Consider the following 102,368-nt stretch of genomic DNA (forward strand, 5'->3'; position numbering starts at 1 on the left):
GCATTGATTTTGGGAAGCAAGAGGCAGGGAAGAGTAAAAGATAAAGGCCAGGTTTGATATCTGGTGATTGGGCTGATGGTGACTTTATGGAAGAGATCCTGATCTAGGGAGCAGAGATATATTCCATTTTGATCTGTTGGAGTTGAAGGGCTAAAGGGAATCTAGGTGACGATGTCCAGCAGGCTATTGAAAGAATATGGAACTCATCAGAGGGGCTAGCACAGAAATATTTACCTGAGAACCACGTATAGATTCAAAGTTTAAGTCATAATTTAAGCCATAATAATTTATGCCATAAAATAATTTAAACCAGAAAAACTTGAGGCAATTTCCAGGGGAAGTAGCATAGAAAGGAAAAGCAAGGGAGAGGTGAAGAGAGGGGACTGAAGAGACTGAGAAAAAATATAGAATAAATGACCTGAGAGACCATTATTTCTGTGAGATGGGCACTGTGTGCTAAAAGATAATTGACAGCAGAACTGAATTTTGTTGGTTCCAAGAACAGAATTGATGAAGAAAGGATGAATCAGCTCTTTTCACTGTAGCCATGATTCCAGTTGATGGGGAATCCGTAATGGACAACATACGACCCAACTACCAAAGACCTGGGAACGTTAATAGGATACCTAAAACACTTTCGAGGGAAACTAGGATGTCCACACTTAAAGAAGTGTTTGATAATATCTCTGTGTTAGAAAAGAATTATTTTAAAAAAGAAACATTTACTTTCATTACTACAACCACAATTGTACTTTCTTTAGGCTGAAGCTGAAATTGCAAGATTTTTGGTCTTCCAGGAACAAGAGATGAGAATTACACTCCTGTACTTATTAGAACCAATTTTGATTTATCTGCAGAGAAGTTGTTTATCAATAACTTCCTAATAGCTTTCCACAGAAAAATCTTATTCCTGGGCCACTATGACAAAAGAGCAAAAGGTCATCACAGGTAGAACACAAAGAAAGTTGTGATTGTTCTCAAGTCTCCAAATTATATGCTCAGTGTCATACAAAAAAGAGGTGAGACACTTAAGACATTTCATCAAGCATTTAGTATTTTGAGAAGTGTGAGCTGAGCATATGAAATGAAAGGAGGCAATCCAAGTAGGAAGGAATGGGTGCAGCTAACCAACATGGCTCTAGTTGTTATTCATCAAGTTCTCAGAAAGTTGTATAACCTCTCCTTTCTTGGCAACCTCTCCTTTCTTGGAGACACATTTAATTTGTTGTGATTACAAATAAATAAATATTTCTTTCTTTATTAAAGTTAAAAAATATGAGGCCTTGTATTCACATATTTATATAAGACCAAATACTCAGATGAAAGGAGGAAAAATGTAGTCAATTCAGTTAATTTTTGCTTTGTTCTCAGCATATGTACCAAGTGGGTAGCTGCCGATATGGAATAAAAAGCTTTTTGCTTTTTCAGATGAATGAATTACAGATGAACATCTTTGAAGGAAGTCCTTTGACTACATGTATGCAATTTCAAGTTATGCAGAAAGGCAAGCAATTGATATATCCACAAGTCACATATCACTTATATTAGTGGACAATTACAAATATTTTGTAACATAGGTCATGTCTCTGGCTGACTCATGTGCAATATTTTGATAGTTAGCTAAGTAGCTTTGCAATTCGTTTGGTTACCAAGTCTTGCATGTATTTACTTTTATTATAGTGCAAGATAAAGATAAATTTTGAATTGCTTGTACAAAAAGTGGTCAATATCTGAAAGAGAACTCCTTACAAAAAATGTGAGCGGCAGCTAAAAATAATGGTGAAATCTTGCTTTTGAAAACAAGTGATGTTTTCCACCATAGAAAAATAAAGTCCTGAAAGCATCCCGAAAGAATAATAATCCCATCCCTTCATAATACTCTTCCTGCCTGCAGATACGGGGGCCTGCGAATGCTTCCATGCCTACTATTCAATGTGAGAAAGGTTGTTCTATAGAATGTGTGGTGGGGCTGACCCTTGTCTTGGGAACAATTTTAGAGAAAGGGAGAAGTGTGGTATCTGGAAAGCTGCCGGGGACTGTGGGTCTCTACACAGTGTGCTTAAACTACAGTGATTTAGAAAGCGGGGGGGAGGCGTCACACCTCAGTCAGTAAATATGACTTCTCAAAAGTGACCAGAGAAAGGGGGCTTGGATCTATTAACAGATGAGCATGGCTTTAACTCTGTTTGCTGTTTTAATTTCCTCCCCATTCTAGACTTTTACATCTGAAATGTTTATAATTGGAAAAAGTAAGCGTTCAACAGTCTTCACAACCAGCACCAACAAGCCGTCACAAACACTGCTGGGTGTTTATGAAATGCCTACAGCACATGCTTCTAGTGTGGGTTATTGTGTGGTATCCTTCTGGTCCTGAAAGGGATTGATGCAATGATTGTGTAATAGATCCCCTGAACAGTTCCATCACTTGTGCTTGTTACCCAGTAAGGGAGAGGTGTTGACTAAAAAGTCAAGAAGCTTGTTCCAAAATACTTTTTTCTACTGGGGAAGATAAGCTATGCTGTATATCAAGGGCAGATGTTGTGTTTGAGAGCAGAGGTAGTCAGTTTTCTCAGAGTAACTCTAGATCAGGTCTATGAATTGAAAAAAATTACAAACTCATATATCAGCAGAAGATATATAGGAAATTGTAAACTTCTCACTAAAACTTAATCAGCACCTTGGTTGATGTCACAACTCTGTTAGAGTCTAGAAGTTTCTGCATGATTATTATTATTATTATTTGAGACAGAGTCTCGCTCTGTTGCCCAGGCTGCAATGCAGTGGCTCGATCTCAGCTCACTGCAGCCTCTGCCTCCCAGGTTCAAACGGTTCTCCTGCCTCAGCCTCCTGAGTAGCTGGGATTATGGTGTCCACCATCATGCATGGCTAAGTTTTGTATTCTTTTGGGGTTTCACCATGTTGGCCAGGCTGGTCTCGAACCCTTGACCTCAAGTGATCCACCCACCTTATTCTCCCAAAATGCTGGGATTACAGGTATGAGCCATCGTGCCTGGCTCTGCATGATTATTAAATCAGAGTGACATATGGATGGCTACCTCAAGATGTGCATTAGGTAAGAAACTTAGTCTCGATATAGGATACACAGATAGGATGGAGATTATTTGTATGAATATTTGAATATATAACATATCTTTGAACATGTAACTTGCCTTTAAAAATCTGTGCTTATGTATATTCACATACATTTAAATTATCTTAGGGTATAACCCTCAGACATGCAAGAAGCATGGCCCTGTTGAAAGAAATGGACTTTTCTTCAGTTGCTGCTAGCTATTGCAGGAGAGTAGGGGGCACCAGTCATCCTGAAGGTTTTCAAGAAAGGGGAGGGTACTAAACAGGAGCCTGACTGCAGAGTGGCTGAATGGTGAAGAGGTTTAAGTTCTCCACATACACTTTGGTTAGGTTTCAGTGGTTTCAGATGTGCATGCCTAATGACACTTCAATTTGGATAATACAAAATTCAATTTGGATGATCCATTTTATAAACAGAAGGAGTTGTGATTTTGTTCAAATGAGCATTGATGCAATTTCAAAGCCAGCATGGATTGAAGATCTTCAAAAGTTAGGAGGACTGAAGTTGTTTCTGCTCTTAACGCAATGTTTTTCTCCTTGATCTCTATCATAATACATGCTTGTATTGTCTTTGTTTTACTTGTACTGTTTAAAATTATCTTGTTGATCTATTTGTTCACTTAAATATTGTTAGTCTTCTCCAGGAGAAATGGAAGTTCCTGGAGAGCAAAGACTTTGCTAACTTTATCCATTGATATATTCCTTTACGTCCATGACAGACGGCGTGTGTGTGTGCATGCACACATGTAATATTAAACAAGTGAATTGCTTTTGCTTGTGCATGTCTGTCATTATATTTCAGTGCCTTGTACTCTGTCTGCTCTTGTCTGCTGTGTTCTCCATTAGCTTGTGGATTCTTCAGTGGTTTAAAACATATCTTGATGATCGTTGATGGCACCCAGTAGAGAATGTGCTTTGAAATAGCAAGTATTTAGTCATCTCAACAATCTTCTCTTTGCTCAGAAAGATGCTATGGACGACCCCTCACATCTCACTGTCCTGACCTCACTTCGGTGAAGGAGCAGGGGTGAGACTGGTGGTCACAGAAAATAGACAGTGACTGTTGTCTTCCCTGTTGGCATCCCAACTAGAGTTCAGGACAGTGTGTGATATATTTCCAGTTTCCCTCCTTGTTTTATTGACATGAGTTAAATGACTAGGCTCTTTAATAGAAGACATCCTAAATAGCCAAGAGAATTCTACCATTTTTGATGAATTAATGTTTGCACCATCTGTTTTACATGAGGAATGAAGAACATTAGCTGAGAATAAAGATGTTCCATGGGCAATATGGACTTCTATTTTTTTTACTTGAAATATAGGTGCACAGAATGGATTTAATCATTATCCCTATCATTGATATACCCTATATTTTGATATACCCTATCATGATTCCATTGGCCTTTCATATGCATATATGTGTTTATATACTTACGTATTTATTTAAAATCATACATATCCATGAGTCTACCACTCAACATAATAATTAGAACATTGACAGTAACTAATATTGCCTATGTTAAACTCCTCTATCATGTTCTTGGCCTCCTCTCCCCTAATGTAATTAGTACCTTGATTCTGGTAACAATAAACATACTTTTTAAACATAATTTTTATTATTCTAAATAAATGTGTTATTAAGTTTTAGTTGTCTTGACTTTATAAAAAGGGTATTGACATTCCATATATAGTCTTTGGGGACTTACGTTTTCCTTCTCAATATTATATTTCTATAATCCATCCGTGGTATTCCAACTAGCTGTACTTCATTCATTTTAACTGCTGTGAAATAGTCTATTGTGTAAATATACCACAGTTTATTTATTCATTTCCTACTCTTGGAGCATTTGAGTTCTTCCCTGTATTTTCCATATGAATAGTGTCTCTGTGAATGTTCTTGTGCATATTTCTTAGTGTACAAGTGTAAGAATTTCTCTCTCATTTATATCAAGGAGTGTAATAGATTCTCAGGAGATACATCGATGTTTAACTCTTTTCTACAGTGATCTTACCACTCTAGTTCTTAATTTTAATAATTTGCTAAACACTAGGATTTCTAGGCATTTATTGAATTAATAGATTAGTGTCACAAATCATGGAATAATAAATTGATAAAGCAAGAAAAAATTCTGAGATTACCTAATTGGACCCACTCAATTTATAGAGAAGAACAATGATGCATAGGATAGATGAAATGATCTGCTTAAAGTCCTAAAAATGATGGACTTTCACATGCAGTCCCAAATAGTTTATGCAACCATCATTGCATTCTTACCAGCATCTTCTATTTCTCAAATAAATAATGTTTGATGAGTAATAATAAACTTTCATTTTTAAGAGAATAAGTCAAGCCCTAAGAAAATAAAAAAATAAGCAGAAAAGAAATTATTCTAATATAGGGTTAAGCTTGAATTTAATCAATGCATGGTTCCCCATCAGCTCACATTACCTTATATTAAACTTGCTATCTCCAAAGAAAGCCATTCTCAACTCCTCGGACAAAGTACTTTACTTTCTCCCACTGAAGGTCTTTTTGCCTAAACTTGTTTGCATCTCTTAATTACCATGTGATTTAGATATAGTTCATGAATTTCAAGCCCATGTCCACTGTTGAGGGTTATGAAATGCGTTTAGTTTCTTTCTTAAAAGCGGGTAGATGTGACTGGGCTGGAGCAATCCTTCCACTTGCTTCCCACCTGACGTATAGATTTTATGTCTGGAGCTGTGGCAACCAACCTATGGGTTTAAGAAAGGTCAAGAAAATTATAGAAATGTAGGGCTAGCATCCTTGGACCCCTGAACTAACATCAGCAGCCACATGTAGTCAGTTTTTCTGTTACTTACAGCTTAATGCATTCCTAGCTGATGCACCATGTTACAAAAATGATCTCAAACTAGATTTAAAATATTTCTAGTTTTCTAATGACATAAATTTAAAATCTTATCATTGGATATGAATTTTTTTTCTTCAGAGAAAAAAGGTTTTATACTTTTTTTATACCTGCCATCTACTTTTCAGATGATAGTCTTTCAATCAGAAACTTCATTTTAGAAAATGTGTTCCTAATCACATCAAAGCAGCATCCTCATTCAGCGAAAGTGTAATTAACATTTTGGGCACTGGATGAAGAAAACAACCTCGATTAATTGACTGACGTTTTTACTTCACTGTCCAGACATGTGAAAGAAAATTCACCAAAGTTCATTAATGACACTCACATCTCCAGCCTCAGATTCAAAAAGGGGCAATTCTCATATGTAAATTCAACCAACATTGAATAGGACATTATCATACATGTTTTGGGCTCTAAGACTGAGAATGGTTAAACATGGCTCCCACTCTGAAGGAGTTCATAGTCTAGTTTAAGTAGCAGTGGGAAGGTGAGGAGAGACAGATAGGCATGTATAGCAATTAGAATACACTAAGCAAATAATGCAAGTATGAACAAAATTGTATAGTAACATAGTGCACAGCAGAACCAACTCCCTTAGACATACATGAATCAAGGAAATCTCCTCATCCCGGAAGCCCTGCTCAAACTGTAAGAGGTTTTATGCATTCAACATATAGGTCTACATCCTCATTTTTCACAGACATTTTCAGCTTGGCAAAAGTCCATGACTGCCATTGGACTCCAGGCTTTGTGAATCCTGCTTCCTATATGTTAAAGTAGAAATTTTATGGTTTTTTTTTTTTTTTTCTACTCCATCATAATTGAAACCTTAGGAAAAGGAAACTTACAATTCTAAAATCGTAGACCTTTGTCATTGTTGCCTTTGTATATAAACCAAATTGAAAATGAATTAATTATATTGTAGTCTTTTTTGGAAATCAGTAGGACAAAAAACAGGACAATTCTGAAAGTCGATGTCTGTAATAGTCACTCTTGAACTGCTGGGATAATTGCAAAAGGAAAAACCCAACTCTTGCAAAGCCAAAGGAATCCCTATGGGTTTTGAAACCTGCTTGAAAGAATGGTCAAAGAATGCAAGTATCTTGATAAGCACCCTGGGGGAAAAAAAAACACTACTACATCTATTATTACAACTACAGTGTCTTCAGTTGGACAAGCAGAAAAAACATGAATGAACTATTCCTGTATCCCCAAGTAACTTTCCTTTTTCACACATTTTGTAGTCAATGTCCGATATCATCTGACTACTTCACTGCAACTTGTCCGTATAAATTTGATGACACTTTAAGAATGACTCATCCACCTACCCCAGTGAGCATTCCAGGAAATTGTCCTTGTTTATTGCCATTTCCAAATGATGGAAAAGCACAAAAGAATGGAGAAAAATAATTATTTTTGCTATCTGATCCTAAATGTTAAAGAAGCACCCAATTCTTAAAGGTTGTCCCCATCATTTGCAAATTAATGCACCGCTGAAGATGCAAACTATCTATATAACTGCTCTCGAATTTCATTAAAACTAATCAGAAGTCCTTTTTAATGTCTTTGAGAATTGCTTCAAGTGGCAAAAATCAGAAAATCTACCCATGGGGCACCTTCAGCTAATTGCAATTTACTTTTCAACTAGTCATCCTAAGCCCTAGGCTGCAACGGCACAAAGCTGAAGCAACTCTTTGGGTGACAAATGCCAGTCAAACCAGTTATTTAGCATCATGTAATTTTAAAATGACCATTGGTTTTCTGAATATTTTTTAACAAGTCAGGATGATGTTGTGATGAACTGAGTTCAGATGAATATTGTTAAAATTATTTTCTCTGCAGTTGAGAAAATTGTTAAAATTTAACAATTTAAATTAAAATTGAGAAATTGAGAAACTTTCTCTGCAGTTGAGAAAATTGTTAAAATTATTTTCTCTGCTCCTTCCTAGTTGATATTGGGGGGCAAGTAGAGGAATAAGGATAGACTATATGCTAAAGTTAATAGAGAGTGACAGACAATGCACATTACTTAGGACAGATAAATGACAGTGAATCAAGCTAAGTTTTAGAAAAGGAACCATCACTCTTAATCAACTAAGTGACCCAATGAAAATCCCTTAATGGGAAACAGGAAGGAAAAAAAAATGGTGTTTTCTTTGACGTCACCTGAGACCATGTATATGAAAATAATGTTTTGTAAAATGTAGGTGCCATCCAAATGTTAGCCTTTGCTAGACAGTCTAATCTGCGAAAATGAAACCACAAAGATAAGACATCAAACTAAGCATCCTTATGTGTTCAACAGAATATAGAGTGTTTCAATTAAATGACTTGGTGGTGGCTTTCTTTTTATCTAAATGCAGGAATTGGAATGCCATGTTCCTCTCGCAATTATCAAGTTGAGAGTGGGGATCCGGATTAAAAAATGGCTGGAAGTGGTGTCTCAGGCCTGTAATCTCAGCACTTTGGGAGGCCAAGGCAGGTGGATCACGAGGTCAGGAGTTAAAGACCAGCCTGGCGAAGACAGTGAAACCCCATCTCTACTAAAAATACAAAATATATATATATATATATATATATATATATATATATATATATATATATATATTAGCCGGGCATGGTGGCAGGTGCCTGTAATCCCAGCTACTCAGGAGGCCAAGGCAGAGAATTGCTTGAACCTGGGAGGCGGAGGTTGCAGTGAGCCGAGATTGTGCCATTGAACTCCAGCCCGGGCAACAAGAGCAAAACTCTGTCTCAAAAAAAAAAAAAAAAAAAAAAAGCCAAAACAAACAAACAAAAAAACCCACATATATTCCCCTTCCCAAGAATCTTGCCAAGTTGCCCCAATAACCAATAAATATAAATAGATGTTACAACAGAGTATGTAGTGGTTAAGTTCTTATTCTAAATTTAAAAATTCAATAAGACGATTAGTTAATTTACAAGTGCAAGTTGGTAACTTATATTTATGAGAAATGTTTAATCAGGACATTATATTCCAGGGTGGCAGTACAAAAGTATACTGAAGGTCAAAACTTCCTGTCCCAAGTAATTACTGTCATGCAGTACTTAACGTTGGGGATACTTTCTGAGAAAAGTATTGTAAGGCGATTTCGTTGTTGTGTGAACGTCATGGAGTGTACTTATACAAATCTAGATGGCATAGTCTACAACACACTTAGGCTATAGAGTATAGTCTATTGCTCTTAGGTTACAGACTTGTACAGCATGTTACTGCACTGAATACTGTAGGCAGTTGTAACACAGTGGTATTTGTGCATCTAAACACAGAAAAGGTACAGTAAAAAATATAGATTATAATTTCATGGGAACACCGTCTTATATGCAGTTCGTTGTTGACTGAAACATCATCCTTATGCAACATATCACTATTATATTGAAAAGAAAAAAAAGCATATGAGCAGATACCAGCTAGACATAAAAAATTATCTTTTAAAATAATTTTTATTCCCATTGTCAAGAGCTGCTCTAGGCCATCTGATTAGGATGGTGATGTCACACACCTTCAGCTTCTATGAAACAGGAAGACCATTTCAATTCATTATTTTCAGACTTAAAGGTGGTGCTCAATTACAGTGGGCTTTATCACTTCATCTTAGCCACTTATTTCAGTGGTTGTGCTTAGGATTCAGAACACAAAGTTGGGAAAATCTCCACCTCTGAAATCTGAATCATGAATCGCCCTCTCCTGCCTTTCAGTATCCCCGCTCCTTACTCCACTTACACCTGTTTTCTCTGCCTTCAGTGAGACTTCCAGTTCCCCCACTGTCCTCCCAGTCCTTCATGTCTCTGCCTGCAGCCGCTCCTTTTTCTAACCTGCTTACGCCCTTGATTCCTTTGATCAGTGGCATAATGACCACTCTTGTCTCCTACATTCAGTCAGGTAAGCATTGTAGAAGAAAAAAAATAACTAATATTTGTCTAGTCTTGCTACATTTAGCACCATTCTAAGTGTTTTCTGTATATGATCTCATTTTATCCTTACTAACCATGAGGGACATTTCTGCCCATTTTACAGGCAAGAAATCTGTTTCACAAAGATTAACTAATGTGCCCAAAGCATTATATCAAATCAAAAGCACTTGAGTATATCAAATTGTAGACATCTCACTGTTTAAAAAAAAAAACTAAAAGAAAATGCTGCAATTCTAATTACAAGGTGCCATCAGTTGACAGATACAGCCTGATTTCAGTGGTGTTAAATGTGCAAAAAATTGCATCTAAGAATCAATGACATATAACAAGTGAGGGATCCATGGCATGATAGTCTATCACTATTATGTTATTTTACCTCATAAAAGCCATACAAGCATGCAAAATGATTTATGACAAATTGATGCAAACTTTACCTGGGATTTGAGTACTGTTCTTTAGTCTATCTCCTCTTTCATCTCTCTTCTCTTCTTTCCTTCAAGAATTATTCACAGCTTTTCTGCTCTTTTTAAGCTTCTTACTTAACACCTACTCTCATTCACTTTTTTTGTGGATCACTATGCATCTTCATTGAGAAAATGAGACCATTGATCACGTGTCTCTTAACTTCCGCCCCCTACCCACTACACTACCTGCAGACATATCCACATCAACAGAGAGCCTCCCTTTCTCCCTCTATTTTCGAGGGCAAGTGTTCTGCCCTTGTGTTATAGGCTGGCTCCTTCTTATCTTCTTACCTCTGTTGCTTATTGTTTCCTCTGAGGTTACTAGTCATCCTTCTCTCCTAATCTGCAACCCCTCTCTCTCTATGAGTTTCTCTCCCTCAGCCTGTAAACATGGCCAAGGCCCAACTCCTAACCTTCCACTACAATCTTTCTCCCTCTTATTTGAACTTCATGGAGAGTGCTCCACAGGCACTGTCTTCATTTTCTCACCTTCCATATCTGCTTCAGCCCACCACAACTTCTTCTCCCTTAACATTTAGTTGAAATTGCCCTTAACAAGTTTCTCAGTGACCTGCTATTTTTTAGATCCAATGGAATTTTTCGTCTTCATTTTATTGACCCCGTTTGCTGAGTTTGTGTGGTATGGTTGATTTATTCTTTATGCTCTACCTTACTGGCTTCCAAAGCAGCACACTCTCCTGATTCCTCCTATCACTTTCTTAATCACTCCAATACTGACATTTTCCAGGTTCTATCCCAAGGCTACTATTGTAGCCACTTTCTACACTTTTCTCTGATGGTTCAAAATATTGCCTACATGTTGACGAAATCCCAAATCTGGACCTCTTTCATGAGCACTGTATCCCAAATATTTATTTTAAGTTCCCCCTTCTTCCCTACCTACTAGGAATTTCCATTTGGATGTCAGTCATCTCACACTCAACATGTGTAAAACCAGAATCTTATTTCCCTTTCCTAAACCTATTCCTCAAACCATTTCTCCTTCCAGCTGATGGAAATTCAAATTTCCAATTACTTAGTCCCCAAAACTTGGTGTCATCTTCAACTTCTCTCTCTCTCTGTTGGACCTTATATCCAGTTCATCGACAAGTCTTGTCCCTTCTACCATCAAAATATATTCAGAATCTGACCACTTTCACCCTCTCCACTGCTGCCACCCTTATCTATTCCACCATCTTACCCACCTTGATTGCAAGCTCCTAACTGAGCTCCCTGCCTCATCCCTTGCTCCCCTCTGGTCTGTTCTCTACTGAGCAACCAACATGGATTTTTGGTCACTTCTCTGACTTCAAGTCCTGCAACTATGCCTCAAAAACATCCTTCTCACACCGCACTTGTTCCAAAGCCATCAGACTAGTTTTCCCCAACCCCAGCCTGAAGCATTCTTTTACTATGCATGACTCACCCTCTCACTTTTTTTTAGGTCTTTGCTCAAATATCTTCTTATCAGGAAGGGCTTCTCTTAGTATTCTATATAAAATAGCTCTTCTCCATCATCCTTTTCCCTGCTTTACTTTTTGTTGATGACCCTTTTTTTTTTTTCCACAGAGACTCGCTTTGTAATCCAGGCTGGAGTGCAGTGGCATGATCTGGGCTCACTGTAATCTCCACCTACTGGGTTCAAGCGATTCTCGTGCCTTAGCCTCCTGAGTTGCTGGGACTACAAGTGCGTGCCACCACACTAAGCTAATTTTTGTATATGTATTTGAATTTTTTTTTTTTTTTTTTTTTTTTTTAGTAGAGACGGGGTTTTACCGTGTTGGCCAGGTTGGTCTTGAACTCCCAACCTCAGGTGATCCACCTGTCTCGGCCTCCCAAACTGCTGGGATTACAGGCATGAACCACTGCGCCTGGCTGACCCTTTGTTTTTCTTATCACATCTGACATTACTCGTATATTTTTTCTTTGGCTTCAGAATGACAGATAAACTTTATTGACTCATGCATGGCACTACTTGTTTATTTAATTAGCTAGTTGTGTGTTTGTTTTTGATAGATAGCTGTAAACTCACCATTCAACATAGAAACTAGAAGCCATAAATCATTTTTTATATATGTGTGTGCACGTGTATACATGTATATGTATATATGTGTATAGATATAATTTTAACGGCGCGGTGGCTCATGCCTGTAATCCCGGCACTTTGGGAGGCCGAGGCGGGCAGATCACGAGGTCAGGAGATCGAGACCATCCTGGCTAACACGGTGAAACTCCGTCTCTGAAAAAAGTACAAAAAATTAGCCGGGCGTGGTGGCGGGCGCCTGTAGTCCTAGCTACTGATGAGGCTGAGGCAGGAGAATGGCGTGAACCCAGGAGGCGGAGCTTGCAGTGAGCCGATATCGCGCCGCTGCACTCCAGCCTGGGCAACAGTGCAAGACTCTGTCTAAAAAAAATAAAAAAATTTAAAAAATTAAAAATTAAAATTAAAATATCAATAAATTTTTTTTCACTGCCACTCCAGACTCAACTAGCATGTAAGCTACATGCGTCCAAGGACTTTGTTTTGTTCCTTCTGTATACACAGCATGTAAAATAGTGCCTAACACATAGGCACTTGAAAATAAAGTAAGCACTGCATATTTATATATTAATGTTTTCAACAATAACGTAACTATTGACATGTCCCAAAGCAGGGGACACATCTTTACCTCTGTTCTGTCCAACCTTCCCTCTCTACAGTTCTTTCTTTGACTTCGCTCCCTAGAAGCATGAACTGCGGTGAGCACTTTCTCCCTGCCTTTGCTCGTACTGTCTTCTACCCCTGAAATTGCACCCCCAACCCTTTGGCCTTAGGATACCGGTACAATTCCTTTTTCCAGACGTTCATGAGTCACTTCCAAATGCTTTCTCTGTCAATCTGATGATTATGTGTCTTGGGGTTGATCTTGTCATGGAGTGTCTTACTGGGGTTGTCTGGATTTCCTGAATTTAAATGTTGCCCTGTCTCGTTAGGTTGGTGAACTTCTCCTGGATGATGTCCTGAAGTATGTTTTCTCCAAAGGCATAAGCTCCTTGAAATTCAGGAAGCAAGTCAAAGACTTCACCCTGGTCTTATTCCACAGCCCTATAGGGTGAATAGAAGCAGGCATGAGATACCCGGCTCACACGTGGAGAAACTGAAGTACACTCCATCATTTCTGAGCAGGAGCAATAGCTCAGAGCCCCCCAGAACTCCTCTTCAGACCTCCTATTTAATAGTACCTTGGGGAGGGGGCTGCTTCTCTGTGGCTTCAGCAAATCTTACTATAAAGCCTTGTGCCCCTCCGAAGGTAACCATGGATACTATTGAGCTGGCACAAAAGCCTTCAGTTAATGGAGACTACAAGTGGTTTTCAGGGGCTGAAGGAATTTTCAGGGGAGGGCCAAAACCTGGAAACACTTGCAAAGGGAAGACTTTTGCCTCAGGCCCCTTGACTGGGTGTGTTTCAGTTAAGGTGGGCACTTATGTTCAGAGGAGCCCTGGAGCAGTGACAGGGCTCTAATCTGGGACTAGGATAGTAACTAGCTGTGAGGTGAGAATCAAAGGGAATCCCAGGCGCTTTTTTTCTTGGGAACCAGGGACCCTGCTGTGAAATCTGGAGCGGGGTTGTTGGGGGGTTGAGGGACCGACCAAAGCGATGCCAGCAGCAACCCAGTCTCCTGAGTGACCCAGGCCAGGGTCTGCAAACAACCGGGTGTCCTGGCCCCAGTCAGGGGGAGCTTCCAGCAGCGCCAAGTCCCTATCCTCATCTCTGCCTTCAGGGGTGTTTTTCTCCTTTCAGCCCAGGGCTACAGGCAGGCAGGAGAAATTCACGCCCGGAATATATCGAGAAGGCGCCTTATTTCCTCTGAGCCCTTGCTGAGTGTCGAGAGGGTGCTCACGTCGCTCCTCCGACCCCAAGAGTCCACAGTGTTCCCTCACACCCCTCTATTTTGAGACGAGGCCCATGCGGTGAGCGGGAACCCCTCTGTTCCCCGGACCCGCGCGGAGCTGGGCCCTAACTTTGCAGTTCCCGCCGCAGCGGCACGCCCCCACGAGGTGGGAGCGGGAAGCCCAGCCGCACCGAGGCTCAACTCCGCCAGGTGCAGAGTGGGTGCGGGTCAGGGCCGATGAGAGAGTGTGTGGCCAAGCCTGCTGCTTTCCTGAACCGAAATTCTCCGGGGAGGGAGAGAAGAGGAGGGTGCGGGAGATGGACTTGGAGGCGAGAGGTGGCGGCAGTTTCCAGGAGCTTTGACGTAGACTTGGAGAGGCGCCGAGCACTCCCACTGCTTAAGTAGAGGCACGGTAGCCTCCAGGACGCGGAAGCTGGGGACAGCCACTCGCTCGGGAGCAGCCTGAGCGTTTTCTCTCCGCGCACTCGAGGGAACTCTCTCCACGCGTTCGAGGAAACCTGGAAGGGGCCAGGCGGGTGAGTGCGGAGGGAAGCCCTTGTGCCATCTGGGAGTAGAGCCGCCGAGTCAGGAGGTGAGTGGGGCCCAAAGGACAGAGCGGGTCCCAGGCAGCTCCGCCCTGCGGAGGGTGAGGCTGTGGAATCAAGTGCGGGGCCGAGACTCAGCGCGGGGCTCGTAGCGGGGTGCACGGAGGACTCCAGGTTCAAGGAACTCAGAGAAACATCTTTTCAGGGTCTGGGAAGCCTCTCCTAAAATTTAGAAGGGGACCTAAAGGAGCCAATTTGAGCGCCGTGGCGCCAGCAGACAGGGAGCCCTGGATAACGCCAACTTCAGTACGTTGGACAGAGTCCTGCCCTCTGAAAACTTAGACTTGTCCTTTAGGAAAACCACCCTTCAAGGTACCTCGATATTTTAGTTTGGAAAGGGACACAACAAATATGATTTCAAGTAGAGATAATGCATATATGATGTGAAAGATAGAGGAAATAGTTTTTGAATACTCTTGTATCTCTAACATGCTTCTTCAATATAGGAACATGCATGTTCAAAGACACTTTCTGAAATATTTATTGAACAGTACCTAAACATGTCCTACTGCTGTTCAGAAGAGACAGACTATCCATCTTATGGTGTTATCATTAAATGTTCCAATATAAGAGTATTCCCATAAGCTGTATTTTGCTTGCTTTCATGATACTAATGTCTAAAGGTTTGGAAATATAGTACAAACCTGAAAGTAAGCAGCATGTGCCCTTCTTATTTTTTCTTTATATTAGAGCTGTTTAAACGTGATATACATTTTGTATAGTCTGTGAGGGAATGGATACACTTTTTCTGGCAAAACGTGAACTTTTAGATTACTATTATTTTAAGAGCATCATTTATCATTGCACTTGTCTGAAGTGGTAGCAAAAGAAAAATTTCAAAGTGGTCTGTGGATGCCCCGATTTTATGGCAAGACATTGGAAGCCAGAAAAGTTGAATGAGAGTCACATTTTTAAAAAAATCCTTGGGATTCATAGCAATAATAGAGAAATTATAAAACATAAAACATTATCTTTATGAAGGTTATATCAGAATTGCAGAACATTTTAGGTATTTGTAAAATGCTTATTGATTCTACTCTAATTGGTTGAATATGTGTCTCTTTGTTTCCACATATATTCATCCATACTTTTAGCACATTGTCTTGTGTTAATTTCACTATAACATTTGACAATTCTAATGTATTTTTTAAAAAATTAAAAGTCACTGTGAACAGGAATGCATCTAAAGATTAAATATATATAAATTCTTAATTATATGTAAGTCCTAGATTAGGAGAGCCAGGCTTCACTAAGATATTATGGAATAGTTAAAGCCATGCAGCAAAATTTTAAATGTTCACTTAGTATTCTTTTAGATTACATTCTTCTGTACTAGGGAAAAACAGATTAGCAGATTAATTTATTCATCTTGTAAAGGAACACATCTTAGGAGTGAATATTTCTTGGCCTATCTTGGATTTATGCTCACTCCCTGGCCTGGCACTGAGTCATTTTAGATAGAATGGAGCTTGTGATATGGGAGCCTGGCTAAGATTTCCCTACTTTGCGACAATGATGTGTTTCCTTTGCTGGAATTAAGGTTCTTAAGGGCATACTTATTTTCTTTACTGAGTGGAGCATAAGCGGGGACTGATATGAAATATTTCCATCCTGTGCGGTTTTAGGGCCATGGCTGATCCTGGGAACAGAGGAGGGATCCACCACCCCTTGAGCTTCACCTGCTCCCTGCTCATTGTGGGAATGTGCTGTGTATCTCCTTTCTTCTGCCATAGCCAGACAGACCTGCTGGCTCTTAACCAAGCTGATCCTCAGTGCTGGGAATCCTCCTCAGTGCTTCTCCTGGAAATGCGGAAGCCTCGCATTTCCAACACTGTTTCGGGCTTCTGGGATTTTATGATCTACCTGAAGTCATCTGAGAACTTGAAGCATGGAGCACTGTTTTGGGATCTGGCTCAACTCTTCTGGGACATCTATGTGGACTGTGTGCTCTCTAGGAACCACGGCTTAGGAAGGAGGCAATTGGCTGGAGAGGAAGAGAAAATCTCAGCAGCACAGCCACAGCACACAAGGAGTAAACAAGGTGGTCAACCCCAGCTCCCATGTCTTTTGAAAGGGTCAATCAAGTATGAATGTGCTGAATTGTGAGGAAGAGGGAAATGGCATTAGGGGAATCCAATGTCATATATATTCCTCTCAAGAGGTGAACCCCAAGAGCACACAACTGATAGGAAGATAGATAGTACTTCTTTCTGCACTGCATAGTAGCTGTTTATATCAACATATTGTCCTTTTCCTCATACTTCCTGTGAACAGCAGCAAGGAAGAGTCAGAAAGAAAAGACAAAAAGCACGATTCCCAAAATACAACAAAAAAGTATAAACAGATCCCCCAAGATCAACATTATTTTTTACTATTAGCCTGAACACTAGCAGTCATAACCTGGTGTTTACTTGCCGTGGAATTGAGAAGACTTGAATATAAGCTTAGGAAACATTTGCAGCACATAAACTCTTGCCCTTCTTAAACTGAAAATAAACATTGCTTTCATGTAAATAGAGAGGCTCTTTGAGAGGCATTCGGTTGAAGAAATAAAGAGTAAAAAAGTCAGCTGGCATGTAGATTCACTTCATGTTGCTTTTTGAATGACTCTCAAATAAGTAATTAACTTGCAGCAATCTGAGTAATTAATTTTTAGTAAGTTGGAACTTGCTACAAATTTAGAGTTTTTCATTGAAGTAAATACTATATTCAAATAGTCTCGTCTGAGGGCACAGAAAAAAAAGTCCCTTATAGAATTAGAATGAGGTTGAGTAAGCGTCTTTGAGTAAGCAGAGAGATGCCTGAACCCTATACATATTATTTTTATCCTTTTTTGATGTCATTTCAACCAACGAGCATTGAAACCTTGTATCAAGGGCTGTTTGAGTGGCCATAACTCTTTAGAATTATATAAACAACTAGAAAATAGGGGCAAAACTAATTTTTACATTTGTACATTTTAGTGTTAGAATTGTTACATATTCCTGTAATCTCCATATTAAAATAGCAATTAACAATGGTAGTTCTAGTGCTACCATTTCCCAAGGTGTTTTAGAGCTTTTATATATCTAGTTTGTTTTAACCTTAGTAATTAAAAATCCTCATGATTTGCTGATCCAAAAAACCCAGATAACTCACGGCTATTATTGACAGATAAGTTTATTATTTTGGTGTTATTGTAACTCAAACCAATTTCATTTTTAGAGGAAATATTATTTCAGCAGCCTTGCTACTAAAGTAGAAATACCAAATGAATATTTTTAAATGTTGATCACCCATATTTTAAAAATATTTTGAACAGAGGCTGCCCAGGCATCAGCACCAGTAAGAATTTAAAAATATATTTTTAAATTCTGTACTGCTGAGGATGATCTGTAGGGCCTTTTCTTCCATATTTTAAAAATCATATTAACTGTCTTACTCAAATCACCAGCAATATTTTTTCTATCTTGCACTCACTTTGAATAACTCAAAGAAATGTCTACTACATAAATGAAAATATTATTGGTATTTGGCTGAACATGAAAATGTAACATATATATGTGTGTGTGTATGTATATATATATACACATATATATACACACAAAAAAATAAGTGTGTATATATATACACTTATTTTATAAAGCTGTTCTCCAAAATGTTATATATATGTGTGTGTGTGTGTGTATACACACACACACAATAAGTATATATATATATATATATATATATATATATATATACATATATACACACACACATTTATTTTATAAAGATTTTCTCCAAGACAGCTTCAGATTTGGAAGCCACTTCCTTCGTCTTGCTACAGAGTTGTTAGTGATTCAGCTGGTCTGCAAACTTTAGGGAGCTGGTATGCAAGTAGCCAAATAGTAGGAGTGAGCGTTTCACTTTATTGAGGTTATTTTAACGTTTGACACAAACAATTGTTTGCAGACCAAGAAACAAGACTTTCCATTTGGTTTGTATAATCACAGTCAAAGAGGGTCTTGGGTCAAGGAAATACCACGTCCAAAAGTTAAATAGTTACAGGAACATTGAGATTTCATCTCAAGAGGTTTGCTTAAATCTCTAGTGGTTCAACTGGGCTCTGAATGTACCTGCATGGATCCTCCAGTATGTTTTTCTTTTGTCCCTGGGGGATAATATGTTGTTAGGTTGGGACAGGAGAGAAGGTGAAGCAGTGCTTGTCTCTGTAGTTCTCAAGGAAATCACATCATCAGGGCAGAAGACAAGAAGAACTAAAATAAGTGTCTACGTAATATGCAAAAAGGTTCTTGTTATTTTGATATCTTCAAATCAAATAGTTTAAATGCACTTGATAAATCTTACTATGAATCACACTTTGTTAAAAACATAAAACTCCTATATAATTTTGCATGTTAATATATCATATTTGTTAATACTGAGTCAACAAATATGAAAACAAAAAATATCAAATAACTGTGTAACCATGAGCAAGTTAACTAACTAATTTAGCCCTCAGTTCTTTCAACTGAAAAAGAAGTGTATGGAAAGTAAATGACACACAAAGTCCCATCTTTTCTGTTCCAATGTACTGTGATTATATAAAAAAGAAACATACGAAAGGCACTTATTTAACTGTGAGAAGAACCTGGAAGAGCTTCACCCCAAGGACAGTTGATGGAGCTGGATGATGACCTGAACACTATGGCTGTTTGTAACAGTGATGAGCAGGAACAGACGAGGTTCAGAAATAAAAGGGCTAGAGATGTCATTATGAGAAAAACCTCTAAAGATCATTGTTATTTAGTCTAGAAAGACATGGGCTAATAGCTGAAGGTTGAGGTATCCAAGAGAAGGTATGAAGAGGATGTACCCAGAGTTAAGTTAACCACTAAATTTTGATGGGTTATGTCATGGGAGAAAGAGAGAAAGGGTGAGTGAGAGAGAGAGAGAGAGAGAGAGAGAGAGAGAGAGAGAGAGTTAGGGAAAGAGCATATTGACAACTCCTAAATAGAACATAACAGAATTGAGGGTAACTCGTGGGTTAGTAAAGGCTTCAATGCAAATGAAGAAATTTTGTGTCAAAAATGGTGGCTCCTCCTTCAACAAACTTTGCTATGCCACTGGGAGGCACAAAAAGCCCCTTTCCTGAGCCTGGCAGTTTGTATGTTCTAGAAAAATAGTGAGTTTGTTTTCCTCTGTGATCAGAAAATTAAAATTTAGATTTGTAATCTGTTGGTGTTTGCAGCTGGTGTCTCACTAGCTGGCAAATGCTCATAGTGCTTATATTTTAAACACTAACTACAAGAGAAAACAATTGTTCAGAAACATAAATAGACTCTCAAATGCTTGATTTTCTACTTCACCCACTCCAAGAAATTTTCTAAGCCACATACTCAGCAATTACCCACCTAGAAATCTACTGTGAAGAAACATTTAGAGCTGCAGCCAATGATGCAATCCAAGGCTATTCATTGCAATATTATTTATAGTAACAGGAAACCTGGAAATAATCTAAATGTCCCAAGATAGAGTAGTGGTTAAATAAGTTATAGTATAAAGTGTGCACACACAAAACTATGGTTATCTCTAGGAGGTTATACTATGGGTGGTTTATATTTTTTTTCTTCATATTTATATTTAAAAATATATAATGACTTCACTTTTTTAAAATCAGGCAAATATTTTAATGCCTATTAATTGACAAAAATGTATTTATTATAATGTATTTGTTTTAGATTATATACCTAAACTACATAGGACACAAGACTTTGCACAAACACACATTGACATATATTCCTCTGAAATCAGTTTATAGAGAAGTTTTATATTGGAGTGGCAGAAACATCAAACCTGCCTTTTAAAAATAATTTATTGATATTTAATTAACCTGAAACTAATTTGGTGATCTTATGAAGTTCCACTTTTCTACTTTCAGGTACATATTCTCAGCAACTAAGGACCTCCTTACTAAAGAAGAAAGAGTTGATTGAAGATTTGATAAGCATGCATGTGCGTAGAAGTGGGTCTAGTGTTATTGGAAAAGTGAACCTGGAAATAAAGAGGAAATAAATTGAACTCAGAGCTAATTCATGCTTTGGAATTAAATATACAAATATATAACATTTTCCTTAACTATTGATTATTTATTTATTTTAAATGGTGGGAATGCCCAGAGATAAATATGAACCCAAATTCTCTCAGTATGCTTATTTAAAGCTGCTTTCTATTATTTATTTCTTTATTTATTTTAGGCTGCAAGCATGTTTCTTCAAATGGTGACATTACTGCCAGTCTATCCCACAGTCTAAAGGAGTTAAATGACTTCCAGAGATGACTTGGGGATTCTTTGTATCCATTTAATAGCTCAGTTTGGGATGCTTGACATGTTAATAAACTAGTGTGCCATACATTTAACTTGAATACACTGCATGGCTCCCAATACTTTAACCACTGGATTGCTTATGCATAGGCACATAAGGGTTGATATTTATTAATTACTAGCTACTGACAATCTATGATACCTGAATCTTGTTTGAAAGCATATTTTCAAATACTGAATGAAGCAAAAAGTAAAGCAAAACAAAAAACTGGCAAATAAAGCATTCCTCTAATGAAAACAAAATTAATAAAAGTTCTGGACCCCAGGTAATGTTATTGGAGTCTCTTTATTTCAATATTTAATGTTACCACAAATGACATCCAAACTCTAATAATGTTTAAGTGTAAATAGGTACAAACTATTTCCCAATAAGCACATTTGTTACTTGATTAAATATTATACCTCTATAAGTGTTTACACTTTGCATTGAAAAGCAAAATAAAAAGAACAGCATAAGAGAAGAACCCATAGATAATTATTTCCCTGATAAAATGACCAGGCCTGAACAAGGTTTAAAGCAGAGAAGCCCAATTAGCAAATGTATGTGAGTTCGAGACACAATGCTATTTTTATCTCTAATTATTCCCAACTCTCCAATCATTCTATTATAACCAATATATAGGATTGACAGCCAGTTTGAATTTCAGATATGTTAGCAGTTCCCTTGCTTTTTTCAGGTCCAAAGGAAGCCTCAGTAAATGTCTTCATTGAATGATTAGGGCCTCCTTAAACTAGAAATTGCATCTAAAGCAATATTATCAGAAAACACAGTTTCATTTGAGGATTAGCTGAGTCTTGACAACAGGAAAAAGGAGCTTGGGGAAAGAGGTGGGGGAGAAGGCCCAGCCTCAGCTTTTGGCTCACTGGGAAAATTAGTATTTTATTAAAAAGCTGCCACCATTTGACTACCTTTTCTACATATGGGCTCATGATTTTGCATTGATGATGCTTTTCCTAATGTTTTTCATCATATCCTTCGGAACTATCACGTAAATTCATTATCTCTTATAAATCATCAAAGAGACACTACACTCGGAGAATGAACTTGCAGAAGAGCCTGCCCTTTGTTCTTCCCTCACCTTGGTACTCTATGACAGGGATTGGCAACCTTTTTCTGAGAGTCTGATAGTAAATATTATAGGCTTTCCGGGCCATCCAGTCTCCACTGTAATTAATCAATTCTGCCTCGGCAAACAAAAGCAGTTATCACAATACATAAATGAATGAATATGGTTATGTTCCGGTAAAACTCTCTTTATGGACACTGAAATCGGAATCCATACACTTTTCAGGTGCCACAAAATATTTTTCTTTGGACTTTTTCAATGTTTTAAAAAGATGTAATAACCACACTTAGCTCATAGCCTGTTCAAAACAGGGAGAGAACAGAATTTGGCCCAGGGACTACAGCTTGCTGATGAAGCTTATCAAAGGTGTAAGGAACAAGCTGGGATGAAGTGAAAAGAAGAGTAACTCTGCTAAGTGACAAAACTAAAACCAAAAGTTTATGATAGACTGAAAAGCAGATTAAAAACTGTTAGGATGAGATGGAACAGGGATAACCTAGTCCTAATCCCATCCAATGGGACATTATTTCACTCTGTAAACAGTTTCAGGAATTACAGATCATATAAAAATCCACAGCCTCTCTGCATGTAACATGGCCTGCATCTCACGATAGTAGACAAAAACATTGAAATCACCACAATATTTACTGAAAGGAAGTACAGAGTAGTAGTTAGAGTATAGGCTCAGAAGCTGAGTTCAAATCACAGCTTCATCAAGAAGTGGCCAGATCAACTTCGGACAAGTTACTAAACCTCTTTGTGCCTCAGTTTCCTCATAAAATGAGAAACCTACTACCTAGGTTTCGTGTGAGGATTAAATGAGCCAGCACATAGAAAGTGCTTAAAAACTAAGTGCTCTAACAGTCAAAAAAGGTTAGCTGTTACTTTGTAAGTTAAGCATCTATAACCTAATCCAACATAATAAGAGAAAGGAGGCACACAGATGCTTTGGTGAAACTTGTTGGATGTGGAGATTTTAGAGAAAAACATTCATATATTAAATTTTTTATATTGAGATACTTGATTCATATACAGTTATAAGAAATAATACAGAGACATCTATATGATCTTCATCTAGTTTCCCCAGTGGGAACATCTGCATAACTATGGTACAATATTACAAGTAGGAAACTGATAGTGGTATAATCCAAATTTATTCAAATGTTACCAGTTTTTTTTTATTATTATACTTTATGTTCTAGGGTACATGTGCACAACGTGCAGGTTTGTTACATATGTATACATCTGCCAAGTTGGTGTGCTGCACCCATTAACTCATCATTTACATTAGGTGTATCTCCTAATGCTATCCCTCCCCCCTCCCCCCTCCCCCCACCCCACAACAGGCCCCAGTGGGTGATGTTCCCCTTCCCGTGTCCAAGTGATCTCATTGTTCAATTCCCACCTACAAGTGAGAACATGTGGTGTTTGGTTTTCTGTTCTTGCAATAGTTTGCTGAGAATGATGGTTGACAGCTGCATCCATGTCCCTACAAAGGACACAAAGTCATCCTTTTTTATGGCGGCATAGTATTCCATGGTATATATATGCCACATTTTCTTAATCCAGTCTGTCATTGATGGACATTTGGGTTGGTTTCAAGTCTTTGCTATTGTGAATAGTGCTGCAATAAACATACGTGTGCATGTGTCTTTATAGCAGCATGATTTATAATCCTTTGGGTATATACCCAGTAATGGGATGGCTGGGTCAAATGGTATTTCTAGTTCTAGATCCTTGAGGAATCACCACACTGTCTTCCACAATGGTTGAACTAGTTTACAGTCCCACCAACAGTGTAAAAGTGTTCCTATTTCTCCACATCTTCTCCAGCACCTGTTGTTTCCTGACTTTTTAATGATTGTCATTCTAACTGGTGTGAGATGGTATCTCATTGTGGTTTTGAGTTGCATTTCTCTGATGGTGAGTGATGATGAGCATTTTTTCATGTGTCTGTTGGCTGCATAAATGTCTTTTTTTGAGAAGTGTCTGTTCATATCCTTTGTCCACTTTTTGATGGGGTTGTTTTTTTCTTGTAAATTTGTTTGAGTTATTTGAAGGTTCTGGATATTAGCCCTTTGTCAGATGAGTAGATTGCAAAAATTTTCTCCCATTGTGTAGGTTTCCTGTTCACTCTGATGGTAGTTTCTTTTGCTGTACAGAAGCTCTTTAGTTTAATTAGATCCCATTTGTCAATTTTGGCTTTTGTTGCTGTTACTTTTGGTGTTTTAGACATGAAGTCCTTGCCCATGCCTACGTCCTGAATGGTATTGCCTAGGTTTTCTTCTAGGGTTTTTATGGTTTTAGGTCTAAATGTTACCAGTTTTACATGCACTCAGTTGTGTGTGTGTGTGTGTGTGTGTGTGTATCTATTTGCTAAGCCTATTCTCTAGCTGAAACATCAAGATAGAAAATTAGGCCATCGATTCAGTAATTTACATGATACTTGAGGAAGACTGTTGCATGCATCCATGTAGGTCACACATTTGAATGTTACTCCGGAGGTATTCACAGTAAGAATGGCCCTTCATGCAGAGATCTGACTCTGCCATTTACTCCTTCCTTCTTCATCCTCTACTCGCCCCCCTAACCCCCAGCCTTTACTCTGAACTGCAGAACTACGATACGTAAGTAGGGAGGGAGATCAAAAAACAAAACTTGCTTTCTTCATAGTTCACACCAAACTATTAAAAGAAAGGTAGAAGTCTTAATTCTTTTAATACAGTTGTGCAACTGCATTTTGTCATCACACCAAGAAGCCTTTGAGCCTGGACTCCATTTCACTTCAAATTGGGCAAGGTGATTTGATCAACAAGGGCAGAGAAGGCCCTGCACACTTGCTGAGCTCCACTGTACAGGTCCATGTTTACTGAAGACTCTGGGCCTGAAATCAACAAACAGAAGAGTCTTTTAGAGGAACATACCTGCAGGTTCTCATGAAGATCTTGATAAAGCTCTCACACGGAGAAGAAACAGAATCCATTTTTCCCTCAGTTCTTGAGGACAATGCCCTTAAGTTAGCTAGCAAATAAGATGGCTATTATTTACCATGATCATTACTACGAATTCAGCCAGGAATAAGTTCTTAAGAAGCACTTTCCCACAGCTCCTTGCACAAATTGGAGTTGCCAGAAAGCCCACTATTGAGCAGTGGCTCCAAAACTCTGGTGTATATAAAAATCACCTGGAGAGTGTTAAAACAGATTGCTGGATCTCACCTACAGAGTTCAGATTCTGTTCAGGTGGGACGGAGCCTGAGCATTTATATTTATTGTTAAGTTCCCAGGTAATATTGATGCTGCTAGTCCGGACACCACATTTTGAGAAGCAGTGCTCTATAGTTACCTGATTGATTAATGGTTTGAGTGGCCCCTGTGATCTGTCATAATAGAGATTGTGGTGTAGAAAGATCTATGATTTGGCAGGTATCAACTAAAATTTTGATATGCATAATCTTTAACTTAAAGAGTTCTGTTTTTAGGAATTGATCTTACAAACATATTTACACTTGCACATAAAGATACATGTTATAAGGATACACACCAAAGTATTTTTGTGATAAAAATTGGAAGCAACTTAATTATACACCAATAAATAAATTACAGTGCATTTGTACCCTGGTATATTATGCAGCGTTTTAAAAAATGACATGCTCAATGTCTAAGAAGAAAGCAAAAGCATAATACGATCTAACTTATGTTGAAAAAGTAGAGACATACATATGTGCATAGAAAACAGTTTGAAGGAAACTCACTAAACTGTTAATAGTGGTTACCTCTGAAAAACAGGTGGGAGAGAGGGAAGAGCATGATGAGGAATTCATTTTTTAAAAAATCTGTGCACTTTGCATTTTAATTTACAATAAACATGCAATATTACATTATTTGTGTAATTAATAAAAATAAGCTCACAGGAAATGAAAACATGGGAAGATTTATTTCATTAGTTGTTTACTTTTTAGCTACATAATTATATTGTGGGTCCATCTGTGCTGTTTTTTATTGAACATAAGGCTAGAAGGTTCATGCATTTTTTTATCCCACTTATCCTCCAATACCACTCCAGAGTTTGTCCAGAGGCAAACTTATTTTAAGACATTGTTTCTCGGGCCACAGTGATAAAAACTTAAAATACAGCAATAAATAAATAGGAAAGCCATAATCAATCTCACATACTGTCATTTTTCTTATTGTTATTCGTTGTTTTCTTTTTCAGCTCTAGTCCCTCGAAATACTAAAAATAGCCAAAGATATGCACCTAACACCTAGCATGTTGCTTGGCATATACTTGAAATTAAATAAATGTAAGGACTGAATTAATATAGCACATAGGTAGAGACCTAATGAGATGCTAGATGGAATACTTGTGAAATTGGCTGTCCAGAGAAAATCACAATGACAAAATAATTCACTTAAATGTAATTAGAAGTCTATCTAGTCTTCGAGTAAATCAGGGATGTGAGAGTAGACTACAAGAATGATAGATGTAGAAATGAAAAAGTATTAGGTTTTCAGTCTATGTTCACTCTTCTGGGCAACTGAAATACTGAGCCCATATCTTATTTATGATAATTAATTAAGCAAGCCAATATGTGTTGAATAGCTACTCTGTACTAAGACCTTTCCTTTAAGCTCCAGACTCTGTTGATTGCCTCTGTGATGTCTTCATTTGGATGTCTCTCAGGCAATTCACAATATGTTCAAAACAGAACTCTTGATTTGCCAACCGCATAACAGTTTTCCCAGTTTTCCCCATTGCAGTAAGTGTATCACCACTCATTCAGGGCAACACCGTCATCTCTTGGCTAGACTACAGTAGGCTTTTACCTGGTCTCTTTGCTTACCCCTTGCCTTTCTCTAAGTCACTCTCCACACAATGCCAGAACTTTTTAAAAATAGAAACATACCCCACTTCAAAATAAATGCCCAGTGCCAAGCACAGTGCTCGGCACATAACAAATGCTTGATTAATTGTTGTTGAATGAATGAGTTAGTGATTGAATGGTGAACCAACTAGACTTTTTTTCTGCCTTCATGGAGCTTAAATGCTGGAAATCTATCTTTTCCCATTAATTACTTCTGTGTATATCTGTCTATCTATCTATCTATCTATCTATCTATCTATCTATCTATGAAGCAATGAATATAGTTAATCCTCGAACAACTTGAACTGTGTGAGTCCATTAATTTGTGGATTTTCTTCCACCTCTGCCACACCTGAGAAAGCAAGAGCAACCTCTCCTCTAACTCCTTCTTTTCAGCCTACTCAACGTGAAGATAATGAATAGTAAATATATTTTCTCTTCCTTATGATTTCATTAATAACATTTTCTTTTCTCTAGCTTACTTTATTGTCAGAATGCAATATCCGATACAAATAACATACAAAATACTTGTCAATCAACTGTTTACTTTACTGGTAAGGCTTCTTCTGTTCAACAGTAGGCTATTAGTAGGTAAGTTTTAGAGGAGTCAAAAGTTACATGCTGATTTTTGGCAGCATGGAGGACCAGTGCCCCTAACTTTTACTTGTTCAAGGGTCAACTGTGTATCCATTACTATTCCAGTAAACACTTCTAGGATTCCCAGGCAACATTTGAGATTACCTTATAAACAAATGAGATACAAATAATGTGCTCTCCTGAGCTTGGTCATTTCCTTAGAATTTGCTAAATTTGAAGCTTTAATTTCTGATTACTTAATACTTTTGAGTGATGGCTCTAGATGGGGAAGAAAGGAACAGGAATAAACCTCCTGCTCCCCACCCTTAACCATGCTCTTGTACATATAAGATCATGGCATATGCAAATAAAGACTGTTTTACTTGTTCCTTTCTGATTGGGATGCCTTTTCTTTCTTTTTCTTGTCTAATTACTCTGGCTAGGACTTCCAGTACTATGTTGAATACATGCAGTAAAAATAGGCATCCTTGCTTTGTTCCTGATCTTAAAGAAAAAAACTTCAGCTTTTCATCTTTAAGAAAAAGGAATATGATGTTAGCTGTGGGCTTTTTATATTTGGACTTTATTATGTTGAGGTAGTTTCCTTCTATTCCTAGTTTGTTGAGAGTTTCTCATGAGAGTATATTGAATTCTGTAAAATGCTTTTTTCCTGTATCTATTGTGATGATTGTGTGAATTTTTTTTTTTTTTTTTTTTTTTTTTTGAGACAGAGTCTTGCTCTGTTGCCTAGGCTGGAGAGCAATGGTGTGATCCTAGCTCACTGTAACTTTGAACTCCTGAGCTCAAGTGATTCTCTTGTCTCAGTCTCTTGAGTAGCTAGAATTATAGGCATGTTTCAACATACCCAACTAAATTTTCTTTTTCTTTGAGATAGGGTCTTTCTCTGTCACCCAGGCTGCAGTGCAGTGGTGCAATCACAGCTCACTGCAGCCTTGATCTTCCAGGCTCAAGCCATCCTCCTGCTTCAGCCTCTCGAGTTAGCTGGGACTGCAGGCATGTACCAATACATCCAGCTAATTAAACAAATGTGGTGTTTTTTTTGTAGAGATAGGGTCTTGACAAGTTGCTCAGGCTGATCTCAAACTCCTGGCTTCAATTGGTCTCCCCACTTCAGCCTCCAAAAGCACTAGGATTATAGGTACGAGCCTCTACACCTGGCCATTGATTTCTTCTTTGACCCATTGATTGTTCAAGAATGTGTTGTGTAGTTTCAACATCTGTATACATTTTTAAGTTTTCTTCTACTATTAATTTCTAGTTTTATTTCACTGTGGTTGGAAAAGATATTTGGTATGATTTCAATCTTCTTAAATTTGATAAGACTTGTTTTATGGATTAACATATGATCTATCCCAGAAAATGTTCCATGTTTGCTGGAGAAGAATGTATATTCTGCACTATTAGGTGAAATAGTCTTTATATGTCTCTCAGGTCTATTTGGTTTACTGTGTTGTTCAAGTCTACTATTTCCTTGTTGATTTTCTGTCTGGAGGTTCTCTTTATTATTGAAAGTGGGTTATTGAAGTCCCCTACTATTATTATATCACTGTCTATTTCTCCCTTCTGTTATGTCAATGATTGCTTACATATTTAGGTGCTCTGATGTTTGGTGTATATATTATTATAATTATTGTATCTTCTGGGTAAATTGACCCTTTTATCATTTTATAATGACTTCTTTGTCACTTGTGTGAGTTTTTGACCTAAAGTCTATATTGTCTCATACAACTATAGCCATCCCGGCCATTTTTTGAATACCATTTACATAAAATATCTTTTCCCATACCTTCATTTTCGGCCTTTGTGGCCTTAAATCTGAAGTGAGTCTTTTGTAGACAGCATATAGTTGGGTCGTTTTCTTCAATCCATTCAGCAACTGTATGTATATCTTTTGATTGGAGGCTTTAATCCATTTATATTTAATAATTATTGATAGGGGAGGACAATTTTGCCATTTTTAGAGTTGCTTTTTGTCTGTCTTTTAGTTGTATTGCCCCTCTTCTCCTAGTTTGCTGTCTTCATTTTTTTAATATTATTTAATTCATTTTTTTCTTTTGTGCGTCTTTGACAGCTATTATATTTGCACTTACTATGAGGCTTATATAAAACATCTTACAGTAATAACAGCCTATTTTGGCTGATAATAACTTCACTTCAATTACATTCAAAAAGTTTTCACTTTTAGTCCCCATACACTTTTCTAAATAGTCTTTTTTTTTTTTTTTTTTTTGGGGGGGGGATGAAGTTTCACTCTTATTGCCCAGGCTGGAGTGCAATGGCATGATCTTGGCTCACTGCAACCTCCGCCTCCTGGGTTCAAGGGATTTTCCTGCGTCAGCCTCCTGAGTAGCTGGGATTACAGGCGCATACCATGATGCCTGGCTAATTTTGTATTTTTAGTAGAGACAGGGTTTCTACATGTTGGTCAGGCTGGTCTTGAACTCCCAATCTCAGGTGATCCGCCCACCTAGGCCTCCCAAAGTGCTGAGATTACAGGCGTGAGCCACCTCACCCAGCCATCCCCATACACTTTTCTTTTTGGTTGGTTTGTTTTTGTTTTGTTCACTGTTTTGTTGTTGTTTTTTTCATTTTAGAGATGGGATCTTGTTGTCTTGCCCAGAATGGAGTGCAGTGGTGTGATTAGCTCATTGTAACCTCAAACACCAAGGCTCAAGTGATCTTCCCTCCTCAGCCTCCTAAGTAGATATGACTATAGGCGTGCATCACCACACACACATCTTTACAACAATTTTTTTATAAAGATGTGGTCTCACTACGTTTCTCAGGCTGGTCTTGAACTACTAGCTTCAAGCAATTCCCTGACTCAGCCTCTTAAAGTGCTGGGATTACAGATATGAGCCACCACATCCAGCCCCCATTTTGTTATTGACATCACAATTTACATATTTTTGTATTGTATATTAATTAACATATTTTAATGTTATTTTTAATACTTGAGTCTTTTAACTTTTATATTAAAATTATTTAAATACCACTGCTTTCATATTATAGTATTCTGTATTTGCCTGTATATATTTACCTTTACTAATTAGTTTTTGGATATAGTATTTTTGATTGATAGTCTATTTCTTCTTTCAGCACTTTGAATATATTATCCCATATCTGTGAGGTTTCTGAAGTAAAAACTGTTATAATCTTGTAAGGGTTTCTTTCTACATGGTAAGTCACTTTTCTCTTGCCACTTTCAAAATTCTCTTTTGTGTTTGACTTTTGATAATTTGATTATAATGTGTCTCAGTGTTGAAGTCTTTCAGTTCATCTAATTCAGGGTCTGTTAGGATTCTTGGATCTGGATATCTATTTTCTTTCCCAAATTTGAGAAGTTTTTGCTCTTGTTTATTTGAATAAGCTTTCTGACCCTTTCTTTCTCCTCTGCTTCTACAACTCCCATATTACAAATATTGGTCAGCTTAATAGCATTCTATATGTCCCTTAAACCTTCATCACTCTTTCTTCTTTTTTCCCCTCTCATCGGATAATTTCAAATGGTCTGTCTTTGGGTTTGCTGATTTTTCTGCTTGATCTAGTCTGCTGTTGAACACTTCTACTGAAATTTTTAGTTCAGTTATTATATTCTGCAGCTCCAAGACTATTGTTTGGTTCTTTTAAAATTTTCTCTCTTTGTTGAAATTACAATTTCATTTATGTATTATTCTCCTGAGCTCATTGAGCATTTTTATGACGGTTATTTTGAATTCTCTGTCAGGTAATTCAAATATTACTATTTCATAAGGGTCCATTTTGGAGCTCTGTCTTACTTCTTTGTTAAACTATGTTTCTCTGTTACTTCTTATTCTTTACTCTTTATGTTGGCATCTGTGCAATAGAAAAAATAACTATCTCTCTTAGTCTTCAAGACTGGCCTCATACAGAAGAAGACCCTCAGCAATCAGCCTGGTCAGAGATTCTCGGGGGCTCTTCAAATCTTCATATAGTCCCAGCTGCCTTTTGTTTTTAAGCATCTCTCAGGCATCTAGAATATGATGGGTCTTGTCAGTAATCTGAGACAGGTTAGACAGAAGCCCAGTCCCTTGGACATGCCCCAGAAGAGTTAGAAAGTTGGATGAATGGTCCAATTGTTTCCACCCCAAAGTGAGAAGCTGGGATATGGGATTTATTTTCCTGCTTGCTTTGCATTGAGCCTTTTGGAAAAACTATGGTAAGTGTTTTCATGCTAGTCCAAGATACCATCTTTGTTCTCAAACCATGCCCTCCTAATATCACCACTCTACACCTCTGTCTTGACTTCTCATCACTGAAACCTATAGTGGTAAATGAATAGTAAAAAGGGATGGAAAAAGAAGCTAGAAAAATAACTTAGTAGATACATGCAAGAAATTTTACTATCAAATGGAAAAAAAAAAGTTTAACAATACAGTAAAACAAGAGGACTGTCTTTTTTTTTTCTTTTTCTTTTCTTTTTTTTTTTTTTTTTTGCCACAACAGAGGCAAGGAACAGCAGACAGTTTTCCAAATTTATTTTTTACTGCAATTTTTAGGCAAATTATTCACTACTAATTTTCAATCCAAGTTTGGAATTTAAAGAGGTTTGTGGAACTTCTACACAACTTTCTCTTTTTCATGAAGCTCTCATAGTCTCGCTCTTTTTTTATTTTATTTTTTTTGAGACGGCGTCTCACTCTGTCGCCCAGGCTGGAGTGCAGTGGCATGATCTCGGCTCACTACAAGCTCCGCCTCCTGGGTTCACGCCATTCTCCTGCTTCAGCCTCCTGAGCAGGCTCCAGCCACCACGCCCGACTAATTTTTTTGTATTTTTTTAGTAGAGAGGGGTTTCACCTTGTCAGCCAGGATGGTCTCGATCTCCTGACCTCGTGATCCACCTGCCTTGGCCTCCCAAAGTGTTGGGATTACAGGCGTGAGCCACCGTGCCTGGCCCAACAATTCTCAAAAAAAAAAAAAAAACAAACAAAAACCTGGATCAGTAGCATGATTAGAAACTTCTTGTCATTATCTGATGCATCCATGATAGAGATAGAGGCAAATGAAAATACTTTGATTTTGCTTGTTTCACTTTCCACATCTTCATCCATGTGGTTATCATAGTTCTGGCTCTGATTAAGTTTGGTATACTTCTGGTAAGTATGCATAGATTATGTTTAAATTATAAAGTGTATTTTAATAATACACATTGCCAATGACTAAGTGAATTTTGAAATTAGGGTCATATTCAATATCAAAACGAATAATGATATAAACATAATTAGAAATAATTGGGTGAGGGGTGATATATAATGCAAAACAGTAGCCATGAACATTAATATAGTTTCTCATGTTTAAATGCCTCAAGGAAATAAGACTAATATAAAAGAAGTGAAAGTGAAATTTTAAATCTCAACAATTAGTATTTGTTACATTACTATTCAAGAAATTTTATTTTTTTCTGTACTTGCAAAGTATAGAATACTATAATAAAAAGAGATATGTACCATTCTGCTCATATCATAAGCACATTTGTATAAGAAAGCATACTTCCTGCAGAAACATCTCAATGGTTCTATTGAGATTGTGAGTGAAAGCATTAAGGAAATATTTTGAGACTTTTAAAAATATTTTCTACAAGATTTGATAATGCTAATTGCATATTTATACATTATTGCATCAACTGAATTTAGAAGTATACTTCATCTTTTTGTAATTTTCCTTTTAATGATATAATGACACGTGTGTGTATATATATATATCTCTCTTAATAAGGTCACTTGGAATATGAATTAATCTTTTAGCTTTAAGTATTAAACTGCACAAGTATTGGGAAACTGCCTTCCAAATATGTGTAGCAGACCTAGCCTACGAACAATCTAAAATGTGCAATACACACCAACATGGCACATGTATACATATGTAACAAACCTGCACGTTGTGCACATGCACCCTAGAACTTAAAGTATAATAAAAAATAAAATAAAATAAAATGTGCAATACAGCCACTACATCTGTGAGTGCTGACCCAACACATTGTAGAAATTATCAGCTTTCTCCAGCTCATTTAGAGAAACAAAAATAAAAAATAAAAACAACATTAATACGCTAAAGACTAAAAAAGTTTTCTATAAAGTGCAAACTTTTGGTGAAATTTTTCTAAAACGAGTCAAGTGGATATTGACTTTACTTTGAATACTCGTCGTGACCCCAAAAATGTTTAGATGGAAATGCAGTGGGTGGAATTTTGCGTCAGCTTAAGAATCAGGCACAAGGAGTTCCCATCCCTTGCCTTTTGAACATACTTCTGGCATCTTTCTGAACTTGTTTTTGTTAATACAAAGATTATAACTCCAATTCAATTTACTGTAGAGCATTTTAGAATCACCAAATAATTAGTTCATTGACTTGGTTCTACCAAGTTCTATGTAAAGCTGACATTATTATGTACTCAGTTTATAGCCCTCCAACAGCCACGGGCTGAAATGTGCCCCGCTCCTACCCCAAATTTATATATTGAAGCCCTGACTAACCCCCAGTGCCTCAGAATGTGACTATATTTGGAGATAGGGTCTTTAAAGAGATAATTAAGTTAAAATGAGGTTGCTAGGATGGGCCCTAATCCAATATAACTGGTGTTCTTATAAAAAGAAAAAATTTGGACATAGACATAGACATACATAGAAGGAAGGCCATATAAAGGCATGGGGGAAGACAGCCATCTGCAAGCTCAGGAGAGAAGTCTCAGAAGAAACCAACACTGCTGACACCCTGATCTTGGACTTCTGGCCTCCAGGACTGTGAGAAAATATATTTTGGTTGTTCGTTTAAGCCACTGAATCTGTGTTACTGTGTTATAGCAGCCCCAGCAAACTAATACACCAACTCAGAAATATTTTCAGAAGGCCTCCTCTGACGCATAAACACATGAGTATTTTATTCTTCATTTTATCACAAGTCTGTAGATGATCCGCACTCCAACATAAGACACCTTAGGCTTTCTTAGAAAGAAATTTATATATAGTTGACCCTTGAACAATACAGGTTTGAACTGTATGGGTTCAAATCCACTTATATGTGAATTTTCTTCTGCCTCTGCCACTCCTGGGACAGCAAGACCAACTCCTCCTCTTCCCTTTTCTCCTCCTCAGCCTACTCAACATGAAAATAATGAGGATGAAGACCTTTATAAAGATCTACTTCCACTTAAATATGTTTATCTTTCTATGATTTTGAAAACATTTTCTTTTTTCTAGCTTTATTATAACTGTATATAATACATATGACATATAACATGTGTGTTAACCATTTATGTTCATTGGTAAGGCTTCCAGTCAACAGTAGGCTATTAATAAAGTTTTGGGGAGTAAAAGTTACGTGCAAATTTTCAACTGTGCAGGCGGCCAGCCCCTAATCCCTGCATTGTTCAAGAATCAACGGGGTGTGTGTGTGTACAAATACTTCCTGACTTATGATGGATTGACTTACCATTTTTTTAATTTTATGATGGTGCAAAAGTGATATGTGTTTAGTAGGAAATAATACTTCGAGGTTTAAATTTTGATCATTTCCCAGGCTAGCAATACATGCTATCTTGTGAAGTCGGGCAGCAGCAGTGAGCCACAGCTCCCACTCAGCCACGTAATCACAAGAGTAAATGACCAGTAGTGTACTCCACAGTGTATTATATTTAATGACTTAAATGATATATTCAACACTTTATTATAAAGTAGGCTTTGTGTTTAATGATTTTGTCCAAGTGTAGGCGAATGTACGTGTTCTGAGCACATTTAAGGTAGGCTAGATTAAGCTAGAATGTTTGGTAGGTTAGGTATACTGTATGCATTTTCTACCTAACAATATTTTCAGCTTACATTGGGTTTATCAAGATGTAATCCCGTTGTAAACTGAGAAGGATCTCTCTCTATATATGTAAAGATAACAAAATACCCTAATGAGAAATAAGACAACGGCATTCCAAAACAGAAGCAATAATTATAGTAAAGAAGGATCTTTTTTAAAGCCTTCAAAATTTAGCAATGAATCATAGCTTATGAAGAAGATAATAATGATGATACTACTTATAATATAGAAATCATAATCAATTCTCTTCTAGAAAGAGAGTTACAATATTATCCCTATTTTTAAATGGTGACATTGGCTTCCCAGGTATATATGATTTAGGGATACTGATAATAATAACAATATTTTATAATAACAAAATAATAAGCATTTACTGAATGCTCACTATATGCCAGGTTTTATACTAAAGTCTTATATGGTTTATCACTTTTAATACTCACAACAGCCCCATGAATTAGGTAATCCTAAAAATCAAGTTCAGAGATGCTACTGATAACCAATAGATTCAGAGCGCTGCTACATACTAGATGAACTGGAGCTGTTGGGCTGTTATAAAATCAAGTTTTTAAAAAGGCAGCTTGAATCCTTGGCCATCACGATGTCTATGGATTGTGTAAACCTTACCTGATGGCATTTCTAGATTGAAGGCATCCATAAGTTTTGACAATAGTTCTTGCAGTTCCTCTTCCTCCAGCTCATCCTTTCTCTCCTTGATGTTACCTGCCGCTTTCTTTTCCATGGTTGCCAGAGCAGGACTGCTCTTTTCAGCAGGAATCATTTTGGGGGTGTCCTGCTTCAGTCCCTCCTGACAACTGGGTAGGGCGCTAATGACTTTCCTTAGCATCTTTTGCGTTTGGCTTTGTGCCCTGGTGCTGTGCAAAGTGGTCTCTGGTGATTCTGAATTTCGCAGAACATGCTCTGCATTTGTGTGACTTCTGTGACTTCTGTCAACCTCATCAGGGTTAGGAAGAGGTTCCCATCTTGAAGCATCTTCAGTGGCATTCTTGATCTGCAAATAATCCCCTCCCTTTGGAACCTTTTCAGTTGAAGAATGGCCAACCTTGGTCCCCACACTTTGAAAGGAAGAAGATGAAGGACGGGGTGGCTGCAACCTTACCTGGGGAAACAAAACTTTATTTATGAAGAAATTAACGTTTATCTTACTTTTTCATAAATGCGTTACATTTCAACATTCCAACAGAACATTCTAATGCAAGACTTTTCTTTCTCCTTTGTAAATATATTATCATTACTATTAATTTTAATTTATTCTGCTAATTCTATGTCAACGTAAAACTCTCTACAAGAGTTGGAACAGCTCAGGTTCTAAAATAACAGAGGGAATAATTACAAGAAGTTTAGGAAAATCCTGGGTTCTAAAAAGCCCAGGTTCTAAAAATACCATAAGGAATTTCTGAAAACATAAGCGTATGTTGAATTGACAGATAAAAATTATTACAATAAAGCATTTTATAATAGTCTTTCTGGTAGGTGTGTTGTGAGGGGCTTCAGAGTAAGCCACAGGGAGAAAATTCAGGGACGTGCTCCACTTGAAGCACAGTTCTCAATGTGTGGCCCACAGACCCTAGGAGATCCCCAAGACCCTTCTAGGGTTTGTGATGTCAAAATTATGTTCATAAGGATACTTAGATGTTATTTGTTTATTGTATTGACATATGCACTGATGATGCAAAATCAGTAAGTAAAGCTGTTGGTGCTTTAGTATGAATCAAGGCAGCGTCACCAAACAGTGCTAATAATCAAGATATTCTTCACCCTCATACACTAGCAGTGGAAAAAAAAAAAAAAAAGCCAGTTCTGCTTAAGAACGCCTTTGATGGAATAGAAAAATTCTTAGTTTTAAAAATACTAACACATGCCTTTTAAATATTGTGTGTGACGAAGTGGGAAGTGTGCATAAGACACTTCTGCTGTGTACTGAAATACAAAAGGATTGCCTCTTGTGTCAAAGAAAGACTGACAGACTATGGTTATTCAGACTTGGGTATTTGTCAAACAGTTTCTCAAAAATGAACAAAGCGAGAATGTCTCTGCAAGGAAAACAATTAACAGTATTTGCTGTCAGTTATAACAATTAAGGCCGGGCACAGTGGCTCACGTCTGTAATCCCAGCACTTTGGGAGGTGGAGGTGTGAGGATTACTTGAGGCCAGGAGTTCAAGACCAGTCTGGACAACATAGTGAGACCCCCTGTCTACAAAAATAAATAAATAAAAATTAGCTGGGTGTGCTGGCATGAGCCTGAGATCCTGGCTAGCCACAAGGTTGAGGCGGAAGGATTGCTTGAGCCCCAGGAGTTCGAGGCTGCAGTGAGCTATGATCCTGCCACTGCACTCCAGCCTGGATGACAGAGCAAGACCCTGTCTAAAATGTATATTTACATACATAATAAACAGGCTTTCAAACAAAAATTAGAATTTTGGAAAACTTGCATCCTACCACTATGAGCTTTATAGCTTTCCAATTCTTGCGCAATTTTTTAGTGAGATTGGTAGTGACATTAATGAACGTGAATTGTTTAGATCCTGTATAATAAAATGGATGAGAATTAGGACATTCAGCATAGCTCAGTGAACCAATATTTTCCAAATGATCAGTGTATAATGTTACACAATCATGCATGCTAGGAGACCCACTCAAAGACCGTGTAAGAACACTGGATTTTAATGAAACAATGTGACATAAATATAGTTTTAGATTAAATTCTCCTTTAAAAAGCTGTCATAAATCATGTCTTGGTGTAGTATTAAAGAGAAGTATGCCTCGGTATCTGAAAGGCTATTAATATAGTTCTCTCTTTTTCAACTGCAAATCTGGGTGAGGCCTGATTTCTTCAGATACTTCAACTGAAACACATTGCAGCAGATTGATTGCTGAAGTGGTTACAAAATTTCAGCTGTCTTTTATTAAGCCAGATATTTAAAGAGATTTGTGGAAAATATAAAGCAGTGCCACTCTTCTAAGGTTTTTAGAAAAACATATTGTTTAAAAATGTTATCTGTATATTTAATGGGTTTATCATTTTTATGTTTTCGTTAGTGAATACATTTTAACTTCTCAGTTTTAATTTGCATTAATTTTATTACCTATTTAATTTATTTAACAACTCAGTTTTGATTTTCAGTAATTTTATTATGTATTTTATTATTAATTTAATTTTCATTAATTCATTTTCATTTTGTTTCTGTGGTTATATCTATAACAATCGATATCAATACAAACAGATATAACCACAGAACCAAAATCCTCTCCAGATTCTCAAATATTTCTAAGAATGTACAGGGATCCTGGGATCAAAAGGTTAAAAAACCTATGCTATAAAGAATCACTTTGTCCCAAAGTCTATTGTTTATAAATATTACAGATCCTGTTGTCTTTCAATGGCACTACCTTCATGGAGGGATAGGATATAGCCTGGATGAGGAAGTGGGAGGTCAGGGTACAGGGAGAAGAGGCTGATCAAAGTAAGGTGGGAAGCTCCTCCTTTGGCTGAAGGACTCAAGGTTAGACTTCAGGCGGTCCAGATGGCCAGTATCTCTCACATTTTATACCTGTAGGTCCCGTCTTATCTGCTGGAGCTTGCTCCATAGACTATCCTGGTTGGTTTTGAGTTTGTAAATCTTTGTTTCAAATCGGCAACTTCTTTCTTCCTGGGAGGTGTATATAGCTTGCAACTTGTCTTTGTATTGGTTTAACTGTTTTTTAAGGAGCCTGAAAAGAGAACAGATTTGAGTGGTTTGGAAGGGCAAGAGGCCAGCACACTAATTAGAGCCCTGGTAAGATGTATTCCAGTCCTTTTTGTGGGAAAAGATGTTGGAAAACCCTGTGTCTCAACTATGTGTGTTTTTTGTTTGTTTGTTGGTTGGTTGGTTTGTTTCTTGAGGTAGAGCCTCACTCTGTCACCCAGGCTGGAGAATGCAGTGGCGCGATCTTGGTTCACTGCAACCTCTGCCTCTTGGGTTCAAGTGATTCTCCTGCCTCAGCCTCCTGAGTAGCTGGGATTACAGGCACCTGCCACCATGCCCGGCTATTGGGAAACCCTGTGCCTCAACTGTTATCTCACATTGATCAATATTGTTGACACTGTTTGTTCACCATGTGCAGCTGCCTTTGTGTGTATTATGGATATGATTCCACTAAGCATTCCACTGGCTTTAGAAGTATTTCAGAAAACTCACCAGGCATATTATAGATTCCTTTGACAGCTTGCCTCTACTGGCTACTTAAATAGGAATATTGACTTTATACATTATCCTTTTGTCTAGAAAGACTCCATTCAGAATGATAGTACACCTGTCATGGCTAAACACCCAACACTTCACCAGGAACACAGGGGAGGAATAATATTGCAATTCATGGATTATAGGTCTGCTTTGGCTTCTCTTTTTGTCTAGTTGTTCATTGGTTTAAGAACGAACTAAGAAGCTGGGTGTGCTCACTCGTGTGTGTGTGTGTGTGTGTGTGTGTGTGTGTGTTATCTTAGTGCTTTAGGAGGCCAAGTTGGGGTATCCCTTGAGGCCAGGAAATTGAGACCAGCCTGGGCAACATAGCATAGCAAGACCTCATCTACACACACACACACACACACACACACACACACAAATTAGCTGAGTGTGGTGGCACCTGTAGTCACAGCTACTTGGAAAGCTGAGGCAGGGGGATCACTTGAGCCCAGGAGTTAGAGGTTACAGTGAGCTATAATTACACCACTGCTCTCCAGCCTGGCTGATAGAGTGAGATGCTGTCTCTAAAAAAATATGAACCAAGTCGTCAGGGTAATCAGGGCAATTCTTTAAAACAAAAGGCAGGCTATGTTGCTCTTCTGCTCAGAACCCACCAGGGGCTCCCTCTTCATTTAAAGTAAACAGAAGTCCTTACAGAGGTGGACAAGCCCCACAAAGATGGCACAGACGCCCCCTTCCCTCTCTGAACTCATCTCTTGCTTTCCGGCTTATTCACTCCCCTGTGGCCATATGGAGCTCCTGGCTCCTTTTTGAACACCCCAGGCCTGTTCCCCACTTAGAGTCTGCTCTTCCACTCCCTCTGCCTGGACGCTCTTTCTTCTCCAGGTCATTGCTCAGTTCCCTCCCCCACCTTCTTCAAGTCTTTGCTCACAAGGCGCCTTTTCAGTGAGGCATTCTCTGACTGCCCTATTTGAATACACAAACGACAACCCCAACCTCTCCTCCAGCATGGCCAAACTCTTCCCTTCTTTATTTGTCTCTGTGGCATTCTGCCATGTCTAATTACTACAAAGCCTGAAGAGTCCAGCCTTCAAACTTCTAGGCAGCCATACACTGTGACATACTACAGGCTTTTAAATTATTTATTACTTATTATTTTACTTATATATTACCTACTCTACTCCCTATTTAATTGCTTATTGTCTTTTTATTCTGGCAACTTTGCATATGTGTGTGTGTGTGTGTGTGTGTGTGTGTGTGTGTGTGTGTTGCCATGTCTTCTGCACCAGGCCTAAAATAGTTCCTGTCATATAGTAGGTTTACAACTAAAATTGTCTAAATAAAGTAGTTTTATTTGATCACTGCTGTTAGCATATTTGTGGAATTTGTGGAAATTGGCTGTCTGGTATGAAATGCAACATGTCTCAGTGTTAGAACCTGCAAAATTCCTAATTGCATAGAGCTTGGGGAGGTCTTAAAATTTAGTTTGGGCTCCCATGCAAAGCAGGCATCTCTGAAAGATAGCCCTCTAACTTCCAGACAGTCATACTCAGGTGAAACAGGAGTCTGACTCTAAAATCCTTGCTCATAATTGGAGTTTCAGGTATATCTTTATGTGGGTTTCTCAGAAAGGAGTCAGCCCAGGGGTTTTACACAGCCAGCAACAAAGAAACATTCTCAGACAGCCTGTCTAGATGGTGTTCTCTGGACCCAAAGTGTTGTGCTTATTATGACCACTAATGATGTCAGGCTCTCTCTTTTCCTGATGTCCACCACCCGTGTCCGCTTCCTCCTCTCTGGCCCATCCACCAGGCCTGGACAACTAGAAGACACGCATCCCTATCCTTCCACAATCCAGGTGGAAGAAGGTGGGACTCTGCCAGAAATCCAGTGCTTTTCTCCTTCTGCATCTTTTTAAAGAAGAGATGCTTACGGGTTGTTTCTAGTAAATACAATTCACATGGTGCCAATATCTTCAGCAACTGGGAGCCCAGGACTTTCCAGGCAATTATCTACTCATAACAAACAGTTCAGGTTATCTAAGAAATAATTCCTTTTAAACAATTTGAAATCTGCCTTTCTATACTTTTTATGTGTATTTCTGCTTTCTGGTGGGGGCTAAGCAGCTTGAATCTCCCATGTATTAACTGTTCAAATGGAACACAAATACTCCCTGGGCAAGCTAATCATGCCCAAAGCAGTGAAATGTTACTTACTTTGTCCATTACTGATGTGGTTTGGCTGTGTCCCCACCCAAATTTCATCTTGAATTGTAATCCCCATAATCCCCACGTGTCAAGGGCAGGACCAGGTGGAGGTAATTAAATCATGGGAGCAGTCTCCCCCATGCTGTTCTCATGATAGTGAGTGAGTCTCACGAGATCTCATGGTTTTATAAGCATCTGGCATTTCCCTCACTTGCACTCACTCTGTTCTGCCACCCTGTAAAGAAGGTGCTTGCTTCCCCTTTGCCTTCCACCATGATTGTAAGTTTCCTGAGGCCTCTCCAGCAATGCGGAACTGTGAGTCAATTAAACCTCTTTGCTTTATAAATTACCCAGTCTCAGGTATTTCTTCATAGCAGTGTAAGATCGGACTAGTAAATTTACCTAGCACAGTGTAGATTAATAATAGAAAACTAGTAATTTAATAGTACTCTTTCTGTTCATGTGTCTGAGACTGTTGCTTTTAAAATAATCAGTGACATAATTGGCTATCACTGAACTTGCAGTTAACTATCATATATATCACAGGTCTTTTTCACACTACTTGTGCATATGGGCCTGCAATTGTGGGATTTTCCTTTAATCCCATAAAATTTGGTCTTTATTAACTGCCTCACTGTTCCAGTCTATTAAATCTCAGTGATCCAAGACTGTAATTCAGTTTATTACCTAGGGGTTTTGGTATCATGTCACATACGCATTTGAGAATTGGGCTCTCTACAGTTTCATCCAAATTATTGATAAAAATGATGGTATAGGCAGGAACAAAGAGCTTCGTGTCATATTTCATTCAATAATCAGCCTTACACTTTGGTATACTTTGTAGTGATAAATACTTTGGTAGGATACAAATGGTGTAGATAGTAGACATGGATTATATCAAAGGGAATATTTAGTTTAAAATAATTCATTTTAAATAATCATTTGAAGAACTAAGTTAAACAAACTAAACTTTAAAATTTGCCTTTATTTCTACATTTTCAATTTTAATATAGCCTTTCCATTGCTTTACTACTTTAAAAATGTTTTCTAATTTCTTTTTCTTATTCCATGAAAAATATTAAAACTACTTTTAAGATTTAAATTATTTTGATACTTTAAAAGTGTTTATCGAACTCCTTTTCATGCGTTATCACAGAATTTAGAAAATGTTTTATATATTCTGTACATTTAGATTAGGAAGTATATTTCATCATACATACATACATAGAATTGCTAGTTTGTTGGACGTCTACTGGATATTAAGTATTGTGCCTGAAAACAAAGTTTTTCCCTCAGGGGAAGCTTCTTACTGGGGAACCAGGAATTCTATCTTCTAAAGGAATAACAGCAGGAGCTAAGAGCTCAAGAAATGATTAGTTCCTTAAGACACAATCAGAAGATGATAAACAGTTTCCATTCAGCCTAATAACCCTAGTAGAATGTTAGATGCTGTTGGATAACAAGAACTAATTTCTTTAGAAGTAGGTAAAACACATACATAACACAAGATACACACAAGAATCAATACTTCACTAAAAGTGCTTAACCAAATTCTAAGGAATAAAATCAGGCAATCAAAAGTCAGAACTTAGCCTGGTGATTTTTATTATGCTTAACTGCTCAAATAGAGTCAAAGCTCCCTTTTACTTTCATATTGGAATCACAGGATTTCTTGACTTAAAAGTTTCTCTCAAATTAAAAAAAAAAAAAAGGTAAAATTTTTGTAGAAAATTTTTCTATAAAAGCAAAGGAAATGCTGTGGATTTCTCTCTGCGATCGGTATTTGCACATATTCATGTGGCTCCTACCTTCTTTCCCTGTGGAGAGCATTAATAGATTCATGAGTCCTCGGCAGTTCATTCCTAGTGCTGACCATGGTCTAGAGAAGGAAGAAATAAGAAAATAAGTTTTTGGTTTGAATTTAACCCACATTCCTAAAAATCCAGTATAAGAACATGATAATGATTTTTTTCAAAGAAATTCAATCTATTTCAAAAAGTGGCTGCTGTTTGGGTTTACATTCACGTATGATGATGCCGATGTTTATACTCTCAAAGTACAGCTGCATATCTAATTTCACAAAAGAAATTAAAACAGTTTTATGTTTTAGAAATAACATCACATTAGTCCTTTGTTCAAGTTAAGTTGCTACCCTGAATGTCTTCTTCCCCAAAGGCATCTACAAGAAGCAGTTGGGTCACTTTCTTTCCCTTAGCTTTCGAAGTCTCTTACTTCCATCACCTACCTTTAACTCTCACTGTCTTGTCTTTCCTTTGCTTGCTATCTGCGTGTGCACTACAGTCATCATTTCTTTTCAAATCCACCAAGTGTTTTGAATGAATAATGGTCAACTTGGCTGTCACTTAGGATTTCCCCACCAAACCTTGTCTCTTACATCACACTCTGCGCCCTGCAACCCCAGGGCAAGTACTGACCTGACCCAGTCTGGCCCAGGCTCCTGGGGCACCATGTTCCAGCCCTTGGCTCCCACATGTCTGGATGAAAGATTGGATTTCATTACACTCCATTTATAAACAGCTGTGGCTACAATCTGCAGCCTTCTCCCATCCCTGCAAATGATCTGAAGAGGGGCTGGCCATTTTAGGAACATTGTTCCACAGGCACAGCCTGAAAGAGCAAAAGGGCAGTAGCAGGAAGAAGAAACTGAGCTATATACAGACTTAAAGTCACATTCTTTGGTTGGTGTGTGCCCTTTGCAGTCCCTTTGAGTGAAATGTGTCATTGCCTCTTCATTCAAATACTTAAACAGGCCGGGCGCGGTGGCTCACGCCTTAATCCCAGCACTTTGGGAGGCCGAGGCGGGCGGATCACGAGGTCAGGAGATCGAAACCATCCGGGCTAACACAGTGAAACCCCGTCTCTACTAAAAATACAAAAAATTAGCCGGGCGTGATGCCGCGCGCCTGTAGTCCCAGCTATTTGGGAGGCTGAGGCAGGAGAATGGCGTGAACCCGGGAGGTGGAGCTTGCAGTGAGCCGAGACCGTGCCACTGCACTCCAGCCTGGGCAACAGAGCGAGACTCTGTCTCGGGAAAAAAAAAAAAAAAAAAAACAAATACTTAAACAGTTTCCACATGCATAGCATAGTCTTTGAATCAGTGAACTTTATATTACATTTAAAATAATTACAATTTAAATAACAATTGCAGAATATCATGGCTTTGTAAAATGACTATACTCTCATAAGCCATTTTTTACCTCTATTCATTCTCTATATATGGTGGAGATAGAGTAGGAAAGGTGTATACATATGCTATAAACTTATTTATGTGTTCTAACACTTAGGGAGAACAATGAAATACCTTAAAATTCTCAAATAAAATAATTCAGTGATTTAATGTGTATTATTAATATGAAGAAAATCTTTAAAAGAATTTCTTGCACCAATATTATATGGTACATATTTTCTGCAATTGAGAAGCATTTCAGGTTAGTGCAAATGGTGGTATATCCATGGAATAGATACTATGGTTTATTTAGTTATTCTCAATGAAAGCATAAGCTGTTTCCAATATTTCAAAATTTTCAAAATGAAAAGCCATGCTGCAGTAAACATAGCTGTATGTGCCTCCTTGTGCACATGTGCAAGATTCTTGGGTTTTAAGTTTAATAGACACTATCCATTTGCCCCTTTGGGCAGGTGTGTGTGCACACACACATACACACAAACACACTTGAAAATGAATAGAAAAAGATCTGCAAAGTTATACTTCAAACAGATTATCTCTGGGGAATTAGGGACAGGACCTGGATTGAGAATTATGGTTGAAAGGGACCTTAGATGTATCTGTAATATTTTAACATCTTATACATTAAACAGATTCATGTCTTATTTCTATGAAGTGCATTTTTAAATAAAAATATGTTATATACCTAAGATAGGATGTAGCAACTTTAAAAATGAAGGTGAGAGAGAAGTAAAAGAAAAGTGAAATAAAGGAGCAAAATCGCTTCCCTCTGAACAAATGGATGTTACAGTGAGGAAAAGCCTGCATTGTGAAAATGGTTTTCCTTCCTCTTTTGTTTGAAGCAGGAAATACAGCAGCTCCTTATTTGTCCTCATATGTCGGTCCAGCTCTCTGTCGTGCACTCTAGCATGATGGCTGTGTCTTGGCAGGTGTCCCATGAGGGGTGTCTCCAGGTGTCCCAGTCTACATGAGCTGATGAGTAACATGCAGACAGGCCCAAGCAAACATCACACACAGGTGGCTGCAGAGGCCACTTGTCACTGGACGGTCACAAGACTTACTCTCCACCCACACTTGACTACAGTATGGAAACTCTAGTTTTTCTCTGATGACTATTACAGATGACCGTATTCTGAAGACCTTTCTTGAGCTCAGACTGTACTGATGATGATTGCAGGAAAGTTTACAAGTGGAGTTACACATGTGAGGGCAAATAAACAGCTGACTGAAAACATGCTAAAGTATTTGCAGAATGTACCCTTAAAAAAAGATAGCATTTCTAATCCCTTTGACGAAAAAACTTCACTGGGATATTTTAAGTTCTCTCCCTCATCTTATTTTTCTTTTTTAAAAAAACTTGCATTTTGAGTTCAGGGGTACATGTGCAGGATGTGCAGGTTTGTTACATAGGTAAATGTGTGTCATGGGGGTTGTTGTACAGATTATTTCATCACCCAGGTATTAAGCTTAGTATCCACCAGTTATTTTTCCTGATCCTCTCCCTCCTCCCACCCTCCACCCTCCGGTAGGCCTCAGTGTGTGTCGTTCCCCTCTCTGTGACCATGTGTTCTCATCATTTAGCTCCCAAGCTCCCACTTATAAGTGAGAATATTTCTTTCTTATCTCTTCCCTTTTAAAATTTCTGAACATTTTACTTACACATGCATGCATTGGTTCCTCTATTTTTTATTTTTGAGACGGAGTCTCGCTCTGTCACCAGGCTGGAGTGCAGTGGCACGGTCTTGGCTCACTGCAACCTCTGCCTCCCGGGTTCAAGTGATTCTCCTGCCTCAGCCTCCCGAGTAGCTGGGACTATAGGCGCACACCACCATACCCAGCTAATTTTTATATTTTTAATAGAGACGGGGTTTCACCATGTTGGCCAGGCTGGTCTCGAACTCCCGACCTTGTGATCTGCCCGCCTTGGCCTCCCAAAGTGCTGGGCTTACAGGCGTGAGCCACCACGCCTGGCCAGTTCTCTGATTTTTTTTTAAATAACCTAAGATCTTATGATACTGAGTTGGCAAGTTAAGGCCCCATGGGCAGAAGGAAGCCTTATCTGTAAGTTACAATCAGAAGTCTTGGGCAGAGACTTCATATCTATGGACACTGGAGTAGTTCAAATATGTCAGGGTTGAAAGGAACCTGTCTTACGAATGGTCCCCTCAAAGCTGAACTTTGTCCACTAACATGGTAAACAACACAGTTCATTGGTTGCATATCAGAGGTGGCACATATTGTTGTGATTAGAATTGCCTATTCTTTTGGGACAACAGATTAAAGAAAATTCATGTTGCTCAGCCATATGTAAATAAGAATAGGTTTTGTGTCTTCTTAAGGACATCACTATTGAGTCTTCTAATACATGCCACAAAGGAGCAATATAATTTATATTATAATTGTGTACACCAGCACACTACTGTTGCAGTTAATTTATAGTTCTTACATGGATAGACAACTTACAATAGACTTTTATCCTTACAAACATCCAAATTATCTGGTCTACTCTACTCTTCAAGAAAAATTATGCAATTGGGCATATTAAATAGACCAAAGGCTGACCAGTAGTTGTGTATTTTGAGGATATTATAGATTTTCTTAGCGGATATTTAGAAACAAAAATGATCCTTAGGGAAAAAAGTGACTTGATTTCTGGGAGTAAAAGTTGAGCACATTTGAGTTGAATTAAAATAGATATTTGAAGATTTGAAAAATAAAATGATATACTTAAAATATTTTTCTTAACTAATTATTTTGAAAATCTTGATAAAGTAGATAATTCCTTCAAGAAAATTAAATTATCAAAGTTGACTGAAGAAAGCATGAAGAGACTATTAGTTTTGAACAAATAAAAAATTTATGAAACTATTATAAAGCCTCCAGTGCCCAGGGCTTTACTCTTGAATATTAGCAATTGTTAAAGAAATAAACAGTTCCTATGTTAGATAAATTATTTCAAACACAATAAAAGATGAAATATGACTCAGTTGTTTAATGTAGCCATAAAAAATGCTCAAAACTGATGCAGATAAGATGGAGTGGGGAGATATTCTGATTCATAAATGTTGCAATTCTAAATAGAAAACAAAATTTAAAGGACATTTAAAGAATAATCTACAAACAAGTATAGATTTTAGTTGCAGCAATGCCAGAAATGTTTACTATCATGTACTCTGTTAATACAATACTTCCAATAAGAAAAAAATGTTTGAAAATTTCAGTTGGTGCTGAAAACAGATTTTAAATAAGTAGATCAAAACATTTCCCCCAAAAAAGTTTTAAAAATGAGGACAAGAAAAAACACTTCCTCCACGTTAAAAACCATCTCAAGCCAACAACTAAAACTGTAATATCTAATGGAGAAGCACTAGAGAAATGCTCGAACTAAATCTACTCTCATTACAAATAGTTGACCCATTATCTCTTGAATTATCTAATTGCCCCATTATCTCTTGAATTATCTATCATTGCTCTGAAAGATGTGGACTTTTTCAGGAATAAAGACCTGAAATATGGCCGGGCGCGGTGGCTCAAGCCTGTAATCCCAGCACTTTGGGAGGCCGAGACGGGCGGATCACGAGGTCAGGAGATGGAGACCATCCTGGCTAACACGGTGAAACCCTGTCTCTACTAAAAAATACAAAAAAACTAGCCGGGCGTGGTGGCGGGCGCCTGTAGTCCCAGCTACTCGGGAGGCTGAGGCAGGAGAATGGCGTGAACCCGGGAGGCGGAGCTTGCAGTGAGCTGAGATCCGGCCACAGCACTCCAGCCTGGGTGACAGAGCGAGACTCCGTCTCAAAAAAAAAAAAAAAAAAAAAAAAAAAAAGACCTGAAATAGAAACGAGAGGTTTTAATGTTGGAGGGGAAAAGACATATATATTTTTAAAAATATATATATAATTATATTTGATATGTTGATACTTAAATATATTTAAATATATATATTTTCAAATTGTGTGATTGTCTACCTGGAAGCCCGATGTTCAAAATAAACCAATATTTGAGTTTCTAAAAGAGTTCATTCACAAAAATTTCTCTTTGCAGAATCATAGCTTTCCAAAATATCATCATCAATAATTAAGAAAAAAATACAGTGGGAAAAGCCCCTACTCACAATATTATCACAATATGACAGGAAATCAGCTATATATAACCTTTTACTGAGAGACAGAAAAAAACTTGATAAAATATGTCTGGGATTTTTTTAGGTGTTTGATGTCGAGCTTGAATGCTTTCTTAATTGATGGCTGCTTTTTGGTCAACTATGGAGATTGAATTTTTTACTCTACAAGGTTTTTTCCTAGTGTCTAAAGAGCTGTCCCTCTTTAGACTAACAATTAAATTTCCAAGGGGATTAGGTGATTCTGTAGGTAAATATCACAAAGATAAAAGATGTTTCCTTATCAACATACAGGTTTAATGCAAAGCTAATCAAAATACTAATAGGATTAATTTGGGGCACCTTACAAATGATTTCAAGATTCTTTTAGAAGAATAATTGTGTTATACAACCCCATCAAAAAGTGGGCAAAGGATATGAACAGACACTTCTCAAAAGAAGACATTTATATGGCAAAAAAATATATATATATGAAAAATAGCTCATCATCACTGGTCATTAGAGAAATGCAAATCAAAACCACAATGAGATACCATCTCAAGCCAGTTAGAAAGATGATTGGTAAAAAGTCTGGAAACAACAGAAGCTGGTAAGGTTGTGGAGAAATAGGAACGCTTTTACACTTGGTGGGAGTGTAAATTAGTTCAACCATTGTGAAAGGCAATGTGGCAATTCCTCAAGGATCAAGAACCAGAAATATCATTTGACCCAGCAATCCCATTACTGGGTATAAACCCAAAGGATTATAAATCATTCTAATATAAAGACACATGCACACGTATGTTTAATGCAGCACTATTCACAATAGCAAAGACTTGGAACCAACCCAAATGCCCATCACTGACAGACTGGATAAAGAAAATGTGGCATATATACACTATGTAATATTATGCAGTCATAAAAAAGAATGAGTTCATCTCCTTTGCAGGGGCATGGATGAAGCTGGAAACCATCATCCTCAGCAAACTAACACAGGAACAGAAAACCAAACACTGCATGTTCTCACTCATAAGTGGGAGTTGAACAATGAGAACACATGGACACAGGGAGGGGAACAACACACACTGGGGCCTTTCCGGGGGTTGGGGGCAAGGGGAGGGAGAGCATTAGGACGAATAGTTAATGCATGCGGGGCTTAAAACCTAGATGACGGGTTGATAGGTGCAGCAAAGCACCATGGCACATGTATATCTGTACGTTCAGCACATGTATCCCAGAACTTAAAATTTTTAAAAAGGAATAATTGTGTTATAATAGCTAATATGTAAAAATATAAAAATAAAAAGGGAGAAAATGGTTAATGGGTATAAAGCTTCAGTTATGCAAGATAAGTTCTGGAGGTCTACTAAACAGCAGTGCCTATAACAACATTGTATATTGTATACTTAAAATTTGCTCAGAGATTAGCTCTCGTAGTGTTCTTACCACACGTACAAATTAATTATAATAATGATAAAGGGAGGAAACTTTAGGAGGTGAGTTGTTTATGACTTTGATGGTGGTGGTTTCACAGGTGCATATTTATCCCCAAACTCATCAAGTAGTATACATTAAATATGGACAGCTTTCTTTTTCTTAAAAAAAAAGAAAAACTGATTAAATGGTATTTATGTATTTACTTATCAAGACAGGGACTTGCTCTGTCACCCAGGCTGGAGTGCAATGGTGTGATCTAGGCTCACTGCAGCCTCTGCCTCCCAGGTTCAAGCGATTCTCCTGCCTCAACCTCCCGAGTAGCTGGGATTACAGGAGTGTGCCACCACGCCTGGCTAACCTTTTGTATTTTTAGTAAATATGGGGTTTCACCACATTGGCCAAACCAGTCTTGAACTCCTGAGCTCAAGTGATCTGCCCGCTTCAGCCTCCCAAAGTGCTGGGATTACAGGTGTGAGTCACTGCACCCGAGCATGTACAGCTTTTTGCATGTCAATTGTATCTCAGTAAATTGGTTAACAAAATGAAATAAAAAGGGAAAACTTGCTTTATGTTAATGGCTATCAGAAAGCTAGAATAATTCAAATAATGCTGTTTTTATGTAAAAATAAAGTGAAAAGCAATTGAGCTGAATAGATAGCATTAAAACACATTCTAAAATGATAAACATTTTGGTATATACTACAGGAACCATCACAGAAATTAAAAAGGAAAGGATTTATTCAAGTAAAAAGGAATAGGGGACTCTCTTATCTTACCTTTTATTATGCATCAGCATAAAAACCAGATAGATTTAAAAGCTATGTGTCAAGATAATCAAATCACGTTAAAATAAAATACAGCTAGAGTCCTTTGATTTCTTAATGGATAAATTTTTGCCAGCACAAAACTGTGTAAGAAATTACAAAGAAAAAGAAAGAGACTGATAATGTTTTTAGGCTGAGCATGGTGGCTCACACCTGTCATCCCAGCACTTTGGGACGCTGAGGCGGGTGAATCATGTAAGGTCAAGAGTTCAAGACCAGCCTGGCCAACACGGTGAAACCCTGTCTCTACTAAAAATACAAAAATTAGCTGGGTGTGGTTGTGAGTGCCTGGAATCCCAGCTACTCGGGAGGCTGAGGCAGGATAATCACTTGAACCCGGGAAGCAGAGGTTGCAGTGAGCCGAGATAGTGGCCCTGTGCTCCAGCCTGGGTGACAGAGCGAGACTCCATCTCAAGAGAAAAAAAAAAAAAAAGACTAATGCTTTTATAAGAATTGAAAGTTTATATGTAGGAAGTCATATTATCAATAAGACTAAAAGGAAATAACTAGGAAGAAAGATTTCTCCAGTCAAAATATAAAAAGTTTAAATACATTGGTAAATCAAGCTGATTCATCAGTAAAAATGGCAGCAGGCGCTGACAGAGGAAAAAAGACAATTGCCTCGTACACTATGTGGGGAAAAGCTTCTTTTCACTGTGAGTCAGAGAAATGCAAATTAAAGCAAATTAAATATATTCTGGTGATAAAAATTATCAAAAATTAAAACAAGGTAATAGTCAATATTAGCAAGGATCTCGTGAGAAATGTGCTACGTTCACTGGAACCCTAACTTGGTATTCCTTTCTAAAAGGCAATTTTGCAATAAGCATGAAGAGCCTTAAAAATGTTCACACTTTTCATTCTTGTGATTCACTTTAGAAATGTATCCTAAGGAAATAATTGGAGATCTGTGTACAAAGAACAATGTATAAGAATTTTAATAGTGAAGTTTTAAATTATAGCAAAAATTAGAAATAATCCAAATATCAACAACAGTGGAGTTAAATCATATTATACTTATTTAAATAAAAATTATATAACCATTAAGATTTTTTTGAAGAATTATAATGACAATGGAAAATGCTCATAATCTAACTATAGAGAACTATATAATGAATTTACAGTATAGTCTAAACTAATTTAAAAATGTTTCTAGGAAAGGAAGTATACCAATATATTGCAAGTGGGGTAATAATGGATTATTTGCCATTTTAATTTTGTTCTTTGTTCTCTTTTGACTTTTTGAAACTTTCTATTATAAATGTATAGCACTTTGTGATTTGAGATAAAAAGCTACTCGGTGAAAGAAGGTTTTAGATATTTCCTTGGTCATATGAACATCTTCAAAGAATCCCTAAACTAGGGAATGGTTCACTGAACCTCGCTACAAAATGGTCCAGATTATTTGTGCTTTAGCAGCAGTTCCTTTCCGTTTTGGACTCACCTGGTAGCATGGGTTGCTGTCCTCAGTTTGTTGACCCCAAGACATTCTTTCAGGTACAGGTGTAGGCTTGGAGGCACCTGTGGCTGCTGTTTCCATTGGTCTAGTTGGCCTTACATCCGTTGTTCCTTTAGAACTCTTGTACTGAATGGAGCCCCTATTACCAAGTTTTATAAGAAAGTTGTAGCAACTTTTAATTATCAGGCATGACATTGAGGAAAGCCTTTTTAGAAAATGTAAGTCACATATTGAAGGTTTTACTCACCCACCCCCACAATAGCAATAAAGTAGGCCAACTTTTCTTTCTGTGTTCTTTTCCAGACAATTTTGTTGACAGAGAGTCAAGTAGCCAATAATAGAAATAAAAATTCAATTTTCCCTTCTCCTTGACAATCTAGACATGAGAATGCAAAGAATTCAGGGGTGACAGCAGAAAATCCCCTGGGTCATCTTGTTCAGGTCAGACATTAGGGGCTATAAATGTAGGTATGTGTTTATCATGTCAAATCGAAAGAACATATAATACATCAGACTAGTTTAAGGTCAGGTATATTCTATGTTATATAATTCCATTTGGTTTCATTCCTTTATTCAAAAATTATTTTTAAACATCTTCTCAAGTTATGGCAGATATAAAACAAAAAAAGCAGAGAACTCCTAATCCCAGATAATTCACATCTAAAGAACAGATAAATATACAATCATTTTAAGCGTAACATTATACTTTCTACAAGACACAATGAGAACATAGGGAAAGACATGACTATTCTGTGATATACTTAATTATACCGGGGTGTGCATTTTGGGGTAGAAGAATAGGATGACCCACAATTTCTTTGTAACAAACCTTCTGAATGACACACTCTATTCCTACCCCATCTGAGATCGCTTTAATATCTTGGTATTGTTCTGCTCTGTCTTCATTTGCTCGTGATGCTGTAACAAATAGACTGGGTGGTGTAAGCAACTGGCATTTATTTTCTCACAGTTCTAGAGTCTGAAAGTCTGATATCAGAGTGCCAGCATGGTCGGTCATACACTGCTGTTAGTCAGTTTTCACACTGCTATGAAGAAATACCCAAGATGGGGTAATTTATAAAGAAAAAGAAGTTTGATGGACTCACAGTTCCACATGGCTGGGGAGGCCTCATAATCATGGCAGAAGACAACAGAGGAGCAAAAGCACGTCTTACATAGCAGCAGGCAAGAGTTTGTGTAGGGGAACTGCCCTTTATAAAACCATCAGATCTTACGAGACTTACTCACTCTTATGAGAACAGCATGGGAAAAACCTGTCCCCATGAGTCAATTACCTCCCACCAGGTCCCTCCCACAACACCTGGGGATTATGGGAGCTACAATTCAAGATGGGATTTGGGTGGGGAGACAGCCAAACAATATCATATACACACCATTTTCTGTACTCAGATATTTACAAACATCAATATGCATTTTTTTTAAATTATTTTTTATTATTATACTTTAAGTTCTAGGGTACATGTGCATAACGTGCAGGTTTGTTACATATGTATACTTGTGCCATGTTGCTGTGCTGCACCCATCAACTCGTCAGCACCCATCAACTCATCATTTACATCAGGTATAACTTTCTTAAAAAACAAGGAAATCATTCCACACACATTATTCTGCTACTTGCTTTTTTCTCTGATGCATGATGGTGAATTCCTTCTAGTATAGTAGATAGCAGCTAAAACTTGTTCTTTTAAGTGGATTCATCACGTTCTGCAGAATGTTCGTAATCATACATATTCCACCACTTTTCTACGAAGGGACACTTAGGTTGTTTCTGGCTTATTGTCCTGTACTCCAAGGGCCAAATCTTGTGTATATTTTATTATCTAGTAAATACACTATTCTAAAGTCAATCCTTCTACATGTGTATCCTGCCCCCTCTTTGCTGAATGACATTGCTCCAATAATTCTCCCCTGTTGTACCAGTTCATCAGTTTTTCTCTCTATGAATTAATTCCCTTGAACATGCTATTACTTTCCTGGATTACTGGATAACAAAAATGTGGTATATATACATGAAGGAATACTGTTCAGCGATAAAAAGGAATGAAATCATGTCTTTTGCATCAACATATATGGAACTGGAGGCCATTAACTGAAAAACTCACACAGAAAGTCAAATACGACACGTTCTCATAAGTGGTAGCTAAATGTGCACACATGAACATAGAGTGTGGAATTACAGACAATGGAGACTCAGAAGAATGAGGGGATGGAAAGGGAGTAGATGATGATAAATTACTTAATGGGTATAATGTATGTTTTTCAGGTAATGAACACCTTAAAAGCCCTAACTTTACCACTCTACTATATAGCCATGTAATAAAATTACACTCGTACTCCGTAAATTTATACAAAAAAGCTATGCTGTTACTTTGCCATCATAACAACATGCTACCTTAACCTCAGTGGCCCTATCACCTACATTATCTCTTTGCTCCCACCACAGCAAAAAATCCTGGAATTTTCTTATTTGGTATCTTGAGTTCCTCAGCTCCCCTTTCTCTCTGCCTCCAGTCAGACTTTTTCTACTACCACTGTCCTGTGATGCTGTTTTTGGGGGTCATTAATGATCTCCTCACTGCTAATTCAAAGGTCAATTCTTTTTTTAAAGAAAAAAAAAATTTAAGTTCCAGGATGTAAGTGCAGAATGTGTGGGTTTGTTACATAGGTATATGTGTGCCATGGTGGTTTGCTGCACCTATCAACCTGTCATCTAGGTTTTAAGCCCTGTATACATAACCTATTCGTCCTAATGCTCTCCTTTCCCTCACTCCCCACCCCCACAACTGGCCCCACTGTGTGTTGTTCCCCTGTCCGTGTCCATGTGTTCTCATTGTTCAACTCCCACCTATGAACGAGAACATGTGGCATTTGGTTTTCTCTTCCTGTGTTAGTTTGCTGAGGATGATGGCTTCCTGCTTTATCCATGTCCCTGCAAAGGATATGATCTCATTCCTTTTTATAGATTCATAGTATTCTATGGTGTATATGTATGACATTTTCTTTATCCAGTCTATCTTTCATGGGCATTTGGGTTGGTTCCATGTCTTTGCTATTGCGAATAGTGCTGCAATAAAAATACGTGTGCTTGTGTCTTTATAGTAGAATGATTTATATTCCTTTGGGTGTATACACAGTAATGGGATTGCTGGGTCAAATGGTATTTCGGGTTCTAGATCCTTGAGGAATCGCCACACTGTCTTCCACAATGGTTTAACTAACTTACATTCCCACCAACAGTGTAAAAGTGTTCTGTTTCTCCACAGCCTCAGCAGCATCTATTGTTTCTTGACTTTTTAATCATCGCCACTCTGATTGGCATGAGATGGTATCTCATTGTGGTTTTGATTTGCATTTCTCTAATGATCAGTCAAGTTCAGCTTTTTTTCATATGTTTGTTGGCTGCATAAATGTCTTCTTTTGAGAAATATCTGTTCATATCCTTTGCCCACTTTTTGATGAGGCTTTTCTTTTTCTTGTAAGTTTGTTTAAATTTCTTGTAGATTCTGGATATTAGACCTTTGTCAGATGGGTAGGTTGCAAAAAATTTCTCCCATTCTGTAGGTTGCCTGTTCACTCTGAGGATAATTTCTTTTGCTGTACAGAAGCTCTTTAGTTTAATAAGATCCCATTTGTCGATTTTGGCTTTTGTTACAATTGCTTTTGGCATTTTTGTCATGAAGCCTTTGCCCATACCTATGTCCTGAGTGGTATTGCCTGGGTTTTCTTCTAGGGCTTTTTATGGTTCTGGGTTTTACATTTAAGTCTTTAAATGTATGACTCAGGTTTTACATTTAAGTCCTTAATCCATCTTGGGTTAATTTTTGTATAAGGTGTAAGGAAGGGATCTAGTTTCAATTTTCTGCATATGGCTAGCCAGTTCTCCCAGCACCATTTATTAAATAGGGAATCCTTTCCCCATTGCTTATTTTTGGCAGTTTGCGGAGGATCAGGTGGTTGTGGATGTGTGGTGTTATTTCTAAGGTCTCTGTGCTGTTCCATTGGTCTATATGTCTGTTTTGGTACAAGTACCATGCTGTTTTGGTTACTGTAGTCTTGTAATATAGTTTGAAGTCAGGTCACATGATGCCTCCAACTTTGTTCTTTTTGCTTAGGACTATCTTGGGTATATAGGTTCTTTTTTGGTTCCATATGAAATTTAAAGTAGTTTTTTTCTAATTCTGTGAAGAATGTCAATGGTAGTTTGAGGTAAATAGCTTTGAATCTATAAATTACTTTGGGCAGTATGGCTATATTCATGATATTGGTTCTTCCTATTCATGAGGATGGAATATTTTGCCATTTGTGTCCTGTCTTATTTCCTTGAGCAGTGGTTTGTAGTTCTCCTTGAAGAGGTCCTTCACAGCTCTTGTTAGCTGTATTCCTAGGTATTTTATTCCCTTTGTAGCAATTGTGAATAGGAGTTCATTCATGATTTGGCTCTCTGCTTGTCTATTGTTAGTGTATAGGAATACTTGTGATTTTTGCACACTGATTTTGCATCATGAGACTTTGCTGAGGTTGCTTATCAGCTTAAGGAGTTTTGAGGCTGAGATGATGGGGTTTTCTAAATACAGAATCATGTCGTCTGCAATCAGGGACAATTTGACTTCCTCTCTTCCTATCTGAATACCCTTTATTTCTTTCTCTTGCCTGATTGCCCTGGCCAGAACTTCTAATACTATGTTGAACAGGAGTGGTAAGAGGGGGCATCCTTGTCTTGTGCCAGTTTTCAAAGGGAATGCTTCCAGCTTTTGCCCGTTCAGTATGATATTGTCTGTGGGTTTGTCACAAATAGCTCTTATTATTTTGAGATACATTCCATCAATACCTAGTTTATTGAGAGTTTTTTAACATGAAGTGATGTTCAATTTTATTGAAGGCCTTTTCCACATCTGTTGAGATGATCATGTGGTGTTTGTCAGTGGTTCTGTTTATGTGATGGATTATGTTTATTGCTTTGTGTATGTTGAACCATCCTTGCATCCCAGGGATGAAGTCAACTTGATTGTGGTAGATAAGCTTTTCGATGTGCTGCTGGATTCAGTTTGCCAGTATTTTATTGAGGATTTTTGCATTGATATTCATCAGGGATATTGGCCTGAATTTTTCTTTCTTTCTTTTTTTTTTTTTTTTTTTTTTGTCCTGTCTCTGCCAGGTTTTGGTATCAGGATGATGCTGGCCTCATAAAATGAGTTAAGGAGGAGTCCCTGCTTTTCAATAGTTTGGAATAGTTTCCGAAGGAATGGTACCAGCTCCTCTTTGTACCTCTGGTAGAATTCGGCTGTGAATCTGTCTAGTCCTGGACTTTTTTGGTTGGTAAGCTATTAATTACTGCCTCAATTTAAGAACTTGTTATTGGTCTATTTAGGGATTTGACTTCTTCCTGGTTTAGTCTTGGGAAGGGTATGTGTGTCTAGTAATTTTTCCATTTTTTTCTAGATTTTCTAGTTTATTTGCCTAGAGGTGTTTACAGTATTCTCTGATGGTAGATAATATTTCTGTGGGATCGGTAGTGTATCCCCTTTCTCATTTTTTATTGTATCTATTTGATTATTCTTTCTTTTCTTCATTATTAGTCTAGCCAGTGGTCTATCTATTTTGTTAATTTTTTTCAAATTAATCCAGCTCCTGGATTCACTGACTTTTCAAGGGAAAAGGTCAATCTTATTTGACCTAGCAGCAGCATTTGACACTAGAACACCATGCCTTCGTCCTTGAACACTTTCTTCATCTGTCTTCCAGGATTCCTCACTTTCTTGGTTTTCTTCCCTCTCCATTCTTTACTCTTTCTCAGTCTCTCTTGCTGGTTTTTCTTCTTCTCTGCAGCTTTGTAAAGGGAGTGTCACAGGGCTCAGTCCTTGATCCTCTTCTCTTTCTCTTCTACGTTCTCTCTTTGGTGATCTCATATAATCTCATTACTTTAAAAACCATTAACATGCCAACAACCCCCAAATTGGTATCTCCAGTACAGACCCTTTTTTCCAAGTTCCAGATATGAATAGTCAGCTGCTTGGTCAATATCTCCCCAGGGACATCTCAGAGACTTCTCAATCTTAGTGTGTCCCAAACTGGACTCCTGATTTCCCCCACAAACCTTCTCCACCTGTGACATCCCCATGTTGGTTGATGGCAATCTTATTCTTCTACTTACTATAGAATGACCATGACAATATAATTTAGTGCAAATGCAAGAATAGACACATAGATCTAAGGATGAGAATATAAGTTCTATTAATCCAAGTATACAAGAGAAGCTAATACATGAGAAAGCTGGCATTTTAATTAAGTGGGAAAAAGATCACATAATTGGCTAAAAGTTCACATAATTCCTCACCCCAGGAAAAAAAGTAAAGCTAGACCCTTGCTAAAATAAATTCCAAACAGATTGAAATTTTAAATTAAAATTTGTAATAGAAATATTGGAAAAAATTTAGGAAAATGTTTATAGAACCTTGCTTCTTAACTCTTGGCCCTCTTTAGTCTATTCTCAACACAGCAGCCAGACTGAGAGTTTTGAAACCTCAGTTAGATTCTCTACTCACAATCCTCCAATGTTTCCCCAGAGTAAAAGCCCAGGTCCTTACATTGGCCTTCCATCTGCCCCTACTTTCTCACCTCTTCTTTTTTCTTTTTCTTTTTTCTTTTTCTTTTTGAGATGGAGTCTTGCTCTGTCACCCAGGCTGGAGTGCAGTGGCTCTATCTTGGCTCACCGCAACCTCCACCTCCCAGGTTCAAGTGATTCTCCTGCCTCAGCCTCCCAAGTAGCTGGGATTACTGGTACATGCCACCATGCCTGGCTAATTTTTGTATTTTCAGCAGAGACGGGGTTTTACCATGTTGGCCATGCTGGTATCCAATTCCTGGCCCCATGTGATTTGTCCACCTTGGCCTCCTGAAGTGCTGGGATTACAGGCATGAGCCACCGCACCCTACCTTATTTCTTCTCTTATACTCTCCTTCCTCATCCCACTCAACCATGCTAGCCCCCTTGCTGTTCTTTGGATCCATTAAAGTTAATGGCAAAAATCACAATTACTTTTGCACCAACCTAATACCAAGCATGCTCCCACTTGATGCTGGCTGTCTCCTCAGTTTGCAGTGTGCTTTTCTCAGATGTCTGCATGACTTACTCCCTCACTTCCTTCAAAACTTTGATCAAATATCAACTCTCACTGAGGCCCACTATAACCACCATATTTAAATTTGCTACCAACTCTCTAAGTCTTTATTTTTCTTATCTGCTTCTCCTTTTTTTAAACTTTAATACTTAAATATTTTAACGTATGATATAATTCCCTTATATACCATTTTCTTTTCTTTTTTTTTTTTTTTTTTTTTATATACCATTTTCGTTTGTTTGGTCCTCACTAGGATGCAAGCTCCAAGACAGCAGAAATCCTTCTCTCTTTTTCTTCACTGATGTAGCCCAAGTGCCTAGAACAGCGTTCAATAAATTTATTGAATAAATATTTTTCAGTGTATTTTCTGAAAATTCTGTAGCCATTTGTGCTTCTACCAGATTTCAAGAGCATCTATGTTCTTCCCTCCTCACCAGCAAAGGATGTTGCCATTCATTTTAATCTTTGTCTTTTCAATAAGTAAAACGATGATATGTCATTGTTGCAGTTTTCTTTTTTCTGTTTCAGATAGGGTCTTTCTCTGTCACCCAGGCTGGAGTGCAGTGGCACTATCATGGCTCACTGCAGCATTGGCCCCCTGGACTCAAGCGATCCTCCTACCTCAGCCTCCCAAGTAGCTGAGGCTGCAGGTGCACACCACCACACCCAACTAATTTTAAAATTATTTCTAGAGATGGGGTCTCCCTATGTTGCCCATGCTGGTATCAAATTCCTGGCCTCAAGTGATCCTCCTTAACTTTGGGAGGCAGAACTTTCAGCCTCCCAAAGTTCTGGGATCACAGGCATGAGCCTGGCCTATTTACCTTTTTTCTAACCAATAGAGAGGTTGAGCATCTTTTTGGGTGTCTAAGGGCCATTTGGAACTCTTCTTCTGTGATTGCCTATTTATGTATTTTGTGTATTTTCCTCTTCACTCACCTCTTCTTCCCCATTTTCTTTTTCTTCTTCTTGAGTTTTTAGTTTTTTTCTTAGAAAATATGGCCTCTTTATTTTCTGCTACTCAGTTTGAACACATCATCAAATACAGATAGTTATTAATGTCATATGAGCATAAAAGAAGATTTATAAACCAGAAATGTATTTTCTGAGAAGCAACTTGCAAATGACTCAGATAAGTTTTATCAGTTTAACTGGTGAAGTCCTGAGATAAAGCAGTGCCTAAATCAGGTTTGTTTACCCTCAGCATTGAAGGCATGTAATGCAGGGAGCATTACAGATCACCCAATGCTGTTACAGGACAATGGAAGGCCTGGGAGGCCTTCAGTCTGAGCCTGCCTTGCCCAGGCCTGCCCAGAAGGGCGACTATGAAGGAAGGGCAATTACTGTGCAAAGTAGCATGGCTTATTTATTTATTTATTTATTATTTTTGAGACATTTTCACCCAGGCTGGAGTGAGTTCAGCAGTGCAATCGCTGCTTACTGTAGCCTCGACTTACCGGGCTCGAGCAATCCTCCCATCTCAGTCACCTGAATAGCAGGAACCACAGGCATGCACCACCATGCCCAGATAATTTTTAATTTTTTCTGTAGAGACGTATCTCCCTATGTTGCCCAGGCTGGTCTCGAATTCCTGGGGTCAAGCAATCCTCCCATTTCTGCCCCCCAAAGTACTGAGATTATCGGCATGAGCCACTTAGCCTGGTCGCATAGCTTATTTTTGAGATCCTGTTAATTGTGGACCAACAAAACAATGATAGGGTTTGAAGGAAGAAATGTTTTGCAACAGACTCATCATTGACTTTGAACCACAAAGGGAGACTGAGGAAACACTGGCTTCAAGTCGAAAAACCCTGGATCAAAACAGGTCCTTCAGGTGGGTGAGGGGCAGGCCAAGTTCATCAAGTCAAGGACATTTTCCTGGCACCACCCTGAGGAGAGGGGCCTTCACCAACCCATCTTGGGCACGGGGCTCCTGCCATTCAGAGCCCTCCCAATAACAAAAGGAGCACACACTCATTTTTTCCCCTTACATAACTTTGCATTTCAATATATTCCCAGAAGACGGCAGCATGAGTTCTTATGACGTTCTTGAGGGTTCAGAAACACGCCAGCACCAGCCAAATCCCCTTACTCCTATAAGAGCAAGGAACACTTTTTTCTCAGTTCCCTAAAAATTTTGAAGTTATAGTGAAAAATGTTATAAAAAGAACTACAGAAATGGAGTGGGTAAAAAAAAAAAAAAAAAAAAAAAAAAAAAAAAAAAAAAACTACACATTTCCAGTGGATGCCACTTTGCATTCTTCCTTGGAGGGCACCTACAAACCTCATAAGCAATGCCACCTGGCCACAGACCCTTTGCTGTGGGGAGTGCTCAGCTACTTTCATTATTAGTGAGTCAGAGAGAAGTTTCCTTTTGTCCCCATGATCTTACTTTCCAGCACAGCTCCAACGGCTGTCGCAACAGGTTTTCTGTGCATTTTTGGTACAAACACGGGGAGGTCATAGGAAACGTTTTCTGTGAAATGATCTTGCAAATAGCATTAAGAAATTCTGTTGAATTTCAAATAAAAATCTGATTAAAGGTGCCTGTTGGAAGTAGACGCCTCGAGGAAATGAGGAAGAAAAATAATTGTAATTTACGGAGTCCATTTCATTTCTGATACAGAATAATCACAAAAACAAGTATATACTGCTGGCTTTTGTTCCCCCATAAAAGATAACCATTGGGATATCCGCAAGGCCACTCCTGTTTTCTGAGCTTCCCTCCTCCTGGGCTGAATCCTGCAGAGCTGCAATGGGAAGTCCTCCGTGACCAGGTGGTCAGCATGAAGATGCATGTCAATGGTGGCCTCACATTCCACTTTGAAGTTGGTCTTCAGCATAGGGCAGTAAACAACCTGGAGAAGATCATGTATATAGGGACAGAGAGGCCCCTACAAATGTCCCCATGGCCATCTGAATATACGGAATCTCTGTGGCATCATGGGCATAGCTTTTTGCACACCCACAGGTCTCCACCTGCACCAGCTGCAGCCCCAGGCCTTTCTACCACCAGCTCTCCTGTAAGCAGCTGCATGATGACACAGTTCATTGAGTTGAGGTGTTCTCGAATGAGAAATCTGGAGAGCAAGGCTCTCTTTGATATTCTGTAAGGTTGCAGGTATAATCTGTGAAGTCCATAGGACTTGGAGTCAACTTCCCCTCCTGAGGAGCAGAGTGGATGGTAAATTCACTGGCCTTTGTCAAGTCCTTGGTCAACAGAAACTACCTCACGTCACAGCACAGTGTATACTGAACGTCTGATAATAAGTCTCATACAGAACTTTGTTACCCTTCACATATAGAAGGGTAAAATAAATGCAAAATAAATTTGTTTTGCCATTGAGAAATTTCCCTGGCTTCATCCTTTCTATGGCACTGTTGATAATCTGGATAGGTTTAATGGAATTATAAAAAGCTTCAAACACACCCCACACTTTTGGCACTGAGCTGGGGGATTGCAATTCCTTCCGTTGTCAAAGACATTACTCAACATGGGACTGAATCCTTACAAGATATGACCACCACCCTGGAGAGTATTTCTCCAGGATGAGAAACTATTTGCTCTTCCATCTTAATGGCCAGGGAGGTCCCTGTTTTGAATTCTCCACAGCAGCCAACACTTCTGGCCTCACATCAAGTTTTTCTTATCAATTTTCAGGGACCCTTTTTATAGCATCATTTGTCTTATTACCGAAAATATTTTTCTAAGTCTAGGGCTTATTTTTAATTTTGTTTATAGTATCATTTACCATAGCAAAATGATTAAAATTGCATGCTATCATATACATCTGTTTATTCCTTCATAATTTTTTGTTTTTCTCTCTTCCTTAGAAGATGTTCTGTTTTTCTCTAATATTTATTTTAAATTCTTTTTACATTTAAATTTCAATCAATTTGGAATTTATTTAAGTATATGGGGCAAAATAAGGGCCAATTTTCCTTTCAGATGGATAGCCAATTATGCATTATTTTTCCATGAATTGAAATATCACCTTTATCACATATTAGGTTCCCATATATGTTTACATCAGTTATTATATTTTGTATTCTCATCCTTAGACCTACATGTTCAGTCCCGTTTTATACTATATTATTTGGTCAAAGTAGTTTTGTAGTAAGTGTTAATATCTGTTGTATTAACATCTGTTCTTCAGATATTAACATCCCTTCTCACTATTCTTCAGTCTCATAATTTTACTATTCTTGTACAACTATTCTTCCAACATACCTTCAAAATTATTTTATCCTATTTAGAAAACATTGTGATTCTATCTGGAAATGCATTTAATTTAAATACAGTAGATTCTCATTATTCACAGTAGTTACACTTTATAAGGCCACCATGAACACTGAATTAGGAAATACTGAACCCATTGCTCCTAGAGGAAATATAGAGTTAGGTTCCTACAAGCCTCTGGCCACAATATTTTTGTCAACCGATCAATGCACAACCTTGTTTTATGTGTTTCTGTATAAAGACACTTTTAAAATACATATTGTTGATTCATTAGCATTAAATTCATGGTCAGCAGCAATATAAATCATACCTGAATGAGCTTATGTAACACGTGTATTTTTTTCATCAAGGCACATCGCAGTCTTGCTGTACTTAGGAATACTAGACAGCAATTTAGTACCATGCTTTGGGGCCATTTGCAAAAGTAAAATTGCCAACAAAAAGCACAGATAGGCAAAAATCATGACACAAAATAGACACAAAAAGGACACTTGCTTATAGTATGAGGGCTGAAACAGTGACACAGAGCACTATCCGGTTTGACCTCAGCTGGGAACATGTGCATCAGGCAACTCAAAAATTTTTTGCCACTCTGCTCATGTCTGCAAATACTGCAAAAGCACCATGAGTGTTAATTTTAGGGTTACAAATAAATTTTTGCAAATAGGCAAATTTGTAAGTATTGAAGCAAATAACGAAAATCAACTATTAATTTTTGGAGCAGGTACATTCTTATGCTAGTCTTCTCATTTAGGAATTTGGTATTTTTTCCTTTTGGTCAGGACTTGTTTTCTGTACTCAATAAAATATTATACTTTTATTTGGGTCTTGTATCTTTTTTGTTACACTTTTTGTAGTTTCTTTTAAATATAATTTTTACATGTATTTTGAATGAGATTTTTATAAAATTTCTAGCTGGTTATTGCTAGTACAGTGAAGAATTTTGTATATATTTATTTTATTTTTCTGCCATCATTTGAAGTCTCTTAATTCTAGTAATTTTTGCTAGAGTTACTTGGGGTTTCTTGGTAATTCACAATTAAATTAGCTACAAAGAGAAGTACTTCTGTTATTTTTCAGCATTTTAATTTTCTTTTTAACTATATTTTCAAGAACTTCCTGAAATATTTAATAAGACTGATGATATTTGGCATCTAACTTTTAATTCTGGTTTTGTAAATGAAAGTATTCTCAGTGCAAACTAGCATATGTAAAGTAAATAAAACTACATCAAAAGGGAGAAGGCTTATTACCATGCAGATTATTTGCTGAATCATTGAATGAATTCAATATTATCATTTGGCAATAACCATTAATCTCTTAGAAGATGGTCAGTGCTAGTGTGCCAACATAATAGATATCAAAGATGTGTTTTTTACTATTATTACATTGTGATTTAGTAATATTCCACATTCTTTTCTCCTAGATCAGCCACAAATCAGAATTTCTGAACTCATCAAAGTCTAGGGTACACTGAAAATTATTACATAAGAATGTTATTATGGGGAACAACTCTATTGTACTTGGGGTGGACAGAGTACAACACATTGACATTTAGAGAACCTTGGCTTTGTACAGCCCTTGCAATTCCCTTTCCTCATCTCACCTCTGGAAATACTACTCTGGCAGTAGAGAGGAGAGGTTATCCCAGTTAACAGGCAAAGAAACTGAGCCATAGAAAAGTGAAGTGACTTCCTCATGGCCACACATATGGTTAGTTGAGGGCAAGGCTTCTGTCTCTGTTCCAGATTCAGTCAAACTTTATTACCTTGTTCCAACACTCCTTGACTCTTTCCCACTACATTCTAAAAGAGCTCATGGTTCACCTTATCTATCCATCCATCAATCCCTCCATCATGCACCATACATTTTATTATTCATTCAGTCGGTCTGTTATTCAACAAATATTTATTGCGCATTTATCATATTCAGACATTATAGATTCTGGCAATACAACTGGAAACAGTGGACATTCCTCCCTTCATAGAGCTTACATTATAGAGAAGGGCACAGCAATAAATAATAAATAAGTAAGATAGAGGATGTCAGAGGGTGATGAAGTGCTCTGAAGAAAAATAAAGCCAGCAAGGATAACTGGGAGTGCCAGAGTGAGGACAGGGATTGAATGGTAAATGGTTGTCAGGAAAGGCCTGCAGGATGAGCCTGCATTTGAGCAAAGACCTCGGTAGGTCTTTGGGAGGTGAGCAGCCAAGCCATACAGGGAGGTGATTTAGGGGTGCCAATCCCCTGAGGTGGCAGCATGCCTGGTGTATTCATGGAGCAGCAAGGAGAGCTGTGAGGCTGAAGCAGAACAAGTCAGGGAGAGGTGCAGAGGAGGACCACTAGCTGGTGGGGAACAGGGTTTATAGGGCCAGGCTAAAGGCCACTGGAAGGACTGTGGCTTTCTTGGAAGAGGGAAAGCCACAAAAAAGTTTGTGCAGAGGAGTGACATGACCTGGTCAAAATTTGAAAAGTGTCATCCTGCCTATGGCACTAGGAGTAGACCATGGGGAGACCGAGGAGGAAGCAGGGGAACCAGTTAGGAGGTCATGTGACAATGCGGGAGAAAGGGACCACTGAGGTGGTGGCAGTGGAAATAGCAAGACTCACTCGGAGTTCAAATCTATTTTGAAGGTACAACCAACAAGATTTGCTGATGGATTGAATGGTTTGCGTGACTTTATGAGCCAGGTGGTGGAGATGCGAGAGGGAGTGAAATCAGGTTCCTTGATGGAGCTTTTAGCAAAATGAGAAGGCAGACAGTAATCAGATAGTTAGATAAATAAATGTGTAGTTACAAACTATGACAAATCCTTTAAAATAAGGGTGTAAGTCTTAAGGGTGGGATAGATCTGGCTTAGTCATATGTGGGGTAGAATCAGGGCTGGAACACAGAGACTGTGGAGGAGGAATGAAGCTGGAGAGATTAGCATGGTGGACCAAAAGGACCAAGACTAAGTCACGTTACAACTTTTCATTTTCAGCCTAAAAACAATGGGGAAATGATGGAGGAATCTGATTTAAGGAAGGCATGAGGGTTTGGAGGGGATGAGTGGGTGAGACGTGCTGTCGTGTTTGTCAAAAATGTGTAAAAGACCCCATCTCTACTAAAAAATACAAAAAAACTAGCCGGGCGAGGTGGCGGGCGCCTGTAGTCCCAGCTACTTGGGAGGCTGAGGCAGGGGAATGGCGTAAACCCGGGAGGCGGAGCTTGCAGTGAGCTGAGATCTGGCCACTGCACTCCAGCCTGGGAGACAGAGCGAGACTCCGTCTCAAAAAAAAAAAAAAAAAAAAAAAAAAAAAAAAAAAAAAAATGTGTAAAAGATCAGTCTGGCTTCAGTAGCCAAAAGAAATGCAAATAAGAGTATGGAGACTGAGCACAGTGGCTCACACCTGTAATCCTAGCACTTTGGGAGGCCAAGATGGGCAGATCACTTGAGGTCAAGAGATCAAGACCAGCCGGGCCAATATGGTGAAACCCCGTCTCTACTAAAAATACAAAAATTAGTTGGGTGTGGTGGCGTGCACCTGTAATCACAGCTGCTCAGGAGGCTGAGGTAGGAGAATTGCTTGAACCCGGGAGGGAGAGGTTGCAGTGAGCCGAGATGGTGCCATCGCACTCCAGCCTGAGCATTGCAGCTAGACTCCATCTCAAAAAAAAAAAAAAAAAAAGAAAGAAAGAAAAGAAAAAAACAAGAGTATGGATCTTTGTGATGTGACTATGGGAATATAGAAATTTAGGCAAGATCTCAAGTATCCAATATATCCAGATGATTAACATTTTATCATTACTTTCCTAGTGAAAGGTGAAAATAGCTGGCTTTAAGAATAAAGATAAACTGCAACCCGATATCTTTGCTTTTATTTTCAAATTTAAATTATATATACAATATTAAAGATACACATCAAGATGATATCCAAATTCTCTAACTTTAATCATATATTGATAACAACCTGATAGGTAAATGTGACATAGGAATAATAGATAGCCTCTTAGTTCTACTTTGAAATTAAAGGCCCTTTTTAGAGGAAAAAAATATCTGAAGTCCATCCCTCACCCTGCCTCCTGCCTTGTCTAGGACCTTCAGCATTAGACAGATTGCTGACTGGTTACCACAACATCCATGGCCCTGGTCGGCTGCTCTGCGGGACCGGCCGATCCTCGCAGCCACTCACCTGGCCTGTGCATGGTGAGGCACACCCTTTGGATTCACCTGGTCCAGCAGCCGCTGCCTTCTCGCCGCTTCTTTCTTCCTACAGCGCCCCTGAAGAAGGTTGTTTCTGAGGGTCCTGAAGAGAAGTTTTGTATTCTGCATCGCTGACATCTGCTGAAAGAGCCAGCATTTTTAAAAAGTGTCACATCAGTCTATGCATGGTCTTCTTTCCTTACTTGGGTGGACTGGCCACCTTGAAAGTTTTTGGAATTATTTCTCTTAAGTCCTCAGAAAAATAATCTTACCTCCTTCTTGTCCCTGAATTTCTTCACATTCTCATAGAAATAGCATAAGTCTCCAAATTACATACCCCAACCCCCTCAATAAGTCCTCTTCCTTAGAGTAACCCCACCATTTGGCATTCTACACCTAGAGGAGGGCATCAAAGAGGACTAAGTCTGCGGTTGCTCACATTTAGGGTTGTGGATGCCTTTGAGAATTGGATAATAACTCGTGGGTTTATCTCCAGTGAAATACTCACACATTCCATTCTGTCTACAATTTCAGTGGACTCACAGGCCACCCGAAATCCATTTATTCACCTCAAGTTAAGAACCTCTACCAAAAGGAAGCAAAGAAGGGATGAGATGTCTCATTTTTAAGGGTTTCAGCACTTGAAACTTAAAGCATAATAACAAAGTGGCCACATGGTGTCACTCTAACATCAACAAATCCAAGACTTTTAGCACTAGGAAGATAGATCCTAGGCCAGTGAACCTGAGGACCTGGGTAAGGAAACGCTCACTGGAAATTATTTGACAAGATTCAGGCACTTGACCTTTGTGGGCCATTCATGTAAAGGAGAGAAGGAGGGAAAACTATCCTTGGCAAAGTTAATTAATCAACATCCTTCGCTATTGTGGTATTTGAGGGGGTTGCCATCTGTGTGAAGAAACTTACTCATTGGAATTTAGTAATGAAAAGAAAATGTTCTTTCTGGGAAAAAATAGAATGCTTTTTGCTTAAAATGTACTATGCTATTTCTCTTCTTACCCAGAACTGAATTCACTTGCTAGGTATTTATAATTTTAGAAAATTTGAAAGGCAGCTGTGAAGTTTTAGCTCTATACTTTTTCAGTCAACAATGAGATAATAATCTTTCTTTTTTCCTAAAGAAATATTTGAAATTTAGGGTTCAGGAAAAGACACGTTAAAAAAGAAAAATTCTCCAAAAATATGTTAGTAACTAGAAGTCTTGCTGCATCATTTTTGCCACATCAGAGCCCATCTCTTTTCCATCTGTACTCATTTCCAGTGCTTCTCCCTCTAACTCTTCACTGACATTTTCTAGTCCAGAGTATCTGATCAATTACTTCAGACTGAATTCTGGACTTTTCTTGTGCCCAAAAACTTGCATTGAGATGTACAATGTGAAGAAAGCATACTTATATTGAGAGATATTCAAGGTGGAGTTTGCCACTTGCTTAGTCTTAAATATTGTAATGTATGACAGGAGCAGAATCTGTGGTTTCACTGGAGGGAAAGATTTTTTCACAGCTATAGCTTATACTGAATTGATTAATGGTTTGGTATGTGACATTAAATGTTACCTGAACACAGTGCTCAATGACAGGATGAGACTTCTGATGGGACTTGCTGTGAAGACCAGATAAGAAACACATCTGGCAGATGTCGAAGTTGAGACACTTCAGACAGCGGTATCTGCCAATTAAAATAGAAACACAGCTTACATCACTGGTAGATGAGAAAAAAAAAATCCAGGTGGAGAATGAGCACCCCAAAATATACAGAAGATGTCTGAACTACCAGATCAGTGTAAAGTTTCTCCCAAACTATAGGATTATTAAATGACTCTAATGCATTTATTTACTCAAATAAATCTTCATTTTAAATTTTCAAATGGCATTATATTAATGCCGCATACGCTATGGTATAGAGGTCTGATTTATTTCTCAAAATACGAAGTGCCTTCTACATGCAGGGTGCTGTGCACTACAACCTTTAGGATAAACCCTTAAATCTGCAGCCATGGTTTGTGCAGCTGCACAATGCACTCAAATACTTTGAATTTAATAGCTAAGTTTAAAAAATAGATTTCAATAAAATCAAATTTTGGCTTTCCTTAAACTTTTGCAGGATATGATAATATTGGGCCTGTATTCCTGCATGGTGTTGGGGAAAATTAAGCCATAGATAACAGATTTAAAAATAAGCACTTATCATTTTATAGGAGTCTGTCTATAGGAAAGATATAAGTGGAGGAGGGGAATTCCTCACCACACCCAAGTTTCTGGACCCATCAACATTGGAGATTTTTTCTTGATGAGAAATGACAACCTTAAATGCCTTTGTGGTCAGAAGGAGAGGAGAGAGTTTTGACACACTCTGGTTAGGAGGGGTGTCCCATAATACTCAGGAAACTATTGTGGTGTTAGTGGGGAGCTAGTGAGACCTAGCAATCATCAGTTAGTAACTTTTAAGGATATTTGAGTGGGACCATGTTGTTTGTCTATAAAGTAACAGGAAGCTATACATTTTTCCCCTGATATGTAAATTCTCTTCTCTAACTGCAGTGTGTGTGGTATAAAGCTCTGTCCTCGTATGGTGACAGTTGGTGAGAACCAGGTGACAGCCACTCCTTTTAGACTGGACATACAGTTCTGAGCTAGACATAGTCCCTACCTGTCCTATTTCCTTCATGTACACCACTTGCCTTGCCTTTGAAGCATCTGGGTTTTCAACCCCTATCTTAAAAGTTACAAAAAAGAAATATGACAAGATTCCAGTGCTCTTAAATTTCATATCTTGCAGCAAAACTTTCACATGGAAGGTTGAAACTTCCAGAATTAGGCAATGTGTGATTAAGTGCCCAATGAGAGGCATGGAGAAGAGGGCTATAGCAGGGAGGCAGAGGGAGAGCCCTGTGGGCTGGTGTGGTCTGGAAAGTGAGACTCATGCTGTACATGGAAGGCTAGGCTGGAGATTAAAGCAAAGGAAATCCCAAGTAGAAAGAAGAGGAGGAATAAGGCAATGAAGACTGGGATGAGTAAGAAGGGTTTAGAGGGCATTGAAGCTATCAGACCTGCTAATTGCCCTGAATAACAGCAGAAAAAACCTTGGAAAGCTTCTGAGGCCAGATGGCAGAAGGTTTGATGGTCTGATCAAAGTCGTTTAGAGGCAGAGCAAGAGAATGTAAATACCTTGAGATCACCCCTCAGCTACCTGTGTTCACTGCTGTACTTCCAACCCTGAGTCCCATGGCAGGATATTAATAAATAGTGTGGGATGATATAATAGCAGCTAGCATTTTTGTGCGCGTTCTATGTGCAGGCAGTGTACCTGTGTTGACCCAGTTAATTCCCATGGAAATTCTTTCAGGTATTCTCACAATTACTCTCATTTTGCAGATGAGGAAATGGAATTAAAGAGAGTTTAAGTAACTTGCACAAAGTTACACAACTACTTAGTAAGTAGTAGAAGATTTTGAGTCCCAGGTTACTATCTGAATTGATGGCCTGCCATTTTAACCGCTAGAATAGACCACACTATTCTAGAATAGACCACCACTCCTCAAGGCAGGAGCCCTAAGTTTGAATTCACATACCATCATTACTACTTATAGCAGTTCTAATAGTTGAATTGGAAACTTAAGTTCCCTTAAGTTTAGGAGAATGCCTGGTACATGGTAGGTTTTTCAATGAACGTTAGTTGAATGAAGTTGGATAAATGACTTAGTTTCTTCAACTAAGGAAAAATGGAGCTAGCAAACTCTATCCTCCTGGACTTGCAAAATTTTTAGAAAACTTTAAAAGTTGTTTAACATACATTAATGGGAAGACATTCACTTTTTCAATGAAGTGTACAACATAATAAACTATTGTTATAAGGATTATTTGATGAGCCATCCATGCTGGCTGCTTTATCAAGCATTAACTAGATGGCTATGACTGGCTTATCTAGGATAATAAGCTGATCTATCCTTAAATTTGTTCCTCTGTGCTCTGCAACTACCTACAGGTGTATGAGAATGGTTATTGTCGGGGTAATGAGATTGGCCCGTTGTTGATGTTTTTACCAATATAGAACCCAGGTTTTCCCCCAATTTCATTTCAACCTTCCATGGCTATCACAGAGCAAAAATGTCACATGTCCTTCTGGAATTTAAATCTTGGATGAGGGCCACTCTATGGTCTTTGCACCTTCTTTTTCTTTAGAAGGCCAAATCTTTGTCCTCTTTCTGCTACCTGCACATCTGCAAGTGCTTCTCCTCTAACATGACTTTCTTCATCTCCCAAAAAACCAAAGCTACTAGTTGAGTTTTTTGAGATCCCAAAACACAAGTTTAAAGCTAAGATTATAATATATCCAGGCAATTTTTAATAGAATCAGAAGTTTAGAGCTAAAGAAGTCTCAGACATAATTTGTTCTACCCTGCTGAATTTTACTAAAACCAAAACAAAACAAAAAACAAAAAACCCAAAACTGAGGTCCATAGAGGTTAAATACCTTGCCCAGGTCTCCCAGCTTTTTGTATATAGGACATTTGTTTATTGCCTTGGGTGTATAAGAGGAAAGATGGTTTACATGGAGGCATTTTAAAGAAATTCTGTTCTCATTCTCAATAGATATTTGAGGTACATCTTGGCCTCTGCCTTTGCCAGTTTTAGGGGCGACTTAAGTAAGTCACTCAAATTCTTTGAGACTCAAATTTTATCATCTATAGAATACAAATAGTATCTGCTTTATGTTACATATAATAATTTTGAAAAATATGTCGATGTAAAAGTTGTGTTTTATATAATTGCAAAGTTAATCTTGTACTTGACCTAGGGCAGGACTGACAGAAACTCCTTAACTAATACTTGCTTATTGGTTAAATGATTATAATATATTCATAACATGGTAAATCATATTCAGATTTCCCCATTGTCCAATATAAATAATTTATTTTTCATTGTAGTATGAAGATTTCCTTGTTCCTGCTTGCTTGGTTTCCAACAGTCCTGTTCATTTATATGTTTTATTGTCTAAAGTTCAGTTTCTTGCAGAATTTTCATGAATGAAGTTTTACTGTGTCCTGCAAATTCTCTGCAAACCCAATTCATTTTCTCAGCAAAATTAAAACCAGATCTCCAGTTTTTTGGTGTACCAAGCAGACCTAGTTTATCTCCATGGGGAGCATATTTCAGTTCTGGGTTAGCTAGGGTCAAGAAGCATGGGAAAGGAAGAGGAACAAAGTGAGCAGGAGCTGAGGCCTGAGGCCTCTTGTCCCCTTCTCCTTCCGGGCACCCTCAGTTTTGCCTTGTATTTAGCTGCCTGATGTCCCAGAGCTCTAGTCTTCCCACATTCCCAGCCCCTGTTCACTCATTGTGAATAATGGCATCTTCCATGCCTGGCCTACACCTGGTGGTTTCTTTCTCTTCTCCCAAGCTTTAATGATAACCAGTTTAACTTCCCTATGGTTTTATTTATGGGAGACCTATAACACTCTTTCTCTAGGATAGGGTTTTGACTGTTCCCCTCAAAGCTATGGAAATATTTGCATCCAGCTCCAAATCTAGCTTTCTAATCTGCTTTTAGCTCCAGGTGGAGAGAAGATCAGGCCTGAGCTGCTCTCATGAATGCTGATCATCTGTGTGAGCATGAGGCTCATTTGCAGTTGTCTGCACAGGGAGGCAGCAGAGCATCATGACTGCAAAGCAGGGACTCTGGATTTAGGCTGCCAGCCTCTGTAGCTTGCTAATCATGTAGGTTATTTAACTTCTTTGCAAATTGGGGATAATAATACAACCCTTTGTATTGGCTTACAACACATTTTAAATGAAATGGCCCATGTGAACTGCTCAGCTTGTCATTTGTCTAACAGTTAACAAAAGTAGTGTTGTTAGGATGATGATGACGATGGATGGCTCAATACTTAAAAGGTTTCTTTGGAACAAAAGACAGGCCAGGTGCAGTGGCTCACACTTGAAACCCAATGCTTTGGGAGGCTGAGGCAGGAGGATCACTTAAGATCAGGAGTCGGAGACCAGCATGGGTAACACAATAAGATCCCATCTCTACAAAAAATAGAAAATTAGCTGGGCATGGTGGCATGTGCCTGTACTCCCAGCTACCCAGGAGGCTGAGCTGCAAGGATGACTTGGGCTTAGGAGTTTGAAGCTGCAGTGAGCTATGATAGTGCCCGTGCACTCCAGCCTGCGTGACAGAGACCCTGTCTCTAAAACAAAACAAAACAAAGACAAAATGTGTTCCCCTTAGAGGAAGAAAAATGTCTATTAGTCACATTATGCATCAGTGGAAGAATTTAATATTTCATCCATTATAGAAGATAAAAGACAATTTATTATCAACCAGGATGCTTCCTGCCAGGAAATCATTGAGCCAAAAAAGGCATGTGAATTTCAGATGTGTAAGGAGGACCCCAAAAAGAATCTGCAGGGATGCAGCTCCAACTGCAGAACCGTATGGAGAATGATAATCCGAGAAATGCTGCTGATGGCTGTACCTGAGTCCCGCGATTGGGAAAGTCCTGCAGATGGTACACCGAGCAGGGTGAGTGACTCTTTCAGCAGCTGATAACCGGTGGCAGGTCGGGAGCCACAGGAGGATGGGAGGCTCAGATTGGACCCAAGACAGGAATTTCTCTTCTTTGATTGCTGGGCTCAACACCTGAAAAACAGTAGCACCCTAAGATGTGTTTTTAGGCATGACTTGATGTTTTCATTTTCTTTTCTGACTCCAATTCTGTCAGCTCTGCTGAAGAAGTTTATCATAGGAAAAGCTGGAGGCAAGACTACCTCCTAAATTCAGTTATCTGAGATGCTGTTTGGAGTAATAATAGGTCTGTAATGTAAATCAGTCAGCAAACTATCCCAATGCCCCATGTCTGTCCCCAACTCCAGGGACATTTGCAAGGCACTCACCCCTTGGAAACAGCTGCGGGTGGCACTTTCCACAGGGCACAGAGCACGACTCTCTCCCACGACAGTTGGGATCTGCAAGAGACAACCTCATCTTAGCTGTTAGAAAGTGGAGAAATATGTCGTCTCCGGGAGCAGCAGGGCTGAGAGCTGGTGCCCACAGCCATGCAGTCACAGGTATTTGGTATCTGAGACCAGGTGAACTGTCTCAATCCAAGAGAACAAAGCAATGCATAGGTTTTGTGCAATGTTTGGGTTAAGACAATGAATAAGCAAGTGGGAAGGAGAGGAGGGAGGAGGGTAAGGGAAAGAAGTCTGCCAATGGGGTGATAAACTGCTTCCTTCTGTTTTATTTTCTCGTTATTCCAAATTATTTTAACCTTTCTTTGCCTTTGTTCACCAATAAATGAAGTTAACAATAATACTGTCTTAAAGTTTAGAGTTTTAAAATATATATACTTTTTTTTTTTTACTTTAAGTTCTGGGATACATGTGCAGAGTGTGCAGGTTTGTGACATAGATATACATGTGCCATGGTGGTTTGCTGCACCTGTCAACCCGTCATCTAGGTTTTAAGCCCTGCATGCGTTAGGTATTTGTCCGAATGCTCTCCCTTCCCTTTGCCCCACCCCTTGACAGGCCCCAGTGTATGATGTTTCCCTCCCTGTCTCCATGTGTTCTAATTGTTCAACTACCACTTATGAGTGAGAACATGCAGTGTTTGGTTTTCTGTTCCTGTGTTAGTTTGCTGAGAATGGTGGTTTCCAGCTTCATCCATGTCCCTGCAAAGGACATGAACTCATTGGTTTTTATGGCTGCATAGTACTCCATGGTGTATATGTGCCACATTTTCTTTATCCAGTCTATCACTGATGGGCATTCGGGTTGGTTCCAAGTCTTTGCTATTGTATATATACATATTTTTAAGACTAGTCAAGTGCAGTAGAGAGAAGCAGGAAAGAGCAGATCAAGAAGTTCAATCTGTAACTGACTGTAAACAATCTACTGAGATAACTCACTACCTTGGAAAAGCCTAGAGTGGCTTTGAGAAAAACCTTTCCAAACACTTTCATATCATATCATTTTAAGAAATGCCCATTTCTGAGGTAGGGTGGCAATCACTACCTATGTTGAAAGCAAGGGATGAAAGGAAAGGAAATCAGTTTGTCAAAGAGACACCTGCACTCCCATGTTCACTGTAGCACTCTTCATAATAGCCACGTTTCTGGAACCATCTCAGTGTCCATTGACAGATGAATGGAATAAAAAATGTGGTCTGTAATATACAGCGGAATAGTACTCAGCCTTAGGAAAGAAGGGAATTGTGTCATTTGCGACAACATGAATGAACCTAGAGGACAATATGCGAAATGAAATAAGCCAGGCACAGAAAGACAAATACTGCATAATCACACATGTGGAATCTAAAGACATTGAATTCATAGAAACAGAAGAATAGTGAATATGCCAGGGGCTGAGGACAGGGATAAATGAGAAGATGTTGATTAAAGGGTAAAAACTTTCAGTTATAAGATGAATAAATTCTGGGGATCTAATTGCAGCATGGCTACTAGTGATAGTACAGTATTGTTTACTTGAAAATTGAGGCCTGGTGCGGTGGCTCATGCCTATAATCCCAGCACTTTGGGAGGTCGAGGTGGGTGGATCACAAACAAGGTCAGGAGTTCGAGACCAGTCTGGCCAATATGGTGAAACCTCGTCTCTACTAAAAATACAAAAAAATTAGCTGGGCGTGGTGGCACATCCTGTAATCCCAGCTACTTGGGAGGCTGAGGCAGGAGAATTGCTTGAATCCGGGAGGCAGAGGTTGCAGTGAGCCGAGATCACACCACTACACTCCAGCCTGGGTGACAGAGTGAGACTCTACCTCAAAAAAAAAAAAAAAAGAAAAAAAAAAAAGAAAATTGATGCAAGAGTAGGTTTGAAGTGTCCTCAAACAACCCACCCCCACAAGATGGTAATGATGGTGGTGACAGATGGGTTAATTAATTTGATTGTGATAATCATTATACAATGTATATCTATCTCAAAACATCATGTTGTACACCTTGAATATATACAGTTTCTGATTATCAATTAAATCGTTTTCAAGAAATAAAGCAAAGAGTAATTGAGATTTGATATTCTGCTGAAGGTCAAAAAAGCAAGTTAGCAGCAGAATTGGGGTCTCACTCCAGGACTCTTACTCTTTCTTGAGGAGTTTCCATGAAGCTTTGTCACAGCCCGACCTTACATATATTTCAACGGCTCAATCTGTGCCACCACACTCAGTGGTTTCCACCTTTCAGCCACAGTCACCATAAGGCGTTCAATTAAGGCACTAAGAACCTTTTGTGACTGCCAAGATGGCCAGGGACTTGGCTCTGACATCATCTATATGCACAGATACATGTACCTGTCACCTCCATTTATTCCCATTTGGTCACGGGTCCTAATTTCACATCTGATGTCTTCTACAGCACAGGCTGTCAGCAGGCATTGCCCGCAAGCTCAGAAGTAATCTCAGAGACCCTCCTGCTGAGTCCATCAACTCGAATAAACGTTCTTCTAATCAGGAAAGTGGCACTCAGAACCTCTTTGCTGACAATTAGCCAGGCAGAAGTCAACAAACATTTGCGTAATAGTGACAAGATGGCTTGCACTTTAAATTGATAATAATCCTGTCGCCAGTTGAATGTAAGTAACTACTCCCTGTGTTATTTAGCCTTTGTCTGAAAGCATAACTCATTACCCATCTTTCGGCTTGGAGTGCTGATGAACTAACCGAAACACTTATTTAGACTGTGTTGCTGATTCAACATTCACCCTCCTCTGATGTCCTTGAGCTCTGGGAAAGGAGTTTTACTTCATTTGTAAAATAAGGTGGGTGGATAACATAGGATGACTCTCACCAGCTCTGTGATTCTAACACAAGTACAAAGAAAATTCACTTCTGTAGTGGGTTTTCAACCTACATTTTTGCCTATAAAGATGTGCATAAAGATTTTGTGGATGAATGGCCCAAGTGGCTAATTTCTTGCAGGTGCTCTAGGAAGAATTAAACCTGGCTAGATGGCACACCGGCATAGGCAGACACTACTTGAAGTGATAATTACGATGCTTAGGGGAGGATTTGAATCATGTGGTGGGGCCTGGAATTTTCTCTGGGAATCCATTTCTGAGTCTGTAATAGCAGTCAATGGGATGATAATTTCTGTGCAACTCTCTCCCTTCCTAAGACCTTTTCAAGAGCATACTAATGCCTGGGGTGTGGGTAGGGGTGGAGTGCTGCGGGAGCTTCTAGTTCAGCAGCTCGTTGACCTCAATTGAGCGTGAGACAAGGGCAGATTTTTAGAGCCTGTTGGACCAAGTAGTCAGGCGAGCACAAAGAATTCTCTAGAAGGAAAATGTCCCTCAGTCCATCCCCTTTCATCACATCCGCTTCTAAGCACCTATCTAGTCTTACCAGTCTGATTGCATAAATCAGGCCACCATCAACTCAAGTCTTGTGATATGGGATGGGTGGAAGTGAGCCTGCAACTTATGATGGCTCCCTGAGAAATGCCTTAGAATCAGCAGAACATTTGGTGATGGGATCTATGTGACTGCTGCAACTACCAGGACAGCTTGGAAGTATCTATGCCTGATATTCTAACCTTACAAATTAAAAAAAAAAAACATTGCTCCATTTAAGAAATAAATATCTTAAATGATGTTTGGAATTTAAGTTAAATATTAATTATTGTGATCATCATGAACACAAAATTTTAATATTAAAACCAAACCAAAGCAAAGATAATTTTGAATAGGTTTTTCCAATCCATACTCCCTGTTCTAGAGATTTTTATTATCTTTCTCCTTATCCCTCCCTGCTCCTATCATGGCTATCCTCAGTTCAGAATCCTTGGTCCCTACCGAGGAAAAAAATGACAGAAAGTTCCTAAGTTGTTACAGTCCAAAACATCCAGTGTGGGGATTTTGTAGGAGCTGGAAGAATGGAGATATCCTTCAAAACAAGGGAAAGGTACAGCAGGACAACAGCACCTACACGCAAGACAATCCAGAGCCTGTTTAATCCTTTTGCAGAAGTTCTTGCTTGGTTACACCAATTTACTTCATTTCAACATTTAAAAAACATCTTTGAGGAGGTTAAATTCCCTTGCCTAGTAAGAATAAAAACCAAATCAAATTTACACATTCCTAAATCACAAGAAATGATGGAAACAATTTTGAGTACTTGACGTGGCACTCCATCTACGCATTCTTTAAGCATTTTTTGGATGTCTTTTAGTATCAGGCACTGTTCAAGGCACTGGAGATATAAAAATGAAGAAGTAGTCCAGTGGGGAAGCATCTACCACAATTTGACAAGTGCTGCAACAAAATTATGCATAGGAAGTCAAAGAAGCTTTGAGTAGGGAGGTGACAAATAATTGAGTGATATTGAAAGACAAGTAGTGTCTGTCAGGTGAAAGGATAGGCAATGGCCTTGTGGGTAGATAGAAATGCAGAAGTCGGGCATGGAGAATTTAGTGCATGTCAGGCACAGGTTTTAATACGTAGGAGTGAAAAAGGTATAGGAGCGTAAGGAAAAATTAAACACTTTGGAATAAGCAAAAGAGACTATTGGATATGTTTTCAGTGGTGATTCTCTGTACCTATAGAGAGATACATCACTGTCTTTGCGAGGCTCTTTTACAACTCTATAGAGAGTAAAGTTAACTTGTAGCAAACTTACAGCAATGCAAATAATTCTTATCTATAGACCCCATTAGCTTTAGCCTCATGAGTATGAGTATAATTCATAACCTTCTACTCATAACCTTATGAGTATAAGTTAAGTTATACTCAAGTAACAGCAATGGCTATGGAGGAGAGAGCTTGCATGGAGATATATATAAAGATAGACTTGACACTGGAGACATCAGATTCTTTAATAATAAGTGTGGCTAGTTAACTGAAACAAATGTGCAGTTCTTAAGTATTAGGGATTTACCTGCTGTAGATCTGTTAGTAGTTTTCTCAAAACCCTTCGCGTCATGCGTGGCCCAGAATCATAACCTCCCCTGCTATTTTCCGCGTAGAGCTGAAAAAGAGCTAGACATGTAGGAGGAAAAATCTTTAAATTGAATACTTGCAATGTATCTTTGAAGAGTACTTGCTTTGAAGTAGCAGTCTCTTTGTGGCTATGAAAGGAAAGAGAAGGGAAAGTTATGTTCTTGATTATTGGCTCACTATTTTGAAGGCCTCCAAAACTGTGTGTGTGTGTGTGTGTGTGTGTGTGTGTGTGTGTGTGTGTTTTGTTTTTGAGACGGAGTTTCAATCCTGTTGCCTAGGTTAGAGTGCAATGGCACGATCTCAGCTCACCGCAACCTCCGCCTCCCGGGTTCAAGTGATTCTCTTGCCTCAGCCTCCAGAGTAGCTGGGATTACAGGCGTGTGCCACCACGCCCGGCTAATTTTTTGTATTTTTAGTAGAGACAGGGTTTCTCCATGTTGGTCAGGCTGGTCTCGAACTCCCAACCTCGGGTGATCGCCTGCCTCGACTTCCCAAAGTGCTGGGATTACAGGCACGAGCCACTGTGCCCAGTCACTATCGATTTTGTAATAGCCATAATTTGATAACTAATGGAAATCCATTCACATTTCAACCTCTTGATCATTCATTGAATCTAGGATGAAGATCATGAGGTTGGTAAACAGAAATGTGAGAATCCTCCCAGGCTTCAAACCAACAATGATTACGGGTGTCTAGGTAATCCCTAAAGAAATAAATATCAAGAACAACTAAGTAATTAGGAAGTGTAAATTTTGAAAAATTCCAAATTCCTCAAATGGTAAATATTTTTCTTCAATAAACACACAAGTCATGCTGAGTACATGCTGAAGAAGAAGGCCTTGTGGTGGGGATACAGAATACCAGGTTGGGGATTTGGGGTTCACTGCACTTTAGGACACCCGTCCTCCGCATGTTACCTCGGTATTTTGTAAGAGGGCTGTCTCCTGAGAGGGTTATTAGGGCAGCGGCCGCAGGCATAAGCTGGAGAAAACCTGTTCCTGTGCTGCACGGTGACAAAACAGAGACAAGAATGGGGGGCCAGGGTTACCTTTGGTGTCATGGATGATAAAAACTATAACTATTAATAGGCATTTTTGACATGGTGCTCTAAGTTCTAGCTTTTTGTGGCCTCTTATCCTATACCTAGAATTTAGCAGAACAGAGCATGGAATTAACGTATTTCGCCAGTCATTTATTTGTTCCTGCGTTCACTCCAAAATATGTATTGGATGCCTCCTCTGTGCTAAGCACCGTACCAGGCACCAGGGATGCAGGGATAAACCCTGTCTTCATGGAGCAGGTAGTATCACTTCCTCAGGCCTCAGTTGCCTGGAAACCAAGCAACAGAGACAAGGAAGGACCAAAAGGCAGGCAAAGGAGCAAATATTTATGCAAAAAAAAAAAAAAAAAAATCTAGTTCACAGGCCCTCACTCAGAGCCTAATCATCCTTGCCCATTTGCTATCTAGTTTACAAACCTACTAAACAATTAATCAAAGGCAGGGGAATTGTTAGAGACACACACAGATAATAGAAATGACAGTCAAAAGCTTAATGTTTAAGGAAGCTGAAATGAAAAAATAACTTGAGAATGTGTATGTATATTGTTTTGGCAGTTAAAAAAATTAAAAAAAAAAAAAAAAGCTAGAAAAGGAAATAACCGTAAGGAATTTGCCCAGTGGTTAAAAAGGTGCTTGCTTCTGGGAGGCAGGCTGATGGGTAATAATGTATTTCTTCTTCTTTACTTTTTTCCTCTATTTTCCAAATGTTTTGAATTCACTATGATTTTTGAAAAGTTTATTCTAAAGGATGAAGTCTACTGAGTCAAGGATACATAAGGTAAACCAAATTGAGGAGGGGGCAGAGGAATTGAAACCTTACACTCACAAAACACACTCACCCCTACCACACACTAGCAGAACTATTGACTTCAGAGTATATGTAATCAGCCCTTTGACATGGTCTACACTGGTTTATAAGTTACTCATCCATGCGCAGTATTTTCATCCTTATTCTAGCTAAATAAAAAATTGATAATAGTTTACAAAGAAATGAGCAAAGAAGCTAGCAGTAACAAGAATCAAGTGTCGCTTCTCACATGTATGTATAGAAGTGTAAACGCTCTAGCAAAAGGTGTGTATGCTTCTCTAGAGTAGGAATGAATTTGTATGAAGGAAAGAATAATGTGGAATTCTCCCCCTCTTGTTGCTATCCATGAGTCATTTATATTCATAAAGCCGATGGGCATTTACTCCTTTGTTCTACTCCTGAGGAATAAATTAGTGAAAAACAAAGAAGGCTTCTTATATACCAAACCTCAAGCAAATATCAGCCAGCACCAAATGGTAAATGACCACTGGCAGCTAAACATTGCCTTTGAGGTCACAGCGCGACGTCCACACCCTTACCTGTTGCACATTGTCGTGAGAAGGCTCAGAGTGAGTTCGGGAGCTCTGGGATGCACCTGCCCTGGGTTTTCCTCCCTGGCCTTCTGAAACAGCTCTTGGAGTGCCTGAGAAAGCTGCTGCACAGAAAGGGAGCGCTTGCGAGCTTCCCAGAAACTTGGACGCAGTAGGACCTGCTGAATCAGGGAGCTGTCAATCAAGTCCACTGTAGGAAGCAAATGAAGAATTGAGCCTTATTTTCTGATGGGAACAAAAGGCTTCAAATGAAGTAAATGTCATTTAGTGTTTTATAATTAAGAACTTTTTATGGTCGTTATTTTCTTTTAAGGGGAATGAAATACGACTACTATTTGGACATATATTCCTTGTGCATAATTCAGGCGTTACTATTCTACCAATTGATTTGATTTTGGAAAAGTGCTAAAAAAAGATTTTAGTAAAGCATAGTTGTAACATTATTACAGTACGGTTTCAAGGATGTTGTTTTATAGAAAGAAGTTAAAAAGGGAAGTGAGAAACGAAAAATACGCTTTCCAAGAAAGTTATGACACTGTGATGAAAAGTTGGGGAAAACATTTTTATACTCTTCATTAAGTGGATTGAATAAATTTACCTTTCCTGTTCAAATATAGTTTTTCTTGTCTGCAGCCCAGCTTCAGAAGCAATATGGTGTGTTAAAAAGCAATTGCCATAGTTAAATAAAAAACAGTGATCTTTATAAAAGAGCAGTTACTCTTCTATAAAAATCTTTAGGCTAAAGAGTCTGAGAATTCCGCAACTCAGTAATATCACTTTTAACAATCTTGGTTCCATCAGTATTATTATCTAGAGAAGGCACTTAATAAAACTAGAGCAGCTTACCAAAAATAATGGTTTATTTCTTACACTGAATATTTTTTAACCACCTTCTCCTAAAATTTTTACAAGGCAATGAATAGAAACAAGAATGTAATAGAGCTAACCCCATAGCTTCTTGCAGAGAGAGGATGACAGATAAAATTAATAAACAGCCACTTGCGCCATCTGAGAGGTGGGGATGTCAACAGCGCCAAGAGCTCCTGGCATTTAAAACGCTTCAGCCTGTGAAACCATAAAACCCTGGGTTTCTCTCTACTTCGTAAATCAACCTCAGATAAGAAATCTAGCAAGTATAATAAAATTTTTTATTTGTTCTCTGATATTGCTTTTAAGGGGAGAGTCTAAGGAACAGAGGAGCAAGTTTCAGAATGTGACTTAAATAAAAACTCGGCTGCAGGTGCTGAAGGCTGTAAACTCTTTTATCATTAAAACCTGTCACCTGAGCCAGGCATTCTGAACACAGGCCGATTTCATCTCCTGCTGAGAGTTCTATATTACACCAAACCAGATAATAGTGGTGTCCATTAATCTCACCACAAGATTTATACAGCGATGTGTTCCAGATCTTCCTATTTGGAGCTCATGTTATGCTTTATCTTGGTGTTTGGGATTTTCTGTTTTTAAATTTTTGTTTGGATATCTTTTTACTAGGTAACATTTTTCAACCACTGATTTTGTGTATTGTTAATATTTCCCATGAGTATTATTTATATTCACTGTTTCTGATGCCAGAGATAACAAAATGTTGAAAACTGTGCATCCTCAAATTACACTGTGGTACATACTCAGGCATTCATGATGGGGACACGTGAACAATTGCTGCTAACTTTCTCTGAGAGAGAAATTCTCCAGGAAAATAGCATAATTGGGGGTAAATTTTTAGCCTTTTATTGGTTCCTGGAATAATAAATAATAGTTATGAGTTTCTTTATCTAGAGCAGTAATCTACATAAAACTTTTAAAACCAAAAATTTCTTCTTCAAAGGAACCTGATACAGAAACATGGTATGAGGCCAGGCACGGTAGCTGATGTCTATAATTCCAGCACTTTGGGAGGCCAACATGGGCAGATCAGTTGAGCTCAGGAGTTCAAGACCAGAGACAGATGACTACTAAAAATACAAAAAATTAGCAGGGTGTGGTAGCGCACTCCTGTGGTCCCAGCTACTTGGGAGGTTGAGGTGGGAGGATGGCTTGAGCCTGGAAGGCAGAGGTTGCAGTGAACTGAGATCTCGCCACTGCACTCCAGCCTGGGTGACAGAGTGAGACCCCCCCAACTTACACACACACACAGATACACACACACAAGGAAACACAGTATAGAAAATAGAGAAGGATGGAGCTGTTTCTGTTGAGGATGTGGTCTCCAGATCTTCCCACCTTGCTTGCAACTCCTCTTCCCACCTGGCTAACTCTTTTGTGCCCCACGCCACATTCACATGTACTTTGTGAAGCCCAATTTGAAAACCACTGCCCTATGTAACGTTTTAGGCAGGAGGAAAAATATTTTAAAATGTCAGCCTTCAGTAGAAATGTCACATATATAACGTAACTTAGGTCTGATATGATAAATTTCAGAAAACATTTTACATGAAGTGATTTTTCTTTCATGCAGTGAGAAATCAATAACTTTAGATAGGCTGAATGCCTGGGATTTTTCATAGCTTGGACCCAGTTTATTTTCCACCTTGGACAATTTTCACAGGATACATGTTTTTACTACATTTTACCTTATTTTGCCTAGATAACAGTATGAGAAAAGAAAAGAAAACCATACATTCAAACAGATATAAATTTAATGCAAAAGGGACAGTTCTCAGGGAATTCTCGAGATAATTTTAAAATTCACGGTCCATGGGTTATTTATTCATTTGTACCTACTTTTGCATGTTCATATACAGATTACAGGTACAACCTGAAAACGCAAATCTTATGTGGTAGATGGAATTTTACATTTTTATGCTTAAATCTAAAAGTACAGATTTGAAACTACCTTTTTTTTGTAATTTTATTTTGTGTCCATATTGGTATCCTGAAAAGGAAACCAAAAACATTTTCTAGAAGAAGCCAAGTGGAGAAAATATTTAAAAAATCCTCATCCACATTCATTTTCTATCGCTCATCAGCAAAACTACACATGGGTTGCAAGCACGCGATGTTTTCCCATCCCTCCACCTTCTCTGTTGCGAATGGGCTGAATGCACAAATCCAGACTTCCGGAATCCAGCAGTCCATGGCATGGGGGAAGTGTTTGTTTTCTCTATGAATTTTACATCACATATCAAGCTCAGATTATTTCAAATATTTCAGGAGAGCCTATACTTACACTGGCACAGAGTTTGCACTGATCGTAATTTGAAGGCTGTTCTGTAAATGGAATTCTCAATACTATTAAGAGCATCTGTAAAGAAAACATAAAATATTATGAATAAAGTACTGTCTCATTATATAAATCCCACATCCTGGAAGGAAATCCTAGAGATCAGATAAGCTTACTTTATTTTGCAGGTGAGGAAATTAAGGTTTAGAGCTCTTTTTTCTTTCTGTAAACAAATAATAATAGACTTACATTATTCTAGGGCTATGGGTGAACCTAGTTTACCTTCTCAGTCCACCAAAAAGTGGGGAATATTCCATCAATCTGTCCACTTTTTATATAAAAAGTCAATGGCCTTTGAAACAAACAGGATAAAAAAACTACATGTAAAATATAAATTCAAGTTTGCAAATAGATTCTAGTTATACGTGGACACATGTATTTATGCATAAATGAAAAAGACCCCAAAGCTATCCATCTACTCATGCATTTAGCCAATATTTATTGAGCCCTTACTATATGGCCCTGGCATGATTCTAGGCCCTTGAAATAGAGCATTCAACTAGACAGATAAAGATGGCCATCTTTGTGGAGCTTAACTTCTAGTACCATCCACCAAACTGTTAACAGTGGACATCTCTGAGTGCTTGAATTGTTAGTGTTCATGGTTATTTTCTCTCTACTCAGTATTACCTAAATTTTCTATAAAAAGTATATGCTATTTTTATAATAAGAAAAGAATTATTAATATACCTTCGTTTGAGAGTTACCGCCACCAATAGCAGTACAACAAGAGCGAGCATTCCTGAGCCCTTCCAGGCACTGAGTGTGTGTTTGCCCATTTCACAGTGTAAAGGAGGGGAGAGAGCTCTGGAGCCAGCTATACTTAGTTCTGTTCCTTCGTTTTTCTTAAAATGAGTTACTTTTGATCTTCAGTTTCTTCATCAGATGAATGGGAATTACAGTACATTCCTCAAAGGGTATTTGCACATTTTAAATAAGAAAATATAGGCAATATACTTCCTAAATTGTTTCTGTTACCTTTCTTAAGGACCCACAATTTTAAATTTTTTCCAATGCTCCAAATTTGATTGTTATTTAATTTAAGAGATAACAACATTACAACAGAGCTTTCTGTTGCTTGACTGAAATGATCAGTCTTCATATCTAGAAAAAATAACTATAGAGATCTCCCTATTTAGTCATATTATCTTTAATGTTATTCAATAAAGCTATATAAGATCATACACATTAATAGCTTAGTTTGTTTTAGGCAGTTAAAATGGCCTGTTCTAACTGATTATTGTGGTATAAACCAGTGGACCTTAAAGTACAGTTCCTGGACCAGCAGCAGCAGCAGCAGCAGCAGCATCGCCTGGGAACTTGGGAGAAAAACAATTTCTAACAAAAATCTAAGAAGTCTCTGACACCAGAATCTAGGGGTGAGAATCTAGGGGACAACCTGAGTCTTAGCAGGCCCTGGGGGTAAATCTGATGCAAACGAAAGTTTGAAAACTACTGGTATACCAGTAAGTTTGAAACTTACTGGTATAAAGGGAATTTATTGCTTCTGCTTTTTATGACTAGTTTGATTATTGAAGGTCTTTGTGACAGCGGTTTCAGTGGAGTCATGGGGGTCAAAATCCAATTGCAGAGGATTGAGCACTGAGTGTAAGGTGAGGAGAAAACATACAACCAGACAACTTTTTCAAGATCTTACAATGTGAAGGGAAGACAAGAGAGCCACAGCTAGAACAACACATCAAATCGAAATTGGTTTTCAAAGGCAGGAGAAATTCCAGAATGTACGTATAGGTCAGGGAGGAGGAGCCAGGAGAGACAGAGTGGGGTTGAGGACTCAGGAAGTAGGGAATCCGGGTAGTATACGACGTAGCAAAGTCCTTCTCAGAGGGCACGTGTTCCCCTAGTCACCCAGCATCCATTTTTCTTTCTCCAGGTGAACCACCTCCCCTAATCTGAGTCCATGAAATTCCAGTAGTGTCAACTGCAACTCTCCCACTTCCACAGGGGCACGTGGCCCAGGTCCAGCCCATCGGTGAGAGCATCATCGCACTCCCTAGAGGTGGGTACACACCAAAGTCAGGCGAGGAATGTTCCAATGAATCTGGGTTCAAGGACTCTTGGTTCCAGTTACCAGGGAAGCAGACTTTTTTTTTTTTTCTGGACTGGAATTTGGAATTGTAGATTGGAGCAGCAATCACTCTCTTGTCAGGTTGTGTAAAAATGTGAAAGTTAGCCTTTAGGAAGTGGGTCTGGTGTTGGCTTACCTGGGCTCCTCGTTCATTTTCCATGTTGCACTGTAGCACAGCTTGCCTTGTTTTCTCATTTTCATTGAGAATGAAATCAACACACAAGGGCGAGCAGAGATGAACTTAGAGATGGAGAAAAATTGCTTCCTGGTGACAGTGTCCCAGCCCAGGAAAGCTAGTCCTTCCTTTGGTTATTTAATTTACTTTCATTTGTTTTAATTAACAAATAAATATTGTATATATTAATCATGCACAGCATGTTTCAAAATATGTATATCTTGTGGAATGGCTACATCAAGCTAATTAACATATATATTATGTCACATATTTATTTTTTGTGGTAAGACTATTTAAAATCTATTCTCTTAGCAATTTTCAACAATATAATACATTGTTATTAACTATAGTCACCATGCTGCACAGTAGATCTCTTGATTGGGTTATTAACTTTATAAGGTAACAGCCTCTTTGAGGTAAGTTTAATGCCACAATCGCTGAAGTATTGCTAACTGCTCCCATCGCTGCAGTAGAGAGAGGGCGGAAAACGCACAGGTGAAGGAATTAGCTTTGGTAAGAAGCCATCTCTCATTCCCTGAAAGGACTTATAAAAGGAGATGATGGGCTGGGGAAATGGCCATGTCTGAGAGCTTCTGTTTTCTTTGTAAAGTTGGGGGCATGTTCACACACTTAAGAGTTAGGAGGAGGTGGTGGGGTAGAAAACTTGAGGAATAGTGAAGATTTGCACGGTTATAGTGAAGGGTGAAAGAGGAAATCAGTCAAAAACTTTGGAAAGAACTGCCAAGCAGCTGTGCATCTCCAGTATTTCCGGTGATAACCAATTCCAATTAGAGTTTACACCCAGAAACGCTCATTCTGAGGCAAGGATTTCACACACAAGCAAGCTCTGAGGCCAAGACTTACTTGTATAATTATGATGCCCAGAGGAAGAAGTCCTGAGGAAAATGAAACTACTTTCAAGTGTAATGTCAGCTGATTAACATAAAACTCAGGCAATAAGGTGTTAGCAGGGTGTGCTGGGGAGTTTTGTGACTGGAAACACAGCCTAGAAATAAACCGAAAGAGAGAGAGAGAGACAGAGAGAGAGAGAGAGACAGACAGACAGGCAAAGAAAGAGAGTAAGACAGAAGACAGACACAGTGGGTCTCCAGCCTTGGAACAGGCCCTGAGCAAAAATGAAACAAGGAACTGCTTGGTGTATTTCTTTGATTCAAACATATGTGGCAAGGTAATTTGTGGTGACATTCATTTTTGTCTTGTTCTTGCAGCAAGGGGAGAATTTAAAGAATGGAAAGGCAATGTTTCTGTGTTCATCCTATATGTCTAAGCTGTTTTCACTCCTCTGGGAGATCTAACAATGTCTCTGTGTTTAAGGGCCACTCTTTTTCTTTTTTTTTTTTTTTTTGAGATGGAGTCTCTCTTTGTCGCCCAGGCTAGAGTGCAGTGGCACGATCTCAGCTTGCTGCAAGCTCCGCCTCCTGGGTTCATGCCATTCTCCTGCCTCAGCCTCCTGAGTAGTTGGGACTACAGGTGTACACTGCCACGCCCGGCTAATTTTTTTTTTTTTTTTTTGTATTTTTAGTAGAGATGGGGTTTCACCGTGTTCGCCAGGATGGTCTCAATCTCCTGACCTCGTGATCTGCCGGCCTCCGCCTCCCAAAGTGCTGGGATTACAGGCATGAGCCACCACATAAGGGCCACTCTTAAAGTCACCTCCACTCAGGCCTTCATATGAAAAGATGGACAGGCCCATGAAAGAATTAATCTGGAATTTTCCTGGAGGTGGAAGAGAGCCTGATGCCTAGACAAGAAGTTGGGAAATGTCTGACTAAGATTGGGTTTAGGAGGTGTCTCCAGGGCTGCCCTTCCTAGCAGACCCCTGAGTGGAGGGATGGCTGCATGGTGTAGCCAGGGAGGCCAGCCACAGGCGTGACGAGGACTTCTGTGTCCAGTCTTGATATGGAGTCCCATGTCTTCAAATGGAATACAAAGCCAAAGGCAGAGAGCATCACAAGTGGTGGTCACAGTGGACTTCAATCAGGGCCTTGACCAAGGTTCAAGGTAGCAGCCTTAGAGCTTTCTGTTTGTCTCCCAGGGATAGTTCCCTCCCAAACTTAACTCAGCCTAAATTTCATATCAAGGTACAGTGACTTGATTTTGATTTAGGAAATGATGTGTCTTGCCCTTGAGTGTTGTGGGGTAAAGTCCTGGCTGTTACACGTAAGATACTGAGTGCCAGGCGCTGTGCGGAGCCACAAAGGGGATTACAGTGCTGAACCAGGCCAGAGCCGTCCCAAAGTAGTGAGAGCATGCCACAGGCGTCTCTCTGAACGTATATTGATCCAACAGTCAGCGTATGATCATGAATTAAAGACCCCTACCTCAGGTGAAGCGGGCTGTGCCTAAACATTGTCGCCCAAACAAGAGAGGTGGTTTAAAATCCCTCTACATGTTTTCCTTTCTTTTTCAAGAGGTGCAAACATATTTAAAAAAAAAAAAAAATTTTTTTTGCTCTAAATCTTTTGTTATTCACCATTTCCTTAGGCTTTAAAAATGCTTAGTTTTCAAATAAGACAACAATGTTAGAGAATGGGAGATGTCAGAAACTCCTCTGTCCTATGTCTGCAGGAAAAAAACAAATTGAGAGTAGGCATAATAGGGTGGAAATAATTTACAACAGTGTAATACCCAACATTTCTTTCCTCTGGAAACTGGCCAGTGTTTATGCCCTGGTTCCTCTCAGATGCACCAAGCAGATACAGAGAATCAGCAGACAAGGGGCTCTGCAAGTTCCCAGATGCTGCTCTCGGTGGAGGAGCGACTCTGTAGCTGCTCTACCATCTGGCCATCACTCTCCTGTCAAGTTATGCTTTGCAGCATCATCTGATGAAGTTATGCAGCATAACACAGCAAGCTGTGATACAGTGCAACATGGAAAATGAATGAGGAGGCCAGGTAAGCCAACACCAGACCCACTTCCTAAAGGCTAACTTACATTTTTTTTTGATAATGCAAAAAGCAAAAACAAAAAAAACAAACTAAAGAAAGGAAGAAATTACCAAATGTATCATGCCCAAAGCTATGAACAAAGTAGTTTTAGATGCTTAAAGAAATAGTAACACAAGCTACATTTCTTGTTCATGGAAGCAATATGATTGGAAAATATCTTTTGACCGGGATTCTTGTTTTTGCTTATCTCCATCAGTATATTTATTTTCCACAGATACTAAGGTGGATGTAATACAATTCTTTCAAATGTCCATCATCTACTTTGATGATCCAAAATACATGCTTTAGACCAGTGGTCCTCAGAGTGTGGTCCCAAGTCAGCAGCATCAGGTCATCTGGGAAACTGTTAGAAATGCACATTCCTGGACTCTTCCCCAGACTCACAGAATCACAAACTTTGCAGCATATTAACAAACCTTTCAGGTGATTCTGATGCATGCTAACTTTGAGACACACTGCCTTAGAAAAAGAAAATTGAGAGTTGAATGGATTACCTATTGCTTTGTGTAAAGCGTATTAATATGAGAGCCCAAATTTGGAAAACCCAAAGGTATTGGAATTATTTATAATGTTGTTTTAGATAAACAACTAGGGATCATACAGAATTTCATATAAAACAAGTAAGATAACAATGTAGATTTTGGTTAGGGGAGTAAGGCTGCAAATAGATCTAGCAATAGAAATGCCACAGATCAGTTCTTGGCGTTCAGCGAAGTTAGAAGAAAGGGGAACTAGTTTCTCCATATCCACTTATAAAATTTTCATATAGTGACAACCGTGAGGCCTTTCTCCCAACTTGAACCACACAGTACTGTGAACTTACCCATGACATTAAAATATATATGATAAGTTCATTTTAATAGTAAACTATGAATATACATAAAACTAAGGCAATAGTTTGTGTGTATTTGAACAGCAATTCAAATGTAATTATGTTGACATCAAGTCTTTTGTTAGATTATTTTTGGTGCTTTCGAGACAATAGACCAAATATTCTTCAGTACATGGTGGATTTCTGTTTAGAAGAAAGAGAAAACCACTTTAATCAAATAACAGTTTCTTTTCAGCCAGAAATTTGCCAAATGTTTACTCTTCTTCAAATCAGAGGTCTGAAAATATAACATCTGTGCCTAATTTTTCTGTTTACAAACTATGCCCATAAACTTGACAATAATACTCACCTTGTTTATCTGGATCCATTTCACAAATTTCCTGGAATGACAGATGGCAGGTGGGTCCCTGTAACTAGAAATGAACCAGTATTTTAAGCAGAAAGTTTTGCAGCAGAGGAATGAGGCCAGGGGAACAAAAAGGCAACTAAACAAATCATTTTACCTGTGGAAAGTGACTGCAAGGTGTTCAAGGAGACTGAAATATCTTGGGAGGAAAAAACAAGGAGAAACATAGAAGTAGAGGCTCTCGATACTGGCCACGCTTCTCAGAAAACTGAGAACAGCTCCTGAAACTAATACCATGATGACTTAGAGCCTTTGAGGCATTATAATTTTAAGAGTGGACTGTATTCTTACTTTAAGATGATATCAATTTACTTGAACTTTAAGAACAAAATTTGAAACTCTCAATTCTTAAATTTCTAATAACACTATGCTAAATAATTCTACATATTAAATTTCTAACAAAAGCTATCAATTTGTCACATATATGCATATATACATACATTATGTATATGTATACATAGGATTCTGTTAATAATTTTTAAAAGAGTGGTCAATTAGCTACCTTTGTTAATTGTTTCATGTTGCAACTATTGTTCAAACAACACACACACGAAAGATTTGTGGAAAATGTGTATTTTGAAAAAACTAGGCAAGGATTTCAAAATTTTTTTTGTACCAAAATAAACTCACACTATCATGTTGAAGCATGTCTGAACAGGATTTAGTCTGAAGCACTAAGAAGGATAAGGTTACCAGTTTGAAAGTAGCTCGTAGAGCAACATGAATTCTAAAATGGAAGCAAGAACAAACGTCAAATTTATGGTGAAGCTTGGGTGGTAAAATAGTGAAATAATTGATGCTTTACAAAAAGTTTATGGGGACAATGCCGTATGGGGACAATGCCCCAAATAAATCAGTAGTTTACACCATGGAATACTATGCAGCCATATAAAGGAACAAGATCATGTCCTTTGCAGGGACATGGGTGGAGCTGGAAGCCATTATCCTCAGCATACTAATACAGGAACAGAAAACCAAAGACTGCATGTTTTCACTTATAAGTGGGAGCTGAACAATGAGAACACATGGACACAGGGAGGGGAATAACACACACTGGGGCCTGTTGGAGGTACAGGAAGAGGGAGAGCATCAGGATAAATAGCTAATGCATATAGGGCTTAATACCCAAGTGTTGGGCCGATAGGTGCAGCAAATCACCATGGCACACATTTACCTGTGTACCAAACCTGCACACCCTACACATGTATCCCAGTACTTAAAATAAAATTAAATTAAAAAAAAAAGAAAAGACAAAAGAAATCAGTAGTTCACCGAGAGATAACTCATTTTGAGAAGGGATGAGATGATGTGGAAGATGAAACCCACAGCAGCAGACCATCCACATCAATTTGCAAGAAAAGAATGAAGTTTTTCTTTAAAGAAAAGTGAATGCTGTAATTTAAGAGGACAAACAACAGAAGAAACAATAGCCAACTCCATAGATAGCTTAACTGATTGAGCTTACACAATTCTAACTGAAAAATTGAAGTTGCGCTAGCTTTCTACTAGAAGGGTGCCAAAACCATTGCACATAGATCAGCTGCAGACAAAAGCAGAGTCAGTGGAAATTTTAAACATGTGGGACCAAGATTCTGGAGGCTTTCTTTGAAGAATTGTAACAAGAGATGAAACATGGCTTTGCCAGTATAATCCTGAAGACATAGTACAATCAAAGCAATGGCTACCAAGAAATGGAAGTGGTCCAGTCAAAGCAAAAGCAGACCTATCAAGAAAAAAGGTTCTGGCAACAGTTTTTGGGATGTTCCAGGTATTTTGCTTGTTGAAGGGCCAAAAGAATAATAACATCTGCTTATTATGAGAGCGTTTTGAGAAAGTTAGCCAAATCTTTAGCAGAAAAACACCCAGGACAGCATCACCAGCAAGTCCTCCATGACACTGCTTCTGCTTATTCTTCTCATCACATAAGGACAATTTTGCAAGTGATTTGAAGAGAAATCATTAGGGATCCACCTTACAATTCTGATTTGGCTCCTTCTCTCTTCTTTTTGTTTCCTAATCTTAAAAAATCTTTAAAGGGCACCTAGTTTTCTTCAGTTAACAATGTCAAAAGGACTGCACTGACATGGTTAAATTCTCAGTACCCTCGATTCTTTAAGGATGGACTAAATGGCTGGTATTATCACTTACAAAAGTGTCTTGAACTTGCTAAGGCTTATGCTGAGAAATACATTTGTTTTTATTTTTATCTTTTAATTCCTTTTTTCCATGAATTTTTGAAGTCTCTGTGTGTGTCTAATATATATTATATATATATATTCATTTTCAACAAAAAGAATGGGTTATGGTATAAGAAAAGGCTTATTAGTTCTCAGAAAAAGATGTAACATGGGTACATAACTACCTGTGTTATCATGGGTAGTTTAAAACTGTTTTTAGAAGTTATACGATAATTAAATTTAAATAATACTTTACCCCCCTTCTAATGAATGAATGGATTAGAGCACAAGTTATTTGGGCAGATAAATAACATTTTACAAAAAGCAAAATTAAAGAAAAATCTGATTACTTTCATTCTTTAAAAATATAACAGCGGCCAGGAACAGTGGCTCTCACACCTGTAATCCCAGTACTTTGGGAGGCTGAGGGAGGCAGATCACCTGAGGTTAGGAGTTTAAGACCAGCCTGGCCAACATGGTGAAACCCCATCTCTACTAAAAATGCAAACATTAGCCGGGCGTGGTGGTGGGCGCCTGTAATCCCATTTGCTCAGGAGGCTGAGGCAGGAGAATTGCTTGAAGCCGGGAGGCTTGAAGCCGGGAGGCAGAGGTTGCAGTGAGCCAAGATGTACCACTGCACTCCAGCCTGAGTGACAGAGCAAGACTCTGTCTCAATAATAATAATAATAATAATAGCAATAGTGTAACCTAAGACTTCCCAAAACCTAGCAAGTTTCCATATATATTCAAATACGATTTTTTAGAAAAGTTGTAGCATGAGAAATCAGTTTGGAACTCTTCTTGGTGTAGAAATTCCTGAAGTTCCCGGGTAGGCCTAGAAGCATCCAGCCTCCCGGCCAGTCAACAGAACAGCTGAAGATATGATCTATCTGCCTCCACACCAGGTCCTTACCTTTCTTAGTTTCCCCAGAGAAGCCTTCTAGTCAAACCTCCATAAAAATGACTCGGCAGTTCTGGAAGACAGAAGCTGAGTGAAATCAGGTTTCCAGATATAGCATTCCCATGCAGAGTTGATTCTTCTTCTGGCTGTCTAGCAATTGTATGCAAAACAGTAATCTTTGAGGCTGCACTATTTTTAAGGGCTCACAGAAGCACATTCATTAACAATAAAGATCCTGAATAATTTAAGGCTACTCCCACATCTCTTATTTCAAAGGGCCATTTTCATATCAGTTTCATGTGTAGGAGAGGCAGGTAAAACTTCTGACTGCTGTTGAGAGGAGGGTATAGCACAGTCAGCAGCAAGCAGTCAGAAGGGCTCCATGTCCCACATAACCGCCACCTTCCAAACCAACTCAGATAGGAGTGACCTAGGAGTGGAACTGAAGTCATTTTATTCTTTTATAAACACAGAGATGTGGTTACACATTTTTAAAAGGCATTGAATATAATTCAGGTCTTGAAAAGGATAATAATAATTTGTTATGAATGTACATTTCCTCTTAAGTTTAAGTATAATCTGAAAATGTCTTATTTGTAAAGAAGTTTAGACTAAAAATGAATTTGTTCTAATCCTATTAGGATTTTTAAAAGGTGATGTCACCTGAACCAAATGTGTTACAACTTCACCATTAATGACTTCAAGCCGTTGAAAAGGTAGGGAGTTGATATAGTTTGTCTGTGTCCCCACCCAAATCTCACCTTGAATTGTAATAATCCTCATGTGTCAAGGGCAGGGCTGGGTAGAGATAATTGAATCATGGGGGCTGTTTCCCCTATACTGTTCTCACGGTAGTGAATAAGTCTCATGTGATCTGATGGTTTTATAAATGGAAGTTGCCCTGCACAAGCTCTCTTGCCTGCCGCCATGTAAGATATGCCTTTCCTCTTCCATTGCTTTCCACCATGATTGTGAGGCCTCTCCAGCTGTGTGGAACTGTGAGTTCATTAAATGTCTTTCCTTTATAAATTACCCAGTCTGGGGTATGAGAATGAACTAATATAGGAATCAATTTTAACATGTCTTTCAAAAATGTTTGAACTCCAAGCATAGGTATTTTACTTCATGAGAAGCACCTGGAGAGCTGAAATATCTGAGTGTTCAGGTCCCAACAGATACACTTAAAACAACACTGATAAGTGGGCATAGACTCACTCTAGAATGTCCCGTAATAAAATCAGCTTCGAAAAGTTAGAATGACATCCCATGATAGCTAATTTATTATTTTCTTTTTGAAACATATTAGTATCACATTATTGGTTTCTTAAAAACTGAAACTTGAGACATTTAAAAAAATAAAAATTGATAAGTTAGGGGGCAAGAATGGAATCAAGTGAAGGAGAAAATAATCTATCATGGGTCTTTGTCTAGATAAATGGCTGATTTTCTGGGAACAGATAAGACAAAAATCTAGGAAGAAAGTAAATCTATTGCACACGAAATCTGTATCTGTTTGAGTACTGCAGACTCAAAGCTGAAATTGTATTTAGAAGTTTTATATTACATTATATCTGCATTGTGACACATCATAGTGTCTGAGATAGCAGCAATAGAAGGAGGTTTGAACATTTTTCTGAGTGCTGACATTTTTAGATTTCATCAGACATCTCTGGCATTGACTAATTCTGTGGAACAAGGATCTCGGTGCCAAAAAAAAAATTTGTCTGAAGTTTCAGTCAAAATAACATAACTAAATAGACAAATGTTTAAGTACCTAAGAATGAACCAGGGTATGTTGGAAAGTAATCTAAGCAAATGGGCAATTGATAGTCCTAAGCTCTTAGCATGGCTGGATTTCAGACAGGCTTAGAGAAAAGATCTGAGGACTGTTTTGGTTTCACTTACTTCTGTCAGCTGGAACTTTGTAGTTACTGTTGCAGCCCCCTGGCTCAAGTTCATATAGTCATATTAAGACTTTTCCTTTTCTTTCCGTAAAATGTTTTGGATTATAAATCAAAACAAGTTTTTTCTTCCTATAAATGTTTTGGGTTATAAATCAAATTTATGATCTTATAATATCATAAATAACGGATGAGGTGGCGTTTTTTGCTAGCAAGGAAGTAGTTTCTGTAAATCATAATTGGTAACTGACTCTGTCTTTACCTTGAGAAAGCAGGTAGGAAGAAGGTGCAATCTTCCCACAAAATCGCAATTTGCCCTGGTTGGGACATAAATGTTTCACACCAGCCAGAACCTGGGCAGCCACTCCTTGTGTATAGGCACTCTTTCTGTTCACTCTCTCTCTGATGGCTCCTTATACATACATTTGAAGACTATAACGCCCAAGAGAGAAAGAGGATTTACATGTATTTACATACATGATGAATAATCTCAGAGAAAAAAATAAGTTACTAAAGTTGACGCAAGAAAAAAATAGAAAACCTATACCAAGGAAGATAGAACAAATGATCTTAAAATATTACATTCTGAGCCCAGATCATTTTATGGGTAAAGCCTTCGAAGCTTTATAAAACAAAGGATTTTTATACTTTGGAAATGTTTAGAAGACCGACAAGGTTACCAAATTTATTTTATAAAGCCAACAAAACACTGAATGCCAAAAATGACAAAGCAATCATATGTTTCTCTCTATCCCACACATACTCTCACATAAAAACATATGGGCCTGTGTAATTTAAAAATATCAATGAGAAAATCCTAAATAAAGAACCTAGAAACCATATATTAAAAGAATAGTTTACCATAACTGAGTAGGTTTTATTCTAGAGCTACTAAGATGTTTGACATATGGAATTGATAACATAGCTATTAATAGGCCCAGTAAGCGAAATCAAATGATAATTTCAGTAGATGTTACAAAGACATTTGGTATTATTATTAACTATTTAAATGAACAAAAATGGTGTATGCTTATTGTGTCTATGATATTTTTATTTATTTATTTAGAGACAGGGTCTTGTGCTGTTGCCCAGACTGGAGTGCAGTGGCATGATTATAGCTCATTGCAGCCTCGAACTCTTGGGCTCAAGGGATCCTCTTGCCTCAGTCTCCCAAGTAGCTAGGACTACAGGTGCATGCTACATGTCTGGCTACTTTTTTATGTTTTATTTTTGTGGAGGCAGGGTCTTCCTATGTTGCCCAGGCTGGTCTTGAACTCCTGGGCTCAAACAATCCTCAATCCTCCACCTCCCAAGTTGCTGGGATTACAGGTGTGAGCCACTGTGCCAAGGGGATATTCTGAAATATATATACATTGTGGGATGACTAAATTTATCTAATTAGCATGTATTACCTCACATACTCACTTTTGGGGTGAGAACACTTAAAATCTACCCTCTTAGCAATGTCCAAGAACACAATACATTGTTATAAACTATAGTTGTCATACAGTAGATCTCTCCAAGTTATTCCTCCTGTCTTACAGAAATTTTTGTATCCTTTGACCAACATCTTCCCAACCACCCTCCTCTCTCAGCCCCTGGTAACCATCAATCTAGTAGCTACTTTTATGAGTTCAGCTTTTTTAAGATTCCACATATAAGTGAGATCATGCAAATATTTGTCTTTTTGTGCCTGGCTTATTTCACTTAATGTAATGTCCTCTAGGTTCATCCATGTTGTTGCAAATGACAGATTTTTTTTTCTTTTTGAAGACTCACTAGTATTCCATTGTGTATACATACCACATTTCCTTTATCTATTCACCCTTTGATGGACACTGAGGTTTACTCCAATCTTGGCTATTGTGAATAGTGCTGCAGGAAACATGAAGGACAGATATCTCTGATATAATGATTCATTTCCTTTGGATATATACCCAGTAGTGGGATTGCTGGTTCATATAATTTTATTTTTAATGTTTTGAGGAACCTCCATATTATTTTCCATAATGGCTATATTAATGTACATTCTCACCAGCAGCATGAAAGGGTTCCCTTTTCTCCACCTCCTCGCTAACACTTGTTACTCTTTGTCTTTTTGATTATAGCCATTCTAGCAGGTCTGAGGTGATATCTCATTGTGGTATTAATTTGCATATCCCTGGGGATTCATGATAGTGAACATTTTTTTCATAAACCTGCTGGCCATTTGTTGTCTTCTTCTGAGAAATATTGATTTAGGTCTTTCGCCCATCTTAAAAACAGATTATTTGTTTTCTTGCTATTTAGTTGTTTGCATGTCTTATGTATTTTGAATATTCACCCCTTATTAGAGACATGGTTTGCAAATACTTTCTCCCATTCTGTAGGTTGTCTCTTTATTCTCTTGATTGTTTCCTTTGCTATGCAGAAGCATTTTGGTTGAGGTAATCTCATTTGCCTATTTTTGCTTTTGTTGTCTGTGCTTTTGGGTCTGATCCAAAAAGCCATTGCCTAGACTGATGTCATAGAGATTTCCCTTTACCTTTTTCCCATTGTTTTACATCTTCTGTTTCTTATTTCATGACTTTTGCCACAGTTTGCAGAACAGGTGAAACACATAAAAATTACAAAAACAATCCAGTTGGAAAATATAAAAGAAAGATTTAACTCATAATCTGAGAGAAATTTAAAAATATTTAGGTAGAAAGCTAGCAGAGGCTATGATTTCATGGCTGAGACTCTTAAAACTATAGATCAAATTCATCAATGACTTCCATATTGCTAAGTCCAAAGTACATCTTTCTACCTTTATCTTACTAAACTTTATTTTGCAATTTCAAAATATAAAAAAGGTGGAAGAATAGTTAAAAAAGAAAAAACCCTCTCATATGCCCTTCCTCCAGAATCACTAATTGTTACTGTAAAAATGTTTGTACAAATACACACATATCATGATTTTATTCTGAACCATTTAAGAGTAAGTTGCAGACATTTTGGCTTTTTACCCTTAAATACTTCAGTCTGTACTTTTTAAAGATGATTCCCTTACATAGCTACTATATAATTTTTTAAATCAAGAAATTTAAAATTGATATAATGCTATTATCTAACAGACAGTATTTAAATTTTGCAAATAGTGTCCTTTATAGCATTTTATTTCCTGATCCAAGATCCAATCCAACATCATACATTGCCTTTAGTTGTCGTAGTTCTTTAGTACCCTATACTTTGGAACACTTCCTTAGCCTTTTCTTGTTTATTGTGACATTGACATTTTTTAATAGTATAGGTCAATTATTCTGTAGAAAATTTCTCCAGTTGAGTTTGTATGTTGTTTCCCCAGGATTATTTTTCAATTTATACATTTCTGGGGAGCAAGGATCCCAGAAGAAACTCTTTGTCCTTCTTAGTGTATCACATGAGGAGGTTCACTGCTATGGGGATGCTACTGTTTGTCTAATTACCGTGTGACATTACATGTGTATATTTAATTAAGGTGGTGTCCCTGAAAGCTGATGTCTGTGTCCTTCCTTTGAACACATCACATCCAATCTTTTTTTTTTTTTCATTTTTTTAGCATTTTCTCATTTTCTAGTTCAATAAGATATTGCGGATTTATCACATATGTTCCCTGCCCCAATGCTAGAACCAACAATTTCTTCTAAAAGGGTTGGTTTCTTTTAGTAGGGAATGGTTTTAGAACTCAAAATTTAGGTGCTAAATGTGTTCATTGTATGGGGATGCCACTGTTTTCTAGGACTTTTCATAAGTTCATCATGATACCTTCAATTCCAGTCTAGCAATCCAATACCACAGTGTTCTTCCTTCCCTTTCCTTTTCCCTTTCCCTTTCCTATATTTGTTTTACCCTTCCCCATATTTGTTTTACCCTTCCCCAATCTTGATTATCCTGGCTTCCAAAAACATTGATATATTTGTTCATTTGCTCAACGTTTAGCTTATCTTTTAAAACTTTCCCTTTCCAAACATTGTCTCTTTGCCTCTGTTTTATCACTCTACAGGTTCTCTTCCAGCTGAAGTTTGTCTTGAGTCTTCTTTGTTGGCCTCTCCTTGTAGATCTGGCCCTTAAATATGGGAGTGCCTCCAGAATGGGTTTTGGTCTCCCTTCCTTACCCTTCCCTTCCTACACATGTCACATTGTGCCTAGGTCCCTTACCACCTTTAAGCTGGTGATTCACAAATTGATGACTCTAGGCCTGCCGTCTTCTCTGAACTGCAGACTCATCGATAACTTAGTACTTCCACTTAGATATTAAGTGGAATATCTTAATATCAGGGCTTGACATGCCCCTGATTTTCTATTCTACCCACAAATCTGTTCCCCTCTCTATTTACATTTTAGGAAATGGCACCATTATCCAGCTGGTTGTTCAAACTGAAACCAGTTAATCTTTGATTTCTCCTTTTTATTTACTCTCCTCACTATATTCATTCCAACTTAAAATCCCATGAATGCGGCTGGGCACAGTCACTGACACCTGTAATCCCAGCACTTTGGGAGGGTGAGGCGGGTGGATCGCTTGAGATCAGGAGTTTGAGGCAATATGGTGAAAGCCTATCTCTACTAAAAATACAAAAATTAGGCAGGTGTGGCGGTGTGCACTTGTAGTCTCCACTACTCCTTCTTGGGAGGCTGAGGTGGGAGGATGGTTTGAGCCTGTGAAGCGGAGGTTGCAGTGAGCCTAGACCATGCCACTGCACTCCAGCCTGCACAACAGTGGTAACATTCTGTCTCAA

General features: G+C 38.4%; 2 protein-coding genes across 2 annotated transcripts; one reads left to right on the plus strand and one right to left on the minus strand.

The window, feature by feature from the left end:
- The first annotated feature begins 16,494 nt into the window (after positions 1-16,494).
- FAM237A (family with sequence similarity 237 member A) lies at positions 16,495-20,902 on the plus strand. Its single transcript, XM_001097870.4, has 2 exons — positions 16,495-16,906; positions 20,768-20,902. The coding sequence occupies exons 1-2, from the start codon at positions 16,495-16,497 to the stop codon at positions 20,899-20,901; spliced, it is 546 nt and encodes a 181-aa protein (XP_001097870.1). The 3' UTR covers position 20,902.
- A 3,416-nt stretch (positions 20,903-24,318) lies between these two features.
- DYTN (dystrotelin) lies at positions 24,319-92,653 on the minus strand. The gene is made up of 12 exons (XM_002799029.4): positions 92,594-92,653; positions 86,125-86,199; positions 82,944-83,145; positions 81,454-81,539; positions 80,475-80,575; positions 75,482-75,553; positions 75,064-75,227; positions 70,145-70,256; positions 68,557-68,705; positions 39,135-39,294; positions 36,188-36,680; positions 24,319-25,162 (listed from the first exon to the last, which is right to left on the minus strand). The coding sequence occupies exons 1-12, from the start codon at positions 92,610-92,612 to the stop codon at positions 25,059-25,061; spliced, it is 1,737 nt and encodes a 578-aa protein (XP_002799075.3). The 5' UTR covers positions 92,613-92,653; the 3' UTR covers positions 24,319-25,058.
- Between the last annotated feature and the right edge of the window lie 9,715 nt (positions 92,654-102,368).

Source organism: Macaca mulatta, chromosome 12 (assembly GCF_049350105.2).
Source record: "Macaca mulatta isolate MMU2019108-1 chromosome 12, T2T-MMU8v2.0, whole genome shotgun sequence".
NCBI lineage: Eukaryota > Metazoa > Chordata > Mammalia > Primates > Cercopithecidae > Macaca > Macaca mulatta.

What these genes read in the sequence shown, in the direction of transcription:
- FAM237A (XM_001097870.4), top strand. Translation starts at nt 16,495, where the DNA reads ATGGCTGATCCTGGGAACAGAGGAGGGATCCACCACCCCTTGAGCTTC. An exon ending in GCACACAAGGAGTAAACAAG is followed by an intron (nt 16,907 to 20,767) that starts GTGGTCAACCCC and finishes TTCTACTTTCAG; the next exon opens with GTACATATTCTCAGCAACTA.
- DYTN (XM_002799029.4), bottom strand. An exon ending in TACTAACAGATCTACAGCAG is followed by an intron (nt 75,554 to 80,474) that starts GTAAATCCCTAA and finishes TGTCTCTTGCAG; the next exon opens with ATCCCAACTGTCGTGGGAGA. An exon ending in CAATCTAGAAATGCCATCAG is followed by an intron (nt 25,163 to 36,187) that starts GTAAGGTTTACA and finishes TGTTGATTTCAG; the next exon opens with GCCCAGAGTCTTCAGTAAAC.